At 38.1% G+C, this 144,179-nt stretch overlaps 1 protein-coding gene across 1 annotated transcript; it reads right to left on the bottom strand.

Moving 5' to 3' along the window:
- Window positions 1-42,799: 42,799 nt before the first annotated feature.
- Window positions 42,800-124,380, bottom strand: SLC27A6 (solute carrier family 27 member 6). The gene is made up of 10 exons (XM_090279080.1): window positions 123,218-124,380; window positions 108,033-108,236; window positions 102,449-102,607; window positions 91,609-91,733; window positions 71,041-71,235; window positions 62,850-62,940; window positions 59,949-60,147; window positions 58,657-58,754; window positions 55,662-55,792; window positions 42,800-43,357 (listed from the first exon to the last, which is right to left on the bottom strand). Exons 1-10 carry the CDS (start codon window positions 123,696-123,698, stop codon window positions 43,181-43,183), a joined length of 1,860 nt encoding a protein of 619 aa, XP_090135206.1. The 5' UTR covers window positions 123,699-124,380; the 3' UTR covers window positions 42,800-43,180.
- Window positions 124,381-144,179: the final 19,799 nt, after the last annotated feature.

Raw genomic sequence — 144,179 nt, 5'->3', positions numbered from 1 at the left:
TGGCACATCATTGGCCAGAAGTGGGTCACATGCCCATCCTTCCACTTAAAAGTAGGTACTATTTTGGTACTAAGGAAGAATAAGGGAATGGCTTCTGGTGACCCACAAAGAACGAGGACTATAAACTATCACAAGGTCAGCTGAACTCAACCTTCCATCTTGGGCTTTGTTTAGTCAAAGCAGCAGATGGCAGTTGCCCCAGTTTCCACTCCATTACTCCACTCACCATCTTGGGATGTATTACATTACATGAGCATCATGACTGGAGCAGATGGGGAGGCCTTGTGCTATTCCATTCAGGTAATACGTCTGGCTTTTCTATGTGGCCACTTTATATTGTCAATTCTTCCACCTCCATTAAATTTTAAAATCTAGCTATGAAGAGTTTGATTTCTCATAACCTTCTTTCTGGACCTGAAACTTGGCAAAAAGAGGATTTCTACAATTAATATTGTTTTTATGCCAGCCTTTTTAATGTCTTCATAGGCAGAATTTCTCTCCAATTTAAGTTTATTAAAAAACTATCCTATCTTCTATTACCTTTCTTTTCAGGAAAACCTCCAAATATGATATCTCCAAACATTGTGCTACTTGATTTTTAAGCTTTATAGAGTAAAAAAAAATACAATATTTGTTGCCAAAAGAAATTTAAAAAGCCTAATGGGACTTTTTGCACACAAACTATGTATTTCTTTTCTTTTAGCTTTATTTAAATCAATTGTCTACTTAATCCTTCATGTCTCTGAATAAATTAGTGTTTTGGTCTCACCTTTTTGGGATACTATTTATTGAATATTTACGGTTCATCGTATCCCAGACTAAGCACTTCACATGTTTTATTTAATTTGATTCATATAATATTCCAAAGAGGCAATGTTTTGTTCCTCTGCTCCCCTTTCCTTCCCTCTTCCCTGCAGTGTACAGAAGAAACTGAGGCCCAGAGAGGTGAAATGGCTGCTTGAGGTCATGTAACTTGTCACTGCAGAGTAGGTACTCTGTAGGGGGTCAGTTTATCTGACTCCACAGGTTTTTAATCACTACAACAGACCATATTTTCTTGCATGAGCTTCTTATCATTCTTTGGGAAACAGATTTTAGCTCCAGATACTGTTCAGCACTACCACTTTCAAAGCTTTGACACATACTTCACATACTTTTCCACGTGACTTTGCTGGCTGGAATATAAATAGGACATATTCTTTAAAAAAATTATTGTTGTTCTATTACAGTTGTCCCAATTTTTCCCACATTGCTCTCCCCTGCCAACCCTGACCACCCAAACCCCTCTCCAGCAGTCAATCCCCACCCTGTTGTCCATGCCCTTGAGGTCATTTACACCTGTTCCTTGACTAGGCCCTACTACTTTATTCTCCCTTTATCCCCTTCCCTCCATCCCTCTGGTCACTGTCAGTCAGTTCCTTGTTTCCTGCTCTGATCTTGATTATTTCCTTCCTTTTATTCTCTCTGGGCTTTGTTTGTTGTTGTTCCTGTAGTTCTTATAGCTGTAGGGTTAGGTTGTTTGTTTGAGATTTTTCTGTCTTTTTTTTAGGAAAGCCTGTATTGCTATAAACTTCCCTTTCAGGATTGCCTTTGCTGTGCCCCATAGGTTTTGGGTTGTTGTGTGTTCAATTTCATTTGTTTCCAGAAACTTTTTTGTTTCTTCCTTAATCTCATTATTAATCCATTCATTAATTAATAGCATGTTATTCAGTCTCCATGAATCTGAATGTTTTTGAGTGTTTTCCTGAGGCTGGTTTCTAGTTTCAAGCCATTGTGATCCAAAAAGATGCTTGATATGATTTCAATTTTCTTGCATTTTTTAAAATTAAATCTTGCTTTTTAAAAAAAATTTTATTTATTTATTTATTAAAAAAATTTTAGAGAGGGGTAAGGAGAGAGGGAGAGAAACATCACTGTGTGGTTGCCTCTCACTCGTGCCCCCAACTCGGGACCTGACGTGCAACCTAGTTATGTGCCCTGACTGGGAATCAAACCAGCGACACTTGGCTTGCAGGCTGATGCTCAATCCACTGAGGCACAGCAGCCAGGTTTCTTGCATTTGTTGAAGCTTGTTTGTGTCCTACCATGTGGTCTATCTTTGAAAATGTCCCATGTGCATTGAAAAGAATGTATATTTTGCTTCTTTTTGGTGAAAGGTTCTGGTATCCCTATGATATGAACATTATTCTATTTCATGTTTTCCCATAGCTCCCTTAAACCCTTTTCATTCTTTCTGAGTCTTTTTTCCTTTCATTGCTCTGTTTGGGAATTTTTTTCTGCCTTGTCCTCCAGCTCACTGATTTGATCCTCTGCCTCATCTAGCCTTTTTTAAATTCCTTCTACTGTGTTCTTCCTTTCAAATATTATATTTTTCTTTTCTTCCTGGCTCTTATTGATAGTTTCTATGATCTCTTTCATGCTGGTGTTGTTCTCAGTAAATTTCTTATAGATTCTCTGAAGTTCTTTGTAATTCTCACTGAGCTCATTGAGGATCTTTGTAACCATTATTTTGAACTCAATGTCTGATAGTTTGCTTGCCGCTATTTCATTTAGGACTTTTTCTGGGGATTCCTCCTTTCCTTTCAATTGGGGGTTGTTTCTTTGTCTCCCCATTTTCAATGACTCTTCATGTTTGTTTCTGCTTCTTAGATTTATCTGCTTTGACTCCCTGTTTTTGTGGAGTGACCTTCTGTGGTGGAGACCTGTGGGACTCAGTAGTGCTATCTCTTTGATCTCCTGAATTTTATGCTCTTGGGATTCCCTTTATGCTGTTTATGTGGCTCTCTGGTTGTAATTGGGGTTTTGGTGGTTGGTGGGTCATTCTGTGGTGTGTCCTTCCCTCTAGCTGGCTGAGAGTCACTCCACCCACCATATCTTGTATGCTGTTGTAGAGGTGCTTCCAGAACAAAGCCAAACAGTCCAGGAAACAAACCCACACCCACAATCACACTATCAACAGCAAATGAGTCGCTATAATAAAGGTGTAAAGATATTAAGACTATTATAAGGAAAACAAATAAGAGATGACTAATTGAAAGAAAAGTGATTTTGAGAGGGTAGAGGTAGGAACAATAATAAGTAGGGACAAGGCAAAGAGAGAAAGAAAGTAAAATTTACATTATAAATAAGAAAGGGAGGGATGAAGGTGGAATGGAGTAAAGAAGGGAAGCGTACAGTATTAGGTTTAAACAGAAATTTAAAAAATACATATAGTGAGAGAAAAAAATAGTAACCAAATTGGAGAAAAATATCCACCACAGCACTATCAACAACAAATGAGCAAAGATCAATATAGTTGATACAGGGAACTGGTCCACGTGGCAGAGGTGAGTGTAGCTCAGCCCTAGTCCAGAAAACTGACAGGCGCGAAGCAGCACACAGGACCCAGGCCCCCAGATTGGCTTTCCTGTGGGAGTCATGCCTGCATTGTATCTAGGTGGCTTTAAAGCTTGTATTTGCTAAAACTCTCACCCTAAGGTTGAGAACAACAGATGTTTAGTGTATAACCTTGAAGTAACTTCCTAGGGTTTATTCTGAGCTGTTTCAAGGACAAGATGTGGCCAGCTTGCCCATCCTTATCATCCCCCTGCATGCACAACATTCTCTTCTTTTCTATCTGTAAGCTATAACCATTTAAGCTAATTCTAGTATAATAATTTATGACTCTCTTGGATGTAATTTCCTGAAAACAGTAATAAAAGGGCTGTCTAGGCAAGGGTCGAGGCGCTCTCTCACCTAGAGGATGGCCACTCTGTCCCTTTTCTCCACAGGATTCACTGAGTCCACATGCATTTGTTTCCCCCACATCCACAATGTCGCGGACCCTGATGGTCGGAGTCTGTGACAAGTTGGGATGGAAATAAGAGGGGAAAAAAGAAAGAAAGAAAGAAAATCTTAAGAGCTGTTTAGAGGGAAGAGAAGTGATTTTAAGAGGCTAGAGGGAGAAGAAATACTAAGAGTGAGGAATAAAAACCAGGATAAGACAGGGAAAAATTAAAATTAAAAAAAAAAAAAAAGAAAAGAAAGGGCAGGAGGAAGCCAAAATGGAGTAGGAGAGAGGAAGAGTAAAATTTGAGATTTGATTACAAAAATAGTGAAGACCTAGAAATAAACTTGAAGAAATGCAACAACAACCACCATATCCACAACCAACAAGCAAAGATTAATAAAGGTGGAGAGAGAATAAGGGTATTTTAAAATGGAGGAAGAATTTGAGATGACTAATGACAGGAAAAATGGTTTTGAGAGGCGGATGTGGGGGAGAAATATTAAGGGTGTGGAGTGGAAATAAGTTGTAGCAAGAAAGACAATAAAATTTAAAATGAAAATAAGAGGAAAGAAGGTAAAATTAATTAAGAGAAGGGAGGAGAAAAATATGAGATTTGAAATGAACTATAATATAAAAACTAACAATAAATGAATGTTAAAAAGCTATGCAGGAGAGAAAATAATGCAAGTCATGAACAAGATCATGGCGGAATTAATCTCAGTAGTATCTAGTATTTACCACTGTTTTACCTTTCTGGATCTGCCCCTGGTGATGTCAGATGGTGTGCCAGTCTGGCCCTAGACAGTCTGTTCAAGTCTACAGTCTCTGGCTGTCTCCTTCAGTTGTTAATCTAGTCAATATATAATCAGCAGTCGGGCTTTTAATTCCTGCCAGTGGGGCTATTACTTCCCCTCAGGCTGGTTTCAGTCAAAGGGGACTGCTGCGCCTGAGCAAGATGACTCCTGAGGTAAGAACTTATTCTGAATTAAGAAAAAGGAGTAGGCTTTGGAGTGTGGTGACTGGTAAGGCTACAGGGGTCCCTTCTACTTCGTTGCATTTGATTGAAAGGTCTGCTGTTGGAAGGTAGACTACCACTTGGCATGTTCTATTCACATCCCTCATCAGAATAAGCTTCTACCTGGAATCCCCTTCTGTATTCAGACACAAACAAATGCCATGAAAATACACAATAACTGGTTCTTGAGTTCTCCAGTTCTCAGTATTTCAGAGTGTTAACTTCTGGTCATTTTCTTAGAATACTAATAATAAACACTTTTATAATGCTTAGTATTTTACAGGCATGGGTCTGAGTGGATGTATTCCTTTCCTGTGCCTATGTAACAAATTACCAGAAACTTGGTGACTTAAAGCAATAGAAGTTACTCTCACAGTTCTAGAGGCCAGACATCTGAAATCAGTATCATTGGGCTGAAATTAAGATGTCAGCAGGAACATGCTCCCTCTGGAGACTCTAGAGGAGACTATTCCTTGACTCTTCCAGCTGCTAGTGGCTACTGGCATTTCTTGGCTTGTGGTCACAACCTCTGCTTCCAACTGCATATCACCTTCTTCCATGTCTATCTGTAGTCAAATCTTCTACAGGCTTCCTCTCATATGAATGCATATGATTGCATTTAGCGTCCACCTGGATAATTTCCCCATCTCAAGACCCTTAACTTAATCACATCTACAAAGACACTTCTTGTTATAAGAGGTAACATTCACACATTCCAAGGATTGGGAGCAGGTATCTTTGGGAGCTATGATTTGACCTACTCCAGTATTTTACAGGTAACTAACTTAATCGCACAGCTTGAAGATAAAATTGTTATTGTCCATTTACTAATGAAAAAAAAAAACCTGAAGCAGAGAGGTTATACAACTTATCCAAGATCATATAGCCATTAAGTGGCAGTGTCTGGATTTAAACCCAGGAAATTTGTGACCTTAAAAACTAGCTGCCACTGTAAGTAAATGCAAAAAAAAAAAAAAAAAAAAAATTTATAGGAGAATTTCCCAGACCGATTGTATCAAGACAGAAGTCAAATGAAAAGAAGCTTCACCTTTAAAGGCAGTACTCTTAGGTTATGGAAGTTCTCCACTTTCTCATCTTTGGCAGGACTCCTTGTTCCATTGTGTAATTTATCATCTTATACATACACAACCCCTTCAAGTGAGAGTTTTTAGAGTAATTTGAAAAAAAGTATGCTGTATAAATGGTATGTAGTTTAGGTATTTGCTGAATGAATGGACTTTTAAACAATCCATCAAAAGAACACCGTGTTTGATCTGGCACTAAGCAGTAAAAAAAAGCTAGATACACTTTATGTTTTAATTTTTAAGACAGACGCTCCTAGAACAGATTGCTAGTTAAAGTCTTTTCTGCAACCCCTAGATCCCAGGAAAGGGTTTTCTAGACTGAGCATCTGTGGCATCAAACTTGTCAAACTCCTAAGCAGACAATGTCTAGAGTATATTATCAGAAGGAAAATTGAACTGAAGTTTATTAAATATTACCAGATTGGTCTCGTATTTAGTTTATATTTTACTAAAAATATATGTGGTTTAATTTTCTATCCCTTTTTGCCAATTTTTTCACCGACTTTCTCTTTTTGTCAGTCTTATAGTGTTTATTGATATCTCTCTGTGGTTTTAATTTTCCTTTCATGGACTAATTAAGAAGTTAAACAATTATCAGATTTTTGCTGCACATTTAGGTTTCCAACAATTTAGATTACCTTAGATTCTAAGGTAATTCTAGTTACCTTAGAATTATTATTTTAATTATTTGTCATTTGCGTTTATCTTTTACTTATTGATATTCAGAGTTCTACATGTAAATTCTCAATATTAAATTCATTTTAAGATACCAGCATCCCAAATGCCATTGTCTATTTTTTAGCCTGATATATTATTTAACAGAAAAATTTAAAAATCAAATTAATATTTGGTAAGTCTGGTGGGAAATTATTTTCAAGTTGTTTTTATTGTGATTAATACATGTGGCTCACTAAAGGAATTTCTGGGCAGAAATGTAAATTCTACTTAAATCAAAGGAAGACAAGCCACTGAATCTCTTAGAGTTTCCCTTCCCTGCAGCCGAAGACAACTGAATCTAAATGTGCTGCCAACTGTCAAGGATTTTCTTACTGCTCATCCAGGCTTAAATATCTGCTAATTTAGATAATGGCTGCAGTCCATGAGTTAATAGTATTTACAAAAAAACATATGGCCAGTAGTTGGAAGGCCAGTCATTAGCTAATGTGACTCATTTCCAGATGATACAGAGATAATTTATGTTGTTTGTATGAATTCTGTTGGAGTAGCATGGCATCTGCAAGGGTTGACCTTAAGAGTAGACATTGGTGGCTACGTATGTGTTCAATATTAAGGGACTCTGAAAATGACTACTCGCCCATCACTAATTATGAGGTACAAACTGAAGCAAGCATTAAAGCTTGTGCAAGGTAGGGAGAGATGAGAGGAAAAGAAGGAAAGAGGCAGAAAAGACTAGAAGGACAGAGTGCACAAAATATAGTCTACATTAGTCAGAATAAATGCTAGGTTATGCTATGTAACAAATAAACCCTAATAATAATGACTTAACTCAGTACAATATTTTTCTGCTTACAGTACATGTTCAGCACGGGTCAGAGAGGGCTCTGCCTGATGTAGTTACTCGGGAGGTAGAAGCTTCTGTGATCATCAGAGCTTCTTCCCAAACTGATATACATAATTTCTGATCACACTTGGTTGTTCACAACAAGTCTCATGGCCACCTATAATTTCACAGGAACTGATGTATCTCCCATGGTATGCCTGGAAAGGAGTGAACTGGAATATGGTAAACAAGATAGTGATTACCAAAGGCCATCCATTCTGGTTTTCCAATGTTGGTTCAATTGTTTCACTCTACTCCACAAACAGAATAGATGTACCCCTGCTCTAAAGAAGACAACCCAAGAGTTCCACTCAATCATGGCACCAAGCTCAGTATCTTAGACGTCTGCATTATATTCATTAACCTCTACCTCAAAATTGGGTGGGGCTATTTTTGGAATGAAGGCCTATTAACTAAAAAGACAAGTTAACAACATCCAACACACACACGCACACATCATACATTAGTATAACAGAAACAGTAACCATGATAATGCAGGAAACAGTAGAAGGTTAATTCAGGAAGGGAAGAATGGCTGAAAACTGCCAGTGCAGTGACTTTTCTGTGAATCTTACCAATGATCAGGACCAGGAGGCTGCCTGTCATTTCATTCATCCTAAAGTAGGCCTAGGTGATGCCTGGAAAAGAGACCCAAGGAGCTTCCACCATTCAGTGTTTTGCCAAATTAATATGAAGTTAACCACCTATGGAACATATATAAAGATAGATGGGCACTAGAATATGACACAGGTTACTTTTATGCCAGGCATTTCTCTCAGTTTCTAGACCTGCCAAATAAAATTCCCCTGTGAGCTGGCTAAATTTAAACTCCAGGTCTCCTTTAGTAAATGCATTCCTCTTCTATTTCCACCTCATTTTCTTCCTGCTGGTGCTGTCTGCAGCCCCTGAGCTCATTTGCACTGAAGGCCAGTATCTGTGCCTCTGGCATCTTAGTTTATTTGGTCCCAACTGAGTCTTCCCTTTACAGAAGGTAGATCCATAAAAAGAAAGGGGAAATTTTTTTTTTTTTTTTTTTTTTTTAAATTGAAGTTTCGGGTGTAAAGGCTTATGCACACCCGTAGAGATGCCAACACCTTTTTATTTGTTCTGACACTGACTGCATTGATATTTCTAAGAAACATCCTGCGCCTTGTTTTCGCATTGCCATTTAGCAGGTGAATAGCCTGAGCACCTTTCGTGCAGTATTCAGAAGTGTGTAGAATATAACTGTCGGCCATCTCCTGGTGTTCCTGGCCACGTTATATGTACCTATCATTCGACCCACCGTGTCAGCTCCTGACTTTGGTCGTGATGTTCTATGATGTCAGGATTCTGCGAACCTGAATGTTTGGCGTGACTGAAATACATACTGGCCTCGCTTCCTCTTTATTTTATTTAGTTATTTATTTATTCGTTTGTTCGTTTGTTTTTGCTTTTATTTTATTTCTTTTTACAATATCACTCTTTTATCTGAAAAAGTCGGGGTCAGTGGGGACTGGGGCGGGGGGTTCTGGGGTTAAGTATGCAAAGCACCTCAGTCCTTCGGGTAGTTTCGTGTCAGTTCTACAAAGTCACCTCTGGCTTCCCGGCGCCAGTGAGGCTCAGTCTCCTGAAAGTCTTCCAGTCTTCCAGAGTCTTCCAGAAGGAGGTGAGGCGAGGGATCCGGCAACCCTCCCTCCTGGGTCTCAGTCACAGGGTGGCCTTGGGCAGGGCAGAGAGAGGAGACGACAACCTCGACAAGGCGACATCAGTATCCAAGGACTACTTGCAGGGGGGCTTTTTCCGGGACTAGGGATCACTTCATGAACGCCACCTCTGGAATTTCACCCTTGGCCTTGAGATGAGTAAAGGCCTGCGCGGATCTGGTGTAGTCCCAGTTGTTGTCCTGAAGGCACTTGTGGGACCATTCGAGGTTCATGCCGGACTGTGTGGAGAAGGCCTGCAGCACTTCCTGCTGCTGCGGGGAGAGGGCGGGCGCTGGGCTGGAGGAGGGCGCGGGCGCAGGCATGGCGAAAGCTCTCGGGATCTCATCGGAGCTGGCGTTCCGCACAAACAGCTCGTCGTTTACAATGCACAGCCCTGAATTGCTGGCTGGAACAGCGACGAACGTCCGCGTGAAGGCTCGCAAAGAGTCCCGAGACTTTCCATCCACTTCCTTGAAGACCCCGTTGACAGAAAAACACAGCAATGTGTGGGTTTGGGCGCTTATGTCTACCACAAAGGAACTGACGTCGTGCTGAGTTCTGGGCAACTCGTTGAGGAAGGCAACGACGCTGAGCCGTGTGTGCTTCAGCAGGCGAAACCGCAGGGCCGGGTCTTTCAGTTTCTTCACGTTCCTGCTATCCTTGAAGTACTTGGCCAGGCTGCTTCGGGAAGGGTTCCGGGGGGTGAAAGTGATGCTCAGGGAGCAGCAGGCTCCATCGTGGTAGGCGTCCAGGAGCCGCTGCCGGTTTCCAGAGTCATAAATGGCATAGTACTGCTGCAAGAAGTGCAGGACCAGATTCTTCAGCGTCTCTGTTCCAAGATAGCTTCCCTTGCAGGGCGGTAACGCCGTGGGGGCTTCAAGGTCAAAGGCGATTGGTGGGGGCAACTCATGGCCATCCAGGCGTAATACTTTGGGAAAGCGTTCACGAATGGCGCTGACGTAGGCGGACTGATCGCGGAAGGCGTCGCTCAGGGGGTTTCCTACGAGCCACACTTCCTCTAGCTTCAGCCCTTTTACCTTGTCCAGTTCCCGCTCAGATCTCAACTCGTTTCCGGAGAGGCTTAGGACCTTCAGGTTGGGTGCTTTCTGCACAATGCTGGACATGTCATCCAGCCTATAGAGCTTGTTATTACTCAAGTTCAAGGACAAGAGCTCAGGGAGGTTTTCCCCAATGATTTGCAGGGTGGCTGCCATCCAGCTTCTACGATTGAGGACAACATCGATGTTCTGGGCCACCAGGTCTGGGTCTGAACGGAGGCCCTGGAGGTCAAGCGCTTTTTGGGAGCCATCGTACCGTTTGCTCATGATCAGCTTCAGCTGCTCCACCTGCTCTGGCTTCAGTTCATTCTGTACAGGAAGTGGCGGAGGAGAGGAGTTGACGATGATAGAGAGCCTTCGGTTCTCCTGATCCAAAATCTTAGCGTTGACAGCCTCCAATGCAGAGGCGGTAGTAGCATCCTCAACAAAGAACTGGGCCCGTGTGTTTTCGTAGCGAAAGTCAATGGGGGTGAAAGGGACACTGCACTTGCTCCGAATCCTACTCAGGAGCCATGACTTGTCATATTTCCTGCCGTAAGGAATCGTAATCTTAAACCAGCTCTTCGAGGTCCCGTCCTGGCCGGTGCCGGCCCCTGCTCTCTGTGGAGGAACTCTGTGTCTCCGCACAGTAACGCGAATGCGGTCTCGATCATGCCAGCTATCGCCCCGGCGGTCGGGTCGCACCACATAGGGATCGTATCGTACGCGAGGAACATCCTGGGCATCACTCATTGCCACATCTCTGTCGTCGTCCTCAAGGCGGGAAGGCCGAAGGCCAGCACCTCCTCTTCCAGGCCTACGGTTCCCCTCGCCACACTTCCACCGGGAAGGACCCTGGCCTTTCTTTCTTCTTCGAGGGAAACTGACGCGATCATCGTGCTCGCTGTAGGACTTGCCCCCGTCCGCCATGGCACAGAGAGAAGCGGGTCGGGCTCAGGCGCAGGCCGAAACGCCACCAGACGTCCGAACGCCCAGGTACCCCAGGTCGAGTTGTTACAGAAACAGGGGAGTCCAAAACTGCCCGGAGTTTGCGGCTGGGTGATGGGGAGAAATAAGCGGCTTTCAGAATGCCTCCACACGCCTGAGGCCGGTGGCTGGTGTCTCGGAAATTTTTTATAAGAGCTGTAATCAGTGACTGATGATGGCACAATTGGCTGAAAAATAAATTTTAAATGGAAGAGTATAGAGATATTTTTTAATATGTAAATTATACTTCAAGAAGAATAACACCAGGAAATAGTGAAATAACATGAGAAGAAGTACAGAATGCCAAACACCAAAGGAAATAAGCAGTTGAAAAGAAAAAACCTGTAGAGCTTTTAAACAGAAGTCAGTCCAGGAGACTTACCCTTTCTGTCAAAGCGTGACCTGTGCACCCACAGCACGGGTATCATCTGGGAATCTGTTAGACATGGAGAATCTTGGGTCCTGAACTTTACAGAATTCGAGTCTTCATTTTAACCACATCATCTGGTGATTCACGTGTCTCTTAATGTTGGCACTCATCTAGACTGTAATTATTAGGTTATTAAAAAATAGAAAAATGTAGCCTTGACAGGGTGCTCAGTTGCTTAGAGCATTGTCCTAATATGCCAAGATGTGGGTTTCATCCCTGGTCTGGGCACATAGAAGAATCAACCAATGAATACATAAATAAGTGGAACAACAAAATGATGTCTCTCTCTCTCTCAAATTAATAAAAAGGTAGAAAAGTATAATTGTTTATATGTTTTTGCATTAAGAAAGTAACACCTAACAGTTCCTGACAACTAATTGGTTATCATTGACCATTTATTATTAAAATCAAACTACCCCTTTTGCACTAGAGACATTTATTTTGCTGTGTAAAGTATTTTTGCTCAGAAAAAGCTTATATAGATGGCAAACAATAAATATAAAATTTGAAAAAATAACTGAGATATGTCTTACTTTTTATGAATTTACACATTCCTATACATGTATACATACATAAATCATGTATACAAATATCCAAAATGTAATATAAATAAAAACTGTAACCTTTATTATATAAATGTCTTTATATAATAGAGGATACTTCAACACAGAGAAGTTAATGTATCCAAGGTCACAAAACTCCTAAATGGCAGAATATGGAATCTAGTTCCCCTGGCCATAATCTTAACATTATATCCAATACAACTGAGGGTAAGTATTTTTATTAAGGTTAACTACAGTAGTATACCATGATGAGTTTCAAACAAGAATCAAGTTACAGCTTTAACGGTCTGGATTTAATGTTCATGTTTTTCTGGAATGTTAAATTAATTAATGAATTTTTAATCTTGTAGTTAAAAATATTTTTCATAACTTACGATCATGTATTTTTAATGTTTGTGATTTTTATGATTATGGACTGACTCTTCTACTTTCTAAATAAGATGGGGTAAATTTAATTAATTAAACTTTTATTGTATTTTTTCCATTACCACTTAGCCCCCACTTGCAATCACCACTCTGTTGTCCACATCCTTGAGTACTTTTTGCTTTCCCCCAATAGCTGCCATTCTGTCTTCTATCTATGAGTCTGTCTCATATTTTTCTTGTTCAGTTTATTCATTAGATTCCATATATGAGTGAAATCATATGATTTTTGTCTTTCTTTAAATGGCTGATTTCACTTAGCAAAATGTTCTCCAGGCTGTAGCAAAGGGTAAAATTTTCTTCTTTTTTACAGATGAATAGTATTCCATTGTGTAAATGTCCCATAGTTGTTATATCCACTCATTTACTGATGGACACTTGGGCTGCTTCCATATCTTGGCGATTATAAATAATGCTGCAATAAACATAGGGATGCTTATGAAGTAGTGTTCTTTTGAATTAGTGTTTTGGGTTTCTTTGGATATATTACCAGAAGTGGGATCACTGGGTCAAAAGGCAGATCCATTTTTAATTTCTTGAGGCATCTCCATACTGCTTTCCACCGTGGGTGCATCAGTCTGCATTCCCACCAACAGTGCACTAGGGTTCCCTTTTCTCCATATCCTCACCAGTACTTGTTGTTTTTTGATTTTTTAATAATAGCACAGGGGAATATTTAACATAATTCCTGTTGAGTTCAATTTTTTCAGCTGTTTTAGACTTAAATAGGCATGCTGATTACAAAACTGCAGTTAGTTCTGTTTTATCATGTCAAGGTTTTCTCTACAGCTTATCTTAATGCGACCACTTTAGGCTGGATCAAGCCTGGATCAAAGGAAGCCCTAGTGCTCTCCTATTGGCTGAAAGCAAACCTCTCTCAGTGGGGAGGGGTGGGGGATGACGTTGGAGACCAGCGACAGGCTCATACTTGTCTAGGTTATTACACATGAGACAGTGTGGTGAGAGGTTGTGTGCAGCTCTTATAGTAAATTGTATTCCAAAGAGTAGTCTGAGTTCTTGTCTATATAGAAGGAGTTAGCAGAATTTATGTATTTATTTATATATGTACTTATTTCCTTTCCTTCAAATCATGTCTGCCTCTGCTATTTCTTGTCATAAGTGCTTAAACAACCCTGATTCATTTTGTTATATCTGTGGCAGTTTCACCATTCCCAGTCAAAGGACAAACATCAATGCATTTGTCAGGAAAGCCTATTTTATATATATATATATATATATATATATATATATATATATAATTTGTTTGTTTGTTTATTTATTTATTTTTATAGAGAGGGGAAAGGAGAAAGAGAGGGAGAGAAACATCACTGTGTGGTTGCCTCTCACTCATGCCCCCAACTGGGGACCTGATGTGCAACCTAGTCATGTGTCCTGACTGGGAATCAAACCAGCAACACTTGGTTCGCAGGCCGATGCTCAATCCGCTGAGCCACAGCACTATTTTGCATATTTTAAAGTAAAACTTGGTGATCAAGATGAGTCTTGGGCTCCTCACAAGGTGTGAAAGCAGTGTGTCTAGAGTTTACGGATGTGGACTAAGTGAACACGTGGTAAATTGCTATTTGGTATATTTATGGTTTGGTGAGAGCCCAGAGATCATTCAAGTGACTGTTACTTTTGTATAGTGAAAACGTCAGGATATAACAAGAAAAATAAACGTGAAATAAAGTATCCTAGTCTACCATCAGCTATATGCCCAGTGCCTCATTCAGCTGAAACCCCAATGCCAGTTTTCATTGAACTGCCCTCTTTCAAAAAACAGGAGTATGGTGAAGAAATAAGTGACAGCAATGATGAAGATTTTGAAATTGAAGATGACTCAGTTTGTAAGGGATTTTACCAGCATGAGTTGAATGATTTGGCATGAGATTTGGGACTATCCAAAAAGGCTTCAGAAGTCCTAGCATCAAGACTGCATGAGAGGAGTTTATAGGGTTTTCTATGTATACTATCATCTCATCTGCATATAATGATAGTTTTACTTCTTTTTTCCCAATTTGGATGCCTTTTATTTCTTTTTCTTGTCTGATTGCTGTGGCTAGGACTTCCAACACTATATTGAATAGGAGTGGAGAGAGTGGGCAGCCTTGTCCTGTTCCTGATTTCAGGGGGAGTGCTTTCAGTTTTTGTCCATTGAGTATGATGTTGGCTTCAGGTTTCTCATATATAGCTTTAATTATGTTAAGGTATGCTCCCTCTATTCCCATTTTGCTGAGTGTTTTCATCGTAAATGGGTGTTGTACTTTATCAAATGCTTTTTCTGCATCTATTGATATGATCATGTGATTTTTGTCTTTCATTTTGTTTAGGTGATGCATTATATTTATTGATTTGCGAATATTAAACCATCCTTGCATCCCTGGGATGAATCCCACTTGATCGTGGTGTATGATCTTTTTGATGTATTGCTGGATCCTGTTTGCCAATATTTTATTGAGGATTTTAGCATCTGTGTTCATCAGTGATATTGGCCTGTAGTTTTCTTTCTTTGTTGTGTCTTGACCTGGTTTTGGAATTAGGGTAATACTGGCTTCATAGAAAGAGTTTGGGATTTTTCCCTCTTCTTGGATTTTTTGGAATAGTTTGAGGAGGGTAGGAGTTAGTTCTTCCCTGAATGTTTTGTAAAATTCGCCTGTGAAGCCATTCAGTCCAGGGTTTTTGTGTGCCGGGAGATTTTTGATTACTGTTTCAATTTCCTTCTTTGTTATTGGTCTGTTGTTGAGACTTTCTACTTATTCTTTGTTCAGTTTTGGAAGGTTATGTGTTTCTAGAAATTTGTCCATTTCTTCTAGGTTGTCAAATTTCTTGCCATACAGTTGTTTGTAGTAATTTATTATAATCCTTTGTATTTCTGTGGTATCAGTCATGATTTCTCCTTTTTTGTTTCTGATTTTGTTTATTTGGGTCTTCTCTCTTTTTTTCTTGATTAACCTGGCTAAAGGCTTGTTGATTTTGTTTATTTTTTCTAAGAACCAGCTCCTAGTTTTGTTGATCTTTTGAATTGTTTGTTTGGTGTCTATGTCATTTAATTCTGCTCTGATCTTGATGATTTCCTTCCTTCTTCTTGCCCTAGACTTTGTTTGTTGTTGTTGTTCTAGTTCTTGTAGCTGTAGGGTTATATTTTTTTTATTTGAGATTCTTCTGTCCTTTTCAGATATGCCTGTATTACTATGAACTTCCCTCTTAGGACTGCTTTTGCTGTGTCCCATAGGTTTTGGGCTGTTTTGTGTTCATTATCATTAGTTTCCATAAATTTCTTGATTCCTTCTTTGATGCCATTGTTAACCATTCATTACTTAATAGCATGTTTTTTATTCTCCGTGAGTTTGAATGTCTTTGATTTTTTTCTCTGAGGTTGATTTTTAGTTTCAAGGCATTGTGGTCTGAAAAGATGCTTGATATGATTTCAATTTTCTTGAATTTGTTGAGGCTTGTTTTGTGTCCTATCATGTAGTCTATCTTTGAAAATGTCCCACGTGCATTTGAAAAGAATGTATATTTTGCTTCTTTGGGGTGAAAAGTCTATATATATCAGTTAAGTCCATGTGGTTTAGTGTGTTGTTCAATGCCTGTATATCCTTGGTGTTTCTTTGCTTCAAATATCTGTCTATTGTTGATAATGGAGTTTTGAAGTCCCCTACAATGACTGTGTTACTGTTAATATCCTTCTTGTGGTCTTCTAGTATTTTCTTTATGTATTTGGGTGCTCCTATGTTGGGTGCACTCCACTAAAAGATTACTCGATATAATAAATGAATTTGGCAAAATAGCAGGGTACAAAATAAATATACAGAAATCTAAGATATTTCTGTACACCAACAATAAAATATCAGAGACAGAGACAAAAAAGAAAATACCATTTACTATAGCAACAAGAAATATAAAGTACCCAGGAATAAACTTAACCAAAGAGATAAAAGAACTGTACTCTGAAAATTATATAACACTGAAGAAAGAAATTAAGGAAGATACAAATATATAGAAGTAAATACCATGTTCTTGGATGGGAAGAATCAACATCATCAAAATGGCCATACTACCCAAAGCAATTTACAGATTCAATACAATCCCTATTAAAATACCAATAACATATTTCGCAGACCTAGAAACAAATACTCCAAAAATGCATATGGAACCAAAAAAGACCCTGAATAGCCAAAGCAATCTTGAGACAGAATACAGCAGGAGAAATCACAATACCAGACATCAAACAATACTACAAAGCCACTGTGATCAAAACAGTCTGGTACTGGCACAAGAACAAACATATAGATCAGTGGAACAGAATAGAGAGCCCAGAAATAAATCCAGGAATCTACAGTCAACTAATATTTGATAAAGGAGGAAGGAACATAAAATGGAGTGAGAAGAGCCTCTTTAACAAATGGTGCTGGGAGAACTGGACAGGGATGTGCAAAAGAGAAAATGAAACCAGGCCACCAACTTACAACACACCAGAATAAACTCAAGATGGATCAAAGACTTAAATGTAAGCCATGACACCATAAAAGTCCTAGAGGAAAACATAGGCAGGAAAATTTCAGATATCCCATGTAACAATATTTTCATGGATACATCTCCTAAGGCAAGAGGAATAAAGGGAAAACAATAAACAAACGGGACTACATCAAACTAAAGAGTTTCTGTTCAACAAAAGAACACATCAGCAAGATGAAAAGGAAACAAACCATATGGGAAAACATTTGCCAATGACATCACAGACAGGGGACTGATCTCCAAAATATATGAAGAGCTAATACAACTCAACATCAAGAAAACAGACAACCCAATTAAAAAATGGGCAAAGGACCTGAACAAACACTTCTTCGAAGAGGACATACAAAAGGTCCATAGACACATAAAAAAAATGCTCAACATCATTAGCCATCAGAGAGATGCAAATAAAAACCGCAATGAGATACCACTTTACACCAGTCAGAATGGCCATCATCAACAAATCAACAAACAACAAGTGCTGGCGAGGCTGTGGAGAAACGGGAACCCTAGTGCCCTGTTGGTGGGAATGCAGACTGGTGCAGCCACTATGGAAAACAGTATGGAATTACCTCAAAAAACTAAAACTGGAACTGTCTTTTGAACCAGTGATTCCACTGCTAGGATTATACCCGAAAAATCCTGAAACCCTAATTCAAAATAACTTTATGCACCCGTATGTTCATAGCGGCACTGTTTACAATAGCTAAGTGCTGGAAACAGCTTAAGTGCCCATCTGTAGATGAGTGGATCAAAAAACTGTGGTACATTTACAGAATGGAATACTATGTAGCAGAAAGAAAGAAAGAACTTCTACCATTTGCAACAACATGGATGGAACGAGAGAGAATTATGCTTAGTGAAATAAGCCAGGCAAAGAAAGAAAAATACCATATGATATCACCTAATACAGGAAACTAAAGAACAACATAAACAAATGAACTAAATAGGACAAAGAACAGAATGGTAGTCAGTAGGGGGGAGTGGGGAGGGAGACAAGGGGGGTAAGTAAGGGAAGGGTTTAGTCAAGGAACGTGTATGGAGGACTCATGGACATGGACAACGGGGAGGGATATGATTATGGGAGAAGGGGTGGGCTGGGTGGGGGGGAGCAATGGGGGAAAAAATGGGCAACTATAATTGAAAAAAAATTTTAAAAAAAGACTGCATGAGAAAAACTTGCTTGAAAAAGGAGCAAAGGTATCCTAATTTCGATCCAGAGAAAGTGCATTTCTGCAGTACTTTTGAAGTGACAGTGGCTTTGTGTATTGCTATAACATACATGGTTTAATGGAGGAATTGGGAATTCCAATCTACAATGCAACTGAATGGCGACTGTTCATCGATAGCTCAAAGCGGAGCTTGAAGTGTGTCCTCCTCCACAATGGCAATTTATTTGGTGCAGTCCCAATTGGCCATTCAGTTTGTTTTCATGAAGAATATGAAGACATAAAGAGAGTCATTGATCTGTTGCAATATCACAAGCACAATTGGATCATCTGTGTTGACCTTAAAATGGTCTGCTTCCTTCTTGGTCAGCAATGCGGATACACCAAGTATCCCTGTTTTTTGTGTATGTGAGACAGCAGAGCTCGTGAGAAGCATTGGGTGGAGTCAAATCGGCCTCCAAGATCTGACCTCAAACCTGGTGTTCCAAACATTCTACATGAGCCACTTGTTGACAGAAAGAACATTATATTCCCACCTCTGCACAGAAAATTGGGTCTCATGAAGCAATTTGTTAAAACTCTGCCAACTGAAGGAGACTGTTTCAAGTATCTCATTTTGGCATTTCCTAGCCTGTTGTTTGAAAAGATAAAATATCTTAATATGTATGTTTGGTAGCAAAACTTTACTACTTGTACACAATTTGACCTACAGTAACAATATATAGTCTTTATATGAATAAAATAACTCTAAACAAACAGTATATTCAGGTAATTTTACCTTTATTTTCCTTTGTATGTACATTTTTTATGATTTTTCGGACAAAGGGAGGGTATCCTGTACCTTCAAAAGTTGACATGATAGCCCTGGCTGCTGTGGCTCAGTGGATTGAGCATCGGCCTGCGAACCAAGTGTTGCTGGTTCGATTCCGAGTCAGAGCACATGCCTAGGTTGCATGCCAGGTCCCCAGTTGGCGGCACGTGAGAGGCAACCGTACATTGATATTTCTCTCCCTCTCTTTCTCCTTTCCCCTCTCTCTAAAAACAAATAAATAAAATAAAATAAAATTAAATAAAAAAATAAAATAAAGTTGACATGACAGAGAAAAACTGGGGTCATTTTTGGATTCAGATGCCAAAAGTTAGTCAAAAAGAAGTGTCAGATCTAACTCAATGAAAATTGTGTTCCCCAGTGTAGCCATTCTAACAGGTGTGAGGTGATATCTTATTGTGGTTTTAATGTGCATTTCACTGAGTATCTTTGCATATTCCTATTGGCCATCTGTATGTCCTCTTTCGAGAAGTGTCTATTCAGGTCTTTTGCCCATTTTTTAATTGGATTGTTTGTTTACTTTGTATTGAGTGGTATGTTTTTAAAATAAATTTTGAATATTAACTCCTTATCAAATGTATTGACAAGTATGTTTCCCCATTCAGTGGGTTATCTTTTTATTTTGTTGATGGTTTCCTTTGCTGTACAAAAACTTTTTAGTTTGATGTAGCCCCATTTGTTTATTTTTTCATTTGTTTCCTTTGCCTGGGGAGATATATCTGATAAAATATTGCTATAAGAAATGTCTGAGATTTTATTGCCTATGTTTTCTTCTAGGATTTTTATTGTTTTAGGTCTAATATTTAAGTCTTTAATCCGTTTTGAATTTGTTCTTGTGTGTGGTGTAAGAAGGTGGCTTAGTTTCATTTTCTGCATGTATCCGTCCAGTTTTCCCAATACCATTTATTGAAATAAGTACCTTTAGCCCATTGTACGTGCTTGCTTCCTCTGTTGAATATTGATTGACTGTAAAGGTGTGGGTTTATTTCTGGGCTCTCTATTCTGTTCCATTGACCTACATGTCTGTTTTTATTCTAGTTCCATGCTTTTTGATTACTATGGCCTTAGTATAGTTTGATATTAGGCAGCGTGATTCCTCCAACTTTGTTCTTCTTTCTCAGGATCATTGTTGTTATGTGGGACCTTTTATGGTTCCACGTACATTTTTGAATTATTTGTTCTAGTTTTGTGATATACATCATTGGAATTTAATTTAAACATAAAGGCTTCAACTCAGAGAAAATTTAATTTCACTAAGTTCATCATAAACTCTTCAATATGAAATCTTTTCTTAAACTTGACTTGTTTTAATCTACCTGATTTTTAATAATAGAAACCATAAGACACAGAAAATGGTAATAAGTAATTTTTTTGAGTATTTTCCATGTGTCATTGGCTTATGCCATACTTTTTCTTTGTACCAGTGAAAGCTTCTTCTCTTTAATATATTAAGATATATTAGATCCAACTTTTAGTATGCATAAATACCTTATATATACTTAGGAAGACTTTAAAAATAGAGAATGTAGAAAGTTGAAATATATTTATGTTAAAGTAAAATTTATGTTAATTCAAAGTCACACACAACATAATTACAATATAGATATTCATGCATGTAGAAGGTGAAATGCAAAAATAAAAAGTTAATTTTATTAATATAGGGTTATATATTTTTGCTATTCTAGACATTTAACGTTACATATTGTTTCAATAAAACATGAGTGCTCTGTGTGTGTCTGTGTACACACAGACCCAAATGTTTTCTCACACTTTGTGATGAATTTAGAAAAATATGGGTCTTAATTTTAATTAGAAATATTAATTTTCTTCATAGCTAGTGTTTTAGTTCTTTAAAAAATTTTTCATTTCCTGAGTTCATATTCTCTCATCTTCTAAAAACTTTGTTTTTACATTCACATTTATATTGATAATCAATTTGTAATTGATTTTTGTTTGTAGCATAATGTTGAAACAGGTTTCATTATTTTCCCACATAGATATACAAATTCTAGAACGTAATATTTTGAAATCAATGTTATTTCCCCACCCCTCTCCAGTGCTACTTTTTTCATAAATAAAATATACCTACACAGGTATGTTTCTGACTTTCCTAATCTCTTCCTTGTTCTCTTTTTATCTACGTGACACTATGATAACATCTTAATTATTTTCGCTGTACAGTAAATCTTTAACTACAAATTGGATTTATTTGATAGAAGAATATTCAGATTTACCATTTTGTGCTGTATCAGTTTAAGTAAATTGTATTTTTCTAGAATGCCTAACATATATTTAATTAAAGTCCCCGAAGGGGGAAAAAATAGACAAAAGAAATCTTTTATTTTTTTGCTTCATATTAGTTGCAGTTTTTTTAAAAGTATATTTTATTGATTATATTGTTACAATAGTTCCAATATTTTCCCCTTTGCTCCCCTCCGCCCAGCAACTCCCCTCCCCTAACAGTCCCCCCCCCCAAGTCCATGCCTATGGGTCATACATACAAGCTCTCCTGCCTCACCCTTTCATATACTCTTCTTCTTTTTTAAAAAAATAAGTAAATAAATAAATTTTAACAATAAAAAATAACAATCCCTCCCTCTCAGACTTAAGACCCTTTATAATCTTATAAAGAACAATGAGCGAAGGTCTCGAGCTCCTCTAGCTGCTTCAAGCTGGACACGGTCATCCTCTTACGTACCCTAGGGTCCAGAAATCCCTAACAGGAGTGGAGGTGTGGAGGGGAGAATTACCTTCCCACATGGGGAAGGATCGTGCAGACTCCAGGTCAGCTGGCTGTCCCTGGACAATGGCATGCTTGATTTAACAGGCTGGCATCCTTATTGTATTCTGGAGGCAACAGATTTGGCAACAGGGTTAAAGGACATCATTCAATCCATAACCACTAGATGACAAAATACAGGTATTAATTTTTCAATGTCCCACATTAGGGAAAAGAGGGGCTTCTTTGGAGGAAAGTGTGCCAGGTACATCTCACCTGTCCAAAACCCTTTTGCCCGTTATACTTAGTTTTGACTGAGGAAAATATTTTAGGTTTTCCCCCTCTCAGGCCTCTGGGCTCTTTCTGTCCAAGCCTTTAGGACAGAAAAGAGAAACCAGTTTTAAAGTGAAGCCCGCAGACCACCCCATTCTTCACCAACCCAGCCACTTAGTTCAGCCAAACCATTGAGTCTCAGGAGGCAGCGATGCAGATAGGATTAAGTGAGGCCTATACATACAGACAAACACTCAGGTAATGAGATCATAGGCTTATGCCCTTTGAAAACAGAAAACACATGTTAATTTATGTAACATAACCCACATACAAGTCTCTAAATCTGTAGGACTGTCTTATTGGAAAGATATCCAGTTGCAAGACACTTGACATTCTTCTTGCCTGCAAATTAAACATCCTTGATAATGCCACAGACATAGTTTAACTTTCAAATGAAAACAAATTTTAAATGAAAATAAACCTTAAAGATGGTTAGCTGCACTACTTTACAGTCCACCACTGAGCATTGTGATTTTCCTTGAATCGCGATTTTTCTCCCTAGGATTACCCTCCTTGTCATTAAAAGGACTGCATTAAGTCCATTTTTAATTTATCCTGTTCATTTGCATAAACACAACAAGAGCAGCAAATGATCACTTATGATCTTTAGTTCTTTTTTGCTGGAACTTACGCAAGGAACATTTAGGGTGACCTTCAGTCTGCCCCTCAGGGCACCGAAGCAGAACCACATACCTGGCATTAAGCCTTGCCTGTAAACACCTGTCTTTTCCAAGTCCTTCTGGTTTTCCATTGTGCCTTAAGGTCCCTTCTAGCCATCTTTCAAGAAAACAACCTTCATTCCTTCCCTGGAAAGATTGCCATGGACTGCACATCCATCCAAGGTACCAGGCCTTTTATCTCGTGGACTTTTATTACCTTTGAAAGTCAATCCCAGTTCCTCAAGGTTTTTTGGTAACAACCAAAGCCCAAGCATGTCTCCTTCAGGCATGACATTCCAGTCAAAGTCTTAGTTAAAAAAAAAAACAAACCTCTATTAACAACTGGTCTTATTAGTTTTATGCAAAGAAACCTATGTCATTACTTACTTCTCTAGAATGACAAACTCTGGAGGGATCAGATAGGGAGAAAAATATACAGTGTGAAGGAAAATCCTTGTCCTTCTAATATTCACTGAACTTGCATTTCCATTCTTTATATTTTCATTTTTTCCCCCCACTAAAAATTTCTTTGTTTTTCCATTACAGTTGTCTCACTTTTTTCCCCCTCTTGCTTCCCTGCACCCTGCCCCGCCTTCTCTCACATTCAGTCCCCACCCAGTTGTCCATGCCCATGGGTCATTTATACATGTTCTTTGACTAGACCCTTCCCCTTCTTACCCACTTCTCTCCCTCCCATTTCCCCCTTTGTTACTGCTAGTTTATTCCTTGTTTACATACCTCTGGTTCAATTTTGCTCATTTGTTTGTGTTGTTCATTAGTTTCCTGTAATAGGTGATAGCATAAGGTTTTTTCTTTCGTTGCCCGGTTTATTTCGCTAAGCATAATTCTCTCTAGTTCCATCCATGCTGTTGCAAATGGTAGAAGTTCCTTCTTTCTTTCAGTACTTATTCATTGTCATTTTCCCCCTTTGTACTCGTGTTCCTCTCTGTTTCTTCATCTTCTTAAAGCAGACCCTTTAGCATCTCTTGCAATGCTGGTTTGGTGGAAATGTATTCTTTTAGCCTTCTTTTATCTTGGAAACTCCTTATTTCACCTTCCATTTTGAATGAGAGCCTTGCTGGGTAGAGTATTCTTGGTTGTAGGCCTTTGTTTTTCATTGCTTGGAATATTTTTTGCCATTCCCTTCTGGCTTGTAGTGTTTCTGCTGAGAAATCTGATGATAGCCTTATTGGAGTTCCCTTGTATGTTATTATTTGTTTCTCTCTTGCTGCTTTTAGGATTCTCTCTTTGTCTTTGAATGTTGGCATTTTCATTATGATGTGTCTTGAAGTGGGCCTGTTGGGGTTCCTCTTCATTGGGACCCTCTGTGCTTCCTGGACTTGCATGACTCTTTCTCTCCTCATGTTAGGGAAGTTTTCTGTCATTAGTTTTTCAAAGAGGTTTTCTATCCCTTGCTCTTCTTCTTCTCCTTCTGGAATTCCTATGATACGGATATTATTATGTTTCATGTTACCCTGCAGCTGTCTTAGAGCCTCTTCAGTCTTATTCAGTCTTTTTTCATTTTGTTGCACTGTCTGGGAGTTTTTGTCTAAGTTGCCCTCCAGCTCGCTGATCTAATCTTCTGCTTCCTCTAGCCTGCTTTTAATTCCTTCTACTGTGTTCTTCAATTCAGAGATCGTATTCTTCATTTCCTCCTGGCTCTTATTGATAGCTTCCATGTCCTTTTTCATGCTGGTGCAATTCTCAGTAAGTTCCTTGTGGTTTTTCTGGAGTTCTTTGTAGTTTCCGCTGAGCTCATTTGAGCTTCTCCATAATCCATGTTTTGAATTCCATATCTGATAGTTTGCTCCCCTCTGTTTCATTTAGCACTCTTTCTGGGGATTCTACCTTTCCTTTCGATGGGGGGTTGTTTCTCTGTCTCCCCATTTTTGTGACTCCTATTATTTGTTGGTGCTTCTTAGAATGATCTGCACTTTCTGGATCTGCCCCTGGTGGTGTCAGATCCTGTACCTGTCTGGGCCTAGGCAGCCTGTTGTCTGACTTCTTTAGTTGTTAATCTATTCAATCTGTGATTAGCCGTCAGGCTTAAAGACCGTGGGTGTGGCAGCTTAATTCCTGTAGGCTGGGCTTTTGCTTCCCCTCAGGCTGACACCACTTGGAGGGTTGGGGAATGGTCTGCCTGCAGCACTGGGTATGAGTCACCACTGGGACCCGGTTGGCTGCTCCCCCAATTCTCCCCTCAAAGCCACCACACCAAACTTTCCCCAAGCGCCTCCAGTACTCTCTGCCTTCTCTCCGCTCGAGCCCAGGGTAAGTGGAGGCCAAAATATTTTCATATGTGATCCACTTAAGAGCTCTTTTTCTCCAGCTGTTTCTCTCTGGCTAGCAAGAAACCCTGTGGCTTTTCACTTTTCTCAGCTGGATACTATTTTACTTTCGACTCTGTTGCTGTAGGCTGGGAAGCTCAGTTGGTGGTTTAGACCCTGCCCTTCTCAGGGGGATCCCCCGGCTGTTGAGCTGTTTCTCAGTCCCTTCGGCTGCCACCCGTGTGAGCCCAGCCAGCCCTTCCGCATCTCCGCACTCCCTATAGGTCACGTTGTGATGTAGCGGCCTTTTCTGTCTCTCCGTGGTTATAAGACTTCTCTCCAGCTAGTGTTCAGTTGGTTATTCCAGATGATTTTTCCAAAATTTAGTTGTAAATCCAGACTGGTTCTGGGAGGAGGTTAGTGTAGCTTCCACTTTCTCCTCCGCCATCTTGTTTTCTCCTTTATTTTTTTATTTTATTTTATTTTTTAGTTTTTCAATTACAGTTGTCCCATTTTTTCCCCCATTGCTCTCCTCCACCCAGCCCACCCCTTCTCCCACAATCATATCCCTCCCCGTTGTCCATGTCCATGAGTCCTCCATACACGTTCCTTGACTAAACCCTTCCCTTACTTATCCCCTTTCTCTCCCTCCCCACTCCCCCCTACTGACTACTATTCTTGTCTTTGCCTATTTAGTTCGTTTGTTTGTGTTGCTCTTTAGTTTCCTGTATTGGGTGATATCATATGGTATTTTGCTTTCTTTGCCTGGCTTATTTCACTAAGCATAATTCTCTCTAATTCCATCCATGTTGTCGCAAATGGAAGGAGTTCCTTCTTTCTTTCTGCTACATAGTATTCCATTGTGTAGATGTACCACAGTTTTTTGATCCATTCATCCACAGACGGGCACCTAGGCTGTTTCCAGCACTTAGCTATTGTAAACAGTGCTGCAATGAACATAGGGGTGCATAAGTTCTCTTGAATTAGGGTTTCAGGATTTTTTGGGTATAATCCTAGCAGTGGAATCACTGGTTCAAAAGACAGTTCCATTTTTAGTTTTTTGAGGTAATTCCATACTGTTTTCCACAGTGGCTGCACCAGTCTGCATTCCCACCAACAGTGCAGTAGGGTTCCCGTTTCTCCACATCCTCGCCAGCACTTGTTGTTTGTTGATTTGTTGATGATGGCCATTCTGACTGGTGTGAGGTGGTATCTCATTGTGGTTTTTACTTGCATCTCTCTGATGGCCAATGATGTTGAGCGTTTTTTCATGTGTCTATGGACCTTTTGTATGTCCTCTTCGGAGAAGTGTTTGTTCAGGTCCTTTGCCCATTTTTTAATTGGGTTGTTTGTTTTCTTGATGTTGAGTTGTATAAGCTCTTTATATATTTTGGAGATCAGTCCCCTGTCTGTGATGTCATTGGCAAATATGTTTTCCCATATGGTTGGTTTCCTTTTCATCTTGCTGATGTTTTCTTTTGCTGAGCAGAAACTTTTTAGTTTGATGTAGTTCCATTTGTTTATTTTTTCCTTTATTTCTCTTGCCTTAGGAGATGTATCCGTGAAGATATTGTTACGTGTGATATCTGAAATTTTCCTGCCTATGTTTTCCTCTAGGACTTTTATGGTGTCATGGCTTACATTTAAGTCTTTGATCCATCTTGAGTTTATTCTGGTGTGTGGTGTAAGTTGGTGGTCTAGTGTCATTTTTTTGCACATCCCTGTCCAGTTCTCCCAGCACCATTTGTTAAAGAGGCTCTTCTCACTCCATTTTATGTTCCTTCCTCCTTTATCAAATATTAGTTGACCATAAAGGCCTGGGTTTATTTCTGGACTCTCTATTGGACAAAAGAAATCTTTGAAGAGATAACAGCTAAGAATTTCCTCAAACCGATGACACTTTGATCCACAGACTCAAGAAACTGAAACTGCAATCAAGGTAACATTTAAGTTAGAGGCAAATGAGAGGGAAGATGGCTAAAGAAGTAAAAAAGGAGAAAAGGTAACAACAAACAGGATATACAGAGAGCAAGTAGCAAGATTATAGGTTTTAATGCAAATACTATTGTTATTAGTTACATTAAGTATAAAACTGCTAAGTGCTAGGACTGGGATTTCCCCAAACTTCTCAGATAAATCAAGCCAGTCTGCCATCTCTGCAAGAGCTGGTTGTTCCCAGTTTACTCTAATTGTTAAAATGCAATTTTCTGAGCCCTAAAGCATTATGGGTTTTTAAGGGTCCCTACCACTGGTAGGCTCTGAAGTGCAACTTTGTCCCCATTTCCTCCAAATTCTTCCAGTTGCGTTGCTCAGCTTCCCTGCCACCACTTCTGGGTTGACCAAAGACCTCTGGGCCAAACCAGCCCCACAGGAATATTCATGTCTCTGCATTTCTGTCAACACTTAATTTTCTGCATTTCTGTCTTCTAATTCAATAATTCTTTATTATTTTGTTAGGATCCTGATTACCTCAAATAAGTTTTTTTTAACGTATTTTATTCAGGTTTTCTAGTTGTTCTCAGTGGTAAGAGGGGTCTTAATAACTAGTTTGCCACCACTGATAAAAGTAATTCCCCTCTTAGTATTTTTTACATGCATAAGGGTTACTGTTTTACCTTTTAATCTAGTTAAAATGGTTACTTTATTTTTAAATTTATTATACATAAGGGTTTTTAATAAAAACCATACAAAGCACATTAAAACTCAGAGAATCTCTGAAGTCAATCATTAATATTATATTTATTATTTGTAAGTCAAGAATTTAATGGATTTACTGTACACATTGCCCAGTGTGCAGTTCCATCAATATTCAAATAGGCATTAGTTTTATGCAAGCATGTTTAACATCAACTTCCTTTAGCTTAGATGATTCTAAGGAAAGATACAGTAATAATAAATATAATCTTAGGGATAAGGAGCAAGTGGATTCCACATATCTATAATAAGGAAGATACAGAGAAACAGAAGGACCATGAAGCTGAAGGGAAGGCAGAAAGAAAGGTAGATATGACCAGAAGACAAATTTCAGTTCTCAAGTTTCCTATGATCTACTATGGCTCTCTGAAGCTGTTCTAGAATAGCTGACAGTTCTCCTAGCATGCAATTATGTTGAATTGGGGACTCATGTGACAATTTCCCCAGCTCAAGTCTCATAGCTTTATGCCTGACTATTCTTAATAATGAAGACAAGGCCAGCTGGTATGGCCAGTTAACAGACTCTATGAGTTAGCTACTAGAACTTAAATAGGAGTTAGTCTTAAATTACTCAAAGGCTTTCAGTTGCTTTTCTTAGTGTGAATGGGAAATGTGTAGTCATTTTTCAAGAGATGGACTCAGTTACTTTATTTTAATACTTCAAGCTTTGCTTAATGCAGTTCTGTTGAGAAAGTACTTATGGAGTAAGGAAAATTTTTCTGGTAAAGTCCAGGTCTCTGATGACTGTTGAATAATGAATATGAATTAGCAATGTAGAGAAGGGCATGGGGGAAGGGTAATCACTGCAGGGACATATTGAAGAGATATATTTTAAAATTTTATCATGTAAGAAGCTGAGGAGTAATTTCTGCCTCTAATTGGACAAAAGTTTCTAACTTGAGTAACTGTATGAATGGGTTATGGTGCAGTTTATTATGATCAGAAGAAAAGCAGTAGGTTGAAATTCTGAGATACATCAGTATTTAATAAATGAGTTGAAAAAGAAGGGCATAACTTTGAGACAAACAGAAGAGAACCCAGAGAAAATAATATCCTACAAGTCAAGAGATTTGAGAGTTTAAAGAAGAAATAAGTTATCAAAGATGTCAAATAAAGCCCGTGAATCTAAACAGAAAATAGTGAAGTCATTGGATTTAGCAATATATTGATCATTAAGGACTTTTAGAGAGCAATTTTGACATTATGATGGCATTGAAAATAAGATTTAAGTGAGTTAAGATGCAAAGGAAATGGAATAACAAGGGCATAGTAGACTTTCAAGAATCTGGGCTATTGTGAGATGGAGTGGTAGCTGTAAAAGGATGTAAGGTTGAGGAAAGGCTTTTTGGTTTTTGGTTTTTCTTTTTTCTTTTCCCCCGGAAGTATGATAGTAAATGTAGAGACCAAAAAAGACCCAGAGGACTGGTAGGAGAAATACAGGGAAAAAAGTGTATAATTGATGGAGAAAATACCAAATGAGAAAGAGAAGCCTTGATGGAAAGTAGTGGAGGTGGTTGGCCCTAAAACAGTACATTTTTAACATCTGAGATTAGGCAAAGTTGCTTAATGAAGATGTAGATGTGCATATGTTTGTAGGTTAGCTGTACAGATGATATATGATCAGACCTGAACTATGCAAGATATATTGATTAATTGCACTCTAAAAACTCAATGGAAATTGATTTTAATACAAATGTTACAATTAAGAAAAATAAGATGATTTGTAATATCATCCACATAATGAAGACTCAAATAAGAAATTGTATTGCATACAAATCCAAGAAGAAGGTTTTAAAAGAATCTTGTGTACAAGACTAAGTTCTAATGACGATTATGGGCTAGGAAGCAGTTGATGATTCCACAAAGGCTATATTCTCATGAGTAAGTCTACCCTTAGACTTCAAGGACATCCAGTCCATCAACCAAAGGAAATTCCAATGGTCAGGAGAAGGTAAATATTTGAGATGGCAGGAGTAAAAAAGGAAGATGTAACTAAAAATATGATGCACAATAAGAGCTGAGAAAATGGTTTTGAAGCATTCACTACAATTCATTGTACCTGGTAATCTTGTCTTTATATTAGCCTTTGGGATTTAAATAGTGATCATGCATCCTTATTTGCCAGGTTTATACTTGTAGTCTCAGCATCATTTCCTGTTTAGTGTTTGTCACATGGTGATCTGAGATTTAGGCACATCTGGTTGAACATTAAAACTAAGAAAGGTCATGCTGGAGTTGAGTGAATATGTCAAGTTAGTATAGCTAAAAATAATTTTAAATCAGATTGCTGAGTCCATTGGTGTTTGTCCTGGGCCACTTGCAGCCAAAGCTTTCTGCTTTAATCTAATTTGACCCTGATATGCTTGATATTATAAGCTTAGCTATTCAGATGACAGGAAATTAGGTAAGGCTGAACTCTTGACCTGATAATAAAAAATCTAATCACAGAAAAAATGCCTACGAGGCTCATAAACCACTGGAAACATTCTCTGTCTCCTAGTGGTTCCTAAGAGAAGAGCCAGTGCCCTAGAAAGAAGTTATTTGCAGCCATGAGTGATCAGGAAAGATTCTATTAACATTTTTTAAAGGCAAGAAAAGGGAAATACAGGGGAAAAAGTCAGATTAATTTCTCCTTTTCCTGTTAATTTGCTTTGTCTTCCTTCTTTTTCCTCTCCATCTCCCTCCCCATTGTGGAAAACTAACATATTTTGAATATTGTTTCTTGAATACAAAAATCAATACAAAATGCTCTATAGGCAGATTGGATCTTATATGTCAGCTCAATGATTCTCAAACATTGGCATAAGAAACTCCTGAGGGCTTGTTAAAACACAGATTGCCCCCAGAGTTTGTTTTAGTAGGTCTGGAGTGGAGGTGGAGAATTGCATTTCTCTTAAGTTCCCAGGTCTTGCTGACGCTGCTGGTCCAGAACCACACCGGAGAATCACTGCCTTGCTACAGGTAGTTGCTTGAAACATCCTCTTCCTTGTGTGGTATCTGAGAAACCCCGATTCCTTCTTCTCCCACCACACTGCTTCCCAGAATCAGTGAAAATTCAGGTCTGCACTGAAATCCCAGAGAACTCCTGATTAATCATGTACTTCAAGAGACTCTTTTTGACCCCCAGGCAGTTCTTGTGAGAATTAAGGGAGAACATACTAAGTAACATGGCTACCAAGGTGCCTGATGGAAAGCCCAGAAGTCAGGGTTACCAACACAATGCCTATAGGAGCCAGATGAACCAGCATACATGACAGCATCCCCCATTTCCCATTTGTGATGTGATCACTTGGACCCCTGAGCAGGCCAGAAAGAACTCATCTGCAGACACTGAAGCATCATTTCTTTCATATCCTCATATAACAACAAGCAGCAATTTTACAGATTACTTAATAAAATTACCTAAACAATAAACCATTGTTCTAACTTAGTAGTTCTTAAATTTTTTAGGTCCTGGACTTAGTTTGAGACACCGAGGAAAGCTATGGACACTTTTCCCAGGTAAATCCATATGATTTGTTAGGGGAGAAGTTAGAGATCTCTCAAGGGACCTATACTCTCCCATTCAGAACCTCTTGCTCTAAGTGCTTCAGGTTGATCCCTTCCTGATGAAAAAGCAGTTCACAATTTTAACATATAAAAGGTTACTTCCAAGAGGATTTCAGAATTAGGACTGGGTAGGCTCCTGTTGACCTGATATAGTCCTTGTCTTTACCTCAGTTTTTGTCTGTCCTAGAATTTGGCATCTATATTAGTTTCAGCTATTGTGACAAATTACCACAAACTCTATGACTTTAAACAACATGCACGTACTATCTCACAGCTCTGGGGGTCAGAAATCCTAAATGCAGAGTCAGCAGAGCTGCATTCCTCTGGAGGCTCAGGAGAGAATCTGTTTTTTTCCTTTTCCAGCATCTAGAAGCCACTGGCTTTCTTTGGCCTGTGGCACCTGTCTCTGTCCTCAAAGCCAAGAGCCTAACTCCTTCACCTCTCTCTGCTTCCCTCTTCATAACTCCGGCTTTCATCTCAGCCTCCTGCTTTCCTCTTTCCCTTCATAAGGGCTCCTGTTATTTCTTTGGGTCCACCTGGATAATTTAGGATAAACTTCCCATCTCAGAACCTTTAACTTATTTATTGGTCAAATCTCTTTTGTATTTAAGGGAACAGAGTCACAGGTTCCAGGAATTAGGACATAGGATGTACGTGAGAGACATTAATCCGTCTACTGCAACATCCATTTTATTATTATTCCCTCTCTAACACTTAACACTAGCTCTTGATTGATTATCATTAATTTTGACATCAGTCAAATAAAATTAATAACTGTGGCTGTCAGCTAAGCACCTTAAATGTACTTCTAACATTTGGTAGGATTCTCATAGCCACTCCATGAATCGTAAGAAACTTCTAAAACTAGATATTTATACCCACATGATAATAATGTTGCTTCCAGTCCTCTAATGTAAAACTTGCATACTATGGAAACATGGTCAAATGATTCTATAATTGGGGACCAACTGAAAAAAGAAAAAGAACCAATTACTTTGTCTTAAAAGCAATAGAAAGCCATGATTTCATAAAAATATTGTGAAAAGTAAAGTGCTATGTATTTTTAGTTGACTTCATGTTCAATATGAGTTTTTAAGGTAATGCAATTTTAAGCTGAATTAATAGTAGTATAATATTTAGAAAATAAGATAACATTTATTTATTTCAAAAGAGATTGCTTTTAAAGTATCTATATGCCAGGTACTATTCTAGACAACAAAGATACTTTGCATTTTGTACTCTTACTATGTACTCATTTAAAAAAGCAATAAGGTTCATACAACCTGGATAAAAAATCATTACAGTTATAGAGAAAGGCCAAACCTTTAAATGTAGTGAATCTTTGTATAGCACTTTTTTTTTTTTATGAATTACTGAATCCGATCACACAAATTAGCAAATACTCATTTAAAATTATTTAGTATCATCTAGGTCTAGGTCATGCATATTAACCTTCTAAACAGCTTCTTTCAAACATCACCATCTGCTACATTTAAAAATTGTTAATTTTTTCTTTTAATTTTGCTTATGTTTCTTCTGAACATTTCTCATGAACTTTAATCATTTATAGAGTTTGCATTCTATTATTATTTTAAACTAAACTTTTAATATATTGTAATTTTAAATGCAACAAAAGTAATAAAGGGGGTATTATAAAAAAGTTTTAACCAAATTATGCAGATAACACTTTAAATTCTCACCCTTCTCCATAGACTCAAATCCCTATTTCATTATTATATTTCAGATGCACACACATTATTAAAACCCTGAATCGATACATATTAGGCAGATGCTATTTGTGTTAAAAGTTTAATGACAAAGAAGTAATTCATTTCTCTCCTATAGCAAAGTAAACATTGCAGGAGATGGGCGAGCATGGGTAGTGACTGCTGAATGTATCAGGTCACAAACTCAGGTGCACAGAAACGACACCAGTCCTCAGTCACTTTCATCACTTCACACTGGCATCTGCTGACTTGTTGGTCATCCCATTAGCCCATCTGGCCTGTGGATCAGACTGGTGGCACATCAGTGGCAGCTGAGTCTTTGTCCTCCCTAATGTCAAAGCTTTTTGGTCTAGTTCTTTCATTACTACAGTGTCCCTCTAAAAGACTTGGAAAATACTTGGCTGTGCTCCCAAGACCTGCTGGCATGAGAAGAATTCTCTCAGGCTATCTCAGACCCTTTTTGCCTAGACATGCAATAGGCAGTTCCCACCCACACCGCACCATGTTGGATAAAGGGGTCCTTGAGGTCTTGCTGCCCTCGAGGGCTTTACATGAACTGGTGTTCAGACCGCCCACCAGGTTTCTATTGGGGTTTCTATTGTTCTTCTCTTTCCTGGTATTTGGTCTCCGATGTTAGCCAGGGCACAGAGCCCATTCTCTGGGAATCATACCAACACTAACCCTTTTATATCTACCCCCCACCCACCTTCCAGTCTGGAAAACTTGAAAATTATTTTCACAAACAATAAACAGTGACTCTGACTGACTTTGCAACATAACATAGCTGAAGCTCTAAAGCTGAGTACTGACTTCTTTTTTCTGGGTTGTGCTATGAGTAACAGGCCCACTTTGAGATCATGAATGCCTCTTGCCCTAGCTAGATGAGAGGGTGGTGAGGAGGAAAGAAAGGGGGTGAAAGGGTGGTTACTGGGATAACTAGGAGGTGGATACAATGCAGAGTCTTAGTCTCAAATTCAGAAGGACAAATATGAGAGTGGATATTTGGAGGGGAAGCTCTTAAATTATGTGGAATTTTTGAAATTAGATGAGCTGTGGGGTGAAAATAGCTTTACTTGAGAGGGAATAGCATTAAGGAGTTAAATTCAGGCTAGAATAGAAACTCAGATGAGAGAGAAAAAATTGCTAGTTAATGAACCAGTTTTGAAATATATGTGTAATTTTATTTATTGTAATTTTCTTGATATAAGTTAAATTTTAGATTTTCAAAAATGCTATGAGGAATGAAATGTGCTGGGGAAGAAAAGAATTCACTCACATTTTCACAACCTGTTCTCTTCCAGTCACATGGTACTTGCAAAATTTTACCTCAGGAAAAAGTAAAACAAACAAACAAACAAACATAGCAAGAGAACTTGTCCTCATCATCCTCTTCCCTTTTTATTGAAGACTTTCAGTTGTAAACCTCAGATGCTGTCAAATAGTATGAGAGGAAGTTTTCTTTCTCTTTTTGTTAAGTTGATATTTTTATATTGTTATTAAAGTAATACTTGTGTTTTTGCTAGAAAATTATTTTACTACAAAACTCCGTTTGATCTAAATGTTTTCATACAGAATGCAATTAGGTCATAATATCTTCAAGTATGTCCTCTCTTTTTACTTAAATAGGGTAGAAAATTATTTTAATGTAGATCATAAACAATGGACCACTCATAGACTTTTTAAAAAGTTTAATAATTTGGTTTGCTCATCAGTCACCAAAATATTTGACTAATGCAGAATTAACAGGCGTAATATTTTTCGCTTCCGTGTAGTTTTATTTTCTGGAATTTCTAGTTATCCTTTGTTTTGAAGTAGTTGTATTCCTCTCTAGTTGTAGAGGGAGACCTAGCGTGTCCGTCTAAGCCTCCATCTTGGCCGGAAGTCCCTTCTAATGGAAATATTTATTTTTAATTGAACTTATTGGAGTGACATTGGTTAATAAAATTATATAGGTTTCAGGTGTGCAATTCTGTAATAATCATCTGCATATTAAAAGTAATTTTGATTATTTGATAAAAACCAATTATTTTATTTTTCTCCCTTATTGGTTTTCTTGGCAACATCAAAAAAGAATTGCCTGTTTGTTTGTAAACTCAGTCTGACAGAAATTGTTTATTATGTCATTGCTCTTTTGGCATAAGCTTCAGGTTTCATCCTCATTATTTTAGCTTGTTTGCATGAGAATATAATGCATGGTCTCAATAGTGCAGCTCATGGAGAATTTGCTTTCATTTCCCATTATATCCTTGACAATTTATAAAACAGAAATAGAGGAAAACAAAGGCAGTAAAATTTCAGATACTCCACATAGCAACATTTTTGCCAATATACCTCCTAGGAAAGGAAATAAAGGCAAAGGAAATAAAGGAAAGAATAAACAAATGGGACTACATCAAACTAAAGAGTTTCTGCTCAGTGAAAGAAAACATCAGCAAGAGGAAAAGATAACCAACCATACGGGAAAACATATTTGCCAATGATACTTCAGACAAGGGATTGATCTCCAAAATATATAAAGAACTCATACGTCTCAACACCAAGAAGACAGAAAATCCAATTAAAAAATGGGCAAAGGACCTGAACAGACACTTCTCCAAGAGGACATACAGAGGGCCCATATGCACATGAAAGAATGTTCAACATCACTAGCCATCAGAGAGATGCAAATAAAAACCACAATGAGATACCACTTTACACCTGTCAGAATGGCCATCATTAACAAATCAACAAACAACAAGTGCTGGTGAGGATGTGAAGAAAAGGGAACCCTAGTGCCCTGTTGGTGGGAATGCAGATTGGTGCAGCCACTGTGGAAAACAGTACGGAATTTCCTCAAAAAACTAAAAATTCAACTGCCTTTTGATCCAGTGATTCCATTGCTAGGATTATACCTGAAGAATCCTGAAACACCAATTCAAAAGAACCTATGCACACCCATGTTCATAGCAGCGCTATTTACAATAGCTAAGTGCTGTAAACAGCTTAAGTGCCCATCTGTAGATGAGTGGATCAAAAAACTGGTACATTTACCCAGTGGAATACTATGCAGCAGAAAGAAAGAAGCAACTCCTACCTTTTGCTACAGCGTGATGGAACTGGAGAGTATTATGCTAAGTGGCATAAGCCAGGTGGTGAAAGATAAATATCATATGGTCTCACCTAATATCGGAACCTAATGAATAAAACAAACAATCGAGCAAACAGAACCAGAGACATGTAAACAGAGAACAGACTGACAGTGACCAGAGGGAAGAGGTGAGGGCGAGAAGGAAGGGAAGAAGGGGAAGGGTCTAAACAAGGAACTAATATGAATGACCCATGGACATGGACAACAGGGTGGGAATTGACTGTTGGGAGAGGGGGGAGGTGGGTGGAGCAGGGGAGAGCAAAGGGGGAAAAATGTGAGTGACAACTGTAATAGAAAAACAATAAAAAATAAATTAAAAAAACCCAGAAAGAGGCATTTCTTGACTCAGATGTCCACTTTAGATAAAGCTATGTTAAGGAAATAGTATGCACACACACATACACACAAAAGCTACTGTGAAAAAGATAGTGAATGAGTTACCTATTTCCTTTCCCAAATCTGGAAATGAAAAGTGCTTTCATCGCTTTTTCCTTATTCAGAATTTTGGTTTCCTGATTCACTCTAGGTGACATTTAATCTATGTACACTATTTGACGTAAATCCTCCTTGAGATAGAAGCATAGAGATATGATTACTGTCTGTGTCGTCGTCGTTGGCAGCCGTCCGTCTCGAGAGACGATGGTGTAGCTTCTTAAGAGTCTATCTGCACCGCCGAGAATGGTTGTGCAGTCCGACTCGGGACTGTGTACGCTGTCACATTTCAACAGTGTGGTGAAAGGGTTCAAAGTGTGAATGGCTTCTCCTCCCCATCAAATTACTGTAGGAAGCTGTTATTACCTCCTCCCCAGCCTCCAACTAGAGACAAATGGTTCTCTAGGCCAGAGTACATAACAATCATTTGTTCAGCTTTTAATATTCAGATTCTCAGGTGCTACCCAGCTCCACTGAGTCAGAGACTCTGGATATAAGACTTGGGAACTTGCATTTTTTAATAACCCTTCCAGAATTCTGAACTCTGGCTGTGTTTTATATTCTGGTCTCCACTTCAGCCTCTGAAGACTACAAGGGGCTTACAGCTTTCTTCTCTTTCCAATATACGTCGATACCAATCTCCAAATGATTTCTCAGTTTTTCTCCATTATATCATAACTTTTCCATGCTTTTCCAGTCTCCCATTCCTCACCCACCCCACTACATTCAGCTGCTGGCTCTCTTTATACTTACTTGAGAATATACAAGTCATCAGATGAAAACTGTCATTTTCATAGCTTTCAAACCATGTAAGTGTATATGCCAATTATCTTCATTTTTCTTTCCATGGAATGAATGTCCCTTTAATGATCAAAAGCCATTCTTATTACGTATGTCTGAAACTCATGTTTTGTCCCTCTCTTGAGGATCATTCCCAATTATTCCCTTTTCTCTTTTGCATTTAACTTCTCCTCTCTACTAGATTATTTACCTCTGCATGTAAATATGCTTTTTTATGTTCCCTTTCCTAGAACTAGGTAAGATGATTTTAAAATTTGTGTGGAAAAATAAGCAGGCAAAAATATCTAAGGTAACTTTGAAAAAGGAAGAGCCATGAGGTTAAAACATACTCTAAACCCTCAGCAATTAAAGCAGTGTTACATCAATGGAAAATGATCAGAAGGTTAAAACAAAGATAAAAATTTAGTATACAAGAAAAGTGGTATCAATAGGACAAAGAAAAAAATTTAAATAAATGGTCTTCAGATAACAAGATTACCACCCAGAAAAAAGTTCAATTAATACCACACACTACATGTGAGAATAACCTTTAGATACATGAAATATTTTAATGTAAAACAACTCCATGAAAACTCTGAAAGAAAATATAAACCAATTTCTAATATCAAAGAGGCTGAAACTGTTCCAGCTTAACTCAAAATTCACAAGGAGGAAAAGGAAAGGAAAGGAAAGGAAAGAAAAAAGGAAGGAAGGGACACAGAAAGAAGATGGAGAGGAGGAAAGGGAGAGGCAAGAAAGAGGAGAGGACGTGAGAGGAGAGGAGAGGAGACGGAGAAGAAAAAAATCCACTTGAGAAAAAAAAACTACAAATAAAAGATGAAAATGCAGGGGAGGGAGTATTTACAACTTACATCACAGATGAAGAATAATCTCTTAAATAAAGATCTCTTAGAAAAGTAATAGAAAAAAATAGACAACAGTAATAACCACAAACAGTTCAGAGAAAATAACTCAAGTGTATAAAATGTCCAATTTTATTCATAATAAGAAACATATATTGAAAGCACACTTAACTTCTATTTTTTACTTACCAGATTGGCAAAATTCAAGTTTCACAACAGTTGGCAAGGGAATAGGGAAACAGGCTCTCATATATTGCTGATAGAAATGTAAAATTATATAACCCCACAAAAATCAGTTTGGCAATACCTATCTACATTGTAAAGACATGGCCTAGCCATCTCATTTCTGGGAATTTATTCAACAGAAGTACCTGGACATTTACAGAAAAAAATGTTTACAAGGTCATTGATTCGGGCACTATCTGTAGTAGCACAATTTTGGAAACAATCCAAGAGTGCATTAATAGGGGGCTGCTTAAAGGGTGATAAATGCCACAAAAACTACTATAAAAATGAGAAACCTCTCTGTATACTAATTTGGAAGGTCTTCCATATACACTATTAAATGGAAAACTTCAGATACAAAATAGCATTTTACATGCTTAAAATAGGCACAGAAATAAGAATATGTATTCATATTTACTATATCTCCATAAAGAAACACTGCAAGTTTTCATAAGAAATGAATAAAACAAAATGTGTTTATCAAGGGTGGGTGACAGGATGCAACTAAGACTTATTAATGTATCTTTTCATCTTACTTATAATTACTTTATTTTAATCAAGATGGTTTTCTTAAAACAAATAATAAATAAAATATTTACATTCTCTCTTGACTCCACACATCCCTCAAGTTCTTTATTTCTCTGTTCCTGTTTAAAGCAAAATTTCAATTTATCTTCACTTCCTCAACTATCATTCACTCTTCAACCTATTTGAATCTCTGCTGCCTCCCACCAGTCAAAAACGACTTTTTGCTGACATCCATTTTGACAGACCTATGTTACACTTTCTTTCTCACCTTATCTCTGTAGACCAGTCAGTATCATTCTACACTACTGACTATTCCCGTGATAGATCTGTGACACTATAGTGCTCATTTACCTCCTACTTCTCTCATCACCCCGTGTTTCTACTTCTACCTGAGCTCTCACTGCAGTTTTCCTCACGCATTGGTCCTAGGCTCTTTGGGCTAGTCATGGGTCATCTTTCCTTCTGTTACTAGGAGGTCTCCTCAAACTTCTTAACTCAATCTTATCTCTAATTCAGGCCATCCACTGAATCACACGTTCACAACATCTTGTATATACTTGGCTATCTATGGATATCTCATTGTTAACCTGGACAAAACAGAACTAGTCCCCACTATTCTCACCACCCAAATACTTACTGTTCCCCAGTTACCTTCATTTCAGTAAATAAAATCACTATTCACCTAGATTTCTAAATAGAAACCTAGGAGGTAATCCTTATTCAATCTGTCATTAAATCCAACCCATTACACATAGACTATATCTTAAATCTGTATACTTTTCTTTGATCACCACTCCAATTTTATCCCTTGCCTACACCACAATAATAGTATATCAGTCAGGGTTCTCCAAAGAAACAGAATCAATTAGATATGAATATATAGAGATATATACAGATTTATATCTGGATTTATATCATGTATTTATCTTTAAAGGAATTGACTTATATGATTGTAAGGACTGGTAAATCAGAAATCTCTAGGGCAGGCTGGCAGGCTGGAAACTTAGTCAGGATTTTGACATTACAGTCTTGAGACAGAATTCTTTCTCTAGGAAACTTGTTTTTGCTCTTAAGGCCTTCACCTGATTGGATGATGCCCACCCACATCTCTTAATATCAGTTGATTGTAAACTTAATCATAGCTATGAAATATATTCACATGTACACTAGTGCTTGCCCAAACTGCACACCATAGCCTACCAATATTGACACAAAACCATAAAATTCACGAAAACATGTAGTTCTAACTAGTTTCCTATTCCCATGTTTGCCTCATTTCCCAATCTGATTCCCACACAGCAGTTGGCGTAATCTTTCTAATAGTGTCTCTTCTATGATTAAACTATTTCCATTGCTTCTCACTGCATTTGAAATAAAATCCAAACATTTTGCCTACAGGTTCATCTTCTAGTCAAGTTTTCTCCTCTGCATTAACTATGCCCAAGCTACTGGGGATACTAGCCTCTGTTCTGTTAATCCAGCATGCCAAACTCTTTCATAGGAAAGGGCCTCTGCATATACTTTCTCAGATGTGTGATACATATTTGCTAATGAATAAATAATAAATGATCCCCTCCTATGGAAGATAGCTTACTTTGTTTAGAGTCATTCATAGTTCCAGCTTGAAGCAAACACTGGAGCCTGGTGCTTCCAGATTGAGGTAAGCACACTTGTGCTCATTACACTATCCTTGTAATACATTCCCTGTTAGCCACTCACAGACCTGTCACACTCAAAGCCCTTTCTGCTTCTGATCTTGGTCTTAATACCTGTTATATCCTAGTCTGTTGTTTCCATGTATTATTAGTGGTTCCTATAGCTCTACTGGATTTTACTGTGAATTTGATCCCATTTATATATCTGGAAAAATGCCTAAATCCTTTGGGCTTACCAGCTCTCCTGCTTTGTAGTTTCATAGTTTTATATTTCTTTTACCATTTTTTAAAAAAATACGTTTTATTGATTATACTGTTACAGTTGTCCCAATTTCCCTTCCCTTTGCTACCCTCCACCCGGTGGCCCCCTCCCTCCAGTTGTCCCCCCCTTTAGTCCATGTCCATTGGTTGTGCATATAGTTCTTCTCAACCTCTTCCTGTCTATTCCATTCCCTCCTACTATGCTTCTTAATTCCTTCATCATCTCCCTCCCTCTCCCCGTCCACTCCCCTGCAGACCTCCCCCCAGTATGTTCCCCATACCTATAGTTCTTTTTCCACTCTTGTTGTCTACTTAGTTTGCCTTTGTTTCGATTCCCTAGCTTCTGTTGTTGGTTGTTGTAATACAGTTTTCATTTTAATATTCATAGTTTTGATCCTCTTTCCTCTAAACAAGTCCCTTTAACATCTCATATAACAGTGGTTTGGATCTAATGAACTCCTTCAGTTTTACTTTGTTCTGGAAGCACTTTCTCTGCCCTTCTATTTTGAATGACAGCTTCGCTGGATAGAGTATTCGTGGCTGTAGGTTTTTTATTTTCATTACTTTGAATATTTCTTGCTAGTCCCTTCTTGCCTGCAGGGTCTCCCTTGAGGTGTCAGCTGATAGTCTAATTGGGACCCCTTTAAACATGATTCTTTTCTTCTCTCTTGCTGCTTTTAAGATTCTCTCTTTATCTTTAATTTTTGACAATTTGATTATAATGTGTCTTGGAGTGGTTCTCCCTGGGTCCAGTTTTTCTGGAACTCTTTGTGCTTCTTGGACCTGTAAGTCTATTTCCTTCCCCAAGTTCGGGAAGTCCTGCTTTATTATTTTTTCACATAATTTTTCAATTCCTAGTTCTTCTCCTTCACCCTCTGGCAACCCTATAATCCGTATGTTCAATCTCTTATAGCTGTCCTAGAGGTTTCTGATCCTCTCCTCACTTTCCTTACTTTCTGTTTCTTCTTTCCGCACTGGTTGACTGTTTGTTCCTTCCCTATGTTCTGGTTTGTTGATTTGATCTCTGGATTTTATTTCCTCACCACTTGTCTCGTATGTGTTTTTGTTCATTTCAGTATGAGTGGTTTTCAATCCTTCCTGGTCTTGTTCCAAATCTTTTGTTAATTCTCTAAGCCACCTAATAACAATAGCTCTGAACTGAGCCTCTGAAGGGGTTTTTATTTGTTCATCTGTCAGATTCTTCATCTGCTGCCTGGTGAGCTGTGTCACTGGGATTTCTATAGTTGTCTGCCTCATTTTGACAGATTGGTGTTTTGCTTTGCTTTCTGGGCAGGCTATAGAGGGCGGAGCCCCGTGTACTCGTCAGCGACGGGCAGCGATCCGAAACCTTTTTCGCCATGCTGTGGCGCTTTGGGTGGGGGCGGGGGTCCAAGATGGATTCCTACCGTTATTCTCCACTGGGAGACTGGGATCCATCCTCCCGCCCTCTGGGCCTCACCATCCGAGGCAATGGGGGGACTGCCTTTCCCAGTGTTGGGGTCGCGAGCTGCCTGGGCTCAACTGCAGCCGGGATTCCTCTCCCTGACGCTGTCCCCGCTGCTACCGCAAAAAGCACCGCCTGATTTTGCCCCTCCTACCCATCCGATGAGCACCGCTGGTTTATAACTTTGTATGTTGGGCTTCCGTGTAGTTTTATTTTCTGGAATTTCTAGTTATCTTTTGTTTTGAGGTAGTTGTATTCCTTTCTAGTTGTAGAGGGAGACAGAGCATGTCAGTCTAAACCTCCATCTGGGCCGAAAGTGTAATACTCTCTTTTACCATTTTAATGTAAGTTTGAGATAATGGAGATAGGAGTGCATGCATTTAGTCAGTCAGTTTCCTTTGACTGGAAGTTCACAATTAAAAACATCAGAACAGAACTTCAAAACACATATTAATGAGGATGATTTTATTGAATTTCAGAACAGGGCACATAAAAATTAAATATCTGAGTAAAATTTAACCACGTATTCAAAACTAGAGACTTTAAATATTAAAAGTACATTTTTACTAAGTATCTAAAAATGACTCATTTATTATTTAAAAATTTTGTGATTAAGGCACATATTTAGTTATGCACTGAATCCCCAAATAGGTAAAAAGGATAATCAACTAAAGTTTGTTATTAAAACAAATTAAAGTTCTTAATTAAAGAAAAGCTGTAGCATAATAAGAAAATACAGCACATGCTTAACGAATGTCAGTTCCTTTCCCCCATTTCATACTGAGAGCCATACAATCTCCTCTCACCTCTCTTAAGAAAGTATATGAAAATGCCATAGATAAAAAAATCTTAAAGTCTGATCTCACCTAGCATTATTTGATCATAAAGTTCTTTGGTCAATGGAACATAAGCTTTTTTCAAGTTGTCCATGAAGTAAAGTTGATCAGAAATTTTCAATGGACTAAATCCTTCTTGCACCAACTGAAACTTCTTTGGTTTGAATGTCCCTGTCATTTCCATTTTTTCCTACAAAGCAATGACCAAGATTAGTGGAATGCTTTATTATTATTTGTAATACATAAGTGACATATTTAACAATACAGACTGTAATATTGAGTTATAACATTTTCATACCCAATGGCCATCTCTATGTACTATTAGGTAATTCAACATCAGAAATAAAAATGCCCTCTAGAATATTTAAATCTTTAGCTTGATTTACCTGTGAACTTTATTCAATGTATAAAAATTATGAACATAGTCAATAACTGATGACAATTGATTACAAATACGTCTAAGACACATCGGCTTATCTCTTCAACTCAATGTCAATACAAAATTATGTACAAAGAATGCTATTAGACACCAAGAAGAGAAAAAATGTAAAGGATAGTAATCTATTCCAAAGGCAGAATATTATATGGACCAGGGTAAAGAATGACTTAAAACTTGAGTTTCCAAGCTATGCACTGAGGTGCCTGTCGTACCTCAGTGAATTTCCATGTTCTCCACAGAATATTTTAAATTTTCAAAATAAACCTAGTGACATCTCTCAGTCACCACTTGCAAACTACTAGCTCAGTATTACTTTATGTTATATTCTTTTCAGTGATGTCATATTTTTGCAAAAACAGTTTTCAGTGGAGCTGTGATAAAACGTAAATCCAGCCCCAAATCAATGTGAACACGGAATCAGGCTGCCCTGTTCAGTCAATCTAATTCCAAGGTTTGAAGAGTTGTATAATACTCAACTTACATATCTTCAGCACGTGGTTATTTGAAAATGAAATACAAGAATGTTTCTTTCAATTTATATGCATTATGTTTTCAAATGGGAGCTAATTTGTTAGAGCTGTTCTTATTCATTTGCTTTGACCTAACCACAGAATAAAAGAATGTCTAGGTATTTGTTTTGGCCTAAGAGTGTTATAAAATAATTGCTGAGACACTAAAGATGTCATGTATCTAGAAAGATGAAGAGTCTCTGCTTTAAGGGATTTAAAGGACACGAGAGTCGATCTCTCTGTGGCAGTTTCAAGCACAGAGAATCAACCTTGTTTTAAATCAGAGGACATGTATTGGTCCATGTAAAGTTTTATGAGTAATTTGGTCATTTTGATTTATCCTTTTACACTAATCCTAGAGTCAATTTCTCTTCATAATGCCTTCCCTGATCCCATCGCTTCTCATCCCTCTCCTACACTGTCATCACAGAATTAAATGTGACTGGGTAGAAACACATATTTTAAATTTAAATTTATCAATTATAGTTTACATTCAACATTATTTTGTATTAGTTTTAGGTGTACAGCATAGTGGTTAGGCAATCATATACTTAACAAAGTCAGACCCCCGATAGTTCAAGTACCCACCTAACACCATACACCGTTATTACAGTATTACTGACTATATTCCCTATGCTGTACTTTACATCCTCATGACTGTACTGTAACTACTAATATGTATTTCTTAAGCCCTTCATCTTTTTCAGTCAGCTTCCTAACACCCCTACCCTCTTGCCACCATCAGTCTGATCTATGTATCTATGAGTCTGTTTCTATTTTGTTTGTTTGCTTGTTTTGCTCTTCAGATTCCACATATAAGTGAAACCATATGGTGTTTGTCTTTCTCTGTGTGATGTATTTTTCCTATGTTCATTGCAGTGCTATTTACAATAGCTAAGAGATAGAAGCAATTCAAGTGCCTTTCAATAGATGAGTGTATAAAAAAGTGGTGGTACAACTTCTGGCAAAGATGGAGGCCTAGACTGACATGCTCCATCTCCCTCCACAACTAAGAAGGAATACAACTACTGCAAAACCAGAAATAACCAGAAGTTCCAGAAAATAAAGCTACATGGAAGTCCAACATATGAAGTTTTAAACAAGTGGTGCTCATCTGGATGGGTAGGAGGGGCAAAGCTGGGGTGGAGAGGTCAATCTGTGCTGCCAGTGGCAGCTGCAGTGATGAGCGGTGGGACTGCGATGAGCATAGACATCGTATTTAAGGGAAGGTGAAAGGCACCAGGGGAGCACCCCTGGCTGCAGTTCAGACCCGTCAGCTCACAATTCCAATGCCAGGGAAGGCAGACCCCCATTGCTTTGGACGGTGAGGCCCAGAGGACATAGGGACGAAGGAGGAGGCTCCCGGTCTCTCAGCAGAGAGTGAACAGCAGGAATCCATCTTGGACCCCCGCCCCCACACAGAGTGCCAGAGTGTGGTGAGAAGGGTCACCTGGTAGTGATGGGTGCACGGGGCTCCGCCTTCTAAAGTGTAGGAGGTGTGACAGCCCCGCCCAAGAAGGAAAGGTAAACAAACCTGTCAGGATGGCAGGGATAATGATAGAGATCCCAATCACGCAGCTGACCAGAAAGCAAATACAGGAATTAACGGATAAACAGATAGATAATCTTTCTGAGGCTCAGTTCAGAGCTATAGTTATAAGACAGCTTACAGAAATAACAGCGGGACTTAATCAAGATGGGGAAGGAATGAAGGCTAGTCCTGCTGAAATGAATGAAAACACATATGAAACAAGTGGTGAGGGAAGGAACAGCAGGGATCAAATCAACAAATAATAACATAGGGAAGGAACAAACAGTCAACCAGTGCAGAAAGAGGAAACACAAAGTGAGGAAAATGAGGAGAAGCTCAGAAACCTCTGGGACAACTATAAGAGGGTGAGTATCCAAATTATAGGGTTGCCAGAAGGTGAAGAAGAACAAGTAGAAATTGAAAAATTATGTGAAAAAATAATGAAGCAGAACTACCCTAACTTGGGGAAGGAAATAGACTTACAGGTCCAGGAAGCACAGAGAGTTCCAAATAAACTGGACCCAGGGAGAACCACTCCAGGACACATTATAATCAAATTGTCAAAAATTAAAGATAAAGAGAGAATCTTAAAAGCAGCAAGAGAGAAGAAAAGTATGTACAAAGGGGTCCCAATTAGACTATCAGCTGATTTCTCAAAGGAGACTCTGCAGGCAAGAAGGGACTGGCAAGAAATATTCAAAGTAATGAAAATCAAAACCTACAACCACGATTACTCTATCCAGTGAAGCTGTCATTCAGAATAGAAGGGCAGAGAAAGTGCTTCCAGAACAAAGTAAAACTGAAGGAGTTCATTAGATCCAAACCACTGTTATATGAAATGTTAAAGGGACTTGTTTAGAGGAAAGAGGATCAAAACTATGAATATTAAAATGAAAACTGTATTACAACAACCAACAACAGAAGCTAGGGAATCGAAACAAAGGCAAACTAAGTAGACAACAAGAGTGGGAAAAGAACTATAGGTATGGGGAACATATTGGGGGGAGGTCAGCGGGGGAGGGAAGGGGGAAAAGGGAGGGAGATGATGAAGGAATTAAGAAGCATAGTAGGAGGGAGTGGAGTAGACAGGAAGATGTTGAAAAGAACTATATGCACAACCAATGGGCATCGACTAAGTGGGGGAGACAACCGGAGGGAGGGGATCACTGGGTGGAGGGGAGCAGAGGGAAAAGAAATTGGGACAACAGTAACAGCATAATCAATAAAACATATTTTAAAAAGTGGTGGTACATGTATAGAATGGAATATTACTCAACCATAAAAAGAATCAAATCTTACCATTTGCAACAACATGGATGGACCTAGAAGATATTGTGCTAAGTGAAACACATATTCCTTTTCTCTATTTTTAGAAAATTAGAAGTTCCCTGTATTTATGTAATTTGATGTTCTGCCTTGAAAAAAAAATAGTATGCCAGGCAAATTTCCCCAGGGTAGGTAATTTTAATAAAAATAACACTTTTAATGGTGTCATAAGATCTTATCTAATTTTAATACTTTAACTAACCTCTCTCTTGTTCTTGAATTTAGAGAAAACATAAGACTTTTTACTACTATAAAAATATTTTGATGGTATATTTATACAATTAAATACTATTTGGCTGTGAAAAAGAAGAAAATTTTACCCTTTGCAGCAGCATGGATGGAACTGGAGAACATTACACTAAGTGAAATAACTAGTTAAAGACAAATACCGGGTGATTTCATTCATTTGTGGAATCTAATGAACAAATTGAACAGGCAAAGAAGAGACAGACTTATAGATAGAGGGCAGGCTGACAGCTTAGGGTGGGATTTGGGGGTGGAAGAATCAAGGAAAAAAAGACATTACTCATGGACACAGCAACAGTGTGGTGACTGCGAGGGAGAGGGGAATGGGTGGAGGCAGGAAAAGGTATAGGAGGATAAATGAAAATGGAAAAACTAAAATAAAAATTAAAAAGTACTTTGAAGAACATCTTTCTACATAACACTTGCACATCTTTGATTACTTCCTAAGAATACATTCCTGGGAATAAAATTTCTAGTCAAAACATATGCAAATTCTAAGAGTCTGATCTCGTACTTACCAAATTGTTTCCTAAAAAGGTTATAACAATATGTGTTTCCACAAGCAGAATGAAAAGGCTAATTTAATTTATTCCCAGCCATACTAAGTAATAAAACATTAACTTTTTTTTGGTTAATTTATTAGCAAGTGAATCCCTTTAAAAATCTGTGCTACACACAGATTTTTAATAAGATAGTTGTTTTATTTATTTTGTCAGAAGTAACTTATTCTTTTGCTTATATCAGATCATAACTCATGTATTAAATAAATACTTTGACTGCCAATTAAGTGTCATGTGTTATGCTAACTATAGCAAATACTGTAATAAACATAACAGTTATACCCCTCGCGCTTTTACGTGTTTAATGATGACAAAAGACTGATTTAGTCTTATGCCAAAATATTTCTTCTGCTTAATAATGTGAATTTTAAGTAGCCCTAAGGGAAAATGTTTAAAATATAATTTTATTCTTCAACTTCTTACTCAATTAAAATGCATTGTTTCTTGTAGCGGTCCCCAACCTTTTTGGTACTGGGGACCGGTTTCGTGGAACACAATTTTTCCATGGACTTGGAGGAGAGATGGTTTCAGGATTATTCAAGTGTATTATATTTATTGTGCAATTTATTTCTATTATTATTACATTGTAATATATAATGAAATAATTATACAACTCACTATAATGCAGAATCAGTGGGGGCCCTGAGCTTGATTCCCTGTAACTAGACAGTTCATCTGGCAGGGATGGGAGACATTGACACCTGAAGTGTGTTGCTTATGTCCAGTCTACTCCGTACTCTCGTTTTGGTTGTTGTCACTACAGAAAACCCAGCTTCAAAAAGATAGGCTGTTGGGAATGGGAGCAGGCTTTTCAGTGCTTCTGTGACAATCTTAGCATATTCTGCCTTGACTTTAATCCAGAACATACAGAGATTTGAGGTTGTCTCAAACATACTTTTAAGGCCACTGTCATTTGCGATCTCAAGCAGTTGATCCTGTTCTAGCAAAGTCAGTTCATCTGGCTTATTCACAATGTGTCATGGATCCATCCCTTCCCAGTTCGGGGGTCTTCTGTGGTTGGGAAGTAATGCTCAAACTCTTCTGAAAGCTGAGACAGGTGATCATGCACCAGCTGGCTCAGTCTCTTTCAAAATCTCTGCTAATGTTTGAAACATGTTAAGAACCCCAATGTTTACTCACTGCCCCCATAATTCCAGTTTGGCTTTGATTGCAGTCACTTTATCTGCCGACTTGAACAGAGTCGCCATTCTCCCTTGAATTGATGGATTGAGTTCATTGAACAGTTGAACATGTCTTACAAGTAAGCAAGTTTTGTGACCCATTCTGTGTCACTGAAAGGTGCTGCCAGTGATGACTGTTTTTCTAAATGAAATTTCTGGAGTGCCTCTTGTAACTCAAAAACTCTGGCCAGTGACCTTTAGAAAGCCATCCCACTTCTATGTATAAGAGAAGACATATATGCTCTGCATCCATATCCTCACAGAGCTGCATGAATAGACATAAGTTAAAGGCATGTACTTTAATGTGGTTGATAATTTTAATTACATCTTGCAAAATGTTATTAAGTTCATGTGACTTTGTCTAGATAGCATTTCTCTATGGATGACACAGTGTGTAGACTCACGTTGCGAAGTGACCTCTTTGACCCAAGTAGTGAAACCAGAAAGCTGTCCAATCATGGCAGCCGCTCCGTCAGTGCATATACCAACACAAAATGACCAATTCAGTTTTCCTGATATGTAATCATTCAAAGAGTTGAGTAGTTCTGCACCTGTGGGTGTTGGTTGGCAACAAAATCTCATATAACATCCTCATACACTCCTGAAAAACATATCGCACAAAAACAAGCATTGTTGCCTTGTTATCAATATTGGTAGACCCGTCAACCTGGATTGTGTACCGTTTGTCAACTTGGGTTGTGTACCACAGTGGTTCATTAATCCTAACTATTGTGCCTCAATATCCTCTGCTATTTCATCAATTCATCTAGTTACGGTGCTAGCTGAAAGAGGAACACATGCGACCTTTTGGAAGGCAGCTATGCTCACCACTATACCACCAACGCCACTGCATGCGACCTTTTGAACTGCAGCCTCTCCTAAAAGTTCACGACAAATATTCTCAGCAGAAGGCAGGATCAACTCTTCACCAATAGTAAAGAGCTTCTTAGCTTTAGCACTGCAGTTAGCCTCTAAGAATGATGTTCTCAGTGCAGACACATTTGATGAAGAGGTGGCCTTCAATAATTGCTTCTGTTCTTCATGTTCACTTTTTTTTTTTCTTTTGAAAAACTCCAAAAGGCTTGTCTTTTAATGCAGGGTGCTTAGTCTCCATGTGGCAAAGCAGTTTTGAAGATTTCATGGCTTCGTTGGATAGCCGGTTGACACATATCATACAAAGCAGACTTGGAGAATGTAAATCACCTGTTGCAAGGAAACTGTAATTTAAGTAGGACTCTCAGAATTTTATTTTAAATGCTGCTTTCTTTTTGTTGGCAGTCTTAGAGTCTTCTGCTTCTCATCATTGGGTCTTTCCCCCTTTTCAAAGAAGCTCTCCAGTGATGTTTGCTTTTTACTCATTTTGGCGAGGGTTAGCTTGTGGGCTTGGCAAAACTGTGACTGAGACAAATGCACAGTGCAGGAATGAGGCACGGATGGAAGTGGTAAATAATATAAAATAATGTGAAGGGGATGCACAGACTAAAATAAATATTGGATTCTGACTTAAAGCCTGCCACCAGATGCAGCTTAATTGTCACTTGCCACTCACTGATAGGGTTTCAATATGAGTCTGCAAACAATTTATTATGGTCTCTGTGCAGTCAAACCTCTCTGCTCATGATAATCTGTATTTGCAGCCACTCTCCAGCACCAGCATCACCACCTTAGCTCCACCTCAGACCATCAGTTATTAGATTCTCATAAGGAGTGCACAGCGTAGATCCCTTGCACATGCAGTTCACAGTAGGGTTCACACTCCTCTGAGAATCTAATGCTGCTGCTGATCAGACAGGAGGTGGAACTCAGGCAGTAATGTGAGTGATGGGGAGCTGCTGTAAATACAGATGAAGCTTCACTAGCTAGCCCACAGTTCACCTCCTGCTGTGCGGCCCAGTTCCTAACAGGCCACAGACAGGTATCAGTCCATGGCACTGGGACTGAGGATCCCTTGTTTCTTGGGTAGGGTAGGAAGGACAGGAGGGAGGTAGGTGTGGTTATAAAAGGACAACACAAAGGATCCCTGTGGTGTTGAAATTGTTCCACATCCAGGCTGTGGTCACTGATGCATAAAGCTATACAACTCATAAAAATGTATAGAACTTAATACCAAAGGGGTTAAGAACAGGCCTTCCGAAGATGTGCTTCTTAGGCATGCAAATTATTTTCAAGGCAATTGATACCCTGATGGCTCATGAGAAAATTTTACTTCACCTTTAAAGAATTTAAATGAGGTGCCTTGCCATAGTAAGTTATCATCAGAAATAACATTTTGTGACCTAGCTATATGGCAGGGAAAACTTAAGAACACCTGCTCTTCCTATTGTCCTGTAAATTATCTTTCTCTTGTGAAGCCGCAATGCACCTTACTTACCTCATCCTTAGCTCAGAATGCCATATATAACTCATTTTAATTTTCCGTCTCTAGAGCTCTCATGTCCATGGGATCTCTGACTCTCTCAGGTATGTGAGGTTCCCATATGTATGTATGTAATTAAATTTCGTTATTTTATCTTGTTAATCTGTCTCATCAATTTAATTACACAGGGGAACAATTTTTAACATAATTCCTGTTAGGTTAGATTTTTCAGCTGTTTTAGACTTAAATAAGCATGCCAATTTCAAAACTGCAGTTAGTTTTCTTCTATCACATGAAGCTTTTCTCTACAGCTTATCTTAATGTGGCCACTCTAGGCTGGATCGAGCCAGGATCGAGAGAAGCACTAGTGCTCTCCTATTGGCTGAGAGCAAATCTCCCTCAAGTGGAGAGGGGTTGGGGATGACCTTGGAGAACAGCAACAGGTTCACACTTGTCTAGGCTATTCAGTTATACATGAGACAGTGTGATGAGAGGTTGTGTGCTGCTCCATATAGTGAAATCATATTCTGCAGTGTAGTCCGAGTTCTTGTCTGTATACAAGGAGTTAGCAGAATTAATTTTTTAATTTATATATGTACTTATTTCCTTTCCTTCATATCACGTCTCCCTCTGCTATTTCTTGTCCTAAGTGCCTAAACAACCCTGATTCATTTTGTTATACCTGTGGCAGTTTCACCATTCCCAGTCAAAGGACAAACATCAGCGCATTTGGCAGGCAAGCCTATTTTGCATATTTTAAAGTAAGACTTGGTGATCAAGGTAAGTCTTGGGCTCCTCACAAGGTGTGCAAGCAGTGTGTTGAGAGTTTACGAATGTGGACTAAGGGAACATGTGATAAATTGCCATTTGGTATACTTATGGTTTGGTGAGAGCCCAGAGATCATTCAAGTGACTGTTACTTTTGTATAGTGAAAACATCAGGATATAACAAGAAAAATAAATGTGAAATAGAGTGTCCTAGTCTACCATCAGCTATACGCCCAGTGCCTCATTCAACTGAAATCCCAGTGCCAGTTTTCATTGAACTGCCCTCTTTCAAAAAACAGGAGTATGGTGAAGAACTAAGTGACAGCAACGATGAAGATTTTGAAATTGAAGATGACTCAGTTTGTAAGGGTAAGGGATTTGATCAGCATGAGTTGAATGATTTGGCACGAGATTTGGGACTATGCAAAGGCTTCAGAACTCCTATCATCAAGACTGCATGAGTTATGTTGCATAAATTAACATGTGTTTTCTGTTTTCAAAGGGCATAAGCCTATGATCTCATTACTTGAGTGATAGTTTGTATGTATAGGCCTCACTTAATCCTGTCTGCATTGCTGCCTCCTGAGACTCAACGGTTTGGCTGAAATAAGTGGCTGGGTTGGTGAAGAATGGGGTGGTCTGTGGGCTTCACTTTAAAACTGGTTTCTCTTTTCTATCCTAATGGCTTGGACAGAAAGGGCCCAGAGGTCTGAGTGGGGGTAAACCTAAAATATTTCCATCAGCCCAAACTAAGTGTAATGGGTAAAAGGCTTTTGGACAGGTCAGACATGCCTGGCACACTTTCCTCCAAAAAAGCCTTTTTTTTTTTTTTTCCCCTAATGTGGGACACTTAAAAATTAATACCTGCCTTTTGTCATCTAGTGGTTATGGATTGAATCATGTCTTTTAACCCTGTTGCCAAATTTGTTGCCCCCAGAATACAACACGGATGCCAGCCTGTTAAATCAAGCACACAGTTGTCCGGGGACAGCCAACTGACCTGCGTCTGCACGATCCTTCCCCATTTGGGAAGACCACCCTCCCCTCCACACCTCCACTCTTATTAGGGATTTCTGGACCCAAGGGTAGGTAGGACGATGACCATGTCCAGCTTGAGGCAGCTAGAGGAGCTCGAGACCTTTGCCCATTGTCCTTTATAAGATTATAAAGCGTCTTAAGTCTGAGAGGGAGGGATTTTTTTTTTTTTTTGTTTAAAAAATTAATTTTTTTAAAAAAGAATAATATAGGAAAAAGTGAAGCAGGAAAGCTTGTATGTACGACCCATGGGCATGGACTTGGGGGGGGGATTGATGGGAGAGGGGTGGTGCTGGACGGAGGGGAGCAAGGGGGAAAAGATTGGAACTATAGTAACAATATAATCAATAAAATAAAAATAAAAATAAAAAAAGACCATGAGAAAAACTTGCTTGAAAAAGGAGCAAAGGTATCCTACTTTCGATCAAAAGAAAGTGCATTTCTGCAGTACTTCTGAAGTGATGGTGGCTTTGTATATTGCCATAACATACATGGTTTAATGGAGGAATTGGGAATTCCAATCTACAATGCAACTGAATGGTGACTATTCATCGATAGCTCAAAGCGGAGCTTGAAGTGTTTCCTCCTCCACAATGGCAATTTATTTGGTGCAGTACCAATTGGCCATTCAGTTTGTTTTCATGAAGAATATGAAGATGTAAAGAGAGTCATTGATCTGTTGCAATATCACAAGCACAATTGGATCATCTATGTTGATCTTAAAATGGTCTGCTTCTTTCTTGGTCAGCAATGCGGATACATCAAGTATCCCTGTTTTCTGTGTACATGAGACAGCAGAGCTCGTGAGAAGCATTGGGTGGAGTCAAATCGGCCTCCAAGATCTGACCTCAAACCTGGTGTTCCAAACATTCTACATGAGCCACTTGTTGACAGAAAGAACATTATATTCCCACCTCTGCACATAAAACTGGGTCTCATGAAGCAATTTGTTAAAGCTTTGCCAACTGAAGGAGACTGTTTCAAGTATCTCATTTTGGCATTTCCTAGCCTGTCATTTGAAAAGATAAAATATCTTAATATGTATGCTTGGTAGCAGAACTTTACTACTTGTGCACAATTTGACTTACAGTAACAATATATAGCCTTTATATGAATAAAATAACTCTAAACAAACAGTATATTCAGGTAATTTTACCTTTATTTTCCTTTGTATGTACATTTCTTTATGATTTTTTGGACAAAGGGAGGGTATCCTATACCTTCAAAAGTTGACATGTAGAAAAACTGGGGTTGTTTTTGTATTGAGATGCCAAGTTAGTCAAAAACAAGTGTCAGATCTAACTCAATGAAAATTGTGTTCCCCAGTGTTAGTAGACCAGTTGTAGGGAATCTAGGATAGAGGAAAGTTTCTTCTTCTCCAAAAATACATACACACCATCACAAGTAAAACAGGAAAGTTAAAAAAGATGGGCAAATGGTTTCAATGTCAATAGCATAATTGTAATAGTTTTGAAAAATGTTACCATTGGAGAAAACCAAGGGTACACAGATTTTGTGTATTATTTCTTACAACTGCATGTGAATCTCAAATTTTTTTCAATTAAAATGTGTTACTTTTGCTTCATATTTACTTACCTTTAGTATTTCAGATGATTGTGATGAAAATAATCTGAGATGATGTATGTATAAATTGTTACAATAAATTATTATGTAAATAAAATATGTATTTCTGACAGTTCAGATGATGTGCCCCATTAGCCAAGCAATGACTTGGCTATGAGAACTGCTCAGCAAATGGTTTCAAAATAAATATGATAGTATCTATTGCTCTATTAGAGATCTAATAGCAATATGACAAATGTACTCGGAAAAACTGTGCGATTGGATGTTAAGAGATGATGAGTACTAGCTTTGGGAAATTACATTTGAAGAACAATATTGAATAAATAAATGGCTGAAGAAATGAGCAAGCAAAGTTACCAGTATATGAGTAAATTTGTGCTACTTTTACTGTGTATTTGTCTAATAACCACAAAGAGAGAGAGCCCACCTCTCAAAACAAATTCAGAATGTCTCCAAAATATAAAATCCCAGAGGGGTGTTGGACAGAAAGAGGACAAAAATTAAAAGCAAAATTACTTAAAGCCAGTGGCCATTAGGTTCTGTACACATCCTACACACAACTTGATGTCAGCTTGGTGGAACCTAATTTTAGGCACATAGCACAAAATGTCTTCATAAAGCATGTGTAAGGTGTGGTGTTTGGCTTGCCACCATCTCTGGGAACATCATTTTTGCCCTGAGATCTTGACTGAAGAGGAAGACAGCAATTCAAAGTAGGACAAAGACTAAGACATCCAAGCATTTCATTAAGCTCCACCTCCTATAATTAGGTTTCAAATATGGCATAAATTAGCATCCCAAGGCTTTTCTCTTGAAATTCTCCAATATAAATAAAATGCACATATTAGCTAAAGGATAAAATATTATTTTGTAATTAAACCATTTCCTGGATTCTTGGTTTTAAATTTGATGCGTAAGTAAAATTACCTTAATTCTTAAAATTCAGACAGCAAAATTACCTGAATTCTTAAAAATCGTGGGCAGGCATAAGCTGGTAGAAATGTTACAACTTGTTCATAAACTCTTCCCAAGTCTAAAGACTTATTTGGTTTTAAAATAATAGAGGCCATTCCTGCTTTCCCTTCACAATCTGAAAAAAAGAGGTTTGAAATAGAGTCAATTTTACACGTACCAGGTGAAGTTTTAAAATAGTCTTGTCAACTGCATGCCAAGTGCTATAAAGGGAGACATTAAACTATTGTAGTAAAGACAATGCAACAGTAGCATAAATGAGTGGGTCCTTCCCTGAGCATATGATTAACTCTTCAAAAATAATTTAGGATCAGGGAAGGGCAGAGTCTACCCCTAACTGTCTACACTACAAAAATGAAACCAGATGGAATGGAAAACAACATAAATGACCCATAATTTGCATCTTACCATCATTAACATAAAGTATGAAGAGGAATAATTTATTTAAAGACAAATATATTCCAGAGCAATGTCCATAATAAGCATCAATATAAGTAATAAAGGGCATATTTTTAAGGTCAGAAACTAAAGACCAGTATTTTCATAACTAAATCCACAGATTACTCACTGCTTATCATGCTACCTACACTCCTTCCAAGGGATTGGAATCTCCTGTAGTGTTTCTTCAGCACCCAGTGGCCAGCTGTCAGAGTAAACACCCTACCCACACTCTCATCCACACGTCCTCATGCACTTACAAACATTAGTTGGAAAATTTTTTATTAGTAAAAAAAAGAGACAGTGGAGAGGCATCTTATGATTTCATGTTGGTCACTTTTTTTTTTTTTTTTTTTTTTTTTAGATTTAATGTGTTTTATTGATTAAAATATTACATTTGTGCCACTTTCCCTTCCCTCTGCTCCCCTCCACCCGGTGGCCCCCTCCCTCCAGTTGTCCCCCCCTTTTAGATTATGTCCATTAGTTGTGCTTACAGTTCCTCCCAACCTCTCTCCGTCTATTCCATTCCCTCCTACCATGATCCCCAATTCCTATATCATCTCCCTCCCTCTCCCTACTCCCCCTCCCTGTTGGCCTCCCCCCACTATGTTTCCCTTACCCACAGTTCCTTTTCCACTCTCGTTGCCTGTTTCGTTTGCCTTTGTTTCATCTCCCTAGCTTCTGTTTTTTAAACCAGTCCCTTTAACTTCTCATATAACAGTGGTTTGGATCTAATGAACTCTTTCAGTTTTATTTTGTCCTGGAAACACTTTCTCTGTCCTTCTATTCTGAATGACAATTTCGCTGGATAGAGTATTCGTGGTTGTAGGTTTTGGATTTTCATTACTTTGAATATTTCTTGCCAGTCCCTTCTTGTCTGTAGGGTTTCCCTTGAGAAGTCAGCTGATAGTCTAATTGGGACCCCTTTGTACATAATTCTTTTCTTCTCTCTTGCTGCTTTTAAGATTCTCTCTTTATCTTTAATTTTTGACATTTTGATTATAATGTGTCTTGGAGTGGTTCTCCCTGGGTCCAGTCTCTTGGGAACTCTCCTTGCTTCCTGGACCTGCAAGTCTATTCCCTTCCCCAAGTCTGGGAAGTTCTCCTTTATTATATTTTCACTCAATTTTTCAAGTTCTAGTTCATCTTCCTCATTCTCTGGCAAACCAATGATTCTTATGTTGGGCCTTTTATAGCTGTCCCAGAGGTTTCTGATCCTCTCATTGTTGCTTGCCATTTCCTCTCGCTGCATTGGTTGACTGCTTGTTCCTTCTCCATATTCCAGTTTGTTGAAATGGACTCTGGATTCCTCACCATCTGTCTCGTATGTGGTTTTGTTCCTTTCGTTATGAAAGTTTTTCGCTTCTTTCATATCTTTTTCCTGCTCTTTTGTGAATTCTGTAAGCCACCTGATAACAATGGCCCAGAACTGAGCCTCTGACAGGTTTCTTATCTGTTCATCTGTCAGGTTCTCTATCTGCTGTCTGGTGAGTTGTGCCACCGGGATCTCTATATTTGTCTGCCACATTTTGACAGATGCGTTTTGTTTTCCTGGGCCGGCTGTCGGGGGCAGGGGGCAGTGCCTGCGTACGCGTCACAAATCAGCGACCGCCGGCGCCTGCCTGTCCGCGACCTATTTCGCAGCCCTGTGGTGCTTTCTTTGGGGGCGGGGGTCCAAGATGGATTCACACAGTTATTCAGCTAGGAGACCGGGATCCGTCCTCCCGCCCCCCTGGGCCTCACTGTTCAAGGCGATGCTGCGGCTGCTCCCCAGCGCCGGAGTCGGGCACGCCAGGGGCTTGATTGGAGTCGCGCACGCCAGGGGCTTGATTGCCTCCAGGATTTTTCGCCGCCCCGCCCCGCCGCTCCGCAAACAGCTTTGCCTTCTTTAACTCTTACCTGCCCAAATGGCACCGCTGGTTTATAACTTCATATGTTGGGCTTCCGTGTAGCTTTATTTTCTGGAATTTCTAGTTATCCTTTGTTTTGAAGTAGTTGTATTCCACTATAGTTGTAGAGGGAGACCTAGCGTGTCCGTCTAAGCCTCCATCTTGGCCGGAAGTCTCATGTTGGTCACTTTTATCTGTCATTTCCACCATCATGATACAACCCTCAAATGCAAACTCATAAAGATAAATGAGGCCATTTTTAAAATAATTTTTAAATAAATAATTTTTAAAAGATTCAACTTAACTACAAGTCAGTGTTATTAATTAAACATTTAAACTAGAACATGTTTCTGTTTAGTGGCATGTATAAACTCTAGTCACAAAGAGAAAAATAATAGACTATTGAAAAGCTGTAACTATTGTCAAACAGTGAGTCACTGACCAGAGTTTTTAAACTGCTTAAAAACACTCACACATTAAAATTCAATAAGGAAAAATATCAACCCACACTATAATAAAAATCAAAAATAATGAAAAGATGAAAATATTGAATATATAAAAAACAAAATGTTGAATTAGTAAGATCATTGCAAAACTAAAACAAGTTGGCACATCCTTCCTGAGAGTTCTTACAAAACCTGAAATATACTCATACCTGGCACAGCCACACCATAAATGTTTGATTCTTGTATGAAATCCAACGTTCCAATAACATCAGCAACCTCTGTGGTTGCAATGTTTTCCCCTTTCCATCTAAATAAAAAAGAAGTTTCATTCAGTACACCTATATTTGGAGAACTTGGCTCTGTGCAAGCATCTAGTAACCAAAAATAATGGCAGTTTTCAAAACAAAAGGAATTTAAAAATAAATGACTTATTATGCTATTATTATTATTTTATTTCTTTTTAGAGAGAGGGAAAAAGAGGGAGAAATAGAGGGAGAGAAACATTGATGTGAAAGATAAACATTGATGGGCTGCCTCTAGCACGAGCATCCTGACCAGGAACTGGCAACCTTTCGCTTTGTGGGACAACCCCCAACCGAGCTACATCAACCAGGGCCAAAAGGCATTGTTTAAGGACGCAGTTTGTTGATAAGTGAACAAAATCAATTTTTTCGTTAAAATTACTTTATCTATGTCTCACTGGTATAAGTTGCTTACTGTAAAATGTTTTTAATAATACATGATAAAAAATAAAATAATGATAAGCCCTCTTTATTTTGCAATATTATAACAGCTGGGTACAAAATGTTCCCTATCTCTAATGACAGAGATAGAAAAACCTGAAAGGAAAGCCTTTCTCTGTACTGAACCCCTTTAATCTCTGCACATTAATCCCTTTGCTTCTTTTAGTGCATATGAATGGATATTTTATTTTAATTAAAATAATTTTACATAACGTAACATCCTAACATGGTACAAAAAGTTGAGAAAATTCATTTATTCATTCAAGCAGTTTTGAATGTCTGTTGTCTGTCCTTCACTGTTCTATAATCATTAGTAAAGTAAAATAATTTTGTAGGTCTAAAATAATCTTAAATAATTAAAAAATAAAATCAGAGAAAGAAAATTTTTGCTGTTTTATTATTTTTAATACTAGGTCAAGAATTAGACCATATTTGACCAAATTGGTTTTCTGTTTTAACCCTACCATTTAGACTTCACATCTGTCTACTTGTTTGATATTCTAAAAAGAATGGAGCTTGCTAATTTGGACCAAATGGATTCATTAAAATAATCATAAAAATTTACATCAAAGTTTAATTTATGTTTTAATCTAGAAACAGATGGCCGATGGATTTTAAATGGGGAGACATGACTGAGATAAAAAGCTGTGTCTGCCCTAAAGGTAAAGAGCCTGTGGTCTGAAATGCTTCCAAAGAGCCTTGCTGTGAGCAGGGTTCACCATCACTGAGTAGATGATGTGACTGCTGATGTCTCATACCTGAAAGTGTCTCCAATACGGTCCCAAAAATAAAGGAAATTCTCCTGATCTTGGACCATTAAATCTCCTGTGTTAAAGTAAACATCTCCCCTCTTAAAAACATTACATAGCAATTTCTTTTCCGTGTGCTTCTTATTCCCAGCATAACCAAAAAAGGGATTCTTTTCATTCACTCGAGAAATGAGAAGTCCAGGTTCTCCTGTGAGAGAAAGGCATTCTTCAGTGATCTGATTAAAACTATTATTATACACACCATGCATGTACCTAATTTATATCTGACCGACATAAGCAGTGTTGCCTATCTTCCTTTTCTCTGAACTTATTTTTATTATAGTTGGCATCATTTGCTCTGACTGCTTAGAGTACAACCAGCACATCCTTTCACAGATTTCCAAAAACGCAAATAACTTTGGAAAAACTAACAAGACGGAAATTGAATGTGAAAGAAGGTACATCCTGGGTGGATAGAACTATGGCTACTTTTCTTTTGGATTATGTAGATTTTACTACTGATAATAATGGCAATAATATAAAGAACAACCACAGTAATAATTTTAATAAGGTTCGGATAATAATCTTACTTATTGGGCACTTACTATGTAGCAAGCCTCATAAGCTCTTTGTGACTGCCATCTTGTTTATTCTTCACAGAAATCATTTGAAATTGATAACTATAATCCCTATTTCACAGGGAAGGAATGAAGGCCCCAAAGGATAAGTCATCTACCAAAGTTCATCAGATAGAAAGGAATTCAAGTCTCAATGATTTTGCAACATGGTTTTTGTATAATACTTTCTCTGATCTAATTAATATGTTATTGGAAGTTTAGGGGAATGTTTTGTTCCTCTGGGATGTTAGTCTGGAAATCCTTGATGGGCAAGAGATGAAACATGAAATTATTTTTACTTAGAGAGACATTATAAAAAATAATTTTCAATAATAGTTATTCAGATGAATCAAGATTTTGGACAGCAATCTGAAAGGTGAAAAACTGCTTTCTATGAGAAGGGTAGAAGATAAAGGAGAGCCCCAGAAGATTGCAAGGCCATTGTTGACTTGCTTTGCCCCTTGTGAAGAGAGTCAATATCCTCTTGATGACTTAAATGGATTGAATTCCTTTTTTTTAAAAAGACTCTCTATTCAGCTCCCAATTACTCCCACTCCTGGACATTCTGGCTTCCAAGGGAATACATGCCAATGGTCAAAATAAGCCTGTTCTGCTATAGCAGAGACCCCTCATCATCACTGTCATCATCATCATCATCACCTTCATCATTACATTTATTGAACACTTTCTGGGCACCAGTCACTATTCTGAGCACTTTACATATGTATCCCATCTGATCCTTAACACAAACCTGTAAGACAGGCCCTTATGTAGTTTTCATTTTACAGCTAAAAAACTGAGGAAGTAAAAGTAATATGTCCTGTGTCATGCAGCAGCCAGTTATTGGGGGTGGAATTTTTCTTTAACCAGGTCCTCCTGACTTCAGAGCCTCTCCTCCATTGCCTATTGCATTAGTCTACCATTCACCATAATTTAGAATTTTCAAGCCTCACATTTCCCTTAAATTTTATGTTGTTTTTCTTCTTTAGGACACAAGTGACAATTTCTTCTCTGAGAAAGCAATTATTGCAAATGCTTACAAGATTAGAGTGTATTCTTATCTATCCTTTACAGGCATAATTTATGCAAGACACAATGCTTTCATGGAAAAATAAAATATTTAGTAACCCATAATGAGAAGAGCAAAATAGTAATAAGCAGTTCTGGGATTCAAGTTCCAAGATCAGATATTATTGTAATTGTAAAAAAAAAATGACACACACAAAAAACACCATACTAGCAAAATGTTTAAATGAAGTTCTTTGTAATCTCTTTAGAAATGGCTTTTCTCTTGAACACTATCTATAGAGTTCAATCAGGGAAAGATATTTGATAAATGTTCTTCAGGCTTGAAATTCAGAGGACTGGGAAATCTGTTTTTTGGCAGGTAAGGTTTCTTTTTTTTTCCCAGTCTTTCAGCTGCCAGGCAAAACAAAACAGAACAAAATAAAAAACAATACAAAACAAAAACCAGGTTTGCAAACTTTATCTACACATTTGAAGTAAAGATTTAAAGGAAATCATTTCTGAAATGTAGTTTAAACATTTTGAGGCACAAGAAAGTAATTTTGGTATGATTTATTCAGATTGGATCTCTAAACAATTCTAAGGGCACATCTCTTCATTCAGTTTTCTAGAATTATACGCAGTGGCAAGTTAACTGGAGAACTTGCTTTCATTAAAATTTCTAACCAGAAGTTATAAAAAAGTCTACCTTTTTGGAGGAGAGGGAGTGAGAAGGCAAAGAGAAGGGGCAGGGGTGACAAGCCACACACCAGGCCTCTGAAGGGCTTGGCCTCCGTCATCAACAAATAACCTCACAAAATAAGTATTGTCACGTCACTTCTACTCTATATATGAAGAAAATGAGGCTTGGTCAGCTTGGATGACCTTCCCACAGCAGCACAGTTTCTAAGTGTGCAAGCCCAGATTTAAATTCAAGTCTGCCTGACTTTCCATTACACCTAGAATGTTAAATTAAATCATTCACTTTTATGTTGTATTTTGGTGATGAAGGACATTTGACATATGCCACTGTCACAAACTGGAAGTGGTGGCTTCAGAAAAATATGAGCCCAACAGTAATCACTTTTAAGTTTTAATAATTTATCATCTGAGAGACTCACTTTGAGGTCCCTAACATCTAGTAATTAAACCATTCTACCTACACTGACATTCCAAGTAAGTCACATTACATATTAGAAATAAGCACTTTCTTTTCTAAATTTAGTAGTGATTTAAACGGAAATTCAGAAACCTTGCCTGAGGCGACATCTTCATACAACAATCTTACCTTTCTTCACAAGACTACACCAGCCCTGTTCATTTCTAATGGGTTCATCTTTCTGAAGATCATACTTTATCAAGTCAAAAGTGAAAAAAAACTGCAAAACCAAAATCAGACAAAAACAAGATTTAGTTATTTGTGCAGTGACATCTACTGGTAGGTTTTATGCTCAACTGAAATGAATTAGAAGGTGGATTTATTAAAACAAGGAGCCTTTACTGCTGAAACATTAAATATTTAGACATGAAAATCTGACACTTACTTTGCGCCCCCCCCTCCCTCGGCATTTCACCTAATGTCCCTAACCTAACACTGGGTACTTCTGTGCACTATTGTGGTGTGAGATGGCAAGTTCATTGGAATATCGTTATCATGCTGGGTACCAAGCTTATTGGACATCTCTCTTTGTCACTAAATATTTCCAGCTGCCCTGTTCCTACAATGTCCATTATTACCATGTCATGAGGTTCATAGATCCACTAAAATCTGACCCTGCAAGAGAATTACAGGTTGGTTCGATCCAACCCCCCCCCCTCATTTTATAGATGAGAAAATTGAGCTTTTCCTGATCAATTAAATAAGCAATCTTATTAAGGTAATTAGAAAACAGTAAACTAAAATGGAGGTAATTAAATGAAGTGAGAAAAAATAGGAAGAAAGGACAAATAGAGAGAAATAGGAGGAGGACAAGGAGGAGATGAGAAAAGAACAAATATAGAATAAGTAGAAAAAGATAAATAAGATCAATGGGATAAGTGTAATAGTATTATTTATTATAAAAGACTAAACATAAATATCTCTGATTTTTAATCTCAGTAAAATCATCATGTAACTAGAATCACAATTCATTATTTGGATTAAAATATAATTAAAATATAAACGGGAGCAACTAATATTGATTGAGCACTTAGAGTATGTCACTGTGCTAAGAGCTTAAGAGCAGTATTTAATTTCATTGTCAAAACACCCTGAGGTAGAAATTAGTATTATCCTATTTTAAGATGAGGTCCAATGAAAGATGCTGCAAAGCAAAATATATTGTTTTTCTAGACATAAAGATTCATTATTAAAATACAAGCTTGCATCTTGTTGGTCTTTGTCTGTAATTGGGATAACAGGATATTGGCCACTTGCCTAATGACTGGTAAAAATAAAGATTCCAGAAGTTCCGGAACTGCATTTATCACTTTGCCCAAACAAGAACAGAGCCCTGTTCATTATTCAATCTTTTCTCTGCTGTTTTAACATGCTTTATGTATTTTCAAAAATTTGCCCAGCAACTGGTATTATCAGCTTTAATGTTATTTCTTTTCAATTAACTTGGCAACCACATGCGTGGGTGATATTCACTCCATACTAAATCACCGTTCAGTGTGCCTGATGGTCCAAAACTGGGTAGTTTTATAATACAAATGAAATTTAACTTTATCACAGCATCTTCTAGAAGTAGTCAGGATTAGAGCATTAAGCCTCAGCCAGAGGGAGTTTTATATTCTTTTCCTGCCTTCAAGAGGTCCCACAAGATTACAAAAAAAAAAAAAAAAATCGGTGCCACACTTCAGTATGTCCTACATGTATATGCACATATACATCTTCAGCCTACACTGTGTACATCCTTCGTTTCTTCTGTCTCAGCATCTCCTTATGGTTCTTTAAAATATGTTCAATAATTTCACCAGGATATATCTTTCTAATGATCATTCTGTACCATATTTCATGCCCCCTGCAAATACAATGTGCTCTTTTGCTGAATATTCAAATCCTTATTCTAAGGAAGCTTTCTTCTATTAGGGTTCAAATAATTTTTTACTCTCTTTGATGTTTTTTTTCCCTTCAGGAACACCAATTAAGCATATTTCAGAACGTTGTCTGTTTTCAAAACTTGTCTTTTAAATTTATTTTATATTATTAAATGCATTTTCTTTTTATTGTTTGTGTGACCCCTTAATCCCATCCATCCATTTTGCTCCCGAACAATGATAACAGTCTTATTTTTAAGTTATTTATTGTGGTGATCATCTCTGTAATATTTTCATTTTTTTCTTCTATTAATTTATTTTTTTAACTGAGTATACCTAATTTCCAACTCCTTTTGTTGATTTAGGTTTCTCTTGCACTTTCATCTTCTTTGAGGAAAGAACATGTTATTGCAATTTTTGAGCCTATGGGAAATTGTTTTTCTAAATATATCCTGGCCATTTTGGAGGACTTATTATTTTGATGTGAATCTGTATTTTTTTTTCAGCTGCTTTTTATTTAGATTTATTCCCCACATGCTTTGCAAGTTTTATTTCCTCTAGGGGTTTCATGTTTGTTCCTTCCCAAGTACTACCTCTAGGGGTAGAAAAGAGGGCAGTGGATAACTTTTACTTGAGTTTGCTTCCCAAAGCAGTTTCCACCAAATTTTTTATACAGTTTGGTTGGGAGTATAGCACACAAGGACATTTGGATCATAGGAACTCTGTGTTGCTGCCTTATCTTTTTCCTTCACTTACTAAATCCTTTTTCTGCTTAGAGGCTGATTTCTCTCTGAGACAGTAAGTATGAGCCTCTGTTAGGTTTAAAGTCTTGAGAGACACACTTTTCAAATTACCCCATATAGTTATTGGTCCAATTTTTTTCTGATTGTCTGTTATGTAACAAAAACCATATGTGAATGTAATGTTAAAAGATGAAATCTTTGATATTAGGTTTTTTTTCATTTCCAAGTTGAAAAAAATAACCTAAAATGATTTGAGAGTCAGAAAATTTCTAAGTACATAGGAGCCAATCATGACTTCCTGCATTACTGACATTATAACCTGACAGGGAATTTAAGATAGAAAATTATAATAAAGGCAAAACAGTAATAAAAATAAATATTCTTTATTGTACCCCCTTGGGATGATTACTTTGGAATGATTAGGCTTCACTAAAGGAGCTTTTAACATAAATACCAATTTTTAATGGAATCAGTTCAATGAACTAAGAAAATTAACAGTAAGGAATATGAAAACTCAGTAATACCAGCACTTAGTTTCCCCAAATTATTTTTGTTCAGAATGCAGCCGCATTTTTGACATTGCAACAAGAACCTTAAAGTCCTAAAGAATGCATTATAAAAGTAGTTTGCACCTTCTTTAGGTTCCAAACAATAGGGAAATTTACACTGGCTTTGGATCTATGTTTCTACTATTTAAAAATTATATCTTTATATCTATTTTTATTTTTCAATTACAGTGTACATTCACTATCATTTTGGATTAGCTTCAGTTTACAACATATGTTATCTTTTTTGACACTACATGTTTTTTTACTATTAAAAAATGTTTGCTTTTTATTATTTCCTTCCTTTTAAGTTTGTTTTTTTAATTATCTTATTATAGAAATTGATATTTAGCTCACTAATTTTCAGCTGTTCTTATGAGTCTACAAATTTTAAAATGTAACATTTTCATTATAATTCAGTTCAAATTATTTCTAAAGTCTAATTTTTTTGTTGACTCATGAAAATTTAGAGATGTTTTATTTGCAATCATATAGGAGATGATCTACCTGTCATTTAAAAAATGTACTTTTACCTTAGTTAAACTGTTGTCAGAGAACACAATCCATATAAATTCAGTCTTTTGAAATTTTCTGGAATTCCCTAAGTGGACACAGTAATCTTTGTGAATTTTCATAAGTGCTTGAAAAGAATGAAAATTCAGCAGCTTTTAGATGTGGTGTCCTACATACGTTCATTAGTTCAAGTAGTTTGTTTATTGTATTATTCAAATATTCTCTATCATTAAAGTTTTTCTTTGTTCTGTCAAGTTTTGAAAGAGATGTATATAATATCTTACTGTTACCAAACAAAAAAGATGGTTTTGTTTGCCTGCCATCACAAAAGCCAAACTCATGAGGCAGCATCTGGTGAAAAAGGAAAAAGGTTTTATTCAGATGATGCATGATCTGGGAGAATGGTGGATCCCCATCTCAGAGCCCATCTCCTCTGCAAGACCAAGACAAAGTCCAACTGTCCTCAGTAAGACCAAAACAGGAGCCAGTGACCAGAGCTCCTGATCCCCTTTAAAGTACCATCCTTTGGAGCCCGCAGGTGGCTCCTAAGTGGTCATCCAGGTAGTTTAGCTTGTTCCTGGCTGCTGCCCATTTCAGGCTCCCTCCTGGCATCCATGGGCATGAGGCTGCAAGGGCCGCAAGGCTGTGTACTCCCAGACAAGAGAGCAGACAAATGCATCAGGAAATGCAGCAACAGATTAGAGACACACACACACTCACACTCACTCACACACAGGTAGAGAGAGGGAGAGGGAGAAGGAGAGTGTGAGGGAGAGGGAGAGGGAGAGAGAGACACTGAGAGACACTACCTCCTGGAGGCTATTGGCCATGTGGCTGCTACAGTATTCCCTCACTTATTGCAGATATATGTTCTAGACCCCATGCAAAGAGGGAACCTTACATTTATTCTACACTCTTAAACCTATGTAACTTTAACAACATACGTATACAGTACCGCAAAATCCCATGATATAGCGAAAAGTCCACGATAAATAATTAAATATTTTTTAAAATCCCACGATACAGTGAGGCCATGATAAGTGAACTGCGATATGGAGAGGATTACTGTATGGGAGAATAGGCGAGTGCAACATCCAAGTAGTGAGCCACGAACAGGAGAGTTTCTTTGTTCCACTGAAAGACCCAGTGCTTTCTCAAAAATGACCAATCAACTTCCTAAATTTTCGTGTGCTTCAGGTGGGTCCACCTCCCAACCAATCCGTTCTTTCCCCAGGCAAAACTGACAGGCCTTGACTTCTGGCCAATATGGAGGCCTAGACTGACACACTCCGTCTCCCTCCACAACTAAGAAGGAATACAACTACCTCAAAACTAGAAACAACTAGAAGTTCCAGAAAATCAAACTGCATGGAAACAAAGATATAAAGAAGAAATACTCATCCAAACAGGTAGGAGAGGCAGAGCCAGGGGGGAGAGGATGTGGTGTGGTGGTGGCAGCAGCGGCCGCAGCGGCAGATCAGTGGAAAGCACAGTTACACATTTAAAAAAGTCAGGAGGGACAACTGGGGAGCGTTCCCAGCTCTTCACAAGACCTCCCAGTTCACGGTCCCAGCACCAGGGAAAATCAAGCCTCATTGCTTTTGACTGTGCAAAGCAGTGGGGGTTGGGGAGGAGGCAGAAACTGCTGGTCTCTCAGCAGAGTCCGCTTATTTAAAGGGCCGCCATGGACCTAGAATGTCTACAGACCCATCCACTCTGGGAACGACAGTCAGGGCAACAGCTAGAGAGGCACCAGTCCCATACGAAAGTGGAAGAAGTGCCTGGAAAAGGGGTGAGTGCTGGGCAAGCAGCATTGTTCCTTCTCAGACCCCTCCCCCACATACAGCCCCACAACATGGTGAACCAGGTTGCCTTGTACTGACGAATCCCTAAGGTTCCACCCCTTACAACATAACAGGAGTGACAGCTCTACCTAAGACACAGGGGCAAACATACACAGGAGACTTCCCGGCAATATGGTGGTCTAGACTGACACACTCCATCTCCATCTACAACTAAGAAGGAATACAACTACCGCAAAACCAGAAATAACCAGAAGTTCCCGAAAATAAATAAAAGTCCAACGTATGAAGTTATAAAGAAGTGGTGTTCATCGGGATGAGTACGAGGGCAAAGCCGGGGTGGAGAGGTCAAGCTGTGCTGGCAGTGGCAGTAGTGGCATGATGGGGGCAGGATGGCGGTAAGCACAGACACCTGTATTTAAGGGGAGGCAAGAAGCGCCTGGGGAGCATCCCTGGCTGCAGACCAGACCTGTGAGCTTGTGATTCCAATGCTGGGGAAGGCAGATCTCCGTTGCCTTGGACTGTGAGGGCTGGAGGGGGTGGGGATGGAGGAGGAGGCTCCCGATCTCTCAGCGGAGAGTGAACGGCAGGAATTCATCTTGGACCCCTGCCCCCACACAAAGCGCCGCAGTGTGATGAGAAGGGTCTTGTGGTAGTTACGAGTGCATGGGGCTCTGCCCTGTATAGTGCAGGAGGTGTGACAGCCCTGCCCAGGAAGCAAAGCTAAACACAAAACTGTCAGGATGGCACAGATCATGATAGAGATCCTAGTGATGCATCTGACCAGACAGTAAATATCTAATCTAATGAAGTAGCAGATAGGAAATCTTTCCGAGGCCCAGTTCATAGCTTTGGTTATATGAATGCTTACAGACCTAACATCAGATCTTAAACAAGACAAGGAAGGAATAAAGGCTAGTGCTGCTGAAATGAATGAAAACACATACAAAACTAGTGGTGAGGGAAAGAAAACCAGGGATCAAATCAACAAATCAAAACATAGGGAAGGAACAAAGACTCAACCAGTGCAGAAAGAGGAAACAAAAAGTGAGGAATATGAGGAGAGGCTCAGAAACCCATGGGACACCTATAAGTGGGCCAACATCCAAATCATAGGGTTGCCAGAAGGTGAAGAAGAACAAGTAGAAATTGAAAAATTATGTGAAAAAATAATGAAGCAGAACTTCCTGAATTTGGGGAAGGAAATAGACTTACAGGTCCAGGAAGCACAGAGGGTTCCAGAAAAACTGGACCCAGGGAGAACCACTCCAAGACACATTATAATCAAATTGTCAAAAATTAAAGATAAAGAGAGAATCTTAAAAGCAGCAAGAGAGAAGAAAAGAATCGTGTACAGAGGGGTCCCAATTAGACTATCAGCTGACACCTCAAGGGAGACCCTGCAGGCAAGAAGGGACTGGCAAGAAATATTCAAAGGAATGAAAAGCAAAAACCTACAACCACAATTACAAGATCCAGCGAAACTGTCATTCAGAATAGAAGGGCAGAGAAAGTGCTTCCAGGACAAAGTAAAGGGAAGGAGTTAATCAGATCCAAACCACTGTTATATGAGATGTTAAAGGGACTTGTTTAGGAGAAAGAGGATCAAAACTGAACATTAAAGTGAAAACTATATCACAACAACCAGCAACAGAAGCTGGGGAACCGAAACAAAGGCAAACTAAGTAGGCAACAAGAGTGGGAAAATAATTATAGGTATGGGGAACATTTGGGGGGGAGGTCAGTGGGGACTGGGAAGGGGGGACAGAGAGGGAGATGATACAGGAATTAAGAATCATAGTAGGAGGGAGTGGAGTAGACAGGAAGATGTTGAGAAGAACTATATGCACAACCAATGGGCATGGACTAAGGGGGTGGGACCACTGGAGGAACGGAGATCAGTGGGTGGAGGGGAACAGAGAGAAAAGAAATTGGGACAACTGTAACAGCATAATCAATAAAGCATATTAAAAAAAAAAAAAAAAAAAAAGACTGACAGGCCTCTTTGGTCCAGAACCTCCCCTGCCACCATTTTGATTTCGATGGCACATGTTTCTGCCTTCCCTTGGTCCCACCCCCAGTCTGGTATTGGAGGGGCAGGGGGAAGGGCTTTATTCATGCTCAGTGTAAGAGCCTCCTCCTGCAGCCATCTTGCCTGGGGATGGGGGAAGACTCCCCCCAGACTCCAAATGACCGCCACCTGTAGTAACATTACTATGATTCTTAATTTATTTTCCCTTAAGGTTATATAAATTTTTAGACTATTTTATTTATTTTCAATTTTTTTCTTTAAAAAATATTGTTGAGTACTAATTTTATTTGACACTTATTTTCTCTAAGTCTGGTGAAGATAATCTGTCTACTATCTTTTGTCTTCCATGGTTGCTATTGAGAATGCAGGTATAAGTCTTTCTGAAGAAGGTGATTTTTTTACCTGCTTTTAAGATTTTAGTGGTATCTTGATATAGTTTTTAAACCACAGAAGTTTAAACATAATTTCTGAATGATATAAAAATGAAAAGTAATTAGAAATAATGGATTGAAAATACTCAAAGATAATGGAGTCAAATTAATATATATCAGAATCTATGCCTGCTTTTTATACTTTTATCATTAAATTTTAAAACTAAACAAAAGAATTAGGCATCATTATTCCCATATGATAGAAGGAAAGGATGGGAGGTTGAGGTTTTCATAACTTATAGTTTACCTAGAGGCCACTGCTTTATTTATAGAAGTTCTCAACTTTAAAAAAATGCGTGATAATATTTACCATAATGTACAAACACAAAACTAAAAGAGAGGTCAGCAGGTCTCAAAATATTTCTTTTGTAAGGAAAAAAAATAGTACTTACTTTGTAAAAGAAATTTGTTCTCCCGACTGCTCCAATTTTCCCAGTATGATTCATAAAACAAATGTTCCCTTCAGTTGCTCCATAAAGCTCACACATCTTAATATTTCCAAACCTGTCTAAAAATTCTCTCCATACATCAGTCCGTACACCATTTCCAACTGCCAAACGCACCTGATGATCCTTTTCTCCTTGTCTCTGTTAAAAAAAAAAAAAAGATTTTACTTGTATTTGTTAAATTCTAATTCCCAATTCTTTCTTTTATTACTATCACATAAATGGTAAATATCTAGAAGTTGCATAAGTGCAATAATGGAAGGAAAGTAAAAAAAGAAACTCATGTAACTGTTACAGAACCATGTCCAACAGCTAATGAAACTAAACTGGCCCAGAGCAATATGGCTTTTATTTTCCCATATATGGGAAAAGCTCTTCCTAAACTCAGGCATATTGAAACATTATTTTGGTACAGATCAGGTAAGGAAGAAAGTATATTTCAAGAAAAAAGCATTACTTTAAAAATATTGTAAAATACATGAGTTTGTATTATTAGCTATATCATTTATTATCAATATAATTTTGAATAAGAGGTTGAATAATATTCCAATTCTCAGTTTATTAGTCTGCAAAAACTGATAATAATATCTATCTCACTTACATACCGTAGTATACAGTTAAGCCCAGTGCTCAGCCTACAGTAAGCAATAAACTGAAGTTATTTAAACACTGTAATATTTGGCTTTCAAATATTATGATTACTACTTGCAATATTATATTTTTCAATGTGCAATGCTCTAATATTTAGTTCTAGACAATATTTTGATTTCAAAGGAAAACTAAAACTATATTTATCCTATATTCAATAATCACTATGTTAATTAATATGAATTATACAACCATCAAAAATCATAACCTGTTAGAATGACTGTTAGCAAAATGACAAGAAATAACAAGTGTTAGAGAGGATATGGAGGAAAGGGAACCCTTGTGCACTGCTGGCGGGATTTCCACAGTGAATTGCAACCACTATGGGAAGATGTGGAGTTTCCTCAAAAAATTAAATATAGAACTACCAAATGATCCTGCGATTCTTCTTCTGGGTATTCATCTGGGGATGCGAAAACACTAATTTGAAAAGACAACATACTCCTGTGTTGACTGCAGAGATAACGTTATCGACAGCAGGAGAGTACTGTTTATCCTGAGAGTACTATTTGACTTTTTTAAACTGTTAAAAACTAATTTGATAAAATAAAAATTAAATTAAAAAAATAAATAAGTGACAGCTAAGACTGTGGGTACATTGAAAACAACAGTCTGACTTGTTGTGGACTTAGGCCCGCATTACGGGGGTTTAAGTTAAATATTTTACAGGTAGAGAAAAAACTCATATAACAGCAGCTCCTTCCAAGATAGAGGATTCTTTTCAACTACTAAATATAATTCTGAGCTGTCTTCCCTGGGCATGGGCATGCACCTATGGGCATGTCAGATATTGCCTACCTGGCAGGAACTAGCTCTTGGACCTCCCACTGCTGTTTTCCTATATGAAACACTAGAGTTGGGAAGTCTTAGGATTCATTCTGCTAGAACAGAGAACACTCTAATATGGCTCAATTCTTGGATGTTTTTCAGGTCAGAGATGAGTTTTAGCAAGTGTTATTACTTATAAAATGTGTTGGCATATTCTGGAAACCAATAAAGAGTAATCTAATGAACAAAATAAACTAATGAGCAAAACAGAACCAGAGACATGGAAACAGGGAACAGACTGACAGCTGCCTGAGAAAAGGGTTTGGGAAATGGTGGATAGAAGGGGAAGGGATTAGTCCAAGCACATAAGAACACATATAAATGACCCATGGACATAGACAATGATGTGGGAATAGACTGCAGGAGCAGGGAGTGAGCTGGATGGAGGAGAGCAATGGGAGAAAAATTGGGACAACTGTAATAGAATAAACAAGAATAAAATAAAGAAAAAAAGATTAAAAACTTCCCCAAATATCTAATTTTAATGCAGTTCCAGTAAAAATAACATAGTTTTTGAGGGGGGAGGGAGGTGTTTTATAAACCACAGTCCATTGACTTTAATCTTTGTGGGCTATAGCTACAGAAGCTTATTAAATAAGAATAAACACTCATCCAAAATGATTTAATTGATATAGAAAATCAAATTATCAAAACTAAGGAAAGGTTTTTGTCAAGAAATATAAAATTCATTTATTTAACTCTCAAGTTATTTTTATTCTATTTCCCTCTCTTTTAAAAGAAAATTCAGATCATGCTTTAGGGCATATGAGGGCATATGAGAAAAGATTAACTGATTCATTATTTCATGTTGTGGAAAAAAGAGAATTTATATCTCCTCATGTTGAAATGTATGCATATGATAGAAAGTTTTGAAAGTACAAAAAAATGAAAAAAAAAGTAAGCTGTAATCTACCACACCAACATGATTATTTTCATATATCAATATAAAAAGTTATAAGCACACTTTATATAGAACTATCTACTATTCTACTTTATTAATATATATTACATTCTGAGCACTATTCTAAATTCTGAGCTCTTATCTTTTAAAAACATGATTATATGATTTTCATATAATGATACCACAATTTATTTACTGTCATCTATTTTTGGATAACTACACTGTTTATAAATATGTACTCATAAATAATACTGAGTGAATATTTTTAGAAATCTTTTCATCTCATTAGGATAGACAGATTCCTGGAAGAAGATAATAGTTGTAAATATTTTTATGATTTTGCTATCAAATTGTTGTATAAAAAGACCATCCTATTTACAAAATGCCTCCTCAATGCACTAGAACTAAAGATTTCCATTTAGTTTTAAACATCATTGATTTGATAAGAAAACATGGTGTATTCATTTTTAGATTCAATTTGTTTTTCTTTGATTTTAGACAAATTGAATGTCATATGATAAATAAAATTAACATTTTATGTTAATAGCATTATTCATTTCCTTTTATTTTACTTTTAATATTTTTATTCAGTGTGTTTATTTTTATAATTAAATATATTATTCTCTTCTCTTGTTCACGTTTTTAAATTTATGATTAAGTCTCCTTTCTCATCCCATAGCCAAAAAAAAAAAAACAGATTTTAATTTAATCATTATATTCATCTAGAACTAAACCTGTGAGAAAGGTGTAGCATTTAAAATTTTATATAATGATTTATTTCATTTATTGCCAATTCAGACTTCATAAAAGTTTAATTTTAAATTCTTTCAACTATACTTATACAAAGACTTGCAAATAAAAGTTCCTCAATTAATAAATGTCTAAAATCTTACAAACATCTTTAACCGATTTTTCTAAGATGTATAAACAAAATACTTTTAAACAATTCTTTAAAAATCTTCCTTTAAAAGGTAACTAAGAATCTATATAAAAGCACTACTGAAGGAGTAAAATATAAATGATGTAACTGACATGTGATATAAATGAGTTATTTTACAGTTTATTGAGATAATTATCTGAAGTTGTCATTGACATTTTTCAGATTTTGTTTGCCTGATTCAAATTATGATCCAGGTAATATATATAAAAATAATATGTAATAACAAAAATATATAAAAATAAATAAAAATAATATAAAAAATAATAATGTAAAAATTATGTGAAGCCCTATAGCAAGCCCAAAGATACTGTTATATTTGGCGAACACACACACACACGCACGCACACAAACTCTTACTCACTTATATGTATATGCATATAAGGAGAGAGAGAAAGGAAAAAAACCCAGAAGATTTTAAAAAGTAAGTTTACATAGGAATGAAAATTTTATCTGAAAGATATATAAAATAAGATGTTATCACAAAGACGAAATCAAGGGTTAGCAAACTATAGCCTACAGTGGCCAAATCTAGACTATTTCCTGTTTTTTTTAAAATTAATTAATTAATGGGGACCACCGTTCTAACAATTACCCCCTCTCAGACTTAAGACCCTTTATAATTTTATAAAGGACAATGGTTGAAGGTCTCGCACTCCTCTAGCTGCTTCAAGCTGGACATGGTCATCGTCCTACCTACCCTTGGGTCCAGAAATCTCTAATAAGAGGGGGTGTGGAGGGGAGGATGGCCTTCCCACATGGGCAAGAATCTTGCAGACAGACTCCAGATCAGTTGGTTGTCCCCAGGCAAAGGCATGCTCGGTTTAACAAGCTGTCACTCTTGTACATATTCTGGGGGCAACAGATTTGGCAACAGGGTTAAAAGGCATCATTGAAACCATAACCACTAGATGACAAAAGGCAGGGATTAATTTTTCAATGTCCCACATTAGGGAAAAGAAGGGCTTCTTTGGAGGAAGGTGTGCAAGGCATGTCACACCTGTCCAAAGCCCTTTTGCCCACTATACTTAGTTTGGGCTGAGGGGAATATTTTTATTTATTTATTTGTTTGTTTGTTTATTTATTTATTGTATATTTTATTGATTATGTTGTTACAGTAGTTCCAATTCTCCCCCCCTTGCTCCCCTCCATCCAGCACCCTGAGGGGAATATTTTAGGTTTCCCCCCCTCTCAGGCCTCTGGGCTCTTTCTGTCCAAGCCATTAGGATAGAAAAGGGAAACCAGTTTTAAAGTGAAGCCCACAGACCACCGCATACTTAGTTCAGGCAAACCACTGACTCTCAGGAGGCAGCGCTGCAGACAGGATTGAATGAGACCTATATGTAGAGACAATCACTCAGGTAATGAGACTATCTCCTGTTTTTATAAATAAAGTTTTATTAGAACATAATCATAATCACTTATATGAATTGTCTATTGCTGCTTTTGCAACACAAAGGCAGATTTAAGTAGTTGTGACAGAGACAGAATGACCCACAAAATCTAAAATAATTACTACTCTGATACTATATAGAAAAAGCTTGCTGCTTCTGTCCTAAATTATAAGTAAAGTTAAAAAAAAGCAACAAATTCTTAATATTGACACAAGTCAAGCACTGTCTGGTTAACTGGGCAGTACTGGTGCTACAAATATTGGTGCATTAAGCTTTCTCATCCAGATTCTCATGCATGTTCATTTTACATTTCTCACAAAGGGCCTTATCTCATTGGAAATAACTGGGCATTGGTTTCATTTGTAAAGGAGGTGAAGAGCTTCTTAGACACATTGAGCATATTGGTAGGTGGGCAAAATATTGGTCAAATAAGCCTTTAAAAAAACAACTGCCTGACTAGTGATGTTGCAAAGCTCTCTTGTGACCCTGGAAGATGACTGGAAGCCAAGAGAGGGCATCAAGCAGAGCCCGATGTAAAAGCAACATTAACTTGGCTCCAACTGTTATGATGGACTGAGAGGATGCCAGGGGTCCGGAATAGTGGCTGAAGTGGTCCAGATAAAAGACAATATGGGAAGAACCCAGATTGTGGTCAGGAAAATGGAAAAGGAGAGTCAGCAAAATGACAAAGGTGAGGAAGAAAAAAATAATCAGAATTGGAAAAAAGAGCCTTAAAAAGTGACCCTGGAAAATGTGGAAATTGAGAAAACTAATTATTTTTGTTTTTACATGTGTCCATTTTGAATTTGTTGTGAAACTAGCAGTGTTTCATCTAAAATAGAACCAAGTGTTCATAACACCTGTGTATAATTTTAAAAATCCCCTTTCTCTGTTCATCAATTCCCTCAAGCCTTCTTTAGAACAAATTCCTATTCATTTTAATTTTTCCTGAGCCATGAGGTTACTACCTAAATATCACTGGATATCTAAGTTATGCTGGGAATAGAATGAGGAGAGCATGCATGCATAAATATGCATACAATTAAGTAAATGAATGAATATATAACACCTGCATATATATACAAGAGAAATACTAGTGTGGAAGAGAGAGACAGAGATGGACAGAGTAAGAGAGAGTGCAGTGAGAGACAGAGACAGACTGAAAGCAGGGAAGACAGAGTGAAAGTTAAAGAAAGTGAAAAAAGACCCACAAAGAAAGCAAGAGAGACACAAGGAGCAAGATGAGAGACAGAGAGAGAATACAAACAAAACAGAGTGAAATGGAGATTCTACATATAAACACAGACACAGTGACAGATGCAGAGAGAGACCCACACACTGAGAGAGATACAGACACACACACACGGAGATGCTCTTTCTTTCATGCACATGTGCGCACACACAGTCACTGTCACTCTCTCTCTCTCTCTCTCTCTCTCTCTCTCTCTCTCTCTCTCTCTCTCTCTCTTTCTCTCTCAGAAAAGCAAAAGCAAACCCAAACAAACCTGGACACAGACAGACATACTCAAAGGAGAGAGGGCCGCACACATAGACATCCAAATATGTAGATGCACAGAGACATAGATATTGAGACACACAGAAAGACATACATGAAAATACAATAGAAAGACATACAAACAGAAATTGATGGAGAGGGAGAGACCAAGAAAGAGAGCAGATGCAGAAATGCAGAGTGCAGAACAGGAACAAGAAACATGTTTGCAGCCAAATCAGGAGAAGCAAAGGGAGTGAATATGTTTGAGTTCCATGTCCAAGTATTATTTCATTTTAATCACCACGACACTATAAAATAAAAGCATTATCCCCATTTTGCACATTGAGATAATGAAGTTCAGGTCCAAGATCACATACCAAATAAACAGAGACAGAATTTGAACACATTAAAATGCAAGTGCTATGTGGGCAGGGAATGTTGCCTACTCTATCCTCTGCTGTACCAATTGCCTAGGATGATGCCTGGTGCATAAGAGATGCTCACAACCCATTTGTGAAAAAGAAAGGGAGGGAAGGCAGGTTCAAGAAAGGAATGCAGGGAAGAGGGAAGGGGGGAGTGAGGGAAGGAAGGAGAGAAAGAAAAGAAAGGGAGAGAAAAATCAGCTTAAAAAAAAAAACCCTTAAAAGCCCATACTCTATTTTTCTAAGCCTTTCCCCATGATTTCATTAATGGGAAGCAATCAGAACACGAGTTTCTAATTCAGTAGTGTTTAAATGTTGACACACTCCCACATACATATAGAGCAAGCCATTTTACGATATGCAGAAAGTACTCATTTTATCTTCAGCCATTTAAAATCCCATTTGGAATTTAAAAGAGGATTAGCTGAATGGGTCAGAGCTTTTAATGCTGCCCCAAATCTTGGATTTTCAGCAGACCAGTTTCCTCTGGCCTTCAGTGCCATGCGTCAAACTTATGAGACTGTACCAGTAAGAGGCACATTGACAAACAAGAACCAAGGCTCTTGTTTTCTAAAAACCTTCTTTGGGACCTGTTTTTCCAGCAGTGCTGTCTGTTGACTTGCTATAGTTCAGTCACTGTGAGGCAATGACTGAACTATAGTGACCTCCTACAGGGTCACAGGTTTATTTATTCAATTGCCAGAGAGAGCAGGCCTCCCACAAAGTCTCTTTCTTTCAGAACATGTGCTTAATCCGACTCAGAGAATCCGTGACACACCCAGGCTGAATGGCCTCTGGATACGCCTATAAAAAGTGAAACTGGAAGTTCTGTTTACATGCAGGTAGTTTTGTAGCAACCTTGATTTCTCGGTCAACAAAGACTGTACTGTTTGTTAATAGATGGAGAGATAGAAAAGAAACATAATTTCATAGTGAAAACAAAAGGGCATCATTTCTCACTGATAATTACACATGCACGTGCCACACCAACCTCCCCCACAACGATAACTACAGGTTCCAACAGTTTGCTTCCTTCACAGACACTAATATACACACTGAAAAATATGACAGCAAGCCAAGTAGGAGTTATAGAACAGGTACAAAATAACATTAAACACAAACAAGATATCAGAGAATCCTTATACTGAAGCAGGAAAGGAATGGTAGTGGGAGAGGGTGTGGCCTCTTTTGAGAGAGGTTGGGAGAGTACATAAAATTCGAAGCGTGCCACGCTGAGACAGTCGGGGCTCCAGCTGTCCCCTAAAAGTGTCTGTCATGTTGCCTCTCCAGCCTGGGTTTGGGCAGGCCATGGTTTCAGGGATGCCAGCCATCAGTTCACAAAACATTTTAAGGCATAAGTAATAATTAGAAAATATCTCTGTGATCTCAAGTGCTACAGCAAAAAACAAACAAAACAAAACCACATTGTGGGCTTATTTCAAATTCATTTTCTAGATACTATAGCAATAGGGATTGCCATTAATAGACCAGCTATTCTGAATAGGTGTTTTCTATTAAAGTGGGAGAAAAACAATGCTTCAGACCAGAGACATTTCCATTGCCTTGGACAGAAAGACAAGCTCCAAGAATCTGCAACACTTGCCTCTAACCTAAAAAAATGGCTGTGTAGACATAAAGGGAAATTGCTATTCCCTGAAAACCCAGGAAAAGGGTCACCTGAGCCACAACTACCATGATTCATTAATGAAACGTTCTAAAAAGTGCAGATGCCCATTAGTAAGATCGTTTCTGCTGTGAGCTGGATGCAGCGATGGCCTGACACCCTCTATGCAATGATGCAAATCTCTGAGTTCCCTAAACTCCCGCTTTGGGCAATGTCCTCCCCAGGAAGTCTGACTTTCTCATTATAACTGAGCTTCCCTTGCAGGTCTAGGACTAGGGAAAAATTGGACTGGTCACGAGTACATACGTTCCCAGCAACTGGGGTTGTTATATTTATCACTTGATTTTTAAGAAATAATTCTACAAATTTTCATTGAGCATCTACTATGTGTCAGACACCATTGTAGGTACTAAGGATACAACAGAGATAAAAATAAACATTAACTCCCTCCTTTCCTGGAACTTATAGTGTGTGTGAGCTAATGTAAGGGTAATATGTAAGAAGTTAATAGGTTATATGAAGAAAAACAAAGCAGTGAAAGAAGAGAAGACAAATATTGTAATAAAGAGTTTGACTCCATTCGTGATGTTTAACTATTGATAACGTTCAGCCCCACCAGTGCTCTTTCCTCTTCTGCCCACATCTGGCAAGCCAATGAGAAAGCCCTGTGCTCTTTCCTTTGGCACCAACAGGAAGTTCAAGGCACACAAGCAGTTCTGTATGCACAAGACTCCTTATCCCAGTGCTGCCTGATTATCACAATAAAACCTGAACCAGTCTCTCCCTACTTTTTCAAGCCATTTTTCAACATGCTTAGGACTGTGCCCTGCTTACCCCAGGAAGCCCCATTATATGAATAATAAACCTTTTCATATTACCCCAGTGCACATGTGGCATCAACATAACTAAATTTAGGGTACAGGGCCTATCTGAGTTGGTTAAGGTGACCATACCAGACATTAATAGGGACTGTGGCCAGAAAAGGCCCTGCCTAGGGGGGTATGTGACTGGGTTAGGAAATATCCAGGAGAACATTCAGTGGGGGGAAACTGAAAGTCCTGGTGCATTGAAGGAAAAGCAAGGAGGTCGGTGAGGCTGCAGTGAAGTAGAGTGGGTGTGGGATAGGGGCTGCAGGGTCAGGGCAGGTCCCAACAGGGGAACAGATCACTTAGAGCTGTGGGGTCTGTGCTAAGGGAATTTGGATTTTCTTCTAAGTAAACCATCAGAGGGATCTGAGTAGTAAAGTGAAATAATCTGACTTAAACTTTAATAGAATCATATCAACTGCTATTCCAAAGTAGAACTTGAGAGGGCTAAAGTGGAGTTAACAAGAGGCTATTGCTAACATTTTAGGCAGGAAGTAATGCTGACTTAAATGAGAGCAGCAGGTAGGTGGTAAATTGCGCTTTGACTGGATATATTTGAAAGTACAATCTGCAGGATTTGCTCATGGATTAAACAGGAGGTGTGAGGAAAAGAAGTTTCAAGGTAGATTCCTGATTTTTTGTGACTGAATATCTGGAAGGATGGAGTTGCCATTAACTGAAAAAGGTCAAGATGGCAAGGAATGCGTTTTGATGAAGGAGGTGGGAAACAGGCTTTGGCCATTTTTGACATCAGATGTCAATTAGATTTCTAAGTAGGAATCTAGACATATAAAACTTAAAATCAAGGGAGAAGACAGGGCTGGAGATATAAATTTGAGAGTTAAGTTGTAGATGGTATTGCAGCCAGGAACATGTTCAGGGGAAGAAAGAAGAGAGAAAAGAGAAAAGGTCTGATTTAGAGTCCTGAGCACTCTAACATTTAGAGATCAGGAATATTGAGGAAGATCCAGCAATGGAGATAATTTAAAGCTATAAACTGGCATTTTTGAGCCTGGTGTATATGAATCTAATCTAAAGACATGTACTGATTAAATGGGGTTGTGAACCTGTCGGGCTGAAGACAAGATCTTTAATTTTCGCACATTCACTGAGATGAAAACCATCTTGTGATGCCTCTTGGGAGAAGGCTGTCTCCTTTTCCAGATAGCCCCTAGCACTGTGGTCAGTCTGTTTCCATGGGAATTTCTATGCTTAAGTTAATTCATTAATCCTTATACAAACTCTGGATGTAACTGTTATTATATTCATTCTACAGATAAAAAAAACTGAGATCAGCGTTGCTCAGAAAAGCAAGGTCATTTGCTCAAGATCACAGAGCTTGGAAGACATGGAATTTAGGCTTGAATGTCAAGCTCCCCAACTCCAAGGACAAAGAAATAAATGACTTGCCTGATGTCACACGGTGAATTACTGGAAAAGCTGGAGTTAGATTCTTGATCTTTTTTAATCTAAATTAATTGCTATGTATTTTTTCCATTAGGAGCAAAATGATCTATTGGAAAATTATAGTCATTAATCATTTGCTGAAGATAATTGTATTTGCTGTTAAGTCCTCACTACAGGGCAGAAAGTGATAATTTCTAACATGATTTTGTATACCCATAGCAAGGACATGGTACAAATTATTAAAGGAATAGGCCATGTAAAACAGCAAATAAATAATAATATAAATAATTTGAATGTAACTTTTAAAATGTTAAATCAATTTGGAATGTAGGAAAATCTAACAGACCACATTTATAGTAACAACAGTATATAACCCAAGAGGAAATAAGCATAATATTTTCAGGGTTTCTGATTTTATATTCTTATTTCTAGTGTTTTCATTTGTGACAAGTATAAATCATTAAACTGTTAATATTTTAATATTATTAAAGTTTTGTTTTAAAGTTATTATGATCTATTTAAATTGACTTTTGCAATCAATGTTGTAGGAATTTTTATTAGTCAAAGACCAACTATTTTTCAACACACACAAAAAATATTCTAATTTTATAATGACATTCATGGAAAACATTACTACATTCTGTTTAAAAATAAAACCCTTCCATTTTTATTGGGTGTTCCAGTTTACATTTTTTTCACATATATCTTGTAACTGGATTGGGAGAATCAAAGGCCAAATTAGGAGAAGTAAGTATTGTTACTTATTTTATATAAAGACAAGAACCAAGGCCCAAAGGGAAAAATGATGACCAGAAAAGTATACAACAAAAAGAGTTTGAAATTGAGCTTGTGTCTTTTGATTCCATAGCCAATGTACTATCTGATGACTTTCTACACAAAGATTACATAAAGCTACATGTTTGGGGGAAGTTCAATAAATAAGGGATATGTGTCTTCTTAGTGGAAATGACAGCATGAATTGTATGAATAGAGAGACATAAAAAGACATGTCTATTTTATATGTACCTTACCCATGAACTATGAATCATTATATATTAAAATTAGCACTTATTAAAAGCTTTTAATATATATATATAGAGTTCTAAAAGCTCTTAAAACATTTATTAATTCCCTTCTAATTCTACTAGCATTTACACTGCTAATAGTTCTTTCTTATTTTAGTCTCTTATATTTCTACATTTGTAGCTTCGAAGCAGAAAAAAAAAAAAAGGGTTCTGATACTTTGCCAACTGTTCTAAATGCTTTCATATCTAGTATGAGAATATTAAACACATCTTTGATTTATTTAAGGAAAACTGAGATTTAAAAAAGAGGTGATTTTCACAACCATGTAACAATATACTTCAAATATCTAGGGAAAAGAAACAATAAAAATGTGTGTATATATATATCTTAAAACAACTAAATCTTGGAGATGAATCAACTGTTTTGAGTGTTGCAGAGAAGAAAATGGTAATGAAACTAAATCAGCACATCTTAATAAATAACAATTAAGAGTTTATATTAATTTAAAAGTGTTATTCTTTAGAGGTTACTGTGATGAGAAAAATTTTCAAAGATTAATGCTTTGATAGTAACATGTTTTACAAGATGTGAAATGAGAAAAACATGATTATAAAACACCTGAAGTCATGTAAAAACTAAGAAAATGAGAACATTATAAAACAAATATTTTTGATATATCCCTTTTTGATAGGAAAAAAAAAAAGAAAAAATGGTAATACACTGAATTAGGGACAAGGTAATGTCAATGCATTTAGCCTATAACTATCTTTAGACTTATTTAAAACATAACTGGTGAGTCAGGATGATGGTGTATGTAGGCAGACATGGCTCATCTCTTCACACAACCACATCAAAATTACAGTTAAAATATAGAACAACCATCATTCAGAACTGTCAGAAATCGAGTTGAATGGAAGTTCAACAACTACGGAATAAAAGAAACCACATCCATCCAGATGGGTAGGAGAGGCGCAGACACAGAACGTTCTGGTCTCTCATCCATGTGTGGGGGATAAAAATTTGGGGGGGATATCTTGGGAGTGAGGAGTCCCAGCCCCACACTAGGACCCCCAGCCCAGGGTTCCAGTGCCAGGAAGATAAGTCCCCAAAACTTCTGGCTGCAAAAACCAGCAGGGATCGAGTTGGTGGAAGAAACTGCTGGAGCTCCAAGCAGTTCCTCTTAAAAGAGCCCACACATGGACTCACCTACTCAGACTCACTTCCTCTGAACTCTAGCAGCAGGATAGTGGTTTGAAAGGCTCCAATGGTATATAGGGAGAAACTGAACTGTCCAGCATCAAGGTGAGCAGTGATCATTGTCCCTTTTCTAAACCCCCCGCCAACAGAGCCAGCAAGCTGGTGCCATATCTGAGATTCCATCAACCTGGCTAACACTGTTTGACCCACCTTGGAGGTCCCCAGAGACTCTGCACCACCCTATTTACAGGCCTACCCAAGCTGCCTTTCCATATGAATGGCTGGTCTTGGCTCATGCTTCACAACTTCCTAAATCCTATCAAAAAAGCAACAGCTGGCCCCAGTGAGCCTCAGGCCCAGCACTAGCAGTAGCCTGCCTAGATTCACAGCTTGGTTTCACCTGAGACTCTCCAAGCCCAGCACAAGTAGTAGCCATCTCAGATTGCTTTATTGCTCAGGGTGGCCCTGACAAAACACAGGTGGGGGTTGACCTTGGCCTGCACCATCCAGGAAACCCCAGGTCCAGCTCACCCAGAGGACAGCTATAGACTATATTGGAGCACCAGCACCCTGCCCTGGTCCTCCTTGGAGGGTGGAGGTTGGTGAACAGTGGTTACAGCCAGTCCGAGAAGCTGACTGGCCTGGGTAATTCCCTCCCATTGATCAGCTAACAGCAATCAAGGCTCAACTACAAGAGGAGGGTATACTCAGCCAACAAGAAGGGAGTACCTCAACTACCCAGCATAGATGATAGGGGAGGCTGTGCCACTGGACCCTACAGGACACATGCTACATTAGGCCACACTATCAAGACACGGAATCAAAGCAGATCTACCTAATACATAGAAATAAACACAGAGAAACTGCTAAAACCAAGAGACAAAGAAACATGGCCCAAATGAAAGAACAGATCAAAACTCCAGAAAAAGAGCTAAATCAAATGGAGTTAAGCAATCTACCATATGTAGAGTTCAAAACACTGCTTATAAAGATGTTTAAGGAACTCAGTGAGGACCTTTACAGAATAAAAAATATCCAGTCAGAAACCAAGGGCACACTAATTGAAATAAAAAACAATTTACAGGGAAACAACAGTAGAGTGGATGAAGCCAATTTGGAACATGAGGAAGCAAAAAACAACCAATCAGAACAAGAAGAAAAGAGAATTCAAGAAAAATGAGAATAGTATAAGAAGCCTCTGGGTCAACTTCAAGATGTCCAATATTCATATCAGGGGTGCAGAACAGAGAAGTGAAAGACCAAGAAATTGAAAATCTATTTGAAAAAATAATGAAAGAAAACGTTCCCAATTTGGTGAAAGAAATAGACATGCAAGTGCAGGAAGCACAGAGAGTTCCAAACCAGATGGATACAAAGAGGCCAGCTCCAAGACACATCATAATTAAAATGCTAAAGGTTAAAGATAAAGAAAGAATCTTAAAAGCATAAGAGAAAAGAAGTTAGTTACCTACAGGTCAACTGATTTCTCAAAAGAAACTTTGTAAGCTAGAAGGGATTGGCAAGAAATATTCAAAGTCATGAAAAGCAGGGACCTATAGCCAAGATTACTCTACCCAGCAAAGCTATCATTTAGAATCAAAGGGCAGATAAGAGCTTCCCAGACAAGAAAAAACTAAAGGACTTCATCATCACCAAATCATTATTATATAAGATGTTCAAGGGACTTATTTAAGAAAAAGAAGATGAAAATTATGAATAAAGTGGCAAAAAATAAAAATCTTTCAACAATTGAATCTAAAAAACAAACTAAGCAAACAAGAAGCACAGAGACAGAATCACGGATACCGAGTGTTTTGATGGTTGCCAGATGGGAGGGAGATTAGGGTGATGGGTGAAGAGGTGAGGGGATTAAGAAGTACAAACAGGTTGTTACAGAATAGCCATGGGATATAAAGTACAATATAGGAAATGGAGTAGTCACAGAACTTATCCATATGACCCATGGACATGAACAATGGTGGAGGTATTGCCTGAGAGAATGGGGAATGGTAAGAGAGATCCAAGATGGAGTTGGTGGAAGCTACATTCCCCTCCTCCCAGGGCCAAACTGGAATTACAACTAAATTATAGACTGGTCATCCTGAATAATCAACTGAAGACTAGCTGAAGAGAAGTCTTATAACCAAGGATTTACAGAAGATGACACATCAAGACTGGAAGAAGGGTGGAGATGCAAAAAGGGCTGGCCCCAATTCCACAGACAGTGGCTGAGGTTCTGGAGGGATATCTCAGCTGCAGGGAGGGTATCCTTCTGAGATGTGTGGGGTCTAAACCCCAAGCTTGGCTCCCCTGCCCAGAGCACCAGAGCTGGGAAGAGGCGTCCACATAACATCGGGCTGTGAAAAGCACCAGGTTTCTGTCTCTCAGGGAAAGACAGGAGTCTGCTAGAGACACAGGCACCCTCTTAAAGGGCCAACATACAAAATTTCGTTTGCAGCCAGTCACTCTCCCTGGGCTCTGGTGGAGGGAGGACAGAGTGTATTAAAGTCATGTAAATGGCTTAAATGCTCCAGTCATAAGACATAGGGCAGCTGAATGGATAAGAAATCAAATATATATATATATATATATATTTGCTGCCTACAAGAGACAAACCTCAGGATAAAAAATACATACAGATTTTTAAAAAAGGGATAAAAATATATATTTCATGCAAATGCAAATAATGTAGGGTAGCAATACTGTATCTAACAAAACAGAATATATTTTTCTTTTTTTCCCCATTTGTAGTTTAATTAATTATATTGTTTATTCTATTACGGTTGTCCCAATTTCTTTTTTTTCCTTTTGCCCCACTCTATCCAGCACACCCTCCCACCCACAGTCAATCCCCTCTCCAAGGTCCAAGTCCATGAATGATTCATATATGTTCTTTAACTAGTCCCTTCCTTTCACCATCCTCCCTGCCTCCCCTCCTCCTACAGCTATTGATTTGTTCCATGTTCCCATGTCTCTGGTTCTGTTTTGCTCCTTAGTTTATTTTGTTCATTAGGTTCCAGTTATAAGTGAGGTCATATGGTATTTGTCTTTTGCTGACTGGCTTATTTCACTTAGCATAACAGTCTCCAGTTCCATCAGGCTGTGGCAAAAGGTAGGACTTCTCTCTTTCTGCTGTAGTATTCCATTGTGTAAATGCACCACAGTTTTTCGATCCGCTCATTTACTGATGGGCACTTAGGTTGTTTCCAACACTTAGCTATTGTAAATAGTGCTGCTACAAACATAGGGGTGCATAAAATCTTTTGAATTGGCATTTTAGGATTCTTAGGGTATATTCCCAGTAGTGGAATTACTGGATCTTAGATTTTTGAAGAAATTCCAGTTTTCCACAGTGGCTGTACCAATCTGCATTCCCACCAACAGTGCACCAGGGTTCCCTTTTCTCCACATCCTCACCAGCACTTGTTAATTTGTTGATGATGGCCATTCTGACTGGTGTGAGGTGGTATCTCTGTGGTTTTAATTTGCATCTCTCTGATGGCTAGTAATGTTGAGCATCCTTTCATATGCCTATGGGCCTTCTGTATATCCTCCTTGGAGAAGTGTCTCTTCAGGTCTTTGACCATTTTTTGATTGGATTGCTTGTCTTCCTGGTGTTGAGCTGTATGAGTTCTTTATATATTTTGGAGATTAAACTCTTCTCCGATGTACCATTGGCAAATATGTTTTCCTGTACAGTTGGTTCCCTTTTCATTTTGCTGATGTTTTCTTTAGCCATGCAGAAGTTTTTTAATTTGATGCAGTCCCATTTGTTTATTCTTTCCTTTATTTCCCTTGCCCTAGAGGTGCTTTTATCTTTTCACAAATGCTCTGATGGAAGTAAAAAAAAAATTTCTTTCTATGGTGTACCAAGCCCTTTAAGATCTGGTTCATGGTTGACCCAACCACATTCTCCTTGCTGTGTCCTCTGTGGGCTTCTTCATTTTCAGTCTCTTCTCTCAGGAGTATAATCCCTCAGCTTTTCCATGACTGGATCCCACTTGTCATACCAGTTCCTCATCTCACAAGTCACCATTTCATTGACCTCTTCCCTGACCACTCAATCGAATAGCAATGTCCCACTCGCACCACTCATCATTCTCTATCACCTCAACTTGTTTTATTTCTTCATAATACTTGTCATTGTCTGTAGTTACTTTTCTTCATGTTTTTGCTGGTTTATTTTCTTTCTCCCAAACTAGAGTATCAGTTCCATGAGAAAACGGATTTTGTTTGTCTTATGTGCTTTGCATATATCCAAACCTACAATATTACTTGAATGAATGCATGAGTGACATTTATGACTGTATATCTAGGTATATCCTTAGGTATGGCTAATGATCATAACTGCCTTAGGCATGGTTATTTCGTGTAGCAGGCGTTCTCCCAGAAGATCACTGACATCTAGAGTTGTACCATATTCCTCACCTTTTAATATTAAATGCAGCATTAATATTAAGAAAATATAAAACTAGATCCAATTGGAAACTGTATGGTGTTGATTCAGTAATGTAGAACACCTGGAAGATTGAGAAGTTGGGAAGAGCTGTTCTTCTAGTCTCAGGGAAGAGAATAATTACCCCATCACCCTGGGACTAAGAAAAGCCAGTACCTCGGTGTTTTTTAAAGGACAGTGCTGCTGCCAGCAGTTTGAGGCACATCCAATGTTTATGAAAAAGAAACTTTTGCAACTGGAGCTTTGAAAAAGAAAAAAAAGTCAGGATTGTGTGTGGGGTGTGGATAAACACTTTCCACCAGGGAAAGTCAATCCTTGGGCGTTTTCATGCAACTACATATAAACACTCAACTCAGACTGTGAATCTGCCTGCAGATAAATCTCCTTAGAATACATTACTGGCCTGAGATTGACAACAAATCTGGATAGATTTAGAGAACATGTGGTTCCTTGCTTTCTTTAACTTAAGTATTTATTTTAAGTAAAAGTCTATGGGGCTTCAAGCCCCAGCTATGAGACATTCAATTTTAATTCTTTGAGGATGTGGACTACATCCCTTGTTCACTCTTTGGCTCTATCTGAATCCACTGCTATTCCATTGAACAGCAGACACCACCCCTTCCTGTAGAAGTTCATTGAAAGGAATGACTATTGGGCAGCAAAAGTAAGATTTTGAAGGCATAAGATGTCGTAACAGAATGACTCTCCTTTTCCTAATTTTTAATGCCAAGAACTGCTTGTACCCATTCTGTGTGAGATCAACAAAAAGGGGATTAGGTAATATAATGCATCTCTGCTCAGAAAAATGATTAGGCTTTCCTTTGGGCAAAGCTGTATTTCCCTCACTCTTCCTCAATTTGCCTTACAGATTATTTCACAAATATTGTCTTTCCTTCAAAAAAACTTTAGCTAAGAATTAAAATAAGGAATTACTTTTCAATTCTCAGTTTTCTCAAATTATCTAATTTCTCCAAAATTTGTGCATTATAAATTCAAAGAGGTGAAAAGGATATTTCATTTCATAAAAAAAGAAAACACCTTGAAAAAAGATTTGTAGGAAATATGACAACTCTTAATATCTTTATTATATGAAATGACAGCTCAAATGGGTAAGATGAAACATTATACGCCAAAGAGTTAAATGAGTAAAAAACTCAGAAGAGATTTTAAATGGCAAATACAGCTAGAACACTATCCCATCTTGCCAGTAATCTTAATAAAGAAATTTAAAATATGCTTATTGCCATTCTATAAAATTATAAATAAGTTAAATAATCTTTTCCCCACTCTTAAACAAAATAAAACAAAACAAAACAAGGCATTCCTTGTTAAAATAAAACATTATTGAGAAGCCCAGGTAAATTGAGCTTCATCCACCCTATCTGAAAGGGTGGGCCATGAAGATCGGCCTATTTTCCCTGTTCTTCCCTCAAGGACTAGAAGCTTGAGCGAGCATCTAGTTCTCCAACACAATTGGAAGACCTATTTTAATGATCTCCAGTACTAATAAAAACTGAGCAATAGGCATATTTCCACATTGTTGACATTCTAAATCATGTCAACCACTTTGAAAAGCAATCTAGAAACATTCCATAAAAATCATCCAAATATCCATGTCCATTTGACTACCTTTGCTTCCGTGACCCTTAAACTGGCTATGTCCCATGAAGATACTAATTGCAGCATTATTTTAGATGGTGAAATTTTAGGAAAAAAATAAGTGCATGTATTCAACCATTCAATAAATACTTACTGAGTAAATGACCTTGCAAAAGCTAATGTTTCTATTAAAAGATGAGAGAAACTAGAAATGGCTAGGAGAACAGTTTAGAAAGGTCATGAAAAAGTTCATTAGATTGTGCCACTATGTTCTTTACTGAAGGTGGCTTTTATCTTATTGGAGGACATTAATTCCTTAAATTAACTTAGACTAGATATCATATTACCAAAAAATACAATGAAAACTAGAAGAGAAAATCCAATCATTGTGACTCTTCAGGTGAGATCACAACCCCAACATTGGTAAAATCTCTCTGAAGAGAATAAAGGTAACAATAACCTAAAACATTTCTCTGGGACTCCCTATCTTAGGTGTGGATCTAGGAAATCTATAGCTATTTGAAGCTTTCCTGACCAAATGAAAAGAAGAATTGCTTCTGCCACAAGGTAGGTCAGGAGCTAGACAGGAGGTCTCTCCCTGGTAAACTCCAAGCTTATAATGAATAAAAACATTTTGTAAGATTATCCAGTTTCACATTATTTTCTATGTGTATTTCTCCTGTGTAATCCCATACCTTTAATAAAGTTTTATTTAAATACCTCCAGTCTTGTCTCAGCTGTGCTGTGGGTAAAGGTAGGATTCCTTATGTTAGCCAACTAGGGAAGATATCCCAGCCCACCTTTTATGCCTTAAGTTGGTGTGATGATGGCAGAGGTAATGAATGAGAGATGCTCTAGTCTAGGAAAGGCGTTGCTCAGAGGCCAAAGGGAAGCCCACAGATTCTGCTGCCTTGGCCACATAGGGAAGCATTTTCTATCACCATTTTTCAAGGGGCTGTTGATAGGATTACCAAATCAGTTCTTTGTAGCTTCAAAAATGTTTAGAAAATCAGACAGTTAAAAAACGGGCATCTTGAAATACAAATGAGACCAGGGAAAGAAAAATAACTTGTGAGGACAAAAAGCAAACAAACTAATAAAGACAAACTTAAGGCTATTGCAAACCTCTTCTCCTGTTTACATTCGAAAGGGGGCAAGTTTTTACTTTTGAAAGGGGGCAAATTATAAAACTAAGTGGAAATGATTGCTTTAGGTGGGAAGACAAGTATAAATTAAAGCAAACCCAAACAAAGAAGTATTCTAATATAATCATTTATTCAAAAGAAAAAAAAATAGAAAAACAAGTATAATGAGTGTTGTTTGTTTTTTTAAAAACAGCACTTAAAAGATTATTTAAGTCAACCTTGGAATAATTGCTTCCTGTAAACACAACATGCATCTAAATTTATAATCAGATAAAAGCTACATACACAGAAATTTTAATCAGTCTAAACATGAAGTGAACTGGATTGCAGGCCTATCTTTCCTGCCATTTTATAAAATGCATTATTAGTACATTCCTGGATAGCTCTCCTTTCATTTTCTCTGACTTGTTTTATATTCATTTTATCTTGGGGTAAGTCATTTTATCTGTGTAACTCAGCTAAACTCTGTTGGAAGAAGATTGAGTATAAACCAACAAAAATTACTTTTTCTCTCAATATTTTTTCTCTCTGGAATTATACATTTTCTCCATGAGAATGATTACTCTTACCTTAGGTTGTTTGCAAAGGTAGCGACATATTTCTCCAATATATTGAAACACAGTCACATTATATTTTTTGCAGTCATCCCAAAACTGGCTTGCTGAGAATTTCTTCTTTAACACACAGGTAGCTCCTACGAGAAAAGGCAAAAAGACGCACTAGGTAAAAAATTCAAGGGCAGAATGAAGATAAAATACACATGATGTAGCTCTGTCTGTCACTCTATCACTTTCGAGGCTTTTATAATCCATCAGTGGTCATTTATATCAAGCTCATTTAAAAATATTAATGTTACAGTTCATATCTTGAGGTTGAGAGTAAGGCAGTTAGTCCATTGATGACTTTAGAACCTAACTTTAGCAACAATATAAGTCATATGAATATGTCTGAATGAAGAAACCCTAATGGTTTGACCTTTATCTTTACTTATTGTGGGCATTAATCACAATCTATATATGCTACTCTATAAAATTATTTTATATTATTTTAGACATATGAAGGGGGACCCCGAAAAACCAGAATTATCTTCTGGAGGGCAGGCCCTTATAGTACAGGCTTCCGCCACTAGGTGAGTGTTCTAGGAACCCATCTGTATCAGTGCACTAGCTGGCATTGTTGTGAGAGGCTGTGTTCAGCTTCAGTTAATTTTTTTGAAGACTCTTTCAATGTGTTTGCCCATTTCATGATATGGGTGATTTATGAGCACATCTGCCCATACTATGCTGAGTGTTCAGTAGTTTTGGACCAAAAATGGAATGACCTCTGTGCCCCATCCTCCCTACTCACCCAATCTCTCACCAAGCAATGTCCTTTTTTTGTCCCCAATGTAAAAGTCCTCAAAGGGAAATGTTTTATTGGTATGGAAGAGGTGACACAAAAAAACAGCAGAAGCACTAAAAGGCATCAAAATCGACACGTTCAAAAATTGTTTTGAGCAGTAGAAAAAAATGTCTCGATAGGTTCATTGCATCCAAGGCAGAGTATTGTGAAGGTGACTGAAGTTTAACCATGAAAGAATAAATACACAAATTAATAAATAAATTTGGTTTTTTTTTGGGGGGGGTCCCCCTCTCATATAAAATGTAGTAAATGATCTTTGTTTATATATTATTTCAGGGCCAGCTTGCAATGGACCCATAATCTCAGCAAGTTTATGAATGGAATTTACTGTATTACAAGCACTACCAACTGACTTATTGGGTATTTGGGGTACATTGTTTGTGAAGATAGCCTCAACAATTCTTATTATTTACTTACCTTTCCAATATGAATTTGCCACTCTACCCTTCAAGAAATGAGGTCTATTTCCCAACCCTTCAAATACTAAAACTGGATTGGCTTGTGACTTGTTTTGATTAACAAAATGCAGGTGAAATAATTTATGTAACTTCAACAGATAAGCCTTAAGAGCTATGTAGTTTCTACATTCACCTTCTTGGAAGGTTCTAACACCACTTAAGGAGGTGGGGGTGGACTATCAAAGGGGGAATGACCACATGGAGAAAAAAGTCCAGTTAACAGCCAGCTCCATCTGCATGACCAAATTCCTGGGGGCTGTACTGTTTCAACTTCAGGAATACACTGAGTGTGCATGTGGGGCTCTACTGTCGAGCAACCATTGGACAATTCCAAAAAAGTCAAAACAAAACCAGTACAAGGGAAAGCCAAATTTTCAAGCCACAGAATTCAAGCAGTGACGTCCTTTCCGCCACTGTTCTAACTGCTGAAGCAGCTCTGGCATAGACTACTGGGCCCAGCAGAGGGAGCCATATGCTGTGGATTACTGATGGCCCCAAACAGGATGCACAGAGCCAGTAACAAACAGCGTCTACAAAGGCCTGCACCAGAATCTTTGCAGATCAACCGAATACATAGAAACAAATACAAAGAAACAGCAAAAATGGGAAACAAAGAAACAGATCACAAATGAAAGAACAAAATAATTCTCTAGAAGAACTAGATGAAATGGAGGCAAGCAATTTATCAGAGTTTAGAGTAATGATTATACTCAACTGCATGAAAAAAAGACATAGAAACCATAAAAAAGACCATTCAGAAATGAAGAATGCAATATCTGAAATAAACAATACACTGGAAGGAATAAACAGTAGGCTAGATGAAGCAGAGAACCACACCAGTGATTTGGAAGACAAAGTTTAAAAAAACACCCAAGGAAAGAGAAAAAAGAATTAAAGACATCCAGTTAAGATGGAGGCATAGGTAAACATGCTTTGCCTCTGTGCACAGCTACTGCAAAAATTAGAACTAGATTACAAAACAAATATCGCTCAGATTTGTCAGAAAATTGAGCTGTATGGAAGTCTGACAACCAAGGATTTAAAGAAGCCACATCCATCTAGACAGGTAGGAGGGGTGGAGACACAGAATGTCGTGGAGAGGTGGTAAAATGGGCAGTCCCACATTCATGTGTGGTGGATAAAGATCAGGAGTGATACCTCAGGAGCAAGCGATCCCTGTCCCAGACCAGACCACCCAGCCCAGGGTTCCAGCACCAAGAAGATAAGACCCCATAATTTCTAGCTATAAAAACCAGTGGGAGGTGGGGCAGTGGAAAAAAAACTGCAGGTTTCTCAGGAGACTCCTCTTAAAGAGCCCACAAAGGTCTCAGGACTTACACAGACTCTCCCACTATGGGATTCAGTACCAGAGCAATGGTTGGAAGGGTACAAGTGGCATAGGGGAGAGGGGAAGAAAGTGAAGTGACCGGAAACTGGGTGAGTTCAGAAAACAGCTTGCTTTCAGGCAATTCTCTGAGGCCAGGCATTGGCAATGTGCCCTCTCTGAGCCCTACCCTACACAGAGCCAAAATGCATTGAAACAGGTTGCTCTGCCCTGGCAATTACCTAAGGCTTCACCCCACACAATTTATAGGTGCCTTTTTTGCAATAGCCCACACTACTAACACAGGGAGTCAAAGCAGCTTTACCTAATACACAGAAGCAAACACAGGGAGGCCATCAAATTGAGGAGACAAAGAAATATGACCCAAATGAAAGAACAGAACAAAACCTCATAAAAAGAACTAAAGAAAAATGGAGATAAACAACTTAGCAGATGCAGAGTTCAAAACACTGGAGATCAGGATGCTCCAAGAACTCATTGAGTATGGTAACACCATATGAAACATAAGGAAGAAAAAAGCATTCAATCAGAACAGCAAGAAGAAGAAAAAGGATGTCAAAAAAATGAAGATGGAATAAAGAACATCTGGGAAATCTTCAAACATACCAACATCTGAATCATATGGGTGCCAGAAGGAGAAGAGAAAGAGCAAGACTGAAAACTTACTTGAAAAAAAATGAAAGAAAACTTCCCTAATTCAGTGACGGACATAGACATACAAGTCCAGAAAGCACAGAGAGTCCCAAACAAGTTGAACCCAAAGAAGACCATACCAAGACACATCATAATTAAAATGTCAAAGGTTAAAGGTAAAGAGAGAATCTTAAAAGCAGCAAGAGAAAAGCAGAGAGTTACCTACGAAGAAGTTTCCATAAGACTATCAACTGATTTCTCAAAAGGAACTTTTCCGGAAAGAAGGGACTGGCAAGAATAATTCAAAGTGATGAAAAGCAAGGACATGTAACCTATATTAGTCTATCCAGCAAAGATATAATTTAGAATGGAAGGAGAGACAAAGTGCTTCCCAGACAAGGCAAAGCTAAAGGAGTTCATCATCACCAAGCCATTACTATATAAAATGTTAAAGGGAACTATATAAGAAAGAGAAGATCAAAATTATGAACATTAAAATGGCAACAAATTAACCACTATCAACAACTGAATCTAAAAAACAAATAGAACAGGAACAGAATCATAGATATGGCGATCATATTGAGGGTTATCAGAGGGGAAGGGGTAGGGGGAGAATGGGGGAAAAGGTGAAGGGATTAAGAAGTACAAATTGGTAGGTACAAAATATAAAGGGGGATGGTAAGAACAATATAGAAAATGGAGTAGCCAAAGAACTTATATGGATGACCCATGGAGATGAACTAAAGGAGGGGATTGTTGGAGGGAATGGAGATACCAGATGAAGGAGGGCAAAGGAGAAAAAATTGGGACAACTGTAATAGCATAATCAATAAAAATAGTTTAAAATAAGATTAAGAATTTTACTTCTTGCAAGAACATGTTTTATAAAAAGGAGAAAGAATTTTAAAAAATGAGGAGAGCTTAAGAAACAATTTGGACAACATGAAGAGTAACAACATCTGCATCATGGAAATGTCAGAAGGAGAAGAGAGTGAGCAAGGGATTGAGAACCTATTTAAAGAAATAATAACCAAAAACTTCCCTAATCTGGTGAAGGAAAAAGACACACAAGTCCAGGAAACTTAGAGAGCCCCAAACAAGTTGGACCCAAAGAGGTCTACACTAGAACACTTAATTAAAATGAAAAGGCTTAAAGACAAGAAGAGAATCCTAAAAGCTGCAAGAGAACAGCAGGTAGTTACATGCCAGGGAGTAACAATTAGACTGTCATCTGATTTCTCAACAGAAACATTTCAGAATGGAGTGGCATTAAATATTCAAGGTGATAAAAAGTAAGGACCTACAACCAAGGCTACTTTAACCAGCAAGGTGATCATTTAAAATCAAAGGAGAAATAAGGAGCTTCCCAGACAAGAAAAAGCTAAAGGAGTTTGTTAACACCAAACCAGCACTGCAACAAATGTTAAAGAGTTAATGCTCCAACCAAAAGACATAGGGTGGCTAAATGGATTAGAAAAAAAGACCCATATATACGCTGCCTCTGAGAGGCCAACCTCAGATCAAAAGATACACACAGAATAAGTAAAGGGATGTAAAAAGATATTTTACGCAAATGGAAAGGAAAAAATGGCTGGGGTAGCAATGCTTATATCCAACAAACAGACTTTAAAACCAAGACTATGGTAAGAAACAAAGAAGGACACTATATAATGATAAAGGGAACAATCCAACAAGATAATATTATCCTAGTAAACACTTACGCACCCAACATAGGAGCACCGAAATATGTAAAGCAAATCTTGATGGACATAAAGGGAGAGATCGACAGAAATATAGTCACTGTCAGAAATTTTAATACCCCATTGACTTCAATGGACAGATTTTCCAGACAGAAAATAAAACAAGGAGACAGTGGCCTTAAACTACACACTAAATGAAATGTTTTTAATGAGTATCATCAGGGAATTTCACCAGAAAGCAGCAGAATATACATACATTTCAAGTTCACATGGAACATTTTCTAGGCTAGATCACTTGTTCAGACACAAAGGAAGTCTTAATAAAATTAAGAAGACTGAAATCATATCAAGCATCTCTGATCACAATGGTATGAAACTAGAAATCAATCACACACAAGACATGGAAGCTAAATAATATGTTAGTAAACAATGAATGGGTAAACAACGAGAGGAAGGAAGAAATCAAAAGATACCTTGAAACAAATGAAAATGAGGACACAACAATATAAAATCTGTGGGACAATGGGAAAACAATCCTAAGAGGGAAGTTCATAGCATTACAGGCCTATCTCAAGAAATAAGAGAAAGGTCAAATAAACAACCTAACTTCACACTTAAAGGAACTTAAAAAAGAACAACAAACAAAGCCCAAAGTGAGTAGAAGGAAGAAAATATAAAGATCAGAGCAGAAATAAATGAAATAGTCTAAAAAATAATACAAAAGATCAATGAATCCAAGAGCTGGTTCTTTGAAAAGATAAACAAGATTGACCCTTTAATCAGACACATCAAGAAAAAAGAGAGAGGACTCAAATAAATAGAATCAGAAATGAAAAAGGATAAATAACAACTGACACTAAAGAAATACAAAGAATTGTAAGGGAACAACTATATGCCAATGAACTGGACATAACGGATAAAATCCTAGAAACATACAGTCTTCCAAAACTAAATCAGGAAGGAGAGAACCTAAACAGACAGATTATGCCTAGTGAAATTGAAGCAGTAATAAAAAATTCCCAACGACAAAAAAGCTTTGGACCACATGGCTACTTCATAGGTGAATTTTACCAAACATTCTAAGAACTAACACCTCTCCTTTTCAAACTGTTTTACAAAATTCAAGAGGAGAGAAGGCTCCCAAGTTCATTTTATAAGGCCAGCATTATCCTAATTCCAAAACCAGATAAAGACACTACAAAAAAAGAAAATTACAGGCCAATTTCCCTGATGAACATAGACACTAAAATCCTCAACAAAATACGAGCAAACCGAATATAGGAATGCATCAAAGAGATAATACACCATGATCAAGGGGGATTTATACTGGGGATGCAAAGTTGGTACATTTGCAAATGAATAAGTGTGATACAATATTTAAAAAAAGATAAAAATCACTTGGTCATATCAATAGATACAGAAAAAACCCTTGATAAAATCTAGCATTTATGTGAGATAAGACCTCTCAGCAAAGTGGGAACAGAGGGAATATACCTAAATATAATAAAGGCCATTTGTCAAAAACCCACTGTCAGCATCATATGTAACAGGCAAAAACTACAATCATTCCCCATAAATCAGTAACAAGACAGGGATGTCCACTTTCATCTCTCTTATTCGACATAGCACCGGAAGTCCTAGTCACAGCAATTAGACAAGAAGAAGAAATAAAAAGCATCCAAATTGGAAAGGAGAAAGTAAAACTGTCATTATTTGCTGATGACATGATACTGTACATAGAGAACCCCAAAGATTCCACCAAGAAACTATTAAAACTGACAAATTAATTCATCAAAGTAGCAGGATACAAAATTAATACCCAGAAATAAGTTGCATTATTATTATTATTATTATTATTATTATTATTATTTTAACCATTTTATGTATTTATGTATTTATTTATTTTTAGAGAGAGGAGAAAGGAGAAAGAGAGGGAGAGAAACATCACTGTGTGGTTGCCTCTCACACGTCCCCAACTGGGGACCTGACGTGCAACCCAGTAATGTGCCCTGACTGGGAATCAAACTGCTGACACTTGGTTCGCAGGCTGACGCTCAATCCACTGAGCCAGAGCAGCCAGGGCATTTTTATATGCCAATAATAAACTAACAGAAGGGAAAATTAAGAAAGCAATCCCATTTACAATGGCTTTAAAAAGAATTCAATACCTAGGAATAGACCTAACCAAGCATGTAAAAAACCTGTACTCAGAAAACTATAAGACACTGAAGAAAGCAACTGAAGAAGATATAAGTGGAAGCACATACTATGTTCATGGATAATAAGAATTAACATAATTAAAATGCTCATACTACCCACAGCAATCTATAGATTCAATGTAATTTTTATCAAGATTCCAATGACATATTTCACAGAACTAGATCAAATATTTCAAAAATTTATATGGAACCACAGAATGTCCCACGAAGCAACATTGATCCTGAGAAAGAACAAAGTTGGAGGAATCACACTAATATCAAACTATACTATAAGGCCATAGTAATCAAAACAGCATGGTACTGGCCTAAAAAGACACATAGAATCAGGACTTCTGGCCAAGATGGAGGCCTAGACTGACATGCTCCATCTCCTTCCACAACTAAGAAGGAATACAACTACCACAAAACCAAAAATAACCAGAAGTTCCAGAAAATAAAGCTACATGGAAATCCAACCTATGAAGTTATAAAGAAGTGGTGCTCATCCGGATGGGTAGGAAGGGCAAAGCCAGGGCAGAGAGGTCAAGCTGTGCTGCTGGTGGCAGCTGTGGTGATGGTGGCAGGACAGTGGTAAGCACAGACACCCATATATAAGGGGAGGCAAGAAGCACCTGGGGAGCACCCCCGGCTGCAGACCAAACCCGTCAGCTCACAATTCCAACGCCAGGGAAGGCAGATCCCCATTGCCTCAGACTGTGAGGGCCAGAGGGTGTGGGGATGGAGGAGGAGGCTCCCGGTCTCTCAGCAGAGAGTGAATGGCAGGAATGCATCTTGGACCCCTGCCCCCACACAAAGTGCCACAGTGTGATGAGAAGGGCCACCTGGTAGTGATGAGTGCATGGGGCTCAGCTCCCTATAGAGTAGGAGGTATGACAGCCTCGCCTGGGAAGCAAAGGTAAACATAAAACGGTCAAGTTAGCACAGATCATGATAGAGACTCTGGTGACACAGCTGACCAGCCAGCAAATATCTAATCTCATGGCTCAGCAGATAGGAAATCTTTCTGAGGCATAGTTCAGAGCTTTGATTATAAGAATGCTTACAGACCTAACAGCAGATCTTAAATAAGACAAGGAATAAAGGTTAGTCCTGCCGAAATGAATGAAAACACATATGAAACTAGTGGCGAGGGAAAGAAAACCAGGGATCAAATCAACAAATCGGAACATAGGGAAGGAACAAACAGTCAACCAGTGCAGAAAGAGGAAACAGAAAGTGAGGAAAATGAGGAGAGGCTCAGAAACCCATGGGACACCTATAAGCGGGCCAACATCCAAATCATAGTGTTGTCAGAAGGTGAAGAAGAACTAGAAATTGAAAAATCATGTAAAAAAATAATCAGGCAGAACTTCCCTAACTTGGGGAAGGAAATAGACTTACAGGTCCAGGAAGCACATACAGTTCCAAATAAACTGGACTCAGGGAGAACCACACCAAGACACATTATAATCAAAATGTCAAAAATTAAGGATAAAGGGAGAATCTTAAGAAAGAAGAAGATAATTATGTACAAAGAGGTCCCAATAAGATTATCAGCTGATTTCTCAAAAGAAACTCTGCAGGCAAGAAGGGACTGGCAAGAAATATTCAAAGGAATGAAAAGCAAAAACCTACAACCACGATTACTCTATCCAGTGAAGATGTCATCCAGAATAGAAGGGCAGAGAAAGTGCTTCCAGGACAAAGTAAAACAGAAGGAGTTCATCAGATCCAAACCACTGTTATATGAAATGTTAAAGGGACTTGTTTAGGAGAAAGAGGATCAAAACTGAACATTAAAATGAAAACTGTATCACAACAACCAACAACAGAAGCTAGGGACCCGAAACAAAGGCAAACTAACTAGGCAACGAGAGCGGGAAAAGAATTATAGGTATGGGGAACATTTTGGGGGGAGGTCAGTGGGGACTTGGAAAGGGGGACAGGGAGGGAGATGATACAGGAATTAAGAAGCATAGTAGGAGGGAATGGAGTAGACAGGAAGATGCTGAGTAGAACTATATGCACAACCAATGGACATGGACTAAGGTGTGGGGACAACTGGACGGAGGGGATCACTGGGTGAAGGGGAACAGAGAGAAAAGAAATTGGGACAACTGTCACAGCATAATCAGTAAAGCATATTAAAAAAAAAAAGACGCATAGAACCAATGGAACAGACTAGAGAGTCCAGAAATAAACCCACACCTTTATAGTCAGTTAATACTCAACAAAGGAAGCAAGCACATACAATGGGCTAAAAATAGTTTATTCAATAAATGGTGTTGGGAAAATTGGACAGATAAGTGCAGAAAAATGACACTAGACCACCTTCTTACACCACACACAAGAACAAATTCAAAATGGATTAAAGAGTTAAATGTTAGACCTGAAACCACAAAAATCTTTGAAGAAAACATAAACATTGGCAGCAAAATCTTCCAACATTGCTTGTAGCAATAATTTATAATACATCTCCCCAGGCAAGGGAAACAAAACTTAAAAATAAATAAACAAGATTACATCAAGCTAAAAAGTTTTTGCATAGCAAAGAAAACCACCAACAAAAGAAAAAGACAACCTACAGAATGGGAGAACATATTTGCTGATATATCTGATAAGGAGTTAATATTAAAAATTATAAAGAACTAACAAAACAACACCCAAAAATACAGACAATGTAATTTAAAAAAGGGCAAAGGACCTGAATAGGCACTTCTCTAAAGAGGACATACAGATGGCCCATAGACATATGAAAAGATGCTCAGCGTTACTAATCATCAGAGAAAGAAAATTAAAACCACAATGAGATATCATCTCACATCAGTCAGAATGGCCATCATCAATACATCAACAAACAACAAATGCTGGCGAGGATGTGGAGAAAGGGGAACTCTTTTGCACTGTTGGTGGGAATGCATATTTGTGCAGCCACTGTGGAAAGCAGTATGGAGATACCTCAAACTATTAAAAATGAATCTGCTTTTGACTCAACGTTCCCACTTCCGGGAATATATTCAAAGGAATCCAAAACACTAATTCAAAAGAACATAAGCACCCCTATGTTCACTGCAGTGTCATTTACAATCGCCAAGATATGGAAGCAGCCCAAATATCCATCAGTAGTTCAGTGGATTAATCAACTATGGGACATTTACACAATAGAATACTACTCGGCCACAAAAAAAGAAGAAAGTTCTACTCTTTGCAACACTATGGATAGATTTTGAGAACCTTATGTTAAGTGACATAAGTCATTCAGAGAAAGACAAAAGCCATATGATTTCATTCAGATGTGGAATCTAATGAATAAACTGAACTAACAAGCAGGATGACAGCTAAGTGGGGGAGGTTAAGGGGTGGAGGGATTGAGGAAAAAGAACTCATGAACATGGACAACAGTGTGGTGACTACAAAGGGAAGGGATGTATAAGGAGACTAACTGGTAATGGAAAAAAATGTAAATAAAGTAAACTTATCAAAATCGGAAAAAAGGAATACACTGAGTGTGTCATGAAATATGTACTTTTAATAAATTGTACAATTTATTAAATGGTATTATATAATATGCAAACAATTATTCTGAATTCTACTGGTAGAATTTACAACTTTAAAAACACAAGTTCTAATTTTAGGAATGTTGAAAACTTATCATACAGAAAATAAAAACTTACCTAACTCAATACATCCACCAATTCCCAGGAGAGATGCTGAACTATGATACAGAGGAAGGGTTATATAAATGATATCATCCACAGTACAACCAAAAGCCCACAATCCAGCAGAACCCTTTAAAGCCTGCAGGTGAGTAATCACAGCTGCTTTTGGTAGGCCTGGAAGAAAAGAAAAATATATATACATGTAATATATAATTAATACATACTAGAAATAAAGCCTAGCCTTTTCTAGTCATTTTTTTTTTTTAAATCTTAGGTGTCAAGAGGTATTTATTGAAATAATAGTACAGTTACACTTCCAATACCCTTTCAACTTGTAAACAATAGTTTAAAAGTGCTTGCTACGTACAGTGCACAGTTTAATAATTAGAACCAACTCAACTGCATTTGAAATAAAATAGCCTATTTAATAATTTTAAGCAAAATTATTGTACAATATGAAAATAAAGATACATAAGTGTTAGGATTACTAGACATTCTTGAGGCTACCTAACCAAAGCCAACGGGCAATAACAGAACTGAAGCTGGCAGACTGAATACATACATAGACCCTCAAAATAAAAAGAATGGAATTAGAGGCAACAGCAACGAAATTTAGAAAAATAGATGGATGACCTACACCACCCATTCATGAAGCTGAAAACTAAGGTGAAGCCTTGAAGAAAGCTGATTTTCCCCACACAGACCCCTACAAAGGCTCAGAAGTTGGGTACCAGGTACCTCATAGAGTAAAAGATAATTATGGAACTATAAACCTGGAGCTTTATAGAAGTTCTGTTTATGAAGCAATTACATCAAGGACATAGAAAAGGGAATCTATGTAAGTCTCACTCCTTGTTTATCAAGATAGTACATAATCTCCTTGGCCAAAAGGACATAAATTGTATGAAAACTGACCTCAATTCTTTTCTTATTCAGAGACACTCTGAATCTGTTCCTAGGTCCTGGAATATAATCTTTTCATGACCTTGGGCAAACAGGACTTGGCAGTAGCAAGGGTTGCTGGGAAATATTCAATATCAAATGAATGGCTCCCTTACAACCTGCCGAAAGGGCCTTTGAACAGACATTACTCTCATCATGTAACTTTTCAAAGCCTCACTTCACTACACTACTTCCTAATTTGCACCAATATCTTCTTTATTATCAATATTATAATAATTTTCATTTTTGAAAATCAAGGGATTTTTATATTAGGTGGCATATTATTATAAATGTTTATATTTTTACCATTACAATCACTTAATTGAGCTCTGGGTTTTGAGTTGCAAAACATCAGCTCATATGAGACAAAGAGAGGGAGAGAGAGGGAAAGAAAGAAATGCCTTTTGTAAGAAAAATGTCAATTAAATCCTTACTGAGGCTCAATGTGATTTTGTTACACTCTTTGATAGCTTTATGTTCATAAAGCATGACATTGTCTGAAAGCTTAGTTCTGTATGTTGCTCTGCTCTGCTCTCAACAAGACCTCATAGTGCTCAGGATTTTAAGCTAAGAGAACATATTTGCATTTCTTTCCCTGTATAATAAGATCATTCACAAACTAATTTTGCAAGAATGCAATATATACTTCTGATATTTGTTTTAAAATGCACATAAAGAAAAAGAAAGAAAGAAAGAAAGAAAGAAAAAAAGAAAGAAAGAAAGAAAGAAAGAAAGAAAGAAAGAAAGAAAGCATAACTGCAGCCCAAATTGCTTCTTCCACACTGGTAGAAGATCTGAGATTTATTCTCTGCAAAAGATGACTCTGGAAACACCAGGAAGAAGAGAGACTGGACAAACAGGGGGAATAAGAGAAAGTTTGCATACTCTTCCAGCTCTCTTTTACACTTGACTAGATTCACCCTTCCAGATTCTTATCTGAGGACTCTGAATAGCCCACAAGTGAAAACTGAAAGGCACTGACAGTCATGGATCCCCCAACAAAGTGTCCTGCGCAATGAAACCAGTCAGTCCACAAGTCCCACTTAGGCACACAGAGCTCATCTAGTCAGGATGCGGTATGTTTTGTGTGTGTCTGTTCTGGTGTCTGTACTTTAACTGTCAGCCAAAAATCAACAGATATTTGAGGAAATCCTCAAGGGTAAAAGTTAGAGACCAATACAAACCCCAAACAAAAGCATGCTAAAGAAAATAAACACATGATAGAGAGAAAATTTTTTCAAAAATTATAATTAATATTCCAAGAAATATGAGACTATAAAGTATCAAAAATACAAAAATAAGTATAAAGGACTCATGGACATGGAAAACGGGGTGGGGATTGATTGTGGGAGTGGGGTGTGGGCGTGTGGGTGGGCATAACAGGGGAGAGCAACGGGAGAAAAAATTGGGAAAACTGTAATTGAACAATAAAAAAGTATCAATAATACAAAAATAACAAAAAGAGGAATATTCAGGGAAGACAAGAGTTAGAAGAGAAGAAAAATGGGATAGAAAAATACAAAATTAATAACATAGTCCAGGAGGCCAATCTTCAAAATGTCAGAGTTCCGAAGATTAAAGAATAAACAAACAAGTGAATGGGGAGAAAGAATAGGAATAAAAAAAGGAAAGAGAAGGGAATGTACAATAGAATTAAAAAATTTTTTTTCAAGTAACTAGAATTGCAAGATCTGAGTCTCTAGACTAAAAAGGCCTTCAAATTTCCCAAAAGAAAGAATGATTAAGACCAGTCCTAGTACCAGTCATCATGATGTTATAGACTAATAAAAACTCCTAAAAGATTCTAAAAACTCCCCCAAAGAGAAAAAGAATACCATTTTCCACATAAAGGATAAGAAATCAAAAAGAAAAAGACTACTCAATATGTATGCTGAAAGTCAGAAGATAATAGAGCATGTCTTCAAACTCCTGCAAAAAAAAAATCCCTTCTCACCTAGAATTCTATATAAATATGTGTAAGGGTAGAAAAAGAAGACATTTTCAGACATGCGAGGACTTAAACTTACCTTAAACACTCTTTACCACACAGCTACTGAGAGCAGGACAATGATAAAATAAAAAAGTAAACCAAGAAACAAATTTAGGGTCTAGGAATTAGGGGAGCAGAAAAAAGAAAAGAGTTGGAGAGAATTCTGAGGAAGCTGGTGAAGAATGAACCCAGGACTATTAAAGAGGAACCAGTCAAGACAGAAATAGAGGGAGGAAGGCTCTGGGAAAGAGGTGGCCAAAAACATGGGCTTGATAAATACAGACGACTGTCTTTTTAATATCAAACCTTTTTAACAAAGGGAGAGGTATGAACCAGTTTTAGGTGTATAGGAAACTAAGCAAGCAAACAAACAAAAACAGCAATTAGTTCCAGGTTGGAGGGAGTTTCGTGTGAAAGAAAATAAATACGCTTTTGTTACACTACAGAGCTCAGCTAGAAATAGTGTTTACTAAGTTATAATACTGATACCAACTAAGTCAAAATTTATGATGAAATAATATTCGTGTGATGCTGGGGAAAGAAAGTGCCTACACAAGAGAAAGAAATGAGCGGAGGAAGAGAGTAGAGAGAAAAGACGACAAAATCCTCATCTTCCTCTGTGGAAAACCAGCAGATACTTCTTAGTATGTATTTATTGTGTCTGTCTAGTAAGATATTAATTCTGTTTAGACATATGGAGGTGATCATAAAAAGAAAGATCCAAAAGTACTAAATGTAGTTGGTATGGGGTGGGAGATATAAGGGTATAAGCAGGGTGCTTTTCTCTAAAACTTCTAAAATTATTAGAATTTTTCACCTCTGTGCTATATAACTTCCATACAAACAAAAACCAAATGAAAAAAATTGTAATGCTTTTACTTTCAGCCTCTTGTACAAATATATAAAACACTCTGGTTTTAATCCTGAAGAACAAAAGCTGATAATAGAGTGCTGTGGCCTGTTCTCTCCGGGTTGGGGAGGAGGCTGCAGAGGACTGGGAAGTGGTGAGCATTGTTTTGAAGACTAGTCACTTCTGTTTTTCACAACAGTCATAAAGATAAACCAGTTAGGTGCCTTCTGTTGGAATTTTTCAAAGTTTATCATTTCTAGAATTTCATTGTTTCTTTCAAGGTCTAAAGCCAGACTGAATTTATGCTGACTTGATAGCATTTTCCAGTTAATTTATCAAAGCTGTTGTAAGCATAGTAAAAAATATAATCTGCTCTCTAATTTAAAAGAGATCATTGTTAGGCTCCAAATGAAGAGAAAAGAAAAGAAAAGAAAAAAAAAAAAGAAAGAGAAGAGAAGAGAAGGGAAGGAAAAGAAGAGAAGGGAAGGGGAGGGGAGGGAAAGGGAGGGGAGGGAAGGGGAGGGGAGGGGAGGGGAGGGAAAGGGAGGGGAGGGAAGGGGAGGGGAGGGAAGGGGAGGGGAGGGGAGGGGAGGGGAGGGAACGGAAGTAAAAGAAAGGGAAAGAAAAAGGAAGGGAAGGAAGAGGAAAGAAAAAAAAGTAAGAAAACTTTACTTATGCTATAACAGTTTTGTTTACAATACTATCTTGTGCACAAGAAGTTAGTGACAGAATATTTTTAATATGTCTAATTCACTGTCATGTCAGGGTGATCGTAACCATGATCCTCCCCTCCACACGCATGTATTTTCATTTGCCTAGGTCACCCTTATCTAAGAGAATTTTTTCTGTGTAGGCATCACACAACTCAGACTGGCCATATGCCACCTTTGTTAATTAACTTCATGTATATATACAGGCCCCTGCTGTTGAAGCAGTGCGGATGGTTTTGGCTCCCATGGCTATGCCCTTGCCCGCCACTGCAGGACAGGAGTGAAGGCAGATGATCTTGGCTCCCCAGTTCCCGCTTGAAGCCATGAGAATTGAAGAGGCAGAGCTAGATTAAACTGGTATGAATTCTCTCTCCAATGCTCCACTGTTGTTTTTTGGTCTCCATGAATCCAAAGTAAACCTGGCTGGAGTTGAGCTCCAGCGCTACATTCATATCCCCAGTTATCTCCAAACTAATTACAAAAGCTTCTTCAGCCTACAAAATATCATTCAGTTTTTCTTAAGGACCAGTTAGGTTTAACATTTCTTTTGAATTCTTGGGCAGTCTCATTATTTTTGTGTGTGTTTGCATTGCTATTGTTGACCGAAAAAGGAAAAGCTTAGTTCCTTAATTCTATTTTCTCTCAAATCTGCAATGCCTTCAAGACTTCCTGTTTGTCACACGCTCCACTCACCCTGAGGAAAATCAGGAGGGTCAGCTATAGGAGCTTAAAATGCAGCTATAGCTGGATTCTGTTTAGGATTTAATGTTTTCTACAAGAATATAAAAAACTGGTTTAAAGTAGGCTAATAGATTTTTTAAACCCAGCAGGATAATTAGAAACATTTTAAACTAATCTCTTCATTTTATATATCAGGAATCTAAGGAACAGAAAAGCTAGCAAAGATCTTGCCAAAGAAGCTGGTCAAGTCTTTGACAGTCCTTCGCTCTTGGTACTATCAAACTTGAAGATAATAGTCAAGTAAGTAGACATGCTGGTTTGCCAAGTTAAAGTTAGCCCAAGTTAAATTTAACGCTACTACTCTTAGCAGAAATTTGTTCGACATTGTTGCTTTCTTTTTAGGTCTTAAGAAAAAAGGAATAATACCTGTTGTTCCAGAGGTAAAAATATAAAGATAAGGAGACTTGAGGTTCGAGGCAACATGGTGGCTGTGTGGCATGGGCTTGTCTGATGCTGTAGTCAGTTTCCCTGTTAGTGAAATGATGCCTCGTGGAACAGAATCTTTTACTCCCCAAATACTGATATCTTTTGGGAGGCTGGGAAGGATTTCTTCTATTGCTTCAAGCAAATCTAAAAACCAAAGGATTAGGAATAGGTAAATAAAACATAAATCTCAAACCACGCACCTCGTGCTTTCTCTGGTGAGTTAGAACAGATAAAATTTAAATACAATGTTGATTTCATTTTCTTTTCTTTCTTTTATTTTTTATTTTTTGATTTTTCAATTACAGTTGTCCCATTTTTCCCCTATTGCTCCCCCCCAGCCCACCCCTTCTCCCACAATCATATCCCTCCCCGTTGTCCATGTCCATGAGTCATTTATACACGTTCCTTGACTAGACCCTTCCCTTACTTATCCCCCTTCTCTTCCTCCCCACTCCTATTAACTACTATTCTATTCTTTGTCCTATTTAGTTCGTTTGTTTATGTTGTTCTTTAGTTTCCTGTATTAGGTGATATCATATGGCATTTTTCTTTCTTTGCCTGGCTTATTTCACTAAGCATAATTCTCTCTAGTTCCATCCATGTTGTCGCAAATGGCAGGAATTCCTTCTTTCTCTCTGCTACATAGTATTCCATTGTGTAAATGTACCACAGTTTTTTGATCCACTCATCTACAGATGGGCACTTAGGCTGATTTCATTTTCATGTTAGATAAGTAATATCAAAGCCATGTTATGATTTTGTTTCAACAGGACCACCTGAAAGGGAAATCTAGTCATCACCTAATTTAATCAATGCAAATAGATCAATTCAAATTGAATTTTGGAGACTCCATTATCCAGATTTTTTTCCCCAATTTTTAAATAAAACTAACTTTTATATTCTGCTTTAAATCTAAGTTCATGACACTGCACTAAGTGTTGTCCTCGAAATATTGTACAGCTCAGTAGTTCATTATGCCAAAAGCATCTGTCTGTCACTGTTTAGTTCTATGATAATGTGATACATTTGGGAGAACCCCCTGACCACTCTGGAATCACAAGATCATTAAGACTTGGAGACTAATTTCGAGCCAAAAGTTAAATGAGGAGATTGAGAGATGACATTGGCCTTAGAGAGTAACACAAGAAATGCCAGATTACCAGCAACCACCGGAAGCTAGGAAGAGGGAATAAAAGATTCTTTCTCAGACCCTTGAGGGGAATGTTGTCTTGCAGACATTTTCATTTTGGATTCCTAACCTCAGAACTGTGAGGGAATAAATTTCTGTTGTTTTAAGCTACCTAGCTGTGGTACTTTATTACAGTAGCCCCAGAAAACTAATACACCAAGGTCACAAGTTGGCAGACAGTAAAATCGATGTTATTCTAACTCAAGTCTAAACTCTAAAATTTATAAAAGAAACAAATGATAAAAAGTAATGTTATTAAATTTAAAATATACCCTGGTCAAAATGCTCAAGCAACTTAAGTATGGGCTTTTCCATTTAAGCAATTATATTTATTCTAATTTTAACAAAACTTTAAAAATAATCACAAGATATATTCTGAAGCTGACTCCAGGGTGCTGCATTAAACATTTTTCTGGAAATGTGAATTACTATCCAGATATCTCAAAAAGCCATTTGGAGACTTCCAGTCAAGATGGCAGCATAGGTAAACACGGCTTGACCCCTCGCACAACTACATCAAAATTACGAAATATATAGAACAACTGTTACTCCAAACCATCAGAAATTGAGTTGAATGGAAGTCTGATAACTACAGAATTAAAGAAACCACATCCACACAGACTGGTAGGAGGGGTGGAGACACAGAATGGACTGGTCCCAAATCCACATGTGGTGGATAAAAATTCAGGACAGATAGCTCAGGAGTGAGGAGTCCAAGCTCCACACCAGGCCACTGAGAGCAGGGTTTCAGTGCCAGGAAGATAAGTCCCCATAATTTCTGGCTGTAAAAACCAATGGGGATTCAGTCGGTGGAAGAAACTTTGGAGTCCCAGGCAGTCCCTCTTAAAGAACTCACCCACAACTTACACAAACTCATTCCCTCTGAACTCTAGCACTGGGGTAGCAGCTTGAAAAGCACCAGTGGCATACAGGGTGAAACGGAATTGTCTGGCAGAGGCCACTGTCCCTTTTCGGAACCCTCCTTCCACAAAGCAACAGGGCCAGCAGGCTGGTGCCATTACTGAGACTTCATCAACCTGGCTAACACTGTTTGCCCCGCCCTGGAAATCACCAGAAATTTGTCCCAACACAACTTACAGACCCACCCAAGCTTCTTTTCAATATGAATGGCTGGCCTTGGCTCATGCTTCAGAACTTCCTAAATCCTCTTAAATAACCAGCAGCCCAGTCCCTGTACCTCTTGCTAAGTGGCATCAGACCAGGTCCTAGCAGCAGCCAGCCTATATTCACAGCTTGGCTTCCCCTGGGAATCTCCAAGCCCAGCACAAATAGCAGCCATCTCAGATTGCTTTATAGCTCAGGAAGACACTGGGAAGAACACAGGTGGGGGCTGACCATGAACTGCAGCACCCAGGAAACCCCAGAGACAGCATACCCAGTGGAAAGCTACAGGCCACACTGGAGCACCGCCACCCTAACCCCTCACAGCTATGCCTCCATAGAGGGCAGAGGTTGGTGGTCAGTGGTCACAGCAAGTCCTTGCAGCTGACTGGCCTGGGTAAATCCCTCCCATTGACCTGCCAACAGCAATCAAGGCTCAACTACAAGAGAAGGGTGGAGTCAACCCACATGAATGGCACACATCAAGCATTCAGCTTGGGTGATAGTGGAGGCTGTGCTACAGGACCCTACAGGACACCTACTACATTAGGCCACACTACCAAGACAGGGAATCAGAGCATTTCTACCTAATACAGAGAAACAAACACAGGGAGGCTGCCAAATTGAGGAGGCAAAGAAACATGGCCCAGATGAAAGAACAGAACAAAATTCCAGAAAAACAACTAAACAAAAGGGCGATAAGCAATCTATCAGACACAGAGTTCAAAACACTGCTTATATGGATGCTTGAGGAACTTAGTGAGGACCTCAACAGCATAAAAAACATCCAGTCAGAAACAAAGTATACACTAATTGAAATAAAGAACAATTTACAGGGAAATGACAGTAGAGTGGATGGAGCTGAGAATCAAATCAATGATTTGAAACATAAGGAAGCAAAGAAAACACCAATCAGAACAATAAGAAAAAAGAATCCAAAAAAATAAGGATAGTGTAAGCAGCCTATGGAACGTCAAGTGTTCCAACATTCGCATCATAGGGGTGCCAGAGGGAGAAGAGAAAGAGCAAGAAATTGGAAATCTATTTGAAAAAATAATGAAAGAAAACTTCCCTTATTTGGCAAAGGAAATAAGACATGCAAGTGCAGGAAGCACAGAGAGTCCCAAACCAGATGGATACAAAGAGGCCCACTCCAAGACACATCATAATTAAAATGCTAAAGGTTAAAGATAAAGAGAGAATCTTAAAAGTAGGAAGAGAATAGCAGTTAGTTACCAACAGGGGAGTTCCCATAAGATTGCCTGCTGATTTGTCAAAAGAAATTTTGCAAGCCAGAAGGGATTGGCAAGAAATACTCAAAGTCATGAAAAGCAGAGATCTACAGCCAAGATTGCTCTACCCAACAAGAGATATCCAGCAAAGCTTCCCAGACAAGAAAAAAAAAAAAAAAACAACAACTAAAGTTCATCATCACCAAGCCATTATAATATGAAATGTTAAACAGACTTAAGAAAATCAAAACTATGAAAAATAAAATGGCAATAAATGCATATCTATCAACAATTGAATCTAAAAACAAACTAACCAAACAAGAAAAACTGAGGCAGAATCACGGATGTGGAGAATGTTTTGATGGCTGCCAGATTGAGGGGGGGATGTGGGGGAATGGTTGAAGAGATGAGGAGATTAAGAAGTACAAATAAGCAGTTATAATATAGTCATGGAGATGTAAAGTACAGTATAGGAAATGGAGCAGCCAAAGAACTGACGCATGACCCATGTGCATGAACAATGATCCGGGGATTGCCTGAGGGAGTAGGGGTTGCTGTGTGGAGGGGGTTAAAGGGGAAAAATCAGGACAACTGTAATAGCATAATTGTAAGAAACAAGGACATAGTGACTCCCAAACCAGTAGAAAGTCATTAGTAACAAAGGGCAAATGTAATTAGAGGATCTCTGAGAAGGGAGTTGACAGTATTAGCATATTTACAAATCACAAAAGGGGCATTTAGATGATCTAGGTTAGATTGTAACTCTGGAGTAACCAGTAATGGAGAAATGGGGCAGAAGGAAAGGGGTGGGGGAGCTAATTGAGTTAGGGTGGGAAAGCTAATCAATTTCACTTTAGAGTGGCAATTTCAATTAGGGTGGGGCACTTTACTATAAAACCAGCTTTCTTTGTCTACTTTTCGTGCGCATTCTCCTTGTTGAGGGTGTGCCCGACTCTGCAGACTTGTGAATAAATGCCTCGCTTTGCTGCTCAAGTCCTGTGTCCCGGTTTTTATTGTGAGCGTTTCTCATATAATCAATAAAATATAATTTAAAAAGAAAAAGAAATAAAGAAAAAAAGCCATCTGTCAGCCACTGTTTAGTTCTACTATAATACAAAACATTGGGAAAAAAACTTAATGATTTCCTTTCTCAAGGTTTATAATCCAGACTAATCACAAAGAGGCAGCAAGAGAAGTATGTCAAATGGGAGGAGGCAGTTCACAAATAAAACCTGCAAGAAAACAAAGGAAATACAGAAAATGATAAAGAGTTTTTATGTTGTAGGGGTTAGGCAGATTGGGACATGAAATTTTTTAAATTAATTTTTATATCTTTAACAAATCCAAATAAAGCAAACTGTCTGAGTCTAGAGAAAATATCTAGTTCTACTGAGCATACACAGCAAGCTGCTATATATGGATTGCTTTGGTAAGAGAGAGAAGTGAAAAAATTTACGAGGAATGCTAGGGGAAGAACAACTCATAAATAAACAAAAAAGCAAAACAAGCAAATAATCTAGACTTTCTATTTTCTTTTTAGTTTTAGTAGTAAATTTTGTTTTAATCACTCTCTGTGGCACTTTGCATGTGTAAGTACATGTGTCTGTCTGAACTGACTCATTTCATTACCTTAATTTTAAATCTCTCATCTGGAATTGTAAATTAATAGCATACATACACTTCTGTATGTTCTTAATAATATGTATGTCTAAATAGGCAAAATAAGCATAAATCAAGTTAAAATATGATTCATTTAATTGTGGCCCAAAATCTTTTTTGGAATTGTAGAATCTAAAGAAACAGTGTGCCTCAAACACCTATTCCTTATGCAAGGAAAGCCCACCTTACTTAACTCAGGATGATCATATTATGAATGCAGAAAATAATGGCTACTCTGGCTATTTGCAAACACTGAAGAAGCCTGGGGTTCATATTCTAATACAACCTAAAATACTGTGAAAGAGAGTGCTCAGGTGGGGCTTATATCAATTTTGTAAGAGATGGTAATGAGCCAAAGCTTAATAACAATGTGCCAAAAAGGATGATATTTTAGCAAAAAGAGTGGCATCCATTCTAGTAGAATTCATCTGTCTAATCCACAGGCAGATTTGTGAAAGCCTAAGCAATTTTCTTTTTGCCAAGAAACTTGCTTTGCTGTTCAAAAAAAAAAAAAAAAAAGGAAAGAACATTTACAAAGTGATGACTTCTACAGGAAAAAGGAAGTGAGCAGATTCCTAAGAGAGGAGATACAATTTAATTTCCTTCACATGATAAAAGTAAACTGACTTAGCTGAGCCTTTTAGAATTTTAAAGTAGAATTTTATTTACCAAAACATTTCTGTAAAGGTGGAAGAAAATGTGGGTGAGAATAGTGGAAATTGAAATTTAAAAAGTGAACATCATATAGGGGATAAAGAATCATTATTTACTTACCACTGTCAATCTCTTGTAATACGAGTTTTACTGTTATTTGGAAAGTAAATTCTGAACATTAAGTCCTGAAGAGAAAAATAGCATTTGTTTAAATAATCCAAGGAAACTTGACTGTGTTTCATGAAGGTTTACTCTTTAGCAAAGTGTCCTACCATTGAAATCTGTAGAACTGTCATGTAAGCACCTCAAAAGAATGATGCGTGTCCTACTCCATCCTTCAGCTAACTACGCCTGGCACGCTCATTGTAGGGGTTGGACAGATATCTGATCACAGCTTTGAGCTCTGCCCATGGGACCCATTGTATATGCAGGTCTTAAAAGTAAACTACCATAAGAAAATGACCTTTAACAAAGTCTGCATTACAGGAGAAGGCTCTGTCTCTTTTTTTTAGAAGCAATAGGGTCTTCCAAGAAATACAAATTGTTTCTCACATTGTAAGGCACTGTGTTGGGGGTGGTGGGGGTGCGGGGTGGGGAGTTGCAAGCACAAAAATAGGTCTCTTCTTATGATCCTTTAGCACTTTTTGCACAAATTAATTTCTTGTTTCTACATCATTATCAAATATCAAATTTCTGAGACTATAAATTCAGTGAGTTATTCATACTGTATTAAAAATTTTTTGTAGTTCTTAATACATTGGCAAACATTTCGAGTTTAAACTTTTATGCATTAATGGAACTAATATGATATTCAACTACAAATTGTCAACTTGAGTTTTCCATTATTGCAAGGCAGAATCCAATGTGAAATTACAGATCTAACTATATTCTTATAACTACCTTCTTACTACTTAGAGCAACCCTATAGGTTTTTCATGGAATGCATGGGGAAGGTTGGTTTTCTAAGAAAACCAACATGTAGGTAAGCAATGCCCTAAAGAAATTCATATCATGATGTAGATACTAATACTCCACATCAGAGCAGAAACTCATTTCATCATAAACAATGTGTCAGCTACATTTACAAATATTAGTTTATTAACAATCATTATAACCCTAGAAAATGTGCAGCACATCTTTGCATTGTGATTCTATACTCTTCCTTGAAACAATTTTACTAACTGCCCTGAATACATATATGCACACAAGTTTGTAAGTGGGTTTATGTCTTTTCTCTTTCAGCTGTCCTCACATCTTTTTGGGAAAAAATAGGCGAAAGTGTACAAGAAAAGAAAAAGTAGAACACTTCATTTGATATTATTTCCAGCACATCTATTGCCAGTGAATAATTATTACTCACATGGGACCACTATGGCAAGATGTATCTGGTTTACTATTTTTCTATGACAAAGTAGTGAAAATTAGAAAAGCAAACACACAAGAAAAGCTCTCTATAGACATGAAACCACTTAAACTTCTATCTAAATCAGTTGTGTTCTTTTGGAATGGAGGTAATTCTTGACCTAGCTGAGTCTAAAATGGAAAAAAAAAAAGCATTCTACTAAATATGAGTGAAAATATAGAAATTAAAATAGATTTATGTCAGGATATCATAGTACATGGATAAAATGGATAAAACAATAAAAGTTCACATAAGCCATTTTATCTATCTGAATACATGTTACTTTTTATAAAACTTTAAAGGTCTTTATATTTCCTCTAACTCTTCTTCTTGGTCTTTAAAAAGCAGATGCCTTTATGGTTGGAAGTCATTGGGAGAATTACAGTGGCGCCATTGTTAACTGGAACGTTTGCGCTGCACCTTCTGAATGTGACAGTTCATGAAAACCAACAGCGCAAGGCTGCATTCATTATATATATTTTAAGTTTATTGAACTGACACAGGATTTTCACTTCTTGTGAACAGAAATCCAAAACCTTCCTAAACATGTTGAGATGCAAAATACTACTGAATCTAAAGTAAAAGACTTCAAAGTAATCTGAACATAATTTTTAGTTATATATGCACAATTATAATGATTTAATATGTGGTATACTGACAGAGGACAGAGAGTAAGATATAGACCTGTAGGTAAATCTGAAATCTTGTGGCTGCTTAGTGTGTCTAAAACACTGTACTTTTGGGGCATCATGATTCTAGCACTTAGCAACATTGATATAAAATAGCACAACAAATAAATTCCATTGACATATCTACTATCAAAATCAGCTACCAAATGGATAGCAGAGGGTCAATTTATTATCAAAATTTTATAAGCAAATAAAGTTACTGAATGCCCATATGTACCTCATAGTTTTTTGTTAGGTTGTTCATTCATCCAGGCAATGAATATTTATTGAACATCTCCTTTGTGCTAAATTCTGAGAATGTATCAGTGAACAAAACAAAATTCCTCAGCTCAAAGAGCTCACATCTGAATTATTAGCCTGTTCCTCAAAGTCACACAAATATCTACTTGTGAACTGGCTATAAAACTTTATCATTGTTAGGTAGGATGGATAGTAAACCAAGGCAGGGAGGAGGAGGGAGATACATGTCACCCACTAACACACAGTTCTGAGCCTGGTCTGATAATATTGCCAGGTGTTCCAACATCACAGGAAATGCCATGTAACACGGGAGGAGGGACGCCCTTGAAATTCTATGTATCATTGCCACTATCTAGGAAAGCAAGCTTTTGAAACTGTGTATTCACCTCAAGGACTAACAAATGGGAATGGGTCCGTGGTGCCCAAAGGAAGCAGTCCATAAGACATTTAACCTTGGTTAATTGCCTACCTCTGGTCGCTATCTGCTTTACTAGGGAGTCCCTAGTGCTTACAGAAAGAGCCCATCAATAACTTTGGGTAACTGCCCCAACTTTAATTAACTGCCTCCAGTCTCATATCTTTTACAACAAGATGAACAAATAGAGTCTGGAGAAAGATATGGATTTGGGCTAACAGACCTGCACATAAACCTAAGTTTGGGTAGTCACATCCCCCTGGGAAAGTTGGCACCACCTTTACCTGTTAATCAACATGTAACTTCTTCACCCCCATCCTGCCAACCATATAAGTCCTCAGAACAGAGGACTCACTCTCTTGGCTCTCTCTGGCTGCCTGGCCTCAGGCCACCTTGGCTGGGGCTCTTGCTCTTGCCACGCCTGCCCTTGCCACCCTTTCTCTTGCCTTTCTACCCCACCCCCACCTTAGCTGGGCCCATTCTCTTCAACGAGAGTGGATCACTAATAAACCCTGTGTGCAAGCTAATAAGCTCGCTGATCTGTAATTCTTTACTGCATCAGTGAGAAGGACCAAATTTCTGGGAGGTTCTCCCATAACAATTCTATTGCATTACTGGCTGTTTTGGCTCAGTGGATTGAGCGTCGGCCTGCGAGCTAAGTGTCCCTGGTTCGATCTTCCAGTCAGGGCACATCAGAGAAGGAAAACTCTGACTCCAGAAAACCTCCGCTGCCTTGCGGCATACCTCTTCAGGGGAAAGGCTAAGGGAGTAAACCCCGACAGAAAATCCGGAGCCGGAGTCCCTAAGGCGGTTTGACGTTGTAGTCAACACCGGCAACTCCTGCGGCGCACCTGAAGCCAAGCTGTATTGACTCCGTCTTTCCCTTGGACCCTTCAGCTGCGAAGAGAGGGGGGGTCTGCTGCATGGGCAACAGCAGACCCTCCATATCACCCTGCCCAGGCTCTGTAGCTTCAGCTTCACTGGAGAGGACACTCCAGCGTCATCACAAGATGTCAATTCAACACGGGAGGAGACAGATACCGTGTCACTCCCGAGTTGGACTGCACAGCCATTCTCAGCGGTGCAGATAGACTCTTAAGAAGCTACACCATCGTCTCTCGAGACGGACGGCTGCTGACGACTGTGAATCATAGCACACCTGAGGTTAAAAGGTGCTGAAAGCAAGTAGATGGATAGAGGGAAGGAAAAGAAACAGTGTGAAGGGGATGGTGAGGAAAGAGCAGTGGATGGGAAAAGATGAAGATGAGGGAATAAGAAGGTGCAGAAAGGAGGACAAAGTCAAACATGCATCCAATAAGCTTTTATGATTTAGCATCAGAAAATCTGGACTATATCCCCACACTGCCTCTCCTAAGTGCATGAGCTAGAGGAGACTGTGTGCCCTCTCTGCTTTCCTCATCTTTAATACAAGGTTAGGGCTGTGGTGAGGATGACATAGGATATGTGGAAAGCACTGAAATTTATAAAGTACTTCAGGATGGAGAGATTACTATTATTATTGCTAAATATGTCAAAGGATGTAATTGCACATACTTTTTCAAGTTACATACAATCATCGCAACATTTCCTGTTTCTTCTAAGTAAAAAGACTATATAGGTGGATGACAACCTTGACAGAAGGTAATAATAATCAGAGTTGAAATACTGGGGGAAAGGAGTAGGTTTAATCTAAGACTAATTTTTAATAAACACTGAAATTTTCCAGGGTAATTTGAAATGCTACTTGACAAGTGTTCTAAACCAAATTACACAGATATAAAACTTATCAAACATTATGAAAAAGGAATACTAATTTTATAAACAGTTTAATTTTTTCTAGTTATCTGTGCATTAAAAACCTGATGTCTTGATTTTTGCAACTTTTATTTTACTATCTTTGCATAAGAGGAATGCATCTATTTTTCATGGTTATATCATAAGGGGACTGACAGCTGCAGAAACAACCGGACTATACGGTACAGCAGAGTCTTGCATTAGAGACCAGGCTTTGAGTCTTTGCTCAGGAACCTGCTGAGTTGTGTCACCTTAGTCACCTAGGTGAATTTCTTTCCCTCTCACTCTCTAAAATATAACTCCACATCTGCCTCTCAGAATCACTGGGAGTGTGTTACATATTCAGCTTTGAGTAAACGGCAACTGTTGATATTTTTGTTAAGGACAATAACAGTAAAAATAACATTTGCCAGGTGGCTTAGCTTTTCCTTTGGCTTGTTCCTGGACCCAGAATTGTTAGAGCTGATGTGACTGAAACTTCACCCATCACCATGGACGTTATCTGGCCTGTCTGTAAAACCTTTTTGAAATTGGTTCTAAAATGCTTCTGAAAAGTAAAATTTTGCTTTTACATGTCAAAGTAAAGTGTTCAAGGTCTTATTCCAAATTTATTCCTCACTAGCTTATAGCTAACACCAAATTAGGTTGTAGCAGCAAAATCCAAATGAGATACCTTATCAAAAGCCTCAGATGACTGTAATAATAATAGCAATTATTTCAATTCACTGAGGATCTAGTTAGTACATACCAGGCACTCAGCTGGCCATTTTTAAAAAGCTATGTCATTTAATTTTCAGAATTACGCTGTAAAATAGACGATATTATCACCATCTCACAACTAAGAAAAGTGAGCCCAGGGAAACTAGCTGATTTTATTTTCTATCACACAGCTAAGAAATGGCAGACCATAAATGAAGCCCAAGTCTGTCTGGTTATTTTCTGTCTAAATCACTTGATTGGTCTTTTCACTTCCATATACTTACTTTTCCTGGGAATATAATGATTTAACTGTATATCTCTATCAGAAATATCAAATGAAGAAATAAAGGAAAGAATAAACAAATGGGACTACATCGAAGTAAAAGGCTTCTGCTTTGCAAAAGAAAACAGCAAAATTAAAAGAGAACCAATCATATGGATAGGAATATTTGTCAATGATACCTTGGACATGGGTTCGATCTCCAAATTATATAAAGAACTTATGATTCAACACCAGGAAGACAAACAATCCAATTAAAAAATGGGCAAAGGACCTTAATGCACACTTCTCCAAGGAGGATATATGCCCATAGGCATATGGAAGGATGCTCCACATCACTAGCCATCACAGAGATGCACATTAAAACCACAATGAGATACCACCTCACATCTGTCAGAATGGCCATCATTAACAAACCAACAAACAACAAGTGCTGGCGAGGATGTGGAGAAAAGGGAACCCTAGTGTGGCTGTTGGTGGGAATGCAGACTGGTGCAGCCACTATGGAAAACAATATGGGATTTCCTCAAAAAACTAAAAATGGAACTATCTTTTGATCAGTGATTCCACTGTTGGGATTATACCCAAAGAATCCTGAAACACCAATTCAAAAGAACCTATGTTCATAGCAGTGTTATTTACAATAGCCAAATGCTGGAAACAGCCTAAGTGCCCATCAGTAGATGAGTGGATCAAAAAACTGTGGTACATTTACACCATGGAATACTACACAGCAGAAAGAAAGAAGCAACTCTTACATTTTTGGACAACATGGATGGAACTAGAGAGTATTATGCTTAGTGAAATAAGACAGGTGATGAAAGACAAATAAATATATGATCTCAACTAATACAAGAACCTAATGAACAAAACAAACAAAGGAGCAAAATAGAACCAGAGGCCTGGAAATAAGGAACAGGCTGAAAATGACTGGGACAGGGGGCAGGGGGAGCGGGGGAAGGGAAAAAGGTAGAAAGAAGGGGAAGGATCTAGTCAAGGAACTAGTATAAATGACCCATGCACGTGCACAACAGGGTGGAGAAAGACTGTGAGTGTAGGGGTGGGGGCAGGGCAGTGGAGCGCAATGGGGGAAAAATTGGGACAAGTATAATAGAAAAACAATAAAAAAAGAAATTAAAAAATAAATAAAGAAATATCCAATGAGAATGTAAGACCTCTGAAATTTATTCAAAAAGCTATACATATATATTGTTCACTGATTAGACTCAAGATGCCAAGAATACAGTATTTCAAGGTAAGAGCTTCAAATACAGAAAAGTAAACTAAGCTACTATGTCTTACAAAAGACATTTAGTAATTAATCAAACAAATTTGTCCCATCTTTGAAAAACATATAATTTATAAATTTTGGAGGTATGCTAAAAAGAACCATTAGTAAGATTTAAGGTTGATTTCTCCAGCTACCTATTTACTAAGCAAAGTGACTAAACGTTTCTGGCTTAAAACTCCAGCATCTGCCCTGGCCAGGTGGCTCAGTTGGTTGGAGCATCATTCTGTAAATTGAAAGGGTTGTGGGTTCAATAACCGGTCAGGTCAGGGCACATACCTACATTGTGGGTTCAATTTCCAGTTGGGGTACATACAGGAGGCAACCAATTGATGTTTTTCTCTCACATTGATCTCTCTCTCTCTCTCTCTCTCTCTCTCTCTCTCTCAAATCAGCAAACATATCCTCAGGTGAAGATTTAAAAAAAAACCCAAAAAGCTCCAGAATCCCAAAGTGGCTTATATATATATATATATATATATAAATGACTGTTAGTGTTCAAAACAGAAACAAGGAAACGATGAAATTAGTTATTGGCAAGGAAAGGAAAAGCAGGCACACGTAAAACTGAGACGTTAATTGGTGCTAATTAAGCAACAACTCAGTCAATAGCAAAGTTTGAGTGCTATATCTTTAGATTAACCAGGCCTACTCACGTAAAGAGACCCTCAGGAGACTGGCTATGGGATTTTCTCAGGTTGGCCTTAACATCATGCCTACAGAAATTGAATTTTCAGGGATACTATGCCCCTCTCAGTTTGCTTTTCTGAAGGGAATTTATGGCTTATCAATTTTTAGCACAATCTGGGGTTTAGATTTGCTCCAGAAACTGCAACCTAGATTAGAAGGAGCAATACTACGGAAGTGGAATACATCAGAGTATGCATATCCAGAGATGAACTGTGGTATTTTTTTCTTGCTGCCTTCCCATCATCACTTGCCCTGCACAATGGTAAATGTTGTTTCACCATGCTGTCAAAATTGTGTGACTCATTTAACCTACTTATTGCTATAGCTCAAAGAATTAATATCATTTCATACTTCAATTTTATAATACTTCGTAATGCAACCCATATTCCTAGGTTCTTTGTTAATAATTAGGTACTTAACCAAAGATATTTCTTCTTAGTTCAGAATCAACATGTGTATTCAAAGCCTAACTCCAAGGGGAGGGAAAGAAGGTTAAAACTTACTGAAAGAAAGCTGTGTGTGATACATTTACACAATGGAATACTCCTCAGTCATAAAAAAGAAGGAAATCTTACCTTTGTGACACCATGGATGGAACTGGAGAGCATCATGCTAAGTGATATAAGCCAGTCAGAGAAAGACAAGTACATATGATTTCACTCATATGTTTAATCTAATGAACAAAATAAGCTAACAAACAAAATAGAAACAGACTCACAGATAGAGAACAAACTGTCAGAGGGGGGTTAGCAAGGTTGGGTGAAAAAGAGGAAAAGATTTAGCAAAAATAAACAAACAAAAAAACCCAAAACCAGAATGAAATAACAACAAAAAATAACCCTCATAGACACAGATAACAGTGTGGTGATTACCAGAGGGAAAGGGAGGTAGAAGAGGCTAAAGGGGGGTTAACAGTGACTGGTGATGGAAGGAGACTTGACTTTGGGTGGTGAACACACAGTACAATATACAGATGATATATTATAGAATTGTACACCTGAAACCTATATAATTTTTTAACCAATGTCACCCCAATAAATCCCATTAAAACAAAACAAAAAATATAAACTGTGCTTGCCATTTGTCTAAAAAAAAAGAAAAAGAAAAAGAAATGATGTACAGAAGTGGGCAGGGGAAGAGAGAGAGAGAGAAAGAGAGAGAGAGAGAGAGGTCTAGAGTTTACCAAGAAATTTCCCACTGTTTGGGAGGTGGGTGCCCAGCCTTGCTAGGCAAATTCTAACTTGCAGGCAGCGCAAAATAAGAGTGGGTGCGAAGATAGGAATTCATGCACTACCGATTAAAAATATATTTTCTGCAAATGTAGTCAATTTTGATAGTGTTACTATTAGAGGCAGGTATAGGTGGTATTCCACAATGAAATCAAGATAACTTTCCTACTGAGCAATTAGTTTTGTCGGGTCTGATAAAATCTAGAATTGCACATGTTCTAAGTCTATGTGTTATTGTACTCAATGAAGGTATAATAAATAGCAGTAAAATTGTCCTCTTCCCTAAATAGTGAGAAGTAGAGATTTCCTAAATTTTCTGAAAGGGTCTTGATATTTACTAATCTACAACAAAGTGATCAAACGGGGAAAAGGGGTATTAAACCGCCAGTTGTAGAATTGTAAAATTATATTGCAACACGCAAATTTCATCACACACCCAAAGTTATAAATGTGCATTGCTCTAACAAGAAAAAAAAAAAGGGTGGAGAGGGTGGAGAACAGGCACAGCTGACATTCTGCAGCAGAGGACACTCCATACTCTACCTGTGCCCACCACGAGGGCCCTAGGCTCACAGTTGCGGATGCAATGCAGGAGGGCGCTGGAGCGGATGTTGGAGTTGAGGAAGGCCACCACACAGCCCAGCTTGGCCAGGCCGAACCATACGTGAACAAAGTCAGGCTCATTGCTCATCAGCAGAGCCACAGTGTCCCCCCTTTTCAGCGTGGAATGGATCAGGAAGACATAGGCCACTTTGCTGCTCCTTTTGTTCACATCGTCATAGGTGTGGATGTCTCCCTCGTAGATGATGAAAGGTTTCTGGGGCTGCTTCTTGGCATGGCTCAGAAATTTATCCAGGACAGTGACCAGCTCCCCTTTCCGACTGTACAGCTCTAGCCGAATTCCACAGCATACTACCTTCCACAGGTACCAGAAGTCGTTCCAGAAGTAAGGGAACAGGAGTTTCTGCGCGAAGTGCAGTAAGACTATTCCAGCCCCAAGTACTGATATCCATGACAGGAGCATGGGGGCTGCCACAGTGCCAGAAAGTCCCTTTGATCCCAGCCCTGCCTAGTGAGTGTCCTCCTCCTGGCCGGTTCTCAGGGCTCAGGACTGCACCTGAATTTCACACCAACCTTTGGGGTGGAGTTGGGGGTGGCGGGGGAGAGAAGCTGTGAAACAGAATTAGGAGTTTCCAAAGAGAAGCTTGCACAGAGGAAGGGGATGCCAGGAACTTGGGGTTCCGGAAGAGAGCGCGGGATCCCTGCGAAATCAACGCAGGCAGCGCCTTCTCGCAGGCAGCCCCGACAAGCGGGTTTCCTGCACTTCCAGCCCTCTTGTCTAGCGGGCTGGGTCACTCCCCGGTGCCTCCGCGTTCCTAAGCAAGCCCCACCACCGCAGGAAAAGTAAGTCCAGGGGCAGATGCTTTCCTCGGGGTAGTTTTTCCAGCGGCCTCGTCTTGGAGGATGAATTGGAACCGGGAGAAACTAGGGTGGTGACGGCTGAGATATCAGAGCCTTCTGCCTAGCCACGCCAGAATCCGTTTCGGGGCCACGCCACCGCCGGCTGTGCGCCCCCAAGGCTGCTGGGATCCCGGCTCGGAGCGACACCCTCGCAGTGCTACAGGTTCCCTCGGACACACCGGGTCCAGGCGATCTACTGCCAGGTGACCACCGCCCGCTGGTAGAAGAAGCCTCCAATCCCTGCCGCAGCTCCCCTCCCAGTGACCTTGGGACTGGTTTATCTCTCCTTTTAACTGTGGTGGGTTGTCCGCCTACCTCCCGCCTCCTGGTTCCGGGCCAACCCCCTTGGCGCTCATCCTGGCCGCAGAGCTGGCGGCCCCTGGGGCGTGGGGCTGGGGGAACAGGACAGGGAAGAGGTGATTGCAAAGAATAACAATACAATTTTATACAATGATGATATTTTACTGAAGATTAAAAAACAAAACAAAACATTTTTTGCCTTACAGACATTCATCCCAGCTCTCTGTTTTTAAGAAGTGAGTATAAAAGATTAATTGTGCACATTGACATGATTAAGCATTGACTCATATTATCAGGATTCTGCTTCTTCTCTTACGTTTTGCAACTGGATTCTAGCTAACCTCGATTTTTCTAATAAAGAAAAAACTGAGAACTCCAAAGACAGATGTCTGAAATGTTTATCTGTAGTCACAGTGAAGAGTCCAGAAGACAGGCTCTTCAAATCCTTTTGTGTAGATGAAGAAAACACTTTCTAAATTTACTCAGAAACTTTGGTCTTTTCAATTCGGAAACATCTTTTCAGTTAAAAGAAAGGTATTAGTATCAAGTATTTTTCAACTGGGAAAACCAGTTTACTACTTGAAAAGCATCTTTGAAATTCTCTCCTTTTACTCCTAGCTCTCATCTTGTGGTAGATGGTTAGACAGCTGAGCCAGGATGATTGGCCAGGTACAGCAGGTCACCAGGGTGGAAAGCCTCAGGGGGCTACCAATGGGCAAAATTGGGAAAACAAGGACTTCATCCTCAGGGTAACATTTCCTCCTCTAGCCTATTGCTGGTCATGGGGTTTGGACTCTCCCCTGACCTTTCCTCCCCTGGCATATCACTGGGCATATGGTAGACCCCCTTTAGAGGGGGAAGGAACAAAGCAGCTGGAGAATAGCCCTTAAGTATTAAGTCCCAGGACAATACCTTAGGCTTAGACTCACATCAAATACCTCTAGGCCTTAGTTGTGCTTCAGCTCCAGAGCCAGGAAAGTAGCAAAACTGGACACCTGAAGCCCAGCGAACCTCAAGACCAGCTGCATTGACTAATAAATAACTCCCTCCCCTAGTGCTGACCAATTAGTGGAGACCAAGACCCTGAAAGGACACACCTGGAAAGCTGATGAATATTCTATTGAGATCCCTGGGTATGCCACTGCAATCCTTACTCTTAAAAGCCCTTGGAACAAGTACCTAGTGCCTCTCCCCTCCTGGGAGGCAGAGGTGTAGGGCATGCCTGAGCTTTTCCCTTCCCCCTCTCCCCATACTCCCCCAACCCCTGGGCTACCTTTACCTTCCTTTCTCCTAAGCTCCAAGGACCCTTCTTTTGCTTTGGTAACTTGATTCCTGAATCCATTTCTTCTAGATATCACTTCTATTATACCTCTGTGACTTTCTAAATAAACTTTCTCTATAGTTTGAGTCCTGGTTCTGAATTCTCTGCTAGCCAGATTTCAAGTACTAAGGTTGCTGAACCAAGGTCTGGTCTGACCCCACCCATCTAACACCTGATGCCGTTTTTACCACTGACAGTCTGATTCACTTCTCTCCTAGAAAACATACGAAGCAGAGAACAGAATATGGAGCAGCTGGTCTTAGACTTTTGGCTTTCCAATACAAGTAAAATCTGTCTTTAGTGGAAGAAAATGAGTAATGAAACAAGATTTCTATCATTTTATTTTGTTAAATAAGAAACATTACACACACATTAAAACAATTACCATCTACTGTGACCATTGTTTCACAAAGGGAGGGTGTATTTCAACATTAAAAAGAAGAAAGGGAATACCATTACAGTGAAGGATCATATTTCAAAATAAAATTAACTTCACCCTGGCTGGTGTGGCTCAGTGGATTGAGCACTGGCCTGTGAATGAAAGGTCACCGGTTTGATTCCAAATCAGGGCACATGCCTGGGTTGCAGGCTAGGTCCCCAGTTGGCAGCATGTGAGAGGCAACAGGTTGATGTATCTGTCACACACTGAAACTTCTCTCCTTCTCCTTCTCCCTCCCTTCCCCTCCCTAAAAGCAAATAAATAAAATCTTTTAAAAATATAAAATTAACTTCATGAAAAATGCATTGTGTTGCATTTACCCTTCTTATCATGGACCTGCTAACACTACCCCAAGTTTGGAACTGAATTTTTAGCAACTACTGATGTGAGTCGAGAGTATATTTGATACCACCAATGCGAAACAATTTGACTTACTGGGAGAACTACAAGCGTATGTTGCCAAAATTTAATACTGATCAATAACAATATTGTGCCTGAAATCTTACAATGAAAGAAGAAACCCATGAAAATCTTGCAATTGTGTGCATTGTTTGCATTCCTATCAATCCATGTAACTGTTCTTGTTTTTTCTAGAAATTCTGTATTATTTTCAAATTGTGCCAAAGATAGCTGAGTAGATATAATTATTATGATTTTAATTATTGCAAAATGGGGAAAGGATAAGCTAATTGCAAGTGAGTAAATTTATCATTTAACTAAAGTAAAGAGAAATAAAGCCATGCAAATAGTCTAGACATTTGTTAACATTACATTTGATCAGGGACAATAGAGTATATCTTAGGTTCCCCTTTAGAAAATAAAAAAAATTATATTTTTCTATAATGCTATTTGAAAATAAATATTGTGACAATGCAAAAAGACAATTTTTTCTTTTATTTTTGATCTACATATGTTCTCATCTACCCTTTTCCTATTTGATTAGTTTTTTTCTCTAATATACTCCCAATCCCCTCTGCACCCTGAGTTCTGTTGAAAATGAATTGTTTAGTGAGTAGTCAAAGGAAGACTGAACAAATAGCATAATATGATGGATACTAACTCATGCTCATAGGATTTTACATTCAACTTGAGAATTCTGACTTGGTACAAACAACTCATTACTTGTGTCTAGAAGAATTCTTTTTTTTTTTTTTTTTTAGAAGAATTCTAATAAAATTCTAAGGCAGTCACATTCTGGATTATTGAAAATTTGGGTCACAAAAGACCCAAATGATGATATGTCAGTACCAAAAAATGATGGTAGGTATGTGCAATGGGCCAAGAAGCTCTGAGTACCCAGACTGCAGCTGGCACTTGATGAAGAGGTTGGGGTGGAGTGGATGTGTTAGGTAGTGGACAGCTCTAAAAATAAGGGTCAGATTCTGAATATAAGACTCATCTACTTTACAATTCTGTCCAGGAACAGAATTCATGTCCAGGTTTTAATCACTATTTTAGTGTGTGATTATAGCTTTGTTTTTGATGGGAAGCTTACTCTTCCTATAATCTCTTTGTATTAATGAACAATCATTTCCCAGGATATTATTCCTCACAAGGACTCATGAAGCAAACTCAACATTAAAGGTGAAGGATGCTGTTAGAGGGCTGGGAGGCAGAATGTGTTGGGACTTGGAGGATCTAAGCCACAACCTGTGTGGAAACTAAGAAGGTTACACCCCCATTGTCCCTTCCCCTCTCCCTTGAGCATTTCCCTGAAACAAGGACCATAAATCTCCTGGCAGCAATCCCTAATCAGAGGACATTGTTTTTTGGCAAACACCTACATCCTGGACATCTGGAACTGACCAGCAGAATGACTCACCCCCCCACCCCCCCTTAAAAATCCCTCTACCCCTTCCCTTGGTGCTGCAGTCCATTTGGACTCAGCCCACCTGATCGCAGTGTTTCCTTTCTAATAAAAGTCCTTAATTGGATTTCGCTGGCCCCAGGTCCTCTCTTAGCCACCTCAGCTACCTAACATTAACATTACTCCATGTCTTACACACATCAAACACTTCTTGAAATATAAAAATTTTATAGCACCAAATAAGTGAACCTATAATAATAGTCTCGGGAACAGTACTCAAATTAAATATTTAACTATCATTTTTGCCACAGACTACAACCTATGTCCAGAAATTTATGCCAGTTGGGATCCTGACAAGAAGACACTTTACATATATATTTTACTCATGGTTTTAAAAAGTTTTCTTAGCTCCAGATACTTCTGTTTATGAAACTTTCCCTTCCCCATTGTTGGTGAAATGTACTATTTGGAAAAGATATTTATGTAAAGTTTTATTGCTGACTCTGAGTTTCCAGGGCAGCTTCATTTCTATGTTATGAGCCACTTACATGGAAATAGGTCATTCGATTGTCAGTGAGATAAATCAGAGAAATTGGAAACATTTATTAGGCATTAACACTATTCTGAATATCACAGTGAATTTGTTCCATGGGCCCCTACTTGTACATGCCCCATGAGGTCAAAAATTTAATCTCCAAGGTTTGAGAGAGGAGAGTGGGGCTTCTGAGGGTGAAATTGTATATCTCATTTCCTGACACATCATGCAAATTTACAACACTTAAAATTAAATGTTTCCCCCAATGGCTTTATTATGATAATTATTTCTTCCTTGGTGGACAGATAGTCCAGTGCCTCTGAGATATGCTGATTGTTTTAAGCTAAAGGTAACTTTAGACACAACTTCAAGAAAAACTTCTGTCTTACCCTTCCTTCCCTACTAGAAGAATTTAAATTAGAGGTCTTTTCTATAAGAGATTATCAGAGAGAACTTCTTTTAACCTATCTACAGGGAATGGCAGACTTACTAAGGTCTGCTATTCTTATCATGCTGCAATGACTCTCTGAAGCTCTCAAGGCACCTTACCTCATCCCTAGCTTGGGATGGCTTATATACTCATGTTCCCTTTCTATCTCTGAAGCTCTCCTGCTAGTCTGGTACAATAGGAAGCTAGGAGTTGGGGTTTCTGAAAAAAACAGGGTGAAATTCCTACCTCCTATCTCCAGATTTATTTTGCATGAGAATAAAATAAACTCCTAATTTATGTAAGCCCTTGTTATTCAGGTATATTTTGTCTATACAGCTGAAACAGATCCTTATATTACCGTCCCTAGAGTTTCACTCAAGGGGAGCAGAAAAGAAAGTTAGTCTAGTGAATAAAATAGAACTCTATGGACTGTTTATCATTTTACTTATATTCCAATTTTTATTATTTCTGTAAAGCCTTTGGTAATATTCCTTGTAGTCCCCAGTCAGAGCTCATACAGAAGGTAGCCAATCAATGTTTCTTTCTCACATAGATGTTTCTCTCCTTTTCTTTCTCCCTCCCTACCCCCTCTCTAAAATAAAAAATAAAAGTAAAAAGTATAGATTTTCCAACAAATAGAATTATTTGAACATCTACTTTGACCTAAGTATAGTGCTAAGTAATAGAGATAATTTCACTCTATCATGCAGGCTTGTTTGAATAACATAGAAGATCCAAATGATGAGTTTATATAATCATTATCATTACTTCTGCCTTCAGGAATATTCTAAACAAATGAGGAAGTTAACTAGTATGTAAATATGAGCCATATGAGCAAATCCCTAGTATTATCTAAAACAGAAAAACACTTTAAAAAGAGAGACTGCCTTAAGAAAGAAGGAGAAGTTTTCTTTGGAAACTGATCATAGAAGAGCTATAAAGATAGTATATTTCTTAATGATGTCAAACGAAGAAGAGCTCGCATCTGATACTATAGCATACCCCATTATTGGTAGAAGCATTCAGAAAGGTCTACTTGACTCAATGGTATTTAAGAGGAGGCTGGAAAAACAAAATGTTGACAGGAAGCCATATGGATGAAGGTAGGGGCTCTAGGCAAAAGTATCATTGGGAGTATGGTTGAATATCAGAGCATTTGCGGTGATCTAAGGTAGAGGAAAAAGTGATCTGAAGTAGAAGGAGAGCAGTGGAGATGGAACTGAAGTAAAAGATGTATAAAGAGCTTGACTATTACTTTGATGTAAAAGGATGGGCAAGACCCAAAATGGTTTCTCTTGGGTATGAATGACTAGGAATGTCCTATACATACATAAAAGACATCAATATGTGGTTTTGTCATAGAATTAACACGTGGTAAATATACTCAAGTATCTTCTTCAAAACTGGCATAGCTTACCTTAATAGAAGGAAATAGAGGTCATCAACAGTATCTTTGATTTAATAAGAAAAATAAACCCACTGCAGACTAATTTATATATAGACCATATCGTAAACAAAAAAATAATGAAGTGCCAAAAATGTTGTGTAAACCCTAAACTTAACAAGAGAATTTGGTTCAGCTCTTAAATGTATGATAAATCAAAGAATTTTATTTTTTATTTTTCTCTCTTGGCTTGAACTCTGAGGCAGTTATTCCAATTCTCTTAGCTGTGTTAACATGTTCATAATTTTGTTTCTTTTTTTTTTTTAGAGAGTTTTAAAAAATATGTTTTAATGATTATGCTGTTACAGTTGTCCCAATTTCTTTTCCCTTTGTTCCCCTCCACCCAATGGCCACCCTCCCTCCAGTTATCCCCCCCTCCACTTAGTCCATGCCCATTGGTTGTGCATATAGTTCTTTTCAACAACTTCCTGTCTACTCCACTCCCTCCTACTATGCTTCTTAATTCCTGCATCATCTCCCTCCCTTTCCTCCTTCCCCCTCCCCGCTGACCTCCCCCCAATATGTTCCCCATACCTATAATTCTTTTCCCACTCTTGTTGCCTACTTAGTTTGCCTTTGTTTCGATTCCCTAGCTTCTGTTCTTGATTGTTTTGATACAGTTTTCATTTTAATGTTCATAATTTTGATCCTCCGTCCTCTAAACAAGTCCCTTTAACATTTCATTTAACAGTGGTTTGGATCTGATGAATTCCTTCTGTTTTACTTTGTCCTGGAAGCACGTTCTCTGCCCTTCTATTCTGAATGACAGCTTCGCTGGATAGAGTAATCGTGGTTGTAGGTTTTTGCTTTTCATTCCTTTGAATATTTCTTGCCAGTCCCTTCTTGCCTGCAGGGTCTCCCTTGAGGTGTCAGCTGATAGTCTAATTGGGACCCCTTTGTACATAATTCTCTTCTCTCTTGCTGCTTTTAAGATTCTCTCTTTATCTTTAATTTTTGACATTTTGATTATAATGTGTCTTGGTGTGGCTTTCCCTGGGTCCAGTTTTTTTTCGAACTCTATGCTTCCTGGATCTGTAAGTCTACTTCCTTCCCCAAGTTTGGAAAGTTCTGCTTCATTATTTTTTCACATAATTTTTCAATTTCTAGTTCTCCTTCTTCACCTTCTGGCAACCCTATGATTTAGATGTTGGCCTGTTTATAGCTGTGATAAATTTTTGAGCCTCTCCTCATATTCCTCACTTTTCGTTTCCTCTTTCTGCACTGGTTGACTGCTTGCTTCTTCCCTATGTTCCAATTTGTTGATTTGATCCCTGGTTTTCTTGCCCTCACCACTAGTTTTGTATGTGTTTTTGTTCATTTCAGCAGAACTAGCCTTCATTCCCTGTCTTGTTTAAGATCTGCTGTTAGGTCTGTAAGCATTTTTATAACCAAAGCTCTGAACTGAGCCTCAGAAAGATTTCCTATCTGCTGCTTTGTTAGATTAGATATTTGCTGTCTGGTCAGCTTTGTCACTGGGATCTCTATCATGATCTGTGCCATCCTGACCGTTTTGTGTTTACTTTTGCTTCCTGGGCAGGGCTGTCACACCTCCTATGCTATAGGGGGTGGAGTCCCATGCACTCGTCACAACCGGGTGACTTGTCTCACCACGCTGTGGGGTTTTCTGCGGGGGTGGGGGTCCAAGATTGATTTCTGCCATTCACTCTCTGCTGAGAGACTGTGAGCCCTCTCCTCCTTACCCACCCCCTCTGGGCCTCACAGTCTAAGGCAGTGGAGGTCTGCCTTCTCTGGCTTTGAAATTGAAAGCTGATGGGTCTTGTCTGCAGCTGGGGGTGCTCCCCAGGCGCTTCTCGCCTCCCCTTAATTACGGGTGCCTGTGCTTACCGCTGTCCTGCCTCCGTCGCTGCTGTGGCTGTGAACAGCACAGCTTGAACTCTCCTCTCTGGCTTCACCCCTCCTACCTGTCTGGATGACTACCACTTCTTTGTAACTTCATACATTGGACTTCCATTTATTTTCTGGAACTTCTGGTTATTTCTGGTTTTGCGGTAGTTGTAGTCCTTCTTAGTTGTGGAGGGAGACGAAGCGTATCAGTCTAGGCCTCCATCTTGGCTGGAAGTCTCCTGTGTTTGTTTGCTTCTGTGTCCCAGGGAGAGCTGTCACTTCTACTATGTTGTAAGGGGTGGAACCTTATGTATTCGTCAGTAATGGGCCACCTGTTTCACCGCCTTGTGGTGCTGTATGTGGGGAAGGGGTCCAAAAGGGAACAATGGCGCTTGCTCAGCACTTGCCCCTTTTCTAGGCACTTCTCTCACTTCCTGTATGGGACTGGTGCCTCTCTAGCTGCTGCCCTGGGTATCGTTCCCAGAATGGGTGGGTCTGCAGATGTTCTAGGTCTGTGGAGGCCCTTTAAAGAAGAAGATTTTTCTTAGAGACCGGCAGTTTCTGCCTCTGTCCCAATACCCTCTGGTTTGCACAGTCAAAAGCAACGAGGGTTGATTTTTCCTGGTGCTGGGACAGTGAGCTGCACAGTCTGAGAACGCTCCCCAGGTGTCCCTCCTGACTTTTTAAAACGTGTAATTTTGCTTTCCACTGTCCTACTGCTGTTGCTGCTACTGCCACCACCACTCCATGTTCTCTCTGCCCCGGCTCCGCCCCTCCTACCTGTCTAGATGGGTATTTCTTCTTTATATGTTTGTTTGCTGGACTTCCATGCAGTTTGATTTTCTGGAACTTCTGGTTGTTTCTAGTTTTGAGGTAGTTGTATTCCTTCTTAGCTATGGAGGGAGACGCAGCATGTCTGTCTACACCTCCATCTTGGCCAGAAGTCCCACAATTTTGTTTCTTAAAATATAAAGTAGGAGGTAAATTAGCAGTTCTTTATTCAGCCTATTTTTCCTCTTCTTTTAGCAGTCCATTCCGCATAGCTATGGGAGCCAAATGATTGTTTATGTATTGTACGTTTTTTAAAAATATGTAACTTTCACTACTTTATATGAGTGGATTTATGTTTCTTAATTGAAAAAAGAGGAAAAATAGAGCTGTAGTGGAATTATTGAACAATCCTGAGGAGATATCCAAATTATTATTTCTAGGAATCGAGGAATATCTACAGTTAGCTAGCATGTGGGGAGAAAGTGAAACAAATATCTTATGAAGGCCTAGCCTAATCATTTATGCAAAAAAGAGCAAATTAATCATAATAATCATCTCACTCTTCAAACCTGTTCCTGGAATATAACTCATTCTGGACTCCCATCAAAGTGAACCACGCATTGCTTTCTATGAGATCTGTGCTCTCCTCACCCCAGGTTTGCAGTTGCTATGTAATCCCACCATCTGAAGCAGATCTTTCCTCTCATTCAAAACCCAGTTGCTAATATCCTTCCTTTTTGAAGCATTCCCTAATATCTTATATCTCAATAGCACTTGCTTGCCTACAGGCTCAACAGTACTGTCTAATCATTAAAAGCATGGCATTTGTGGTAAGAAAAAATCAGCTGTAATCCTCCTGTGGTATAGACTAAAATCTCAAGTGAACTATTAACCTCTCTAAAAGTGGAAATAATACTTCTGACATCCCAGGGCTTAAGTGAAGATCAAACAAGATAGTACATTCAAAGTACAGACATCCAAGAAATGGTCATTGTTAGTTTAATATTTTTATCTTTGATTCTCCCATAGCCTTATGCTAAATGTCTTATATAAACAATATATATTTATTAAGTGGTCAACTTTATGCCTAGCACCATTCTTGGTCCCAGAGAGGCAGCCATGAATAATAAAACCAGGTCTTTGCTTGCATGGATTATATTCACTGTTATGATAATAAACTATAAAAAAATAAATAATAAATAAATAAATATAAAATTTTAATTAGTTTTATGCATAATGTTAAAATTGATGATGCTCAGAGCGGGAACAGGTAATTGCTTTAGCTTTGTGGTTAAGGAAGGGAAATCTCTTCTGACAGGGGTCATTCCAGCTCTGATCACAATACCCCCACTACTACCAAGCCAAACAAAACATTCCAACACAGCACTTCCTATAAGTGCAATCATACAATATGTGATCCTTTAGATCTGACCTCTTTAACTAGGCATAATGTTTTCAAGATTCATGTTGTAAAAAGCATTAGTACTTCATTTCTTTTATTGCTGAATAATATTATATAATATGGATATACTGAATTTTATAGTTGATGGACATTAGAGTTGTTTCTACTTTTTGGCTATTATAGATGTCGCTATGAACATGCATGTACAAGTTTAAGTGTGGACACATGTTTTCAGTCCTGTTGAGTATATACCTAGGAACAAAATTTCTGGATCACATGGTGATTCTATTTTAATGTTTTGAGTAATACCTGACTTTCTCAAAGTGTATTTCAAATTTCACATTCCCATAATCAGTGTATGAGAATTCCAATTTCTCCACATTCTTACTAACGACTGTTGCCCTGGCTGGTGTGGCTCAGTGGATTGAGCACCAGCCTATGAACCAAAAGGTGGCCGATTCAATTTCCTGCCTGGATTGCAGGCCAGGTCCCCAGTTGGGAGTGTGCAAGAAGCAACTGACCAATGTTTCTCTCACACATCACTGTTTCTCTTCCTCTCTTTCTCCCTCGCTTCCCTTCTCTCTAAAAATAAAAACTATAAAATCTTAATAAACTGTAAACATTTATGCACCCAATGTAGGAGAACATAAATCTATACAGCAAATATTGACAAATGTAAAGGGACTGACAGTAATATAGTCATTAGGGGACTTTAACACCTCATTGACATCAATGGATGGATCATTCAGAGAGAAAATCAGCAGGCTATAACAAGAGACAAAGAAAGACCCAGCAATTCCACTTCTGTATATTTATTTGAAGATATCTAAAACACTAACTTGAAAAGACATATGCATCCTTATGTTCATTGCAGCATTATTTACAATAGCCAGAATATGAAATCAGCATAAATGCTCATCAATAGGCAAGTAAGTGGATAGAAGAGGTGGTACGTATATACAATGGAATATTACTCAGCCATAAAAAAGAATGAAATCTTGTCATCCGTTACAACATGAATGGACCTAGAGAGTATTATGCTAAGTAAAATAAGTCAGAAAGAGAAAGATAAATATAATTTGATTTCACTTCTACAGTATGTGGACTCTAAAAAACAAAATAAATGGAAAAAACAAAATAAACAAACTCATAAGTACAGAGAACATTTTGATGGTTGCCAGATGGGAGCTGGTTAGGGGAGAAGGGAAAAAGGGGGCAAGGGATTAAGATGTACAAATTACCAGTTATAAAAGTAGTCATGGAATATGATCTCAGCTAATACAGAAACCTAATGAAAACAAACAAAAAACAAGCAAAATAGAGCCAAAGGCATGGAACCAAGAGCAGACTGACAGTGACCAGAGGGGAAGGAGCTGGGGGAGGAGAAGGGGAAAAGAAGGGGAAGGGTCTAGTTAAGGAACTAGTATAAATAACCCATGGACATGAACAACAGGTTGGGGATTGACTGTGGGCGGAGCAGGGGAGAGCAATGGGGGGAAAATGGGACAACTGTGATAGAATAACAATAAAAACATAGTCATGGAAATGTAAAGTATGGCAAAGGGAATAAAGTCAATAATATTGTGATAATTATGTATGCTGCCAGATGAGTACTACACTTACTGGGGTGATCACTTCATAAGGTATATAAATATCTAATCACTATGTTGTACACCTGAAAGTAAAACAGTGTGGGGTAAAGGTAGATTTACAGTGTATGTGAAACACAAAAGTTTATTATTATATTATTATTAATTATTGTATTATTTTCCATATGAACAACTGTAAACTACTTTTACCTCACCCTGTTTAATACTGTCTGTCAACTGTAATTGAAAAATAAAAAGATACATTTTTAAAAGAAACCTACAGTACATATTAAGAAGCGAAGGATTAATACTCTCTCCAACATCCTCTGATAAATAGACCTGAATGAATCATACATTTCTCTGTTATCAGAGTCATGAAACTGTGTTCAATTTGATATATGCTTTTAGAATTTTTAGACATTTAACATAATTATGTGCAGTATAAAATGATTTATCATCTAGGACAGATTTTCATTTCATCTTTAACTACCAAGTTATAGATTCAGATGTGAAAATGCTCTACATAGCATGGGTCTCAGAATTTTCCCTCATGAGTCCCAGCAGTTGTCCATGGATGGCTTTACCACATTTTAGATGTCCATAAAAGTGGAAATACATCTGCTCTATGGATCATCAGTAAAAATTGCCAGTGAGTGCTTTGTTGATGTGGTTAATGAGAGTGACATAGTCACTTGCACTTAAGATGACCTAAGTTATCCCAGAAATGGTTTTCTTTCACTTCTCTTAAAAGTCGGTAGAGATGGAAAATAAGATTCTAGAATTCTGCATCTTGAAATGAGCAAGTTCCTAATGGAAGAAATATAGAACTGAGCCAAATTATAAGCAAGTTAATCTTTGGTTGAAGTTTGGGTAAAAATAGGGTATTACTAAGTAAGAAGATTGTATGATGGCCAAAATATACTGTTAACATGTGATTCAAATTCATTAAGAACAGAAATACGCATGATGTTTGAAACATTGCTCAAATAAAATCAAGCAGTTCTGATCCCTGTTTTTATGGGACATCACCCTAATATTAATGATAAATTATGATCTTAAACTGTAAGGATGAAAAATACATATTCCATTTTTTAACCTCCACTTAAACATTTTCAACTAAGCTAAATTTCAAGTGATTTCTCCTTTTTAACCCATCAACATTTATCAAGAGAAAACTGTCATTGAGGAATTCCAGTTAATCTATGATGTTTCAGAAGACATCTTTCATATGATTATCTTCTTATGCATTAATATGCAAACAATATGAACTACAGCAAAAATTCAAGAAGAGCCTAGGGAACTGAGTAATATAAAGTAGTTATAAAAACAATCAGACATATTTATTATTAATTATATCTTTGAGTTCTCCTCACTATCACTATGTCAAGAACAGCTTTCAATTTACTCCATCATATAGGTTTTACTGTAAGGAAAACTGAAATCTAACCCAAGATTTAGGAGAATTCTTCTATTCTTATTTAATAACTGGCTAGGCATTACAGATTTTAAATAAAATATATGAACCTTTTTCTGTGAGCAAAGATATTTCAAATTCATCTTATGAATGACATTTAGTGCTTTTTGATTTATGTTGGGCATGAATAGTTCTTCAAGTTGCCTAATTGCCCCTCTTTATGACTAGTGCCTATTTCTACACACCCAAAACAATTTCTAATTATACAAAATAACACATTAAAAAAACATTTATTTTTGTATCATCCATGCAGTGCCACTTCCCACAATAAATTTTTGTATGTAAAAATGGACATTTTTGTTTTAAAAGTTTATAAATATTTTCACTTATACCATAAACCAAAATATAATTATGAAAAAACAAATAATCATCACAAGCTGGGAGAAAGGTAAAAGTAGAAGGACAAGCAAAATATGGCAATATTTCTAGTGGTTTGTTAAAAGGAAAACTCAAGTTAGAAAACAGATGTAGAGAAAGAAATAAAATTTTCTGAGGCACCAACTGTGAAGGGCTACTTTCAGCTTATGCCATGCACATTTGAAAGTAAGAAACACTGCAATCACATTGCTATACAACCGGCATTTTGTTAAAATGGTGGGACATAAAATTTGAATTGTGCTATATTCTCCTTTTTATCTGTCAACTAGATGTTTGTACAATTGTTCAAATAAAAGCTCTCACAAAATGGATGCGTTGAATATATCACTGTTATTACCCATACAGCTTTATATTATACATGCTTCCTTACTATTGGTGAACAAGTAAATTTGGTCAATTATTCACCAGGTGCTAAGAACTGTTGAAGAATGGCACATCCTATCTTGAGGCCTTTTGACTTCAACTCTAAGATCCTCATTTCAAAATCCGAGACTAACTCTGAAACTACAAAGTCACCATGTTCTGAGATAATCCTCAAATGGTCCTCCATTATCACCAAGGGACAGAGCTCTCCACAGGAAAGTAATGAATAAGAAACATAGTCTTCTGTTTATAATAGCCACACACAGGCTAAGTAAAAATTCATTCTGAAAGAAAGACTCACATTTTGGCAATACAATCATTGTAACGCTAATTTTAAGACCTTGGAAACCAGTAAAGAAAGTCAGCACAATACTGAGTCTCATTTATAACCTAATGATTGAAATAGAAACATATTTTACAGTTTTTATGAAGTCCTCTAGTGTATTTCTTTCCACTCTTTTATTTTTTTAAAAAAACATTGTTTGATCATATCCCATGTAAGAGTGTTACACATCACATTTTCAGAAGAAAAGAGAGATTGCCAAGTAGGCCTGGCACTGGGAAATGGAATAATGCCTGACTGAGACTTGGGAGGAATTACTTGAACGGTTTACAGTATTCCCTCACTTATCGCTGGTATTACGTTCTAGACCCACCCACCCCAGCCACCGTGATATCTGAAAATCCGTGATATAGGAACCTTACATTTATTTTAGTATTTACATATATTTTAAGGCTTTATAAACCCTTCCCACACACTTACAAACCGTTTCCAGTCCCTTATTAACCTTTTCCACTCCCTTATTAACTTTTTTCACACTTTTATAAACACTTATGTTCTTAAACATATTCTACACTCTTAAACCTATGTAACTTTAACAACATATGTATACAGTACGGCAAAATCCCACATTATAGCAAAAAATCTGCGATAATTAAATATAATATCTTTTTAAAAATCCCGTGATACAGTGAGGCTGCGATAAGTGAACCGTGATATAGAGAGAGACTACTGTAATGAATTTATCGTTACATACTGTACTTGTCACACAACCCAATATTGTTGTTCGGGAGTCTGATCCCACAACTAAACTGGGTAAGTCAAGGTTTTTAAAAGCAGATGTGGAACTCAGGATGCTTTAACATGATTAATGTCTTTTTTTTCTAAAGAATGTCTAATAATTGAATCCCAATGGTATTTGGTTAGAGAAGCATATTGACAAAAATATTGCATAATTTTTTAAAGTATATTTTATTATGTTGTTACAGTAGTTCCAATTATTTTCCCCTTTGCTCCCCTCTGCCCAGTACCCCCCTTCCCTCCAACAATCCCACCCCACTTAGTACATGTCCATGGGTCTTGCATATAAGTTCTTTGGCTTCACCCTTTCCTATATTATTCTTAACATCCCCCTGTCTATTTTGTACCAACCAATTATGCTTCTTAGTCCCTGCACCATTTCCCAATTTCTCCCCCTCCCCGCTCCCAGCTGATAACCCTCCGAATGATCCCCGTACCTATGATTGTGTTCCTATTCTGGTTTGCTTAGTTGGATTTTGTTTTTATTTTTTAGATTCAGTTGTTGATAGTTGTGAGTTTGTTGTCATTTTAGTGTTCATAGTTTTGATCTTTTCCTCAAGTAAGTCCCTTTGACATTTCATATAATAATGGCTTGGTGATGATGAACTCCTTTAGCTTCACCTTGTCTGGGAGGCACTTCATCTGCCCTTCCATTCCAAATAATAGCTTTGCTGGATAGAGTAATCCTGGTTACAGGTTGCCTTTTATCACATTGAATACTGCTTGCCAGTCACTTCCTGCCTGCAAAGTGTCCTCTGAGAAATCAGCTGATAGTCCTATAGGCACCCCCCTGTAGGCAACTCTCTGCCTCTCTCTTGCTGTCCCCAGGACTCTGTCTTTATTTTTCACCTTTGGCATCTCAGTCATAATGCGTCCTGATGTGGTCCCCTCTGGTTCCAGCTCACTCGGGACCCTCCGTGCTTTCTGGACCTGTATGTCCATCTCCTTCACAAAACTTGGGAAGTTTTCCTCATTTTTTTCAATTCTTGCTTCCTCATTCTGCACTGGTTGACTGTTTTTTTTCTTCCTTATGTTCCAAATCATTGATCTGAACCCCAGTTTCCTTCCCTTCACCCTTAGTTTTGTGTGGATTTTCTTTCATTTTACTTAGTGTAGCCTTCACTACTTCTCTTATGCATTTGCCATACTCAAGCATATCTGTCAAGCCTGTGAGCATCTTTATCACCAGTGTTTTGAATTCTTCATCTGTTAGGTTGGCTATCTCCTCGTCACTTGGTTCTCCCACTGAAACATTGATCCGTTTTCCTTTTTGGGCCATACTTCTCTGTCTCCTCATTCTGACAGGCTCCTGTGTTTGTTTGACTCTGTGTCCCAGGTAGAGCTGTTGCTCCTGTTATGTTGTAAGAGGCGGAGCCTTAGAAATTCATCAGTACAGGGCAACCTGTTTCACCACGTTGTGGCGCTGTATGTGGGGGAGGGATCCAAGAGGGAACAATGCCGCATACCCAGCACTCACCCCTTTTCCAGGCACCTCTCCTACTTCCACACTGAACTGGTGTCCCTCTAGCTGCTTCCCTGGCCTTCGTTCCCAGAGTGGGTGCGTCTGGGGATGTTCTAGGACCATTGGGGCCTTTAAACCAGTGGACTCTCCTGAGGCTAGCAGTTTCTGTCTCCACCCCAACCCCCACTGGTTTGCACAGTCAGAAGCAATGAGGCTTGATTTTTCCCCAGTGCTGGCACTATGAGCTTCGAGGTCTGGTGAGGAGATGGGAACGCTCCCCAAGTGTCCCTCCTGACTTTTAAAAATGTGTGACTGCATTTTCTGCCAGCCCGCTGCTGCCATTGCCACCACATCGCATCCTCTCCACTCCAGCTACACCCTTTCTACCTGTCTGGATGAGTGTTTCTTCTTTATATGTTTGTTTGCTGGACTTCCATGCAGTTTGATTTTCTGGAACTTCTCGTTTGTTTTTAGTTTTGAGGTAGTTGTAGTCCTTCTTAGTTGTGGAGGGAGATGCAGTGTCAATATTGCATAATTTTAAAACTGAATATTTAAGGAAATTGTGAAGACAATACCAACTTTCAAGTATTTGAAAGATGTTCTAAGAACAAAAAAATTTAGTCCACATATCATCCCTGTTACACTCTATTATTTGCAAATTCATGTTTCTTTTAATAAAGGAAACCTACAAGAATATAATTTCTGACCAAGTCCAATTACATATGTTATCAAGATATATTTCAAAGTCCAAGGGTATAATTCTGAGAATCTGAAGACTCACTATGATTTTAGTGGCTGTCTAGCAGTTTTTCTAATAGGTACCACTGTGCTTCATGTCCTTTTCTTTTTTATTTCTTACTTAGAAGTAACATTTTTAATTGATCATGAATATCAAGTTATGCAAATAATCAGGGTAAATGAATACATTTTATACCAAGAAAACAATGGTAAATCTAAAGAATGTAGAAAAATTCTTATTTAAAATGAGTATATTAATTTCTTTGGATATATGTCACTATGAACTCTTTTAATAAAGTAATGAACAGAGATAAGTCCTTTAAAATTTCTTTCTATTTATCTATCTATTTATTTTTTCCAATACTCATCACTTGCTTGTAGTAATGATCAACATTTTGCCATTCTTGGTCCATGTATCCCTTTTCACTTTATTTTTCAGCAGTATTTTATTTATTATGCTATTACAGTTGTTTAAATATTTCTTCCTCTGCCACGCTCTACCCAGCAACACCCCACTTCCTTAGGCAATCACCACACCATTGTTCATGTCCATGTGTCATGCATATAAGTTCTTTGGCTGCTCCTATACTGTACTTCACACCCCCATGACTATTCTGTAAATACCTATTTGTACTTCTTTTTTTTTTTTAATGTTTTTTATTGATTATATTGTTACAACAGTTCCAATTTTCTCCCCCTTGTTCCCCTCCCCCCAGCACCCCCCTCCCCCAGCGATCCCCCCCAAGTCCATACCCCTGGTTCGTAAAAATTAACTATCCCCCCCCTCTCAAATATTAGGACCCTTTGTAATCTTGTAAAGGACAATGGGCGAAGGTCTCAAGCTCCTCTAGCTGCTTCAAGCTGGACATGGTCGTCGTCCTACCTACCCTTGGGTCCAGAAAACCCCAATAAGAGTGGGGGTGTGGAGGGGAGGGTGGCCTTCCCACATGGGGAAGGATCGTGCAGACTCCAGGTCAGTTGGCTGCCTCCGGTCAACGGCGTGCTTGGTTCAACAGGCTGGCGTCCTTGCCGTGTTCTGAGGGCAACAGATTTGGCGAAAAGGGCTAAAAGACATCACTCAATCCATAACCACCAGACGACAAAAGGCAGGGATCAATCCCTCAATGTTCCATATTAGGGAAGAAAAAAAAAAAAGTTTCCCTGTAAGGTGTGCTAGGCACATCTCGCCTGTCCAAAACCCTTTTGCCCACTATACTTAGCTTGGGCTGAGGTAAATAGTTTAGGTTTTTCCCCCTCTCAGACCTCTGGGCCCTTTCTGTCCAAGCCATTAGGATAGAAAAGAGAAACCTGTTTCTCTTTCACCCCATTCTTCCCCAACCCAGCCATTTAGTTCAGCCAAACCGTTGAGTCTCAGGAGGCAGCGCTGCAGAGAGGATTAAGTGAGGCCTATGCGTACAGATAATCACTCAGGTAATGCGATCATAGGCTTATGTCCTTTGAAAACAAAAAACACGTGTTAATTTATGTAACATAACCAGCAAACAAGTCTCTAAATCTGGAGAAGAAACTTTTAAGACGGTTAGTTGCCCTGTTTTATACTCTACTACTGATCATTGTGATTTTCCTTGAATAATAATTTTTCTCCCTAAGGTTACCCTCCTTGTCTTTAAAGGGACTACATTAAGTCCATTTTTAATTTATCCTGTTCGTTTGCATAAACATAACAAGAGCAGCAAATGATCACTTATGATCTTTAGTTCTGCTTTGCTGGAACTTACCCAAGGAATATTTGGGGTGACCTTCAGTCTGTTCTTCAGGGCACAGAAGCTGTGCCACATATCTGGCATTCATCCTTGCCTGTACACACCTATTTGTACTTCTTAATCCCCTCACCTTTACATCCATTCCCCCCTTAAACCCTCTCTGAATCCATGATTCTGTCTCTGTGCTTCTTGTTTGCTTAGTTTGTTTTTTTAGATTCAGTTGTTGATAGATATGCATTTTTTGCCATTTTATGGTAAAGAGTTGTGATCTCCTTATTTTTATTAAATAAGTCCCTTTAACATTTCATATAATAATAGTTTGGTGAAGATGAACTCCTTTAGTTTTTCTTGTCTGGGAAGTTTTTTATCTACCCTTGGATTAAAAGTGACATAGCTTTGCTGGGTAGAGCAATCTTGGTTGTAGGTACCTGCTTTTCATAACTTTGAATATTTCTTGCCAATTCCTCCTAGCCTGCAAAGTTTCTTTTGAGAAATCAGCTCTAAGTGTTATGGGAACTCCCCTGTAGGTAACTAACTACTTTTCTCTTGCTGCTTTTAAGATTCAATTTATCTTTAACCTTTGGTATTTTAATTATGATGTATCTTGGAGTGGGCCTCTTTGCATCCATCTTGTTTGGGGCTCTGTGCTTTCTGCACTTGCATGTCTAGTTCCTTCACCAAATTAGGGAAGGTTTCTTTCATTATTTTTTTCAAATAGATTTCCAGTATTTTGCTCTTTCTCTTCTCCTTCTGGCATCCCTATAATGCGAATGCTGGATTGCTTGAAGTTGACCCAGAGGCTGCTTACACTATCCTCATTTTTAAAAAATTCTTTTTTCTTCTTATTGTTCTGATTGGTTGTTTTTGTTTCCTTATGTTCTAAATCATTGATTTGATTCTTGGCTTCATCCACTCTACTGTTGTTTCCTGCAAATTTTTCT

This window comes from Furipterus horrens, unplaced genomic scaffold (assembly GCF_987537825.1).
Source record: "Furipterus horrens unplaced genomic scaffold, mFurHor1.1.pri manual_scaffold_5, whole genome shotgun sequence".
Lineage (NCBI taxonomy): Eukaryota > Metazoa > Chordata > Mammalia > Chiroptera > Furipteridae > Furipterus > Furipterus horrens.
Note: the sequence above shows the minus strand (reverse complement) of the source record. Positions and strands in the feature narration are given on the sequence as shown.

Excerpts from the sequence above, each read along its gene's own strand:
- SLC27A6 (XM_090279080.1), bottom strand. The coding sequence starts at position 123,698 with ATGCTCCTGTCATGGATATCAGTACTTGGGGCTGGAATAGTCTTACTG. Across the intron at positions 102,608-108,032 it reads TTTTACCTCTGGAACAACAG|GCCTACCAAAAGCAGCTGTG; the intron begins GTATTATTCCTT and ends CTTTTCTTCCAG. Across the intron at positions 71,236-91,608 it reads ACCTTTGCAAACAACCTAAG|AGACAAGGAGAAAAGGATCA; the intron begins GTAAGAGTAATC and ends TTTTTTTAACAG.